This window comes from Tachypleus tridentatus, chromosome 9 (genome assembly GCF_004210375.1).
Source record: "Tachypleus tridentatus isolate NWPU-2018 chromosome 9, ASM421037v1, whole genome shotgun sequence".
NCBI lineage: Eukaryota > Metazoa > Arthropoda > Merostomata > Xiphosura > Limulidae > Tachypleus > Tachypleus tridentatus.
In genome coordinates, this window is record NC_134833.1 from 3,735,258 (window position 1) to 3,848,617 (window position 113,360).

Consider the following 113,360-nt stretch of genomic DNA (forward strand, 5'->3'; position numbering starts at 1 on the left):
TTCTATTCTAGATGTTGGCCTTATTAAAAACACCTTTCCTCAGGTTTTACTGTTTTGTTTTAGATGTTAGCCTTATTAACAAAACACCTTTCCTCAGGTTTTACTGTTTTGTTCTAAAAGTTGATCTTTTTAACAAAACACCTTTCCTCAGGTTTTATTGTTTTGTTCTAAAAGTTGATCTTTTAACAAAACACCTTTCCTCAGGTTTTATTGTTTTGTTCTAAAAGTTGATCTTTTTAAAAAAACACCTTTCCTCAGGTTTTACTGTTCTGTTCTAGATATTGGCCTTATTAACAAAACACCTTTCCTCAAGTTTTACTGTACTGTTTTAGATCTTAGCCTTATTAACAAAACACCTTTCCTTAGGTTTCACTGTTCTATTCTAGTTGTTGGCCTTATTAATAAAACACCTATCCTTAGATTTTACTGTTCTGTTCTAGATGTTGGCTTAAATAACAAAACATCTTTCCTTAGGTTTTACTGTTCTGTTCTAGATGTTGGCCTTATTAAAAACACCTTTCCTTAGGTTTTACAGTTCTATTCTAGATGTTGACCTTATTAAAAGACATCTTTCCTTAGGTTTTACAGTTCTATTCCAGATGTTGGCCTTATTAAAAAAACACCTTTCCTTAGGTTTTACAGTTCTATTTTTGATGTTGGCCTTATTTAAAAAACACCTTTCCTTAGGTTTAAATGTTCTGTTCTAGATGTTGGCCTTGTTAACAAAACACCTTTCCTAAGATTTTACTGTTCTGTTCTAGATGTTAGCCTTATTAACAAAACACCTTTCCTTAGGTTTTACAGTTCTATTCTAGATGTTGGCCTTATTAAAAACACCTTTCCTTAGGTTTTACAGTTCTATTCTAGATGTTGGCCTTATTAAAAGACACCTTTCCTTAGGTTTGACACTTCCATTCTAGATGTTGGCCTTATTTAAAAACACTTTTCCTCAGTTTTACTGTTCTGTTCTAGATGTTGGCCTTAGATAAAAAACACCTTTCCTTAGGTTTTACTGTTCTGTTCTAGATGTTGGCCTTATTAAAAAACACCTTTCCTTAGGTTTTACTGTTCTGTTCTAGATGTTGGCCTTGTTAACAAAACACCTTTCCTAAGATTTTACTGTTCTGTTCTAGATGTTAGCCTTATTAACAAAACACCTTTCCTTAGGTTTTACAGTTCTATTCTAGATGTTGGCCTTATTAAAAACACCTTTCCTTAGTTTTTACAGTTCTATTCTAGATGTTGGCCTTATTAAAAGACACCTTTCCTTTGGTTTGACCTTCCAGTTTTTACTGTTCTGTTCTAGATGTTGGCCTTATTAAAAAAACACCTTTCCTTAGGTTTTACTGTTCTGTTCTAGATGTTGGCCTTATTAACAAAACACCTTTCCTAAGGTTTTACTGTTCTGTTCTAGATGTTGGCCCTGTTAAAAAAACACCTTTCCTTAGGTTTTACTGTTCTGTTCTAGATATTGGCCTTATTAACAAAACACCTTTCCTTAGGTTTTACTGTTCTGTTCTAGATGTTGGCCTTATTAAAAAACACCTTTCCTTAGGTTTTACAGTTCTGTTCTAGATGTTGGCCCTGTTAAAAAAACACCTTTCCTTAGGTTTTACTGTTCTGTTCTAGATGTTAGCCTTATTAACAAAACACCTTTCCTTAGGTTTTACAGTTCTATTCTAGATGTCGGCCTTATTAAAAGACACCTTTCCTTAGGTTTTACAGTTCTATTCTAGATGTTGGCCTTATTAAAAAAACACCTTTCGTTAGGTTTTACAGTTCTATTCTAGATGTTGGCCTTATTAAAAACACCTTTCCTTAGGTTTTACAGTTCTATTCTAGATGTTGGCCTTATTAAAAAAACACTTTTCATCAGGTTTTACTGTTCTGTTCTAGATGTTAGCCTTATTAACAAAACACCTTTCCTCAGGTTTTACTGTTTTGTTCTAAAAGTTGATCTTTTTAACAAAACACCTTTCCTCAAGTTTTACTGTTCTGTTCTAGATATTGGCCTTATTAACAAAACACCTTTCCTCAGGTTTTACTGTTCTGATCTAGATGTTAGCCTTATTAACAAAACTCCTTTCCTTAGGTTTTACTGTTTTGTTCTAAAAGTTGATCTTTTTAACAAAACACCTTTCCTCAGGTTTTACTGTTCTGTTCTAGATGTCGGCCTTATTAAAAGACACCTTTCCTTAAGTTTTACAGTTCTATTCTAGATGTTGGCCTTATTAAAAAAACACCTTTCCTTAGGTTTTACAGTTCTATTCTAGATGTTGGCCTTATTAAAAGACACCTTTCCTTAGGTTTTACAGTTCTATTCTAGATGTTGGCCTTATTAAAAAAACACTTTTCCTCAGGTTTTACTGTTCTGTTCTAGATGTTAGCCTTACTAATAAAACACCTTTCCTTAGGTTTTACTGTTCTGTTCTAGATGTTGGCCTTATTAACAAAACACCTTTCCTAAGGTTTTAATGTTCTGTTCTAGATGTTAGCCTTATTAACAAAACACCTTTCCTTAGGTTTTACTGTTCTGTTCTAGATATTAGCCTTATTAACAAAACACCTTTCCTAAGGTTTTAGTTTTCTGTTCTAAATGTTGGCCCTGTTAAAAAACACACCTTTCTTTAGGTTTTACTGTTCTGTTCTAGATGTTGGCCTTATTAAAAAACACCTTTCCTTAGGTTTTACTGTTGTGTTCTAGATATTGGCCTTGTTAACAAAACACCTTTCCGCAGGTTTTACTGTTCTGTTCTAAAAGTTAATCCTATTAACAAAACACCTTTCCTTAGGTTTTACTGTTCTGTTCTAGATATTAGCCTTATTAACAAAACACCTTTCCTATGGTTTTACTGTTCTGTTCTAGATGTTAGCCTTATTAACAAAACACCTTTCCTTAGGTTTTACTGTTCTGTTCTAGATGTTGGCCTTATTAAAAAAAACACCTTTCCTCAGGTTTTACAGTTCTGTTCTAGATGTTGGCCTTATTAACAAAACACCTTTCCTAAGGTTTTACTGTTCTGTTCTAGATGTTAGCCTTATTAAAAAACACCTTTCCTGAGGTTTTACAGTTCTATTCTAGATGTTGGCCTTATTAAAAACACCTTTCCTCAGGTTTTACTGTTCTGTTCTAGATGTTAGCCTTATTAACAAAACACCTTTCCTCAGGTTTTACTGTTTTGTTCTAAAAGTTGATCTTTTTAACAAAACACCTTTCCTCAGGTTTTACTGTTTTGTTCTAAAAGTTGATCTTTTTAACAAAACACCTTTCCTCAGGTTTTACTGTTCTGTTCTAGATATTGGCCTCATTAACAAAACACCTTTCTTCAGGTTTTACTGTTCTGTTCTAGATGTTAGCCTTATTAACAAAACACCTTTCCTTAGGTTTCACTGTTCTATTCTAGTTGTTGGCCTTATTAACAAAACACCTATCCTTAGATTTTACTGTTCTGTTCTAGATGTTGGCTTAAATAACAAAACATCTTTCCTTAGGTTTTACTGTTCTGTTCTAGATGTTGGCCTTATTAAAAACACCTTGACCTTATTAAAAGACATCTTTCCTTAGGTTTTACAGTTCTATTCCAGATGTTGGCCTTATTAAAAAACACCTTTCCTTAGGTTTTACAGTTCTATTCTTGATGTTGGCCTTATTAAAAAAACACCTTTCCTTAGGTTTAAATGTTCTGTTCTAGATGTTGGCCTTGTTAACAAAACACCTTTCCTCAAGTTTCACTGTTCTGTTCTCCATGTTGGCGTTATTAACGAAACACCAATCCTTAAGACTGTTCTGTCCTAGATCGTAGCCTGATTAATAAGTCACCTTTCATTAGGTTTTTCACTGTTATGTGTTACAGTTGTGAAAACGTGTTGGCCAGGTTAAAAGCCACTTGTCTTTAAGTTGTACACTTCATACATCTGTTTTGTATTGTATGTTATAAAATAACACAAAGCTTTTTCCTTCATTTTTTAGTTTACATAACAGATGAATTTCTATCATTCAAACATTTTTTGTAGTCTTTATCTATTGTCAATAAAATTCAATTTCGTTTAATAAAAACTGAATTTCTTCAGGTTAAATTTGGGATGAAGTAATGTTCTAGAAATTACAGAATAGGAAATATTTTCTTGTTTCTCTTTATGAACCTTACAAGTATCATTACAGTTACTTTAGATTTCATCAGCCTTGTAAAATTCATTTCAAATTACCTTTTACATCATCAACTTTAAGAGTTTCCTAATAGTTTCTTCACATGTCACCAGCCTTACAAGTTCATTACAGTTAGTTCAGATTACTAGAGTATGTAATAGTAAAATAGTTTTTTTTAAAACCTAATAAAACTGTATCATTAGTAACATTCAAAATTGTATTTATAGACACAGTAAATGGTATACTCTTGTAACATGGCATAACTTTAAGTTACAAAACCAGAAATTTGGGCATCCAATGACATTAAATAACTTGCAGTGTTCTTTAAAGTCATAATATCACAGATTTTAACATCTGCAATATTTACAGTCACATTAACCAAACTGCTGATACTGGACATCTATAGTCATTTTAACCACAGTGCTGAAACTGCACATCTACTGCCACTTTGACCACAGTACTGATACTGGACATCTACAGTCACATTAACCAGAGTGCTGATACCATACATACACAGTCACTTTAAATACGAGGCTGATACTGGACATCTACAATCACCTTAACCACACTGCTGATATTGGACATCTATAGTCACTTTAACCACAGTGCTGATACTGCACATCTACAGTCACCTTAACCACAGAGATGATACTGGTTGGTTTGGTGTTTTATGACGCAAAGCAACTAGGCTATCTGCGCCAAACATCCGGTAAAAAGTTAAAATTAGTAAAATTCCTAAAAGTAAATTAAGGTAAAACAAAACAATGTTTAAGAAAAACATAAATAGCATTAAAACCAATTTTTCCATCTAATCTACAGTAGTAAGGGAAAACTACAGAAATACAAGTTGTAAAAAGCTTTCTGTAGCATAATTGTTATTATCATAACTCGCCAGTCCTGGTTCCGAGTTATTTGATGTTATGGCCATTTTCTAGTTTCAAATCGAACTAGATGTACTTTCATTCTTGAAAAGGAATCGCATTAAAAGAGGTCTAACATAAGACTTAAATAACCTCAAAAGGATTAATATCCTTTAGAAAACTAAAAACATTTACAAGGTGGACAGTGTCACCTTCACCAATAACACTGTCTAACGTTATAGATAAACCTTGGGACAGAACATGTTTAAAATGTTGCCATCGTTGAGTCATAAATGACGGCAAGACAGTAAAATGTGGTTTATTGTGATCTGAGCGTTACACAACACATCGGTGTATCAGTCCCAAATAAAAGAAAACAATGAGTTAAAAACTGTGACAACTGCGTAGTCTAGTTAGAACTTTCTCTTTCCAATCCTTATAGAAGCAAGAAGCCAAAGTCCAATATAGGGTTTTATTTGGAAAAGCATGTTTTTACGTTGCTCACTCCAAGCCGACTGGTAACTGGTACAGAGCCGAGCCTTGAATACAGGACCATAGTTCATGTATGGAACAGCCACAGCAGTTATAAGGCCAGAACAGATAGATTTAGCTGCGTTGTCGGCAAGCTCGTTCCTGTGATTACCAACGTGACCTGGTATCCAATACAACTGGATAGAAATAGATGTTAAAGAGAAATGGGTCAGTCGGTTTAAAATATCGGCGAGAACAGGGTGTGAACTAACGTGAAGCGATTCCAAGGCCAGTAGAGAACCAAGTGAATCAGTATAAATAGTGCAATCTCAGTACTGCTTAGCTTCTACATGATCCAGGGCAAGTGAAATGGTATACAGTTCAGTAGTGAACACAGAAACTGTAGAGCGGATTCTGTGTGCAACCACAATAAACCACGGCAGAGCCCACACAGTCATCTGATTTTGAACCATCTGTATAAATAGAAATGCAAAAATGGTTCGAAATATGTTCAGAAAATAGCACAGTATTTCCAATCAGAAGCGTCTGCTTTTCTCAGGTGACTTAAAGATAAGAAGCCATGGTGGGATGAGCTCACCAGTGGATACAGCAATGTTTTCCAAGGATAGACCCAATTCATCCAACTGTGCCTGGATATGAAGACCAAAAGGAGCTATGGTAGATCGTCTGTTCTAAACAAGTATGGCCCACCAAGCTGGGAAAACTCAACCCCAGGTGGGATGCTTTAGTAAGTTTCAAAGCATATAGTTAAGACAGGTGTAAACAGCGGCGGTACAAAGAAGGTTCATGAGACTGTGTATAAGTTCTGAAATGGGGAAGTGAAGAAAATCCCAGTGCAAAGCTGAAGTCGTTGATGATAAATCAGGTCCAGAATCTTTAAGGCTGAGGTCCTAGCAGAGTCATAGATCAAGTTTCAATTCAATAAGAGCACGATATATCTTTAGGATAGAAAATCAATCTGCTCCACAAGTGGTGAAAGAGAGGACACGGAAGATGTTTAGTGCTCTTGTACATTTGGCCCGTAGCTCCTTGATGTGTGGTATAAAGATCAGCTTACGAACAAAGATAAGCCCTAAGAAATTTGTCTCGGGGACCACAGGCAGCATAACTTCACCAATACAGAGTTTAGGATCAGGGTTAATACCCTGTTTGCGGCAAAAGTGTATACAAACGGTTTTAGAGAGAGAGAAGTTAAAGTCATTTACTGTGGTCCATTTCAATAAACGATTGAAGGAAGTCTGTAACTGGTGCTCAATATACCTCAAGTTTTACGACCGACATGAGAAGTGAAAGTCGTCGACATAAAGCCTAGTAAGAGGGAGTTGTTCAGTGATGGCATTAATCTTTATACTGAAAAGTGTGACACTCAACACAGCCCTGAGGGACTCCAAGTTCTTGTAAAAAAGAAAGGGAAAGTGTCGAACCCACATGAACATGGAATTGCCTGTCTATTTAAAAATTGGCCCAGCATGATCAGGTGGTTAAAGCACTCGACTTGTTATCTGATGGTCGCGGGTCCAAATCCCCGTCACACCAAACGTGCTCACCCTTTCAGCTCTGTGGGCATTATAATGTGACAGTCAATCCAACTATTCATTGGTAAAAGAGTAGCCCAAGAGTTGGCGGTGGGTGGTGATGACTAGCTGCCTTCCATCTAGTCTTACACTGCTAAATTAGGGACGACCAGTGCAGATAACCCTCGTGTAACTTTGAGCGAAATAAAAAACAAACCAAGACATAAAATTTTTAATGTGCAAATAGCCACGTAACCCATATATATGGAGGTCTCGCAAAATGCCATACCTCCATGTTGTATCACAAGCCTTCTCAAGATCAAAGAATGTTGATACAAGATGTTGTCATTTGAGAAAAGCTTCTTTGATTGACGTTTTAAGTCGAATCTAATGGTCCATGGTGAAGCGCTGTCGTCAGAATCCACACAGGGTGGCTGAGAGGAGGTTGTTTGATTCGAATAACCAAATGAGACTGAGCATTAACCATCCTCTCTAAGGTCTGAAAAAGACAGCTCGTCAAAGCAATTGGATGTTAGTTCGAAGAAAATTTGGGAACCTTCCCAGGCTTAGAGAAGGGTAGGACAATAGCCTGTTGCCAGGCCTGCCAGATCCAGTTAAAAACAATCAGAAGAATAGCAAGAGAAGCAGGAGAGAGATGGCGCAGCATCTCGTAGTGTATATCATCAGGTCCAACCGATGTACTGCCAGACCGATGAAGGGCCAATTTGAGTTCCACCAGTGTAAAGGAACAATTATAGTCATAGAGACACTCAGCTCAAAAGAGGTGATCGCTTTGTCCGAGTCTTAATGGGTAAGAAGGTGGAAAAAGAAGTCCTAGATACCAAGAAAAGCTTTCACCTAGAGTATCGGCAATGCTTCAGGTATCAGCTACTTCCTGGCCATCAGAGAGCATGATAGAAAGGGGGACAGAATTATATTGCCCACTGACCTGTCGAATCCTGTCCCATATTACTTTGGAACTGGTGATAGAAAATATGCTGATTGTACTCTTAATCCAAGATTCCTTCTGGTTTTGACATCTCACCCATCAAGCATGTGCTGAAAAGTGATGCAGTTCGAGAGTATGGGAAATCTACGAAAGGTATCCCAGGCTAGTTTTTGAGCCTTCCATGCCATGTGGCAGACAGGATTCCACCATGGATGAGGAAATAGTGGAAAACGTGTCGAGGTTTGAGGAATACATTGAGCAGCTGCCTGTATAATACAATCAGTTACTGCTGCCACACAGTCGTCTATTGATGGCTGACAGACGATGACAGGATCAAGTTCTATGAGAGCAGTGAAAGAGTGCCAGTTTGCTTGATCCAGCTTCCACTGGGGCATGTGGGTTACGTGGCCTCAACTGCAGCCAGCCTCTTTCAAAATTATAGGAAAATGATCACTGCCTCGCGGATTATTGTACTCTCCATGAAAAGTGTGAGAATAGTGAAGGAGAGCAAATTGAGAGATCAATAGCAGTAAAGAACAGACTAGGTGTATGAAAATAAGTAGAACTAGTATTGAAAAGAGAAGATTAGAGTGATTAGAGAGCATATGCTCTATGGAGCGACTCCTCCCATCAACTTCAGCACTTCCCCAAAGGGGATGATGTACATTAAAGTCTCCCAGGATTTAAAAGGGAGACAGCAAATGTTCAATGACAGCATCAAAGGCTGATTGATCATAGGTCTCTCCAGGCAACGGATAGAGAGAACAAACAGTGATGATATGACTCAAGAAAACATGGATGGCGATGGCCTCCAAGGGTGTATCGAGTGGCAAAGACAGGGTGGGCATATGCTGATCAACAAACAGTGCCACCCCTCCATGCACTCGTCCATCACCCAGCTTGTCTTTTCTGTATAAAGAAAACCGCCGAAAGGTGACTGTATCGGCAGGTTTCATAAATGTCTCCTCTTAGGAAAGACATACAAGATGGTAGGAAGCATTCAGTGCTTTGATGTTATCCAGATTAGAACGTAAACATTAACAGTTTCATTGTATCAAGGTGGCCATTTTTATTTAAGTGTAGATGAATTGGATGGATAGTTCTTTCTTTTACGATCATGTGGTTTTTCTTTACTGTCTTTATATGAGGGAGGTCTGTTGGCCTCCATGGATCCTGCCCTGGGTCAATTGGGCAAGTCTTTGCTGTTGGAAGAGGATTCCAATGACTGTAGACGTGAACGAATGATCGTTTTGCATCTTGGGGTTGGAGAGGAAAATGTACCCGAGAAAATTCCCGAACTCAGAACCAAAGGAAGTGGATCTTGGGATTTGCTGGGATGTATGCTAGGCAAGATGGGTGTTGAAGATGCTTCATCAACTTTTTAACTCTGGAGGTCAAAAGACTTTTCATTTGTTTGGAGAATGATTCTTTTGGAGACACAGAGAGAGATCCATCTGCACTCCTCCTGTAGTAGTGAAATGAAGTGCAACAGCATGCATCCGAGATGAAGTGGTGGACAGCAACTTTCGAGTCACAGGGTAGGTATTGTTTTGAATTGTTTTCAAATGCTGCACGTCTTTTTCTTCCAACCATTTAAGGCAAGAACGAAAGTAAGACGGGTGAGAGCCATTGCAATTGATGTAATTAGGGTCTGTTTCACACTCATAAGCATTAAAAGTACAACGAGCACACGTCAAGGAACCACCACATGACGTCTTCGAGTGACCATACCACTAACACTGGAAACATCTGAGAGGGTTTAGAATGTATGGCCATACCCTGCAATTAAGATAACCTGTATTGATGTGGCAGGTGGACATGGTGATGTAAATGTCAGAATAAGGACGTTGGTGAGCATCATAATTTCTTAAGATTTTTCTTATAAAAGGCCCTCTATATAGCGGAACCTACGTAACGCGGACGAAAAACTATCTGTCATCTACCTCATCTGTCAACAAGTATTACTAGAACCTGATTAAGGCGGAAAAAAGGTTTTTAATTAAATATTAATTTCTTATTTGATTAAGAATTGTTTAAATATTAACTTCTTATTTGATTAATAATTTGTTCAAATATTAATAAATTCTTGTTTAATTAAAAATTTGTTTAAATGTTAATAAATTCTTGTTTAATTAATAATTTGTTTAAATGTTAATAAATTCTTTAATTAATAATTTGTTTAAATATTAATAAAATATCTGAAATTTTGTTACAATAAGTGTTGATTAAATATATTCTGTTATTTTGGCTGCCATCATCGTGCCCGGCATGGCCAGGTGGGTTAAGGCTTGCGACTTATAATCTGAAGGTTGTGGGTTCGCATCCCTGTCACATCATACATACTCGCCTTTTTAGCTATGGGGCGTTAGAATGTGATGGTCAATCCTCACCATTCGTTGGTAAAAGAGTAGCCCAAGAGTTGGCGGTGGGTGGTGATGACTAGCTGCCTTCCCTCTAGTCTTACACTGCTAAATTAGGGGCGGCTAGCGCAGATAGCCCTCGAGTAGCTTTGTGTGACATTCAAAGAAACAAACTACCGTAATTATTTCTGCAATTAAATGAGACTCATGATTTGTAGAAATATGTTTGTTTTTAAATGCAAAATTCTACTCTTTAAATAATTCTCACGAAAAAGTAAATTTCTATCTTCTCTAATATTGAAATTTAGGGAAAATTTACTTACTACTCTCATTAAAAAATAACTGTTAAATGCCCTCAATGTTTTAAAAGTTGTTTGTTATAACGATTCTAGTTAGATCCAAACAGTGATTGAGAAGATTGATGCCGATGATTCTCCGAGTTTTGTGAACGTTGACAAGAATGTTTTAACACAAAGTGGTGAAACTGATTTAAAATCTATAATAGCATCGCATGATAGCTACAGTGTGAGAAATTTAGAAGATGAACAAAATGGAAAAGATAGTGAGGAAATAGAAATTCCTACTTCATCGCAAGTGTTAAGTTATATTAACGCTATCAAATTGTATGCAAAAATGAAGGGGGAAAATGAACTTCATGAAAAGGCCGAAGAATTGGCGTTCTCTTTTAACCGCATTAAAGAAGCGAAACAGTTGAAATTGGACATTTGATTAAGATTTTGTGTACTTGTATATATTTTGTTTGTTTGTTTTGTTTTTTTAGAATTTCGCACAAAGCTACTCGAGGGCTATCTGTGCTAGCCGTCCCTAATTTAGCAGTGTAAGACTAGAGGAAGGCAGCTAGTCATCACCACCCACCGCCAACTCTTGGGGTACTCTTTTACCAACGAATAGTGGGATTGACCGTCAAATTATAACGCCCCCACGGCTAGGAGGGCAAGCATGTTTGGCGCGAACCCGCGCCCCTCGGATTACGAGTAGCACGACTTACGCGCTTGGCCATGCCAGGCCCATATATATTTTGAATAATTTTTGCACTTATTCTAATAAATATAGCATAAACAGTATAATAACTTTATTCACAAACGTTTTACTTCCCTTGAGTCAAGTAAGTATAATGTTCCGCGAACAAATTATATATAATTAAGGGAATCCATGTTCACTGTCTAAGCCGGAAAACCTGCTTAAGCTGGAAATTTTACTGCCTCTTGCAATTCCGCCTTAGACAGGTTTTATTGTATTAATAAAAACTGATACATTATTGTGAAGAAAACAATTTAAATTATTATCAAAACCACAGAAATAAGTAACACTCCCATACATAATATTGAAATGTTGTAGTCATGTACAAAACATTTATCAATTTTAAATTCTGTCTGGTCTATGTCCCCTCATGTGCCATATCTGTAGTTACTGTTACTACTAATTCTGGAATCTCATCCTTAACACACGAAACTAGCTCCTGCAAATGACTTGGTCCGTGATTCCAAGTAGAAACAAGGACAACGATGATTGGACAAGATGAAGTGCTCTTTTGTATGCATAATTGAAAACTGGAACCATGAACCTCAGCAATACCTTAAGATTTAGTGGTGGAGTCTTTAGTAAGTATTGTGTAATTGTTTAAAATCTGATGGAATGGGTTCCTTCTATGTTCCGTTGTTTACTAGAAAGAAAACACTAATAGCATTCCTTCTATGTACCTGAAAATATATACATTTAGTTGCTGGGACTTCAGTGAGTACTGTTTATCTTTGATTTTCTTGGTCTGATGGTATGCAGTAGCTTTAAACAAAAACAAACACTTCATTCCTTTCATTTTTAATATTTAAATAATTAATTCATAATGTAAATTTCAAATTCTGCCTTCATTAAAAGGTGTATAATCAGAGAAAATACTTTTATCTAGAAACACTGTCTTATCAAAATACAAATATATATAAATAATTCACAATTTTTAAGTCTATTCTTTAATTTTAATTTTTTTTTTCACTTATGAGGTAACTATACTTACTTCTTACTACTTGTCGAGGTTAATGAATGAAACAGAACCACATACACAGATCTTACCTTATGCTAATTGTTAAGGTATCTGTCTTTTAAATGGTAAGTTACATGATTGTCAACATTTTGTTTACTGGGTAAATGGTGCCAATATATAATCACCACAACCATTAGTATCAGTTCAAATTATAAATGAATGACTCAATGCACAAAGGTAAAATGAAAAGTGTATGCATATATAATATATATATCCACAAGGTGTGGTGCTACACTGTGTTAAAAATTAACAGATATTTGTGCCAGTAATCACAAATTACAGTAATTGTAAAAAAATGTAAAGAGTTCTCTGTAGTTTTGATTACATACATGCTATATCCAGTATAGTAAGAAAATTAATGCAATAGAGATACTAAACTACACACTAGGAAGGTTTCTGTAGTATAGATGCAGTTATCAGCTCTTTAAACTTAACAGTCTATTTGACTAGATAAACATGGGGTTAAGGCACTCTTTGTCTTCAACATGGATTCAGTTTTGTAAATTAGTCTACAAGAACACAAACATGGGGATGTTCCTACATATTACAGTTACTCCAAACAAATAATGTGGTTGGCCTTATAGTGCTGTTTTGTTTCACTTAATTATCTCAAGCTAGTCCCCAAAAGTTAACTTCAAAGTAAAGCATTTAACCTAAATTTACAACCATGTTGTGTTAAATGATATTGTTCATAAGAAGTTTGTTGTATTTAATTTTCTATTATAAATCCATTAGCTTATATAATGAAACCCAAGTAAGGATAAATGGTAATATCCATTAAAATGTGAAGTTAATAATAAACACACATAAAAATGTTTAAGAAAATATAAAGTCATGTAATGACTCAAACAAAGTAAGTAAATAATATGCTTACATTTGTCTGCATGGAATGTTTCTCTCACATTTCTTGATTAAATGCTAATATCTGGTATCATTATAAAGATCTTTGTCTGAGGACTCAAAATTGCATATTTGCTTTTCAATTCACTATCATATTACCTGTTTTATGGCTTAGACAAACTGTTCAATGCAATGATTATGGTACACAATATTGTTGTAATTACATTGTGATTGGTTTAGATTTGAACTTGAATTTGTTTTATTTGCACAATATTTCACACAAATACTTAAACAACTAGAAATTTAAAAAAACAAAAAATCCCTCTTGCATTCAGATGTTTCTGCATATCAGGTACATTTACTTAGCAATAATTTAGGTTTCTCTAATAGACTGCTATAAATTATTATTAGGTTTCTTTAATAAACTGCTATAAACTATTTTTCGTTTCTTTAACAGAGACTGCTATAAACTGTTTTTAGGTTCCTTTAATAGACTGTTATAAACTATTTTTTTGTTTCTTTAATAGACTGCTATAAACTATTTTTAGGTTTCTTTAATAGACTTATAAACTATTTTTAGGTTTCTTTCATAAACTGCTATAAACAATTTTTAGGTTTCTTTAATAGCCTACTATAAACTATTTTTAGGTTTCTTTAATAGACTGTTATAAACTATTTTTAGGTTTCTTTAATAGACTGCTATAAACAATTTTTAGGTTTCTTTAATAGACTGTTATAAACTATTTTTAGGTTTCTTCAATAGACTGCTATAAACTGTTTTTAGGTTCCTTTAATAGACTGTTATAAATTATTTTTTGGTTTCTTTAATAGACTGTTATAAACTATTTTTAGGTTTCTTTAATAGACTGCTATAAACTATTTTTTGGTTTCTTTAATAGACTGTTATAAACTATTTTTTTGTTTCTTTAATAGACTGCTATAAATTATTTTTAGGTTTCTTTAATAGACTGCTATAAATTATTTTTAGGTTTCTTTAATAGACTGCTATAAACTATTTTTAGGTTTCTTTAATAGACTTATAAACAATTTTTGGTTGCTAATAGACTGCTATAAACAATTTTTTGGTTTCTTTAATAGACTGCTATAAACAATTTTTAGGTTTCTTTAATAGACTGTTATAAACTGTTTTTATGTTTCTTTAACAGACTGTTATAAACTATTTTTAGGTTTCTTTAATAGACTGTTATAAACTATTTTTAGGTTTCTTTAATAGACTGCTATAAACTGTTTTTAGGTTTCTTTAATAGACTGCTATAAACTGTTTTTAGGTTTCTTTAATAGACTGCTATAAACTGTTTTAGGTTTCTTTAATAGACTGCTATAAACTATTTTTAGGTTTCATTAATAGACTGCTATAAACTGTTTTTAGGTTTCTTTAATAGACTGCTATAAACTGTTTTTAGGTTTCTTTAATAGACTGCTATAAACTATTTTTAGGTTTTTAGGTTTCTTTAATAGACTGCTATAAACAATTTTTAGGTTTCTTTAATAGACTGCTATAAACAATTTTTAGGTTTCTTTAATAGACTGCTATAAACAATTTTTAGGTTTCTTTAATAGACTGTTATAAACTGTTTTTATGTTTCTTTAATAGACTGTTATAAACTATTTTTAGGTTTCTTTAATAGACTGTTATAAACTATTTTTAGGTTTCTTTAATAGACTGCTATAAACTGTTTTTAGGTTTCTTTAATAGACTGCTATAAACTATTTTTAGGTTTTTAGGTTTCTTTAATAGACTGCTATAAACTATTTTTAGGTTTCTTTCATAAACTGCTATAAACAATTTTTAGGTTTCTTTAATAGCCTACTATAAACTATTTTTTGGTTTCTTTAATTGCCTGTTATAAACTATTTTTAGGTTTCTTTAATAGATTGCTATAAACTATTTTTAGGTTTCTTTAATAGACTGCTGTAAACTGTTTTCGGTTTCTTTAATAGACTGCTATAAACTATTTTTAGGTTTCTTTAATAGACTGTTATACTATTTTTAGGTTTCTTTAATAGACTGTTATAAACTATTTTTAGGTTTCTTTAATAGTCTGCTATAAACTATTTTTAGGTTCCTTTAATAGACTGCTATAAACTAGTTTAAGCTTCTATTTTTCCTTATTACAGGTTTTATTTTTCTGAGTTTCTTTGTTTCAATTCATAACATAAAACAATGCCTTACACCGAATGCACACACATCTTTCAAATGCTACACGCTATTATAAATACTGTTACAACTTACTCTTTACCTTTTATGTAGTTTTATTAAATATTGTTATATTTAGTGAGTTTGTTTGCCTGACCACATAAAATGTTTTCAAATAGACAAGGATTTATTGATTCAACATGTGAAGCATGCAAGATAGTGTAGCATACATTTTGTGTACGACAATGAAGGAATAAGGAGATTTCAAGCAAAATGCATGAAAACTACAGCAAATGTTTTGCAGGTCATGGCTAGTATTCAGTAAAATATAAGGTGAAATAAGAACACATGACAAGGTCCCATAAAATGTAAACTCATATGATGATGATGGTATCAAAGTGACATGGATGGAGAAAAGATAATATTCAGATAATTTTAAGTTAAAAGTAAGAACACATAACAATAACCAATCAAATTAATGTAAAATTAGTCATACTATAGTTTTGAAGATTAATTAAATATGGTAAGACAGAGTGGAATGATAACATTCAAATTACTAAATCCTATGATATTCAAGTGTGATGTTACATATGTATTAATACATGAATAAATCACAATATCTAAATGTATAGATAGACAAAGAAAGGTGTATAAATAAAATTAATTTCATTACACATTCATGAACATCATTGATGAAAACTCAATCAAACGATAACTTTCTGATATGGATTACCACAAGTACTCAGAGCCATCTGGAGTTACACTTTACATACAGAAACTATATGAAGGCAAGCTCTAACTATTATAACTGATAATTGATTTTGTCATACAAAACGGACAATTATAATATGGAGATTACAAAGCAGAAAGTTAATGGGAACTAAAATGGTAGAACTGCTTATAAGCACACTAACTCTGAATGAACTTTGTTCAGTATTAGGCATAAAGTACATATACACACTGTATATTCAGAGTACAATAATGGCTTATGCAATGGACACAAATAATATAATTTTCCTACATTAAAAATATATTTTCAATAGGTACTTACTTATTGATCCTACTCATAATAATATTCTCATTTAATGTTGTCCTGTATATGTAATAAACAAATTATGCATGCCACAAGACTTTTATCTCCACTGCATTCAAATTGACTTATTCTAGTGCATCTCTCACGCAAGACATCTTATCTCAATTATCCAACAATAGGAGTGCAACATATTCTAATGACATACATGATTCCCTCTATTCCATTCTACCGAACTATCACACTTGAGTTTTTACAGAAGATGGAAGCACCAGAATACCATGGGTGGGAAGCATGAGGGAAGTAAGTACCTATTGGAAATACATTTTTAGAGTAGGAAAGTCATAGCTTTTGATACAGTACACTACCTCTTCTCACAGATATACCTGGAATCCTATACTGAAAAGGTGGAGGGACCAGTTCAAGGGTAAGAAAGAAGTTACCTTTTGAAAGCATCTGAAGGTCATTCCCTAAGATGGGATAGTCAGATTTGAAGATCTGATGATGGAAACCATAACACTTCTGAACCAAGTATACTCTTTGCCAATCACAATATGTATCATATTTGGGCAGAAAACAGAGCAGCACTTCCATGTGAGAGAGAACTATGGTGAGAAATTGATCCAAACTATGCAATATTTATGAAATTCAATCCCAGAAATATAAAAATTGGCAAAAATGAAACGATGTGTCTAAGGTACAGAGCGTTTAGTACACAAAACTCTGGACACAGCAAATCAACTACATCCACAACCCATGCTGATGGTATGATCCTTATCTTATCCCTATGTGGATGTTGGTATATGGTCGTGAAGATTTGGATTGCAGTTGACTTACACAGGCCACTGAAAACCAACATCCACAAAAGGATAAGATAAGGATCATACCATCAGCATGGGTTGTGGGAAGAAAGAAAATCATACCACCAGCAAGATAACTACAGTTAAAAATCCAGGCTGCCAAGAATCAACATCCACATGGGGTTAGGAAGGAGAATCATACAGGAGATAAGTCAACTATAATCAAAATTCTAGCCATCTGGTGGGGATTAGGAAAGAGAATTGTACTGTTTTCACCTTAAGTTCCTAAGACAGAAGGAAATTAGTATCCCAAAATTCACGAATGGACACGTGTGAATATGAGAAATCAATAAATCAACCTGGGAACCTAACATTTTGTATCAAAAGATGTCTACAGAATGTAAACCATCTCCTTCAAAAGTGAATAGACCCAAACCACACCAAGCACATAAATACCCACAGAAAAAGAAACACTGAAGGATAGCAGAATGGAAAGAACTGTAAAAATCCACAATTATTTCCATCATGACCCTCAACACAGATGACATATAAATGAGGGAGGAATATAGGCATCTCTTATACATGTGTGAGAACATATGTTGACTGATTCTACTTTAAATCCTAAACCCACCATTATGCACCAACACCCATGTAAAAGTAGAATGAAGTATCCCAATCAAAAAGTAAACTGCAATTTACTGTCTCATTTGTTTTTATCTTTCACCACTGCCCTACTCTCAACTGAATAGTTTTATAATAATTTCTATTCTTTATCTGTATTTCATTAACCCATTCAAGAAAATCCCTTCACGGTCTACTACTGGAGCAGCTATGAATTGAAAAGTGGTTAGCACTCCCAAACTCCAATAGAAGGAAAGGAGGTAAAACATTGTGGAGAGTTTGGAGGAATCACAACATATAATTCTATTAACTATTTTTTAAAAACATATTATACAATACAAGGCATGGCAGGGATGGCCAGCTACCCCCTTCTCTTTACCCATGTAGTCCATGGATGGGTACAGTTGGGGATGAGCAAATTTATGAAGTGATCCTATTGCAATGATAAACCTACAAGTGATTTTATGGAATATCCAATCTTTGCAGTGAGCATTAGGAACAATTCATTACAGAACAGGATCCAAACAATGGGCATCAATAAAAGGGAAAAGAAAGAAAAAATACTCAATCAAAGTCTTACAGAATTTTGATATTTTAGAATGGCTACCAGAAAATGATGATAAACCAAATAGGAAAAACCTGCATTCTGATGCAAGCTCTGAAAGACAAAGGTTGATGGGTTAGTCTAAATTTTTAGAGGAAAGTTACCTCCAAAGGATGATGAAAATGAAATTCCAATGAAAGATAAGGTGTGGAAGTGGGTAAGAAGACACTTGGAACAAAGTAAGAGAGAAAGTTTATAAAGAGGAAGAAGCCAATCAAATGTAGAACTGAAGCCAACTGGCAAAGGAGGAAGAAGAAATAACAAATAAATGATGGTTGCCAAGGGAAAAGAAGTGGAAAATGACACCACAAAAGGAAACCATGCAGACATCATAACAGAAAAGAGTTTGCACAGGACATAGGAGTCTATTCAAATCAGGAAGAGTACAAAAATATGAAATGGAAGAAAGGTAAAATTGCTTAGTGGAAGAGTTATCCTCATAAACTGCCAAAGTGTTAGGAAGGAAAAATGACCTGAAGAAAAGAAAACATATGCAAAAGTATAAAGAGTACAATGGCAAAGAAACACACCATTCACATCCATTATCATACTGCAGAAGAAAAGAAACCAAAGAACACTGAGAGTTTGGTTCAAATGTAAGTAAGGTGAGACAGTGCAGGACTACATAAATATCCCCATCTGGAAGGGTAGCCAGTTGTGGCAGATAACAATCTAGAAGGAACAAATCAACAGGTAAAGTGGAAGTAAGGTAAATATATACAGGATTAGGAAATATAAAAGGTGTGGGACAGGATTCCCTCAGAATATGAGACCAAGGAGACAAAAGTCCCTCTACCCAAATGCCAGGATATGAAATCTGCAACACGAAGAACAGTGGGTTAATGAGGGGGAAATCTTAACCCAGAAATCAATTAAAGAAAAAATCCATTGGTAAACTTTCATGTAGAAAGGACAAAAGAAACAAGCTAGGGAAAAGAATAACTGTTGGGAACAGCTTGATCATCTCCCCAATGGCCAGAGGAAAACTAGGCATGAAGATGGAGGACAGAAAGGTCTGGATGAAACACTAGTGACAAGAAGAAACAGAAACAGAGGAAAATGTAACAGAGGAGGAGGTTGGAGCAAAAGCTATGTAAAGTACAATTTAGAAGGCTAGAAAAAAGTTTTAAAAAAGACGAAACACAAAGATGAATGAAATCACCTGGATAAGAAGGAGAATTGGAGGACAGACCAAGGTGCAAGTCAAATCCTGGCCACGTCAACTGCCAGAGCAAGAAGATAAGGAACTACAGGCCAAAACCAAGGCAAACAGGAAAAGCCTCAATGTGAGGAGTGCCCCACTTAACTCAAACACAAAATAATCAACAGACCATCAGATAATTGTCTGGAAAGGAATTTGATCCATGACATGAAAACACCTGGAACATGACATGCAATGAAAAGAATATCGAAAATGTAGACCCAAAAAGAATATTCAATGTATAAATACAAAGGGATGGAGAATGAGTGCTGCCCTGGTAACTGAGATAAGCAACTACTGAAGAGAAGTAGGAATGGATCACACCAGATTATTTCTAGCCAAATGAAGAAAATAAACCAAAACACGACCTAAAGCAGGAAGCTACAGGATGTAAATAGGATAAGATATCTCAGCCAAAGATAAAAAACCCTGAGTTTTCTATGAGATCAACCCATGCCCCATTCCCCAAGGGAAATGTGGAAAACAAAAAGAGGAGGAAGCAGGAAATCTACTGTGTGAGTCATGTGTAACCACCAACACCTAATGATGACAGTCGTAGGAAGGGTAATAAAGAGCCAACAAAGGATCCCTGCAAAATTCCACTGGGCACAAAAACTATTTGAAAGATCTTACATATGAGTTTCACCTAAGGGGTGTGGCTCTACTATGGATACAACTTCACAAGACATAATCGAACCCATCAAACAAAGTTGTGGAGGAGAAAAATGGACCCAACAGAGATGTGTGTGACAAAACACCCAAATGGACAAGATATTGAATAGGTTGTAGTAAGGACTTTTCCAACTTGAGTAACGCATATTATAACCACTTTCAGCAGAAGCTGATAAGGGAAACAAGGAAGGAGAGAGCAGTGGCCAGTCGATCAAAGAATGAAAAGTGCAACCCAAGAAGAAGTGAGGAACAAATGCTCTGAACATCCAGAAAACATACATGTCCAAAGGGCAGTGTGCAAAACAGAAAAATCATCCATTAGAGAATAAACTGAAGAGAGGTTTGCAAGCGATTCAACATTGAGATATGAAAATAATAATTCACTAGTTTTCTCTTTGTCAACAAAAACCTGGAGAAAAATCCCACCTAGGGGTGAGAAATGACAAGGTAAAATAGGGCACATTGAAAATTAACACAAGATGAGAGAATCCTGGTATTGGCTTGTCAAGAAGACAGAAAACAGCCTGAAGAAAGATGCTAAACAGGTGCAATGAAATGTAGAAAGAGAAAATCTTGTTCCTCCTATGGCAGACACTGGCCAGTGGCAAGATCCCAAGTCATGTGAAAGGAAAAGGGTACCAGGGACAAAGAAGGTTTGGAAAGAGATAACATGGCAAATCCATGGCAAAATATAAAGAACCCATAGAACTGTATGAAAAATCACCAAAGGGTAATAATATAGTTAAAACTCTCAAGGTATCAGAACTATGTGGTTTGTCTTTGGTACTGTTGGCAACTTGCCCATAAATGTTGAGTAAAACAATGAGTATCAAAAGAAAAATCATCTGGACATGAGTACTGTCAAATGAGAAGTGAGAGTTTGATAGAAAGGAATAGAGAAAGTCTCATGCATCATTACAGTATGCTGTAATCCTATTGGTGGAGGGTTGACACATGACTTGCATTAGAAATATATTGGAATCAGCCACTTCCAGTGGAGGGGTGATAGAAGGCTTGTGGCATGCATAATTGTTTTTACATATAGATAGCAGGACTGAATGAAAATAGCTATTAATGTGAGAAAAGGTAACGTACTGTATTGGAACTTGACATATTAGCAACGTGCACATTCAAGAGCACAATAAGTCCTATGTTAGACACAATCTTCACACAGTATGATAATGTGTATTCAGAGCCCAATAAGAAGTCCTACATCAGTCATAAAACCTTATACACTTGCATTATGTACATTCTTAAGGTAGTTGATGATTAAACTAGAAGGTAAGCCCAGTAGAATAAGGAATTTTAAAATCAAATACTTGTCTTTTAGAAATAAGAGACCAACACCACAGTAAGACTTGAAAATGGAAGTTCACTTAATATCTTCTCATCAAACTGTTAGAAATATAAAACAGATGCATACAAAATAAGCTTATTATTCAATCAAACTTTATCAAAATGACTAGGACCTTCAGAAAATGATTTTCACATTTTATAAATTTTGAAAACATATTTCATAAAAAACAATAAGTATTTATATTTTATCAGTTATTATGGATGGAAGTATGTTTCTTTCATGGATAATCGAAATCCACAATAATGCTACTTCAGACATCACAGTATGCTACAAATCTTACTGGACTTGCAAGATTGGGAAAGGCTGTTGGATACTGGACTACTTTCCTTCTTAGGTAAGTTCTGCTGGAATTCTAGGATCTTCAACTGGTCCTTTACAAATACAACAATATCATTTCAAACCACTAAGAGTTCTTGAGAAACAGATAAGCCCCTAACTACTATAGTCTTTATCTTTAAGTATGTTACATAGAAAATATTTATATATGGAACCAGTTGACATACTATCATCAGATGAACCACAAAATACTGGTATTTTTCATTACATATCTAGTACTAGTTACTACCCTCAGATGATCAAGAACATAATATGGTATTTATCCTTAAATCTACATCATATGTAATGAAGGGTAAATATAAGAATATTAATACCATTTTAGAACAATCTAGTGGCTCATACATTATTAAACCAGCACAACCCTTTATTTTGTTTGTTTCTCCAGAGGAAGAAATTGATTAACTAACAAACCTATCAAATGATCAATTATAAAACACCACTAACTACCCAACTCAAGGAAACAACACCAATAGCTACAAGAAATACTTGTGAAATAAATGGATATGAGAAAAAGAAAAACTTCAAAAACAAACAGAAATAAGTGGAAAAAATACTTGTAACATAAACAGAAGAAATACTTGTAATACAAACAGAAACAATGAGAAAAAATACATGTAATACAAACAGAAATAAATAGGAAAAATACTTCTAAAAGAAACAAATAAATAGGAGAAATATTTCCAAAATAAATAGAACAAATACTTGTGAAAAACAGATAAATGTAGAAGAAATACTTGTAAAACAAACAAAAATTAGCAGAAGAAATATTTATAAAAGAAAAAGAAATAAAGTAAACACTTGAAAACAAACAGAAATAAGTGGAAGAAATACTTCTAATATAAACAGAAATAAATAGAAGAAATACTTGGAAAACAAACAGAAATAAGAGGAAGAAATGCTTGTAAAACAAACAAAAACAAGTGGAAGAAATGCTTGTAAAACAAACAGAAACAAGTGGAAGAAATGCTTGTAAAACAAACAGAAACAAGTGGAAGAAATATTTGTAAAATAAACAGAAATAAATAGAACAAATATTTGTAAAACAACAAAAATAAGTAGAAGTAATACTTGTCAACAAACAGAAAAAAGCAGAAGAAATATTTGTATAACAAAAAAAAATAAGCAGAAGAAATATTTATAAAACAAACAAAAATAAAGTAAACACTTCTAAAACAAACAGAAATAAGTGGAAGAAATACTTGTAATATAAACAGAAATAAATAGAATAAAGACTTGTAAAACAAACAGAAACAAGTGGAAGAAATGCTTGTAAAAAAACAGAAATAAGTGGAAGAAATGCTTGTAAAACAAACAGAAACAAGTGGCAGAAATACTTGTAACACAAACAAAAACAAGTGGACAAAATGCTTGCAAAACAAACAGAAACAAGTGGACAAAATGCTTGCAAAACAAGCAGAAACAAGTGGACAAAATGCTTGCAAAACAAGCAGAAACAAGTGGAAGAAATACTTCTAAAACAAACAGAAATAAGTGGAAGAAATACTTGTAATATAAACAGAAATAAATGGAATAAATGCTTATTAAACAAACAAAAATAAATAGGAGAAATACTTGAAAAAAACAAATAAATAGAAGAAATATTTGGAAAATAAACAGAAATAAATAGAACAAATACTTATAAAAAACAGAAAGAAAATGGAAAAAATTGATTGTAAAACAAACAGAAAAGAGTGGCAGAAATATTTCTGAAATAAACAGAAATAAATAGAACAAATACTTCTAAAACAAACAGAAAAGAGTAGAAGAAATATTTGTGAAATAAACAAAAAAATGGAACAAATATTGTAATAAAAACAGAAATAAGTAGAAGAACTACTTGTAAAACAAACAGAAATAAGTGGAAAAAATATTTGTAATATAAACAGAAATAAATAGAAGAAATACTTGTAAAACAAACAGAAACAAGTGGAAGAAATGCTTGTAAAAAAAACAGAAATAAGTGGAAGAAATGCTTGTAAAACAAACAGAAACAAGTGGCAGAAATACTTGTAACACAAACAAAAACAAGTGGACAAAATGCTTGCAAAACAAGCAGAAACAAGTGGAAGAAATACTTCTAAAACAAACAGAAATAAGTGGAAGAAATACTTGTAATATAAACAGAAATAAATGGAATAAATGCTTATTAAACAAACAAAAATAAATAGGAGAAATACTTGAAAAAAACAAATAAATAGAAGAAATATTTGGAAAATAAACAGAAATAAATAGAACAAATACTTATAAAAAACAGAAAGAAAATGGAAAAAAATGATTGTAAAACAAACAGAAAAGAGTGGCAGAAATATTTCTGAAATAAACAGAAATAAATAGAACAAATACTTCTAAAACAAACAGAAAAGAGTAGAAGAAATATTTGTGAAATAAACAAAAAAATGAAACAAATATTGTAATACAAACAGAAATAAGTAGAAGAACTACTTGTAAAACAAACAGAAATAAGTGGAAAAAATATTTGTAATATAAACAGAAATAAATAGAAGAAATACTTTTAAAACAAACAGAAACAAATGGAAGAAATGCTTGTAAAATAAACAGAAATAAGTGGAAGAAATGCTTGTAAAACAAACAGAAACAAGTGGGAAAAATGCTTGTAAAACAAACAGAAATAAGTGGAAGAAATGCTTGTAAAACAAACTGAAACAAGTAAAAGATACTTGTAAAACAAAGAGAAAAAAATGGAATAAATGCTTATTAAACAAACAAAAATAAATAGGAGAAATACTTGAAAAAAACAAATAAAAAGAAGAAATATTTCGAAAATAAACAGAAATAAATAGAACAAATACTTATAAAAAACAGAAAGAAAGTGGAAAAAAATGATTGTAAAACAAACAGAAAAGAGTGGCAGAAATATTTCTGAAATAAACAGAAATAAATAGAACAAATACTTCTAAAACAAACAGAAAAGAGTAGAAAAAATATTTGTGAAATAAACAAAAAAATGGAACAAATACTTGTAATAAAAACAGAAATAAGTAGAAGAACTACTTGTGAAACAAACAGAAATAAGTGGAAAAATATTTGTAATATAAACAGAAATAAATAGAAGAAATACTTGTAAAATAAACAGAAACAATGGAAGAAATGCTTGTAAAATAAACAGAAATAAGTGGAGGAAATGCTTGTAAAACAAACAGAAACAAGTGGACAAAATGATTGCAAAACAAGCAGAAAAATGCGGAAGAATGCTTGTAAAACAAACAGAAAAAAAAGAAGAAATACTTCTAAAACAATCAGAAATAAGTGGAAGAAATACTTGTAATATAAACAGAAATAAATAGAAGAAATACTTGTAAAACAAGCATTAAAAAGCGGAAGAAATACTTCTAAAACAAACAGATATAAATGGAAGAAATGCTTATAAAACAAACATAAATAAATAGGAGAAATACTTGTAAAACAAACAAATAAATAGAAGAAATATTTGTAAAATAAAAAGAAATAAATAGAACAAATACTTGTGAAAAACGGAAATAGGTAGAAGAAATACCTGTAAAACAAACAGAATTAAACAGAACAAATACATGTAAAACAAACAGAAATAAGTAGAAGAAATATTTGCACAACAAACAGAAATTAGCAGAAGAAATATTTATAAAAGAAACAGAAATAAAGTAAACACTTGTAAACAAACAAAAATAAGTGGAAAAAATACTTTTAACACAAACAGAATTAAGTGAAAGAAATACTTTTAACACAAACAGAATTCAGTGGAAGAAATACTTGTAATATAAACAGAAATAAACAGAAGGAATACTTGAAAAACAAACAGAAATAAGAGGAAGAAATGCTTGTAAAACAAAAAGAAACAAGTGGGAGAAATGCTTGTAACACAAATAGAAACAAGTGGACAAAATGCTTGCAAAACAAACAGAAAAAAAGCGGAAGAAATGCTTGTAAAACAAACAGAAAAAAAATACTTCTAAAACAAACAGAAATAAGTGGAAGAACTACTTGTGAAAAACAGAAATACGTAGAAGAAATACCTGTAAAACAAACAGAAATAAAAATAACAAATACTTGTAAAACAAAAAGAAATTAGCAAAAGAAATATTTATAAGAGAAACAGAAATAAAGTAAACACTTGTAAACAAACAGACATAAGTGGAAGAAATACTTTTAACACAAACAGAATTAAGTGGAAGAAATACTTTTCACACAAACAGACATAAGTGAAAGAAATACTTTTAACACAAACAGAATTAAGTGGAAGAAATACTTGTAATATAAACAGAAATAAATGGAAGAAATACTTGAAAAACAAACAGAAATAAGTGAAAGAAATGCTTGTAAAACAAACAGAAATAAGTGGAAGAAATATTTCTGAAATAAACAGAAATAACTAGAACAAATACTTGTAAAAAAACAGAAACAAGTGGAAGGAATATTTGTGAAATAAACAAAAATAAATAGAACAAATACTTGTAAAACAAACAGAATTAAACAGAACAAATACTTGTAAAATAAACAGAAAAGAGTAGAAGAAATATTTGTGAAATAAATAGAAATAAATGGAACAAATACTTGTAAAAAAAACAGAAATAAGTAGAAGAACTACGTGTGAAAGAAACAGAAATAAAAATAACAAATAGTTGTAAAACAAACAGAAATAAGTAGAAGAAATATTTGTGAAATAAACAGAAATAAATAGAACAAATACTTGTGAAACAAACAGAAAAAAGTAGAAGAAATATTTGCATTACAAACAAAAATAAGCAGAAGAAATATTTATAAAACAAACAGAAATAAAGTAAACACTTGTAAAACAAACAGAAATAAGTGGATAAAAAGGTTGTAAAACAAACAGAAACAAGTAGACAAAATGCTATAAGAAAAGCAGAAATAAGTAGACAAAATGCTATAAGAAAAGCAGAAATAAGTGGAAGAAATGCTTGTACAACAAGCAGAAATAAGTGGAAGAAATGCTTGTAAAACAAAAAGAAACAAGTGGGAGATATGCTTGTACAACAAACAGAAGTAAGTGGAAGAAATGCTTGTAAAACAAACTGAAACAAGTAAAAGATTCTTGTAAAACAAACAGAAATAAATGGAATAAATGCTTATTAAACAAACAAAAATAAATAGGAGAAATACTTGAGAAAGAAACAAATAAATAGAAGAAATATTTGGAATATAAACAAAAATAAATAGAACAAATACTTGTGAAAAACAGAAATAAGTAGAAGAAATACTTGTAAAACAAACAAAATTAAACAGAACAAATACTTGTAAAACAAACAGAAATAAGTAGAAGAAATACTTGTGAAACAAACAGAAATAAAAATAACAAATACTTGTAAAACAAACAGAAATGAGTAGAAGAAATATTTGCATGTCAAACAGAAATTAGCAGAAGAAATATTTATAAAAGAAACAGAAATAAAGTAAATACTTGTAAAACAAACAGAAATGAGAAGAAAAAGTACTTGTAAAACAAACAGAAATAAATGGAAGAAATGCTTGTAAAACAAACAGAAATAAGTGGAAGAAATGCTTGTAAAACAAACAGAAATAAGAGGAAGAAATGCTTGTAAAACAAATAGAAAAAAGTAGAAGAAATACTTCTAAAACAAACAGAAACAACTGGAAGAAATGCTTGTAAAACAAACAGAAACAAGTGGGAGAAATGCTTGTAACACAAACAGAAACAAGTGGACAAAATGCTTGCAAAACAAGCAGAAAGAAGCAGAAGAAATGCTTGTAAAACAAACTGAAACACGTAAAAGATACTTTTAAAACAAACAGAAATAAATGGAATAAATGCTTATTAAACAAACAAAAATAAATAGGAGAAATACTTGAAAAAGCAACAAATAAATAGAAAAAATATTTGGAAAATAAACAGAAATATATAGAACAAATATTGTTAAAAAGAGAAACAAGTGGCAAAAATGCTTGTAAAGCAAACAGAAAAGAGTGGAAGAAATACTTGTAGAACAAACAGAAATAAGTGAAAGAAATGCTTGTAAAATAAACAAAAATAAATAGAACAAATACTTGTAAAAAAGCAGAAACAAGTGGAAGATATGCTTGTACAACAAGCAGAAATAAGTGGAAGAAATGCTTGTAAAACAAACAGAAACAAGTGGAAAATAAGTTTGTAAAACAAACAGAAATAAGTGGAAGAAATGCTTTAAAACAAACAGAAACAAGTGGAAAATATGTTTGTAAAACAAAGAGAAATAAATGGAAGAAATGCTTATAAAACAAACAAATATAAATAGGAGAAATACTTGTAAAAAAAACAAATAAATAGAAGAAATATTTGTAAAAGAAACAGAAATAAATAGAAGAAATATTTGTAAAAGAAACAGAAATAAATAGAACAAATACTTGTAAAAGAAACAGAAATAAGTGGAAGAAATGCTTGTACAACAAGCAGAAATAAGTGGAAGAAATGTTTGTAAAACAAACAGAGATAAGTGGAAGATATATTTGTGAAATAAACAGAAATAAATAGAACAAATACTTGTAAAAAAACAGAAATAAGCAGAAGAAATACTTATAAAACAAACAGAAATAAAGTAATCACTTGTAAAACAAACAGAAATAAGTAGAAGAAATACTTTTAAATCAAACATAAGTAAAAGAAATAGTTGTAAAAGAAACAGAAATAAAAAAGACTTCTCAACAGCTATGACACTTGAAATTCATTTAGGCAGTAAATTATGTATAAATTATGTTAATTCATTTAATTAACTATATTTTAGTGTGCCAGCAATAACAAGGGTAAAGCATGTTTATACATCACTGCATTCTATCACTCATCAGGAGCTTTATCAGTCCACACAGGATTTCAGCAGGATTGAAGTAAATTAATCTATGAGATCTTGGGGATGGTCAAATAGATCAAGGAAATGAATCTTGAGACCACAACTGTAATTAGATCTCAGATTGATCAAGAGATGATAACCTGAAAGTTTATACTATTCTATGAATCACTGTGTTATGGCTAATAAATAAATGAATCACATGCAAAGTACAAACTAATTTTAAGGTAAATAACTGTTACTCAGTATTATTGTTGTTTTGAATTAAGCGCAAAGCTACACAACTGGCTATCTGTGGTCTGCCCACCATGTGTATCAAAACCAGTTTTTGGCATTGTAAATCCTCAGACATACCATTGTGCCACTGGAGGGCATTATTTAGCATTTTATATTTACAGAAAGTAATAATTTCTTCAAAGCTGTTTATGAGATACCTAAAGTGATTGTGCATGACAAGAGAGTGAATTCATAACCATGAAGGAAAACAACCTGAGAAACGCATTATAAATATTGCTTCTAATATTTAAGTGATAGAATGTTTACTTGGAGAAAGAATACACAGTTATCTAAACTAACCTGAAACTTATTTATTTGGTCTTGGTTCTCTCGAAGAAGTAACTTCTGCTTTCTCAACTCATCTTTGAGTTCACTGACTTCTATTTTCACTGAATCTTCTCCCTTTTTAATTTGGAAAAAGAAAACTTAAAATATGCAAGATAGGCTAGTTAAACATTCCAACAAAACTTGTAATATGTAAGCAAGAAACCTGTAAACATTCTTATCCAAATTACAAAACTTGTAATATGTAAGCAAGAAACCTGTAAACATTCTTATCCAAATTACAAAACTTGTAGTATGTAAGCAAGAAACCTGTAAACATTGCAACCCAGAATAACAAAACTTGTAATATGTGAGCAAGAAACTTGTAAACATTCTTATCCAAATTACAAAACTTGTAATATGTAAGCAAGAAACCTGTAAACATTCCAACCCAGAATAACAAAACTTGTAATATGTGAGCAAGAAACCTGTAAACATTTTTATCCAAATTACAAAACTTGTAGTATGTAAGCAAGAAACCTGTAAACATTCCAACCCAAAATAACAAAACTTGTAATATGTGAGCAAGAAACTTGTAAACATTATTTTCCAAATTACAAAACTTGTAATATGTAAGCAAGAAATCTGTAAATATTTCAACCCTGAATAACAAAACTTGTAATATGTAAGCCAGGAACCTGTAAACATTCCTATCTAGAATAACACTACTTAAGAACTACAGCAAACCTCTATAAAAATGTTACACTTCATGTTCCTATCAAATCCATTTTTATAAATAAAACCTGGAAACAAAGAAAATATAAAAGTTTGCTTGTTTTGTTTATACAGCTCAATATATTAAATTACAGCATCAAGCTTCTAGTTAAATATAAACATGACAGAAATCATGTCAAAATTAACAAAGTTGTTTAAATAGTTTCTTCATAACACAAGTCACAAAACCTAAACTGACAACAAGGCAATCTTGCTTCATAGTATACATTCTATATACCTTCATCAAAACTCACCTCTGCCCATTTTTCAAGTTGACTCAACTGTTGAGAAAATTCTTTTCCTAACTCTTGTATTTTCTCCTCTGTTTGTTTTGTACTTAGAGCTAGTTGTGTTTTTTCTTTCTTTAGGATGATTTCACTTGGATGTCTGCCTAACTGTGTTTTGGTAGGAAATACCCTACAAGTGTGAAAATTATTCGACTAAATTGTAGACTCACAAAATAAAAACACTAAGCTATTTATTTAGGTTGATCATTATGAAATGATACAAAATATCTAGGTTGACAAAGCACTGAGGTTTTTTTTTATTTAAAAACTGATATTATTTAAATGTGAACATTTTCAATTCATACTCATCTTAATTACTTATTAATAATTTTTAAAACACATTTGTAAAAATTGTATTTCAAGCTTATCAGTGTTGTAATGGACTCTGTTTAATACAAAGCTCAGAAACTATATAAATACTAGACTTAATGCAATTACAGCCACAAATATATGTAAAGTGTTATTTGTAAGCAGTAACACATATCTAATGCAATAGTATAAAACATCTAGTTTTGTGAAACATAACATGTTTAGACCCTACAAAAGTTCTCAAATCACACTGTTACTACAATTTATCATCTTTCTTTTCATTTAGTCCTTACTGAGTGCATTCAAACAGTGGTATGAAATAATATATATTTCAGATAATTCTAATTACATAAAAATTCTTTTACTTATGGCATTGTACAGTAAAATTTTTCATACCCTAACACGAAATTCTTAAAGAACAATAAGAGATTTACACAACAAAGCAGACAGTTTATTTTCTTGCCAATTAACATTTATGAGTATACAGAACATAGATACAACTTACACAAAAGAGTACCTGGTCTACTGTATACCCAACAGTGTTTTCTGTGATTGGTAGAGAAAACATGGATATAACTTACACAACAGAGTACCTGGTCTACTGTATACCTAACAGTGTTCTCTGTGATGGGTGGATAGAACATGGATATAACTTACACAACAGAGTACCTGGTCTACTGTATACCTAACAGTGTTCTCTGTGATGGGTGGATAGAACTTGGATATAACTTACACAATAGAGTACCTGGTCTACTACTTATCCAACAGTGTTCTCTGTGATGTGTAGATAGAACATGGATATAGCTTACAAAACACAGTACCTGGTCTACTACTTACAGAACACAGTGCCTGGTCTACTACTTACACAACACAGTACCTGGTCTACTACTTACACAACACAGTACCTGGTCTACTACTTACACAACACAGTACCTGGTCTACTACTTACACAACACAGTACCTGTAAGTCTATCCGATTTGAAAGAATTATGCAAATTATGGATTAAAATTACATATGTAGAAAACACACTTTGTTAGGAGGTTTTAGGCACTAACAATGTGCCCTTTTTTTAATGTGCAATGTCAGATAATTTTCATACAAGTAACCAATGAAAGCATACTAACACTTTTTTTCAACAAAAATTTTCTTATCTCTAAAATAACAGATAGGATTCCAACTTTCAACATGTATTTCTGAACTATGTTCAAAGTTGTCTGCAGACCCACTACTTTTTAGTTACAGAGTTTCACTGAACAAGAAATTCATATGTAAAAATCTAAATAAAAATATCAACTAGTCCTACCAATTGCTGAATGGTGCCCTATGTATTTTACACAGAAAATAAGAAGTTATTCTAACTAGTTTTCACAATGACTACTGTAATGAAAAACAAGTCAATAACTTGGGGTTAAGTAAGAGTACTGACCTTTTGCACTGAGGACAACTAACTGGTAGTTCCTGTACCAAACATCTCCAACAGTAAAGAACAGGAATGTGTCCAATCCTCCCTGGTACAATAGCTGTTCTTGTACAGTTGTATGCACTGGTTTCATTATTACTTCTTACAACTGTACATAAAGTGTTTGGCAGAATATAATGACCCAGAATGTTATTGTCAGATGGATTAGTTGAGCACCTTTTTGAATATGCCAAGTTACAACCTCTCAGAGGTTGTGGTGATCTACAGAACCTATGTCCCGAGTTGAAGTAAGTGACATTTATAGGGATTCTAGAACTTCTTAATGTAGTCATTCCACTGGCAGGATTAGTTTGAGAAGTTAATTTTGTCCATTTATTATTAATACAAGGAGCTGAGTCAGTGTCTTCACCTAAAAACCCTCCTATCAGACTGGTTGATGGATAAAGTGATGCTGAACTGAAGTTGTGAAGAAAAAAGTCATAAACACTAAATTTATTATTTTCTTATACTGAAAAAATATTTCTTATAAGTACTTACTTCCTCTCACATAAATATTTCTTATAAGTACTTACTTCCTCTCACATAAATATTTCTTATAAGTACTTACCTCCCCTCACATAAATATTTCTTATAAGTACTTACCTCCCCTCACATAAATATTTCTTATAAGTACTTACCTCCCCTCACATAAATATTTCTTACAAATACTTACTTCCTCTCACATAAATATTTCTTATAAGTACTTACTTCCTCTCACATAAATATTTCTTATAAGTACTTACTTCCTCTCACATAAATAGCTATTCTCGTTCAGTGTTGTTCTCTATTTGAAAAATTCCTGCTCCTCTGGAATTGACTAATTTCAGTGCACCTTGCATGCAAATTATCATGCGATAACCCTCTACCAACATATGTAATTACCTCTATTCCATTCTACTAAACTATCACTTACAATTTTAGCAGAAAATAAAAGCAACAGTTTCAGTAGGGAGGAAGAGTGGAAAGAAGTAGGTACCCATCGGAAATATATTTTCAGAATAGAAAGATTATAACTTCTTATAACCAGGAACGATCATTGACACAGAGGTAGAAAGGAAGATCATATCACATCAGTAAGATAATTACTATTCAAATCTCATCCATCTTGCAGGGGTGCAAAAAAGGATCATACCATCTTCACCTCAAGTTCATCAGACTGCAGGGAAACTCGTATCTCCCTGCAACCTATGAAAGGGACATATGATACAAATGTATTGATTGATCAATTTAGAAACTTTACAACTGGCATTGAAAAAATGTTTGTGTGAAGTAAACCATCTCACTTAAAATAAAAATGATAGGGACCAGCCCATGTGCAGTAAGGCCCTTGGATAACAAGAATAGCAGAAGGGGAAGGAACTTTTTTATCTGCAAGTACCTCCACCATGACACAGATGGAGACACAAGAGTAACTAGGTGAGGGAATATCTATAATATATGTGTATGGACTTACGTTCACTGGTACAGCTCTACATCCAAAATCCAACCACTGGGAACCAACATTCAGGTGGGGAGGTAGGATGAAGGATCCCACTGAAGAGGTGAATTGCAGTTTTCATGGGTCACTCCACTGTTACATAATGGAGGACATCTCATCATATACACCAGCAAAACTCATAACTCTTCTCTGGAATGGTTTCATTCATATACATTGTTTCTCCTTGTCTCATTCAGTAGGATGATTCCATGATCCATCAATCCACCAGCTTGGAACTGGAAAGTGGTAAGAACTCTCAAATTCCATCAGAAGAAAATGGAGAAGAAAGCATGGTGAAGAGTACAGAGAAATGACAACACTTGCAACAGTACAATGGGTGACCATGAAATCCTATTTTGAAAAGCAGACTGTGCCAATTTATTCAATACAAGGCATGGCTGGGATGGGCAACTATCCTCTTCTGCTTTAGCTATGCAGTCCATCTGTGAGTTTGGTCTTAAACAGGCAAATTAACGAAGTAAATACATCAGAAGAATAAATCTACAAGTGATCTTGTAGAATGGCCCATCTCTACAGTGTGGCTTTGACTAGTTTTAGTATATCTGGACAGGCGTCACTCTCCGCAGAGTATGACCCATAAGGAAAATGAAGAACATGTAGATACTAAAAGGTAACTTAACCAGTCACAGTCTCATGAAATAATGAACTATGGCAACAGGTCGATGACTATACCACGACAAAGAAGAAACAGCTACCTAAAACAAACAATGTGAGATGAACATATAAAGTGTAGTCCAAGTGCTCAATAGATGAACTATCTCTAACAGGCAACACAGCTAATATGAAGGTAAATGGGAATGTGCATGTTCAGAGTGAAGACACCAGGAACTGATGATTGGAAGAAGATGACAAAGAATAAAAAGCCAATCTAAATCCAATGGGTCAGGGAAGAAGGAAAAAAATTTCACAGATAAATATCAGAGTAAGGGAAGGAAATCATGAGAAATGGATTAAAAAACGATCTGACATTAAATTCCTATTAGCAATGGGCAGTAAACAAACAGTAGTGTTCCACACAAGAAGGTCCTATAAGGAAAGAAGTCATGAGTGAAGGGAAAATACTGGCAATGGCAAAGACCCCAATCCAACAATGAGGTAAGGAGAAGGTATCCCACGAAAATCCCTAAATACAGATGGAACACCTAAGAAAGGAAGTGAAAGGCAAAGATTACCTGTAGAAATGTAGATGTGGTAATATAAAGCTGAAAACCTAAGAAGGGAAGAAAATGAATAGGATTAACAGAGATCTTAATGACATAAAATTTGCCTGGTGTTAAACTATGACAACAAAAAGTAAAGCCTATATAGGGCAAGGTTTGCAAGAACCCACTCTGAAAAGAGATACAAGAGATCACCATGAAACAATATCAGGAGAAGGGAAATTAACTGTGAAACACATCTTAAAAATTAATTCTGCAACAGAGGCCTGGAATGCAATCCTTAATAAAGTGGAGAAAATCTGACAAAGTCTGGGGTGTCCGAAATGGGTTCAGCTGTTATAGGATGAAGGGTAAGCAATACTGGGAGCAGGCAAGTGTAGGGTTCACTACAGACCTCAAGGATCTTTACAAAATAAAGAGTAAGAGGTATAAATTTTAAATTAAACAAAATTAATGGTTAGAAATAAACATATATAATACAAGTTATGTGCTGAATTATAAATAGTTAACCTGGAGGTATAACCACAGGCAAACTAAAATTAAAAGACATTTGTTAAAAGATATTTAACGTGATATGTGATTAACCTTTAAGTAGAATTTTCGGTAAACTGAAAATAATAGGCATGTTTTGAGTTTCAATGAGTAATCAAACACAACTATATCAAAAATAAATAAAACGTTTTTCTAATGAAGTACATATCACTACTGTATAATAAAGAGCAAACCTGTTGAGAGGAATCAATACAAAGATACAGAAAAAATTAAAATAGTTGAAGTACTGCCAAAATAGTAGAAGAGATCACAAGCTAAACATTCCAACACAAGTACTGTCAAAATAGTAAAAGAGATCACAAGCTAAACATTCCAACACAAGTACTGCCAAAATAGTAGAAGAGATCACAAGCTAAACATTCCAACACAAGTACTGCCAAAATAGTAGAAGAGATCACAAGCTAAACATTCCAACACAAGTACTGTCAAAATAGTAGAAGAGATCACAAGCTAAACATTCCAACACAAGTACTGTCAAAATAGTAGAAGAGATCACAAGCTAAACATTCCAACACAAGTACTGTCAAAATAGTAGAAGAGATCACAAGCTAAACATTCCAACACAAGTACTGTCAAAATAGTAGAAGAGATCACAAGCTAAACATTCCAACACAAGTACTGTCAAAATAGTAGAAGAGATCACAAGCTAAACATTCCAACACAAGTACTGTCAAAATAGTAGAAGAGATCAAAATAGTAGAAGAGATCACAAGCTAAACATTCCAACACAAGTGCTGTCAAAATATTAGAAGAGATCACAAGCTAAACATTCCAACAAAAGTATTGTCAAAATAGTAGAAGAGATCGCAAGCTAAACATTCCAACACAAGTACTGTCAAAATAGTAGAAGGGATCACAAGCTAAACATTCCAACACAAGTACTGTCAAAATAGTAGAAAAGATCACAAACTAAACATTTCAACACAAGTACTGCCAAATGAGGTGAAAGTTCAATGGAATTGAATAAAGGGAGTCACATGTGCCAAAAAATATGTTGTACACTTATTGGTAGAGGGTTGTAGCATGAAAATATGCATATGAGTTGCACTAGAATCAGTCAGTTCCAGATGAGCAGGAGCTTCGAGACTTGTGGCATGCGAAAAAACGTTTTGCATATAGGGGCAGCACTAAATGAAAATAGCTATTTATGTGAGTAGACGTAATGTACCATATTGGAAATTATTTTGAAAAATTCAATAATGAAAAGTCACTTTTGTTTGTAGCTTTCACACATGAAAGTTAGTACAACCTTTTCATGTGAAGTAACAACGTATTTCTTAATTAAAATAAAATATACCATTATGAGAGCTTTTGAATTGTGAAATTAGTAAAGTAAGAACAATTAGTAAGAACAATAAAGCAGGAATAAGAATTTCCAACTTTTACTGGTGACGTATAATTTATCATGACTTATTTTATAAGTAAAATCAGTAAACAAACATTGGTAATAAAAAAGTTGTCATAAGTGTGGGATTAAATTTAATTAACATACAAGACATCTAAAGATTTGTGTTTCTGTTCTATGTTTAGGTTAAAAAAATCAAAGATGTGAGTGAACACATACCATCACAACTGATAAATCATTAAATTATACATATGTGGAGTAAAAGTTTAAAATTTGAAAGAATTAATCACAAAGTTAGGATTATGTTACAATAGTTTCAAATTTAGCTCTCAAGAATATAAATAATTTTCAAATAGAAAAAATGATAAGTACAAAAAATATCCACATACTAGACTTTGTCAATGACTCTTTCAGCTGAAACAAGTTTTGTTTTTAGAACCAATGTTTTCTAGAGACTTCCACAGGATGATACATTTCAGTATATCATCTAAATATATCTTTAAAAATAAACTGTATTTGTAATTAAACTGTCCAGTTTGTTTACAAATAAACAATGTCATATTCCACCTGGCTACTGTAACAATAGGTAGGAGAAAGGTGTGTGTATGTGTTATGCTGAGTCCAAAAGAAACTGTTTACAAATACCTTAAAAAGCAATACAAAATTAGATTTCTACCTGTTCCTCTCAGATGCACTCAGGTTGTTTCTCCAAGCTTTTTCACCATGATCTTCTATCAAGTTCACTGGTTTGTTTCTCTCTAGTGATGATGTGAAATATAATTAAACATGTTCTGCTGGAAGTACATTCAACAACTGTGGGTAATTCTATAATGAATATATACCAATTAAGAACATACTGGGAAATTCTATAATGAATATATATTAATTAGGAAGATATTGGGTAATAGTATAAGGAATATCTGCCAATAAGGAGCATACTGGGTAATTCTATAATAAATATGTACCAGTTAGGAACATACTGGGTAATTCTATAATGAATATATACCAGTTAGGAATATATTGGGTAATTCTATAATAAATATGTACCAATTAGGAACATATTGGATAATTCTATAATGAATATATACCAATTAGGAACATACTGGGTAATTCTATAATGAATATATACCAATTAGGAACATACTGGGTAATTCTATAATGAATATATATTAATTAGGAAGATATTGGGTAATAGTATAAGGAATATCTGCCAATAAGGAGCATACTGGGTAATTCTATAATGAATATATACCAATTAGGAACATACTGGGTAATTCTATAATGAATATATACCAGTTAGGAACATACTGGGTAATTCTATAATGAATATATACCAGTTAGGAACATATTGGGTAATTCTATAATGAATATATACCAGTTAGGAACATATTGGGTAATTCTATAATGAATATATACCAGTTAGGAACATATTGGGTAATTCTATAATAAATATGTACCAATTAGGAACATACTGGGTAATTCTATAATGAATATGTACCAATTAGGAATATATTAGGTAATTCTATAATGAATATATACCAGTTATGAACATATTGGGTAATTCTATAATGAATATATACAAGTTAGGAACATACTGGGTAATTCTATAATGAATATATACAAATTAGGAACATATTGGGTAATTGTAAATGAATATATACAAGTTAGGAACATACTGGGTAAATCTAAAATGAATATATACCAATTAAGAACATACTGGGTAATTCTATAATGAATATGTACCAATTAGGAACATACTGGGTAATTCTATAATGAATATGTACCAATTAGGAACATACTGGGTAATTCTATAATGAATATATACCAGTTATGAACATATTGGGTAATTCTATAATAAATATATACCAGTTATGAACATATTGGGTAATTCTATAATGAGTATATACCAATTAGGAACATACTGGGTAATTCTATAATGAATATATATTAATTAGGAACATACTGGGTAATTCTATAATGAATATATATTAATTAGGAAGATATTGGGTAAAAGTATAAGGAATATCTGCCAATAAGGAGCATACTGGGTAATTCTATAATAAATATGTACCAATTAGGAACATATTGGGTAATACTATAATGAATACATACCAATTAGCAACATACTGGGTAATTTTAAAATAAATATATATCAATTTGGAAGACACTGGGTAATTCTATAACGAATATATACCAATTAGGAACATATTGGGTAAAAATAAATCAATTAGAAAAATATTGGGTAATACTAAAATGAATATTTTCCAATAAGGAACATACTGGGTAATTCTATAATAAATATGTATCAATTAGGAACATAAACTTTTGGTCTTCACTTCTGAGTTTCATATGTTTGCTAAAAGATGAACGTGTCTAACTGCATTTCTTCACCTACAAACCAGGTTACAATTAGATTTTCACCACTGGTTTTCCTGAAAGCAATACTTTGGCCATGGACCAACTTCCAACCAGATTTCATAAGGAGTGCTTTTTTTACAAGAGCAATATTTTGACTACAAACAAGGTTACATTTAGTTTCTTCAGTAGTGATTCTATAATGAGAGAAATAGTTTGGCCAAAAATACAAATTACAATCACGTTTATGAGAGAATATGTGAGCTAAAAATAAGGCTAATGAAGCAAATGATAATCAGGTTTCTTTAGTATTGTTTTTCATGGAGCAATACTTTGGTTAACAGTCAGAATACAGTTTGATCAGTCACAAGAAGAACATTCACAGTTAATAAATTAAACATGTGAAAAAATAATTACCTATCTTTTCCTGGCTATTATGTGCCACATCTGGTATGACTGGACCTTCTAGCTCTTTCTTCAACCATTTAGGAGTCTAAACACATACAGAATATGAATGAAGATATTAACTCATTTAGGATATAATAGGAGTAAAATACATGATATTAAGTTTAATATATTTCACTTATGAACTAAATCACATAGGAAAATCTAAAAGACAAGGAATTTTTACTAGATTAAATTTCTTTAATTCACTGACAAAATCAAATTAGAAAATATCAAGAACAAGCTATTTCTACCATAACCAGTTTCTTTAGAACTATACTTACAAACTGTAAATAACTGATATTATAGATACTCCCAGTTCTTGAAGATTATGAATGTTAACACAAGCTATACTTACAAGCTGTAAAGTATCTGATGAAATTTCTAGCACTGCATGATGGTTCTTATCAGAAATCTTAGCACTGATATTTCTGAAACTATAAGTATTGTTAGTTCTCTCTCTTTGTTCTTGTTTTGCATTTCTTTTCTTCTTGGTACTTTCAGGGAGAGGTAGAGTGGTATCCAGTACCACATAAAGTTCATTTCCTGAACAATACATTCCAGACAAACTAACGATTTCTCCTCTAGCTACTTGAGCTTGTGAAACATACAACCTGGAATAACATTTCAAGTTTCATGAGTTTACTATTATAAAACATCAATAAAAGACTATATCCTTTAATAAATGTGGTCAGTCACTAAGAGACATTGATATATTAATTAAATAAACTTTCAATAAAGTAGACAGCAAATACAAGAACAGTAGACAATATGAGAATACACACAAAGTCACAGGTTTGAATCACAGCCACAGATTAGCAAATATGCTGTTCTTCATTTCTCAGAGAATATATAAAAGTTGAGTTAGGTCATACCAAATGTAAAACAATGATAAAGTGTTTATCACAAAACAACATTACACAAAATCACTTAGCAGTTATATATTGCAAAATATAAGGAGAGAAATGTTTTTTCATAACAATACATTCTGTTAAATAAAAAACAAGGTAACAATGCAGGAGTATGATGTGCATCATTAATAAGGAACTGAACATAACATTACACTCTAAACAGAATCAAGTTAATTTAATAGGGATGTAATGCAAGTCATTTATAGAGAAGTACTGAACATAATACTACATGTTGTAAAGAGAAACAACTTAGCAGAGATGCTGTAGTATAACCCTGAACTCTGTAAATATAAACACGTAAGCAAGAATACAATGTAAATTATTCTTAGAGAAGTAGTGAACACAAAACTACACTTTGTAAACACAAACAAGTTAATAGAGATATAATGTAAATAATTAATACAGAAGTACTGAACATAACACTACTCTCTGTAAACACAAACAAGTTAATAGAGATATAATGTAAATAATTAATAGAGAAGTACTGGACATAACACTACTCTCTGCAAACACAAACAAGTTAATAGAGATATAATGTAAATAATTAATAGAGAAGTACTGAACATAACACTACTCTCTGTAAACACAAACAAGTTAATAGAGATATAATGTAAATAATTAATAGAGAAGTACATAACATAACACTACTCTCTGAAAACACAAACAAGTTAATAGAGATATAATGTAAATAATTAATAGAGAAGTACTGGACATAACACTACTCTCTGTAAACACAAACAAGTTAATTGAGATATAATGTAAATAATTAATAGAGAAGTACTGAACATAACACTACTCTCTGTAAACACAAACAAGTTAATAGAGATATAATGTAAATAATTAATAGAGAAGTACTGAACATAACACTACTCTCTGTAAACACAAACAAGTTAATAGAGATATAATGTAAATAATTAATAGAGAAGTACTGAACATAACACTACTCCCTGTAAACACAAACAAGTTAATAGAGATATAATGTAAATAATTAAGAGAGAAGTACTGGACATAACACTACTCTCTGTAAAGACAAACAAGTTAATAGAGATATAATGTAAATTTTAACAGACAACTCTTGAAAACAAGAGTAACACTCTGAGAATTGAGAACAAAATAAATGCAAATTATTAACAGTGAATTAATTACATTAATATAGGATTATTTTGTAAAATGAATTTTTTGATAATTATAATATCTTAAAACATTTGGAAACAACTGTTGAATGAATTTACATGAAACTACAGTATATATTAAAATAATATAGCATTTTTGGTTTAACTTCCTTGTAACTTCTGTATGTTAGCCACTGTAATGTTTCTTTTACAGAAGGATGTTATGACACCTGTTAAGTTTTTAAAAGTTAGCTATGTAACACTGCAACCAAATGTTCAGTATTTTTACATGAAAGAAAAAGACTACCTCTGTAATATCATATATTTAATTATTTGTTATTGACAACATAGTCCATAAATAAGTGAAACAAAAGCAAAATAACATTAATATATTCTGTGATATACAAGTTTTAATTATTACATCTTTACCTTACAAAATTTGAACATTGCAGGAAATAAAGTAATAACAAAACTCTGATTATCTTCAGATCATGATATTTTATATTCTCAACTAAGAGGCATGACCTAATAAAAGTAATTTGCACCTTGTTACCAAACTCCCGTAGCTTTTGAATACACGTATCTGGTTAATTTGTACCTTGTTACCAAACTCCTGTAGCTTTTGAATACACGTATCTGGTTAATTCGCACCTTGTTACCAAACTCCTATAGCTTTTAAATACATGTATCTGGGTTTGTTTTTTCACAAGGCTGCTTAAAACATGGTATATTTTTTTAGTATGTTGCATAATTTCATCTGGAAAACGTTGTTATACCTGAGTTCTAGAAATACAGCAATACTAATTTTCATGTATTTTATTAAAACTTCCAGTCCACTTAATTCAGAATACTGTACAAACATGATCCCTGTTCATGACACTTTAAATCAAGATTCAGGCATCTAAAGAACACAGTATAAAAATGAGTTTCATGTTCCTACAGACCCAGGATATGAACTCCTAGTCACTTCCATCTCTCCTTGTTCTGTGAGTGAGTAAAATATAAGCAACAAAAGATGTTTTGATATAATCTGCATCTTATACGATACATTAGAGACAGCTATCTCTAATTTAAGACTAGTGATCAGAAGCAAGACAACCAGTAAACATTACCACTTATCACCTGCATAGTATCTCTTAACCAGTTAGCAGGGTTGACTGTTACTTTTATAACATGTGTCTAGCTGAAAGTGTCAAGTTTATTCAGTGGAACCTCACACACTTGAACCTTAGACTTTCTGCTTCACAATCCAACACGCTTAGCAAATCTGATACCAAAACAAAAACTGTTTTTGTAACAAATGTTTACAAGTTATGTAACTATAACATGAAAACTTTATTCATCTTTTTAATTAACTGTTCATATTTCTGTAATTTAACTTACGCTAAAATTTCACATGGATGAAGAATTACGTTCTCTTTGTCCAGTAAAATTTTCTGAGCATTCTGGTTTTGTTCTACTGGGAAAAAAAAAAAGAAGTTAAATTTCTGGTTTTTTGTCACTAAGACTACCTATGTTTATAACAATGATTGAAAACATAGTGAAAAATTGAGGTATTACTATTTATTAAACCCTCTCAAAATATCTACACAAAATACACAAAAAAAACCTTAGTAATGTTTACCACCCTACATAATCTCATTCATCACCATACCAAACTGTTTCAAAAAGCATCATATCTTTTTTGTAGCATGAAAAAACAAAACATGTGCTTACAAGTATTGCTGTCTGTAAAATGAAACAAAACATGTATTTAGAAATATTACTGTCTATAAGATGAAGCCCCCATTCTGCTCTCCATAAACTATAAAAAGAAAGAATTCTTTAATTCAACTCAACATTTGAGTGCTTTAAAAAATAAACTTACATCCATGTCAAACATAATAAGCAATTAAATATCCATCCCTTTGTTTTAATACTAGTTTCTCTAAGTACCATATATGTCTAATATTATCAAGTAGTGAATGGAACAATATATACACATACATATATTTGATAGATTGTTTAGACAAAGTATTTACAATGAAACTTAAGTGAATGAACGGTAACTCAGTGTTGTAGACACACAAGTGTAAATGACAACATTTCAAGTCTTTCAAGAAAAAAACTAGAATCATCAACACAGGCAGATTTTGGAAGACAAGAAAAAATTACAGATTCCTTTCACATTAACACAATAAAACTTACAGTAATAGAGATTCCACATTAGAAGTGAGAAACCTATGGCTAACATTGGTTGAATCTAAGGGAAGTCTCATCACCAATCAAAAACAAAAACAAACCAACCAATCATAACAAACCATCCACAATCCACCAGAATAATGCAAATACCAACAACTAAATAAACATTCTGACCTGAAGACAGGAAAACTTTCATACTCTAAACACTTGTGTTCCTACAACATGTGGTTGCCTCCATTCAACTAAGTTTCATCAAGTTATATATATTTTAATTCATGCCAGAAGGTAAGAGTAAATACTATAAAACAGTAATGTTTAGCTGCAATTATGATTTTATTGCTAAACATAAAAACTAATCAATATAAGACCAACAGTAAAATATTTCAATCAATATTTCTGAGAATACCAAAAATGTTCCTCTTGAGATGGATTCCTACATGGTTGTGAGGGAACTTGCCATGGGTTCCTATATGTTGTCCCCCCCCCCAGTTAAGGTTCTGTATTTTCAGTATACCTCCCCTGAGATCTAATCATCCACCCATGTTTGTTGGTATGGCAACCCATGAAGGGGAGGAGTGGATCCTGGTGGTTCAGTGGTGTCTGGAACACTGCAACACACCACTATAACCTTGAATTCCTATAAACAGGTGGCCTTGGGGTGGTATCCCTCAGAATCATTTGGCTTGTATTTTTGGTCTAGGGTCAACTGAGTACCAGTGTTGGGGATTATCAACAGGTGTTCTGGACACTGTGTCTGATGCTGGTGTCTAGGTATAGTGCTCACAAAGCCCTCTTATTGCTGCAGTGTCTTTGTTTGGCATTGTACTGTATCACCTTGTAGGACTCCATGGTGGATGGAGTCAGTGAGTAATGAGCCAATCTCCTGTTTTCATGGATTTCTAAAATCTTCTAAAAATCAAATAATAGAAAATTAGCTTAGAGGTAAATAATCATGCATAGACAACTCTGTTACACAGTCATAACCAAAGTTATCTCCTATACCTTGATTTTTAATTATTCATTCTTTGTCTGACAAAACCTTAAGACAAATGCCTTCCTTTTTTGTTCAGAAGGAATTAGAGGGATTTGTTGGACCTTCAAGTCAGTCAGGAAGTTGTCTTCTGAATGCATCTTAGTGGAAACATCTACAACAACACATAGCAAATTCCTCCTGAGACCAAAGGTCATTGGGGATATACCCATTTAAATTACTCCCCATATTGCTTCAAATTCCTTCCAAGGAGTGATCACTGAGTGGGATTTGAAGAACATCCCCAAGTTGGAGATCCTTGCTGGTTTCACCAGCCAAGAAGAATTCTGCTGTGTGCCATATCTACACTTACAAAAATAGAATTATGCTGCCAACAAACATATTAATTTTGATGTTTAAATTGCTACATCCACCTGCCTCTGTCAAGGCAGGTTATTTGAACTTTAAGGTGTGCCAATACATTCCTGATCATCTCAGTTGATACCAGTGTCAGTGGACATTTGAAGATATCTTGTCGTGATTCTTTGACACATGCCATAATGCCTATGATAATCAAATGAACCTCACACCATCAACTTTGATGGTTCCCATTCCTTTTACTACCAATCTTCCCCTAAGTAGGTGGAGAAGGAAGAGGTACAACATTTATGTAACATGACTTACTCTGGGGTTCAGAAATTATTGTCCCCCAATCCATCTCTAGCACATGCTACTGCATTACATTCCACTGCTACAATGGGAGTGCAGACAGATCTTTCTGCATCTCCAAAGGAGTTGTTCTCAAACCATATAAAGAGTCTCTATATAAACAAGTTGATAAGTTCACATCTACAAGTATTTCTGGCCCTGCCATTCCTCTCAGCGACTGCTCAGATACACATTTTTGGCACTTGCTTCTGGTGTTTGCTTGGGTCCATCTTCTTCATCCTTGAGTTGCAGCATGATTATTCATTTACACTCTTAGTTGCTAGAATCCATGTCTACTAACAGAGACCTGCCCATTCAACCCAGGGCATGGATACATTTAGGTCAACAAACTTTCATCTAGTAAGGAAAATAGTGTGGTCATAAACAGATGGATTCTCCACCCAGTTCTCCTCCATTTAAGTAAAAATGCCAACTTTGATACAGTAGAACTATTGAGGTTTCTATTCTAGTCTATATGGCATTAAGATCTTGACTGATTACTATCATCCAATGTGTCTTACCTTATAGGAAATATTCCTAAAACCTGCTAATACAGTCACCTTTCAGCAGTTTTCTTAATACCAGTAATGACAGGTTATGTGGAGGTATGGCATTTTGCAGGACCTCTGGTCATATGGTTTGTATTTAGAACTTTTCACTTGGTAGGTAATTCCAAGTCCACTTTTCTGTTCTTTCCCACAGGAGCTTGAAGTCCTTCAGGACTGTGTCTTGAGTGTCACACTTTTCAGTACCAATATCAGTACTATCACTACATGATTTCCTCCTACTGCTGGAAGTGTTGATGAATTCCATATTTCATGACATCAAACATGAGGTTTATTGAGCAATAGCTTCAGACAACCCTCAATTCCTTATTAAAATGAACCACAGAAAACAGTTTTACCTAGTCTTTTTCCAAAACTGTTTGCATGCATATTTGCCACCATTGGTGTCTACACTCCAATCTCAAGCTCAATCTCAGAGATGTTGTTCTTCCTGTAGTCCCTGAGGCAAAGTTTTTAGGGCTCATCTTTGACCATAAGCTTACTTTCATTCTTCACATCAAGCAGTTGCATGATGGCACTCAACATTCTCCATGTCCTTTCCTCCACCTCTTGGGGAATGGATTAATGTTCTATGCTCAAGATTTATTGTGCCCTCATTTAATCAAAACTGGACTATGGATCTCTGGTTTATGGTTCTGCCAGGACTTCAGCCTTGAAGATGCTGGACTCCATTCAGCAGTTTGGGCTTCAGCTCTGCATGGGGGCTTTCCTCACTTCTCCAGTTCCAAGTTTATAATATTTAGTTCCACGAACCCAGTCTTCACCCCCACTCTTTGCAACTTTCTATACAGAGTATGCTATCAAGCTTTAATCATTATCATAGCATGCTATCTTGTGTTGCATCTTTCTTCCTTGGTGGGCATGCTCTTTCAGAACAGATGGTCCATAATTCCTACCTTTAGCCTTCATACTGATGTGCAACTGGATGAATTGGGTCTGACACTGGATGATAATGATGTCCCCAGTAATCAGCCCATTTTGCCATGGCTGATTAATATACCAAGATGTGACCTTTCTTTCAGTCATATGAGGAAGGAAGATACTCCTAATTGGAAGTAGTCTTGTTTTTGCTGAACAACCTTATATTCCCGTTTATTTAAATGGTTTAAAATGAGGTACATCTGTGGGCTGTACCAAAGTTTGTTGTGTTTTGGTGAATGCTAACAGGATCTCCCTCTACAGTTTCTGTGTTCACTGCTGAGTTGTATACCATGGATCATATATAAACTATGTAGTACAGTGATGGTGCTATTTACTTTGACTCTCTTAGCTCTGTGTTAGCCCTAGAATCACTTACCACTAGTTTTCACCCTATTCTTGTTGATATTCAAAATTGATTGACCTATTTTTATTTATCTTCCATTAGTATCCATATTTTCTGGATACCTGGCTATGTCAATATTTATAGGAACGAGCTTGCTGACACAGCTGCTACGTCCATCTGCTTTGATGCTGTCACAGCCGCTCTGATCTCATATATGGACTATTGTCCTGTGTTCAAGTCTCAGCTTCACACTAGTTGGCAGTGAATTTGGAGTGAGCAGCTTGATAACAAGCTTTTCCATATTCAACCTGTTGCTCTTTAGCCATCTTGTTTCCATAAGGATCAAGAGGAGGTGGTTGTCCTGGCTACAGTTGTTTCGCTCATCATTCTATTTTACCTGGAACTGATCCACCAAAGTGTGGTTTTTATAACACTCAAGTCACATTTTACTGCTGTTATTGACTCTGAACTATTGTATCACTTTAGAATTTAGCCTTGACATTGGATGTTGTCAGTGGCAACAATAACGCTGTCCAACTTGATTTTATTTTTAAATGTTTATGAGCCATTTCTAATTCTATACAAGTCTTTTATCAGATTTTTTAAACATTTTAACTCATTTCATTTTTAAAGTTTATTAAATGTTACAGTTTAGGATTTTTACCAGTTGTTTGGTGCAGATAGCCATGTTACTTTCTAATAAAACATAACAAACCAAAAATGTTTATAACAAGCATACATATTATATAAATCTTCCTATGATTTTGCAATATCCTTCTTTACTTCATGATTTATGTAAAACTGCTGTGAGTACGTAAATCTACATCTAGAATACTGCCATGTACTTCTCTAAAACACTGTCATGTCTTCTTCTAATATACTGGTCATGTTTATCTCTAGACCACTGTCATGTTTTCCTCTGGACCACAATTGTGTTTCCTTCTAGACCACTGTTGTGTGTTCCTCTACAGCACTGTCATATCTTCTATATGTCAATGCTATGTCTTCCTCTATATCACTTTTATGAAAGTCTGGAATTTTGTACCAGTATGAGTAAAGTGCATTTATTTTCACACTTGAGAGTGTTTGCTAGTTACAAGTTTCAGATAAGTAATAAAATATTAAAACATGTGTTTTTTTTCTTTGCTACAACCTAAAAGTAAACCCATCACTGTGAGAGTTATTTATCTATAAACATTGTCTGCAAAGTTCAAAATAATTATCCTATTATTTATATTTGCAACACTGAATCATATAGTGGTTATATCAACTGCCAAATCTATAGATTATATTATTTATTCATTTTACATCTCATTTCATTATCGTATTACACTATGTAACAAAATTTTTACTTTTTTATTGTTCCTGGACAGAAAGTGTTATTTCCCAATTGCTTATGTCTAAAGTAAATGGAAAAGACCTATTTTTATCTTCAAACTTTGCTTTTGTGACCTGGGTAATGAAATTTTCAAATTTACCCATTTTCTAGAATATTCCAGATAGATTCAGTGGTGAGTAGCTAATAGAGAATTTTCTTAAACATACAAGAATATTCAAGAACTTTCTAGAATGTTGTAGAACTTTTGAGAATTTTAAAGAACCTTTTAGAATTTTCTAGAACTTTTCATAGTAATATATATATATACAGGGGCTTACCACTTCAGTTTAGTTCTATCTGCCTAAGTGAACACACAGACTTATCTGATTATATCAGAGATGACATCAAGAAGCTGCAAGTATTCTTCAGACGCATTATGCTATGTATGTGAACAATTTATCAAGACAAGAGTGAAAAAGTACTCTGTGACAGCATCTGCTAAAATATGTGAAGCCTACAAGTCTGGAAAGCTCATTTTACCTGTGAGCACTGCAAAGAAAAACTCTAGAAGGTAAGATGGACATTTTTTGCTTGCTTGAATTGTAAGATTTATATTATACAAATTTTAGACCTTTTAAAATTTAAATATCTTTTGGTGCACTTCAAAGAGAAATACAACAGTGTCAAGACCTTGCTAGAAGCCTTGAAGTAGTGATGAGTATGGCTGAGAGGTTATTAGAAACTTCAAAATGATGGCATTCCTGATGGGTCTCCAAGGAAGCTTTACCAAGTTTCCCTGTTATCTTTGCCTTTTGGACAACAGGGACACTGCAGCACACTACAACAGGAAGCACTGGCCACAACGGACTTAGTTCTCTGTGGGGAGGCACAATGTCAAGTGTGAGCCACTAGTAGACCTCCAAAAGGTGTTGTTCCAACCATTGTACATAAAATTGGGTCTTATGAAACAATTTGTCACAGCTCTTGATAAGGCTGCCCCAAATACACACAGATAAGAAACAAAATTCTATTTAAAACCATGAACATCAACACACAGCCACTAAATACTCACTCAACAACTCATATCACAAAACAACTACTACTAGAAACTCCAACAGTCTCACAGACATAAAACAGAGCCACCAAACCTCAAACAACTTGCACAAAGGCAACCCACACCTTCAACCACACCAAATTCCTTACTAGTCATGTTAATTCAACTGAGTGTTCTCCATTTTCGAATCAAGACATAAATCCCTCAAGGTTCTCTGTAGCCTGGCCAAACACTATTTCCACCTTCCCAACCTCAAACCACACCATTTATCATTTAAACTTTATGCAAGAGAAGTAACACAACGCAATCGTTAAACACATTAAAATTCTATATATCAATTGCCAAGGAAACCTCAAATACAAAAGAATAGAAATATACAACATAAACAAACATATAAACGCAAACATCATCATAGTTTCAGAAACACTTTGCACAGAAAAATAAAACACTACAAGCCCGGATTCATTACACACAGTACACCTCACTCTGAAATCGGCAGAGGTATAATCATTTATTTTAGCATAGAAATATCACATCTCATCTCTATAGAAGACACTTTTAAATCAAACGTAAATGAAACTTTTTGTAACATACACCTTAACAACCATCTAACAATCCCTATCCTAGCTATGTATTGTTCCGCAACATACACCTTAACAACCGTCTAACAATCCCTATCCTAGCTATGTATTGTTCCGCAACATACACCTTAACAACCGTCTAACAATCCCTATCCTAGCTATATATTGTTCCGCAACATACACCTTAACAACTGTCTAACAATCCCTATCCTAGCTATATATTGTTCCGCAACATACACCTTAACAACTGTCTAACAATCCCTATCCTAGCTATATATTGTTCTGCAACATAGCCGTAATAACTATCTAACAGTCCCTATCCCAACTATGTATTGTTCCGCAACATACACCTTAATAATCATCTAACAATCCATATTCTAGCTATATATTGTTCCGCAACATACACCTTAATAACTGCCCAACAATCCCTATCCTAGCTATATATTGTTCCGCAACATACACCTTAATAACTGTCTAACAATCCCTATCCTAGCTATATATTGTTCCACAACATACACCTTAATAACTGTCTAACAGTCCCTATCCTAGCTATATATTGTTCTGCAACATAGCCTTAATAACTATCTAACAATCCCTATTCCAAATATATATTGTTCTGCAACATACACCTTAATAACCATCTAACAATCCCTATCCTAGCTTCCTATTGTTCCGCAATATACACCTTAATAACTGTCTAACAATCCCTATCCTAGCTATATATTGTTCCGCAACATACACCTTAACAACCGCCTAACAATCCCTATCCTAGCTATATATTGTTCCGCAACATACACCTTAACAACCGTCCAACAATCCCTATCCTAGCTATATATTGTTCCGCAACATACACCTCAATAACTGTCTCACAATCCCTATCCTAGCTATATATTGTTCCGCAACATACACCTCAATAACTGTCTCACAATCCCTATCCTAGCTATATATTGTTCCGCAACATACACCTCAATAACTGTCTAACAATCCCTATCCTAGCTATATATTGTTCCGCAACATACACCTCAATAACTGTCTAACAATCCCTATCCTAGCTATATATTGTTCCCCTTCTAAAGATATCGACATTAACTTTTTACAAAAATGTTCGGATCGTAATCCGAAACCAATTATTGTAGAGGACTTTAATTCCCCACACACAGAACTAAAAGGATACAGAAACACGCATAGTGGGGCAATTATAAAAAATTTTCTTTCCATAAACAACATGTATATAATAAACGACCACACACCTGTACACTTTACTAACTGTGCTAACGGTTCCTATGATGTACTCAATTTCATTATAGCTCCCAAGGACACAATAAACAGAATCTCTAACATGCAAAAATCACCGGCGACCACTTCCCTATTTCCTGTATGACTCCCCCCGGGCCCCGCAGCGAAACACGTGACTCCCTTAGCGCACATGTATGTACACTAAAACTGACTGGCTCATGTCTAACGTTATATTCGACTCCCATGTACCACATGTAGTCGAACATGCTAATAATAAAACAATTACGTAAAGCAAGTTACTGAAACCATACACAAAACCATTAAAAACAAAATTACAGAAACAAGGAAAAAACACTCCCACAATCAATGGACGTAAAGCACCGGAATTTCACGCTCTGATAAATCAAACGCAGACAACTTAGACGAACTCACTTTGCAATACACAGATCAACATAAGAAAAATCAAACAAAATGTTAATGTAGCAAAAGAAACAAGTTGGCTTTTGTAAAAACTTAGAAAAACTAAGAATAATCCAAAAGAATTTTGGAAAAATTTAAGAGCATTTTCGTGGACAAAAACACATATCACTTACTCCAATACATTACACATAACAACACAATCGTGAGGACAGACTCAGAGAAAGGCGACTATTACGAATCCTCCTATAGGGACCTAAACTCTGTTGACTTTGACACACAACCGGGTTATTACCCAGACACTTGTCACTAACAACGGATTATTACCCCGACATTTGTCACTGACAACAGGTTATTACCCCGACACTTGGAAAAAAGCTATTATCACCACTCTCCCCAAGAAACAAACAAACAGAACTTTAAGTTGTCTTGGCAAACTGATGAGGAAAATAATATCAAATCGCCTTCTTCATATATGTACGAAATAAATAACATCCTCTCCGAAAAAACGCTTCTAGGAAAAAAACAACACGATAGATCACCTCACACGACTCACTGAATCAGTTTACAAAGCAATCAATAACAATCAGGTAACCATAGGCCTATTTTTGGATGTTAAAAAAGCATTTGACAGTGTCTGACATAACACCATCAAGTATAAATTAACTAATTTGAAAATAAATCAAATTATCATAAGATGGATATCAAACTTAAGGATTATATTATTTATTTATTTTACATCTTTAAGAAAATTTTAAAGAATAACAGAGTTTTATAATACTACTAACCAGTCATTCATTCATGAAGTGGATTTTCATACAAAGACTGTTTAAGGAAAACATACTAAAAATGTAGAAACTAATTTCTAATATTACGCAAGTAAAATTATTTTTCAAATAATATTTGTTTTTATTAGTTTTTCTTTCAGGAAATGTTCTAAGTAAATTCAGTGGTTCACACTAAAATGACAAATTTTAAAAATCTAATTCACTTTATAAAAATTACCTACGATTTTTCCAAAAAAAAAAGTAAATGTCTGTAAGAATAAAAATTTACAAAATAAAAGATAAGGTTTGGAAGCCCATGTTAAGATTCACAAGTTAGTAACGATTTAATCTTACGTTTATTAACTGATAAGCAGAGTAGACTGAACTGCCATAATGTGAGTACAATTCCAGGAAAAGTATCGTATGTAACCGGAAAAGTTGTCAAAACGGATACTAAAACTTCACTTAGACAACAAACAGAATACATGGTAGATATTTTGACCAATCAATCTCATGGTTACTAATAATTTTTCATAGCAGATCTCATACTAAATATAAAGTATATTAAAAATATTGTGATAATTTTTTTTAAAGTTTCCATTTAACAATTCGTTTAAACAAATTCATAACACCTGGTTAAGACTAAGTTCAAACATTAACACACCTGTTGAGTCACTTGCAACAAAATATCTAGATTCTGGGGTTTTAACATGTAGAATTGAAGCATCTGGTCCAATCCTCTCCACTTCTTGAAGCAAAGGAGTATTGCTTTGACCTGAAATTAACATGTAACATTAGTTTGAAATGGTCAACATACATGTGCAGTGAGAAATTCTTCTAACTGCTAAAGTATGCCATACACTGAAAATAACTTTGTTTCTCTAATTTGAAAGTTTTCAGGCTTAATATAGAAAAGGTTTAGTATATCTTTACCTACAGAACTACATGTCAAGTGGTTTTGTTCATGTTGATGAACCTTTAGATTACTTGGAAATTATTTTTAAGAAATGAGGTTTAGTCAGGAATAAATTTAATAATTGAAAAAAGTTGTATACCTTCAAGGGAAATTAACTCATAATGCTACATTCTCTCAACTTTTACATTAATCATGCTAATTTGGACCAAAGGAAACAAATAAACCAACATTAATGTAAGAATATATTTATTATTATATCAGTAACACTAGTCCTGTGCTTCAGGATGTCAGCTTAAGTACTGGGCCACATTGCTTTGTGTACTTTTCCCAGGTGTAAAGCCATGTCTCAAAAGATATATCATTGATATTATAATCAAAATATACAATGATTTTCTATGTATCCTTGTCGTCTTTTCAAGATAAGATCCACATTATTTCCACAGTTATATGCATGGGAATTTTGTTGATTACTTTGGAATAAATAATTATTAAGATTGGTCACATAATACCATTACTAGATAGCACTGTATAGTGCCAAATTATCACTCATATTTGGATACAGCATCATATGAGGGAATTTTCACAAGATAGAAATCGAGCTAAATTATAGAAAACATAGACATAATTCACAAACTAAATAAAAAAACAAAAATAAATTTGTTTTTGTGTGGTTGTTGTTACAAATCAGGAAATTATTGTCGTTAATCATTTTATTTATAAATCATTCAATACTCTACCAGTTAATTCTGTGAAAAATATACACTCTATGGCACCCAATAAATGATCTAGTTATTTCTGGTATATGAAAGCATGGATTGTTTATTTATAAGCTTTCATGATGTAGGGCTAAATAGAATTTTCATAAGCACACTATTTAAGTTCATAATATTGATTTGAGGATAAATATGAACTTATTAAATAACTTGTGCAGACCTTTAATGGACTTATTAGTAACAGAAGCATGTCATATGACTTTCATTAGTCACAACTAAATGAATGTGGATTTATCATGCATTTCCAATCAGGAAACTCAACTAAAGAGATGAAATTCATCAAGTAAAGTTAAATTCCTCAGAAAAGTGGGAACATAATATTTTGATGTTGCTTCATTACAAAGATTTTTATTATCGTACCAATTATGATCCAGTCAACAGGAAGTCTACATTTACTGTAACATTCTTACATATACTCTTGTGATCTACATGAACAAACCCATGGTCTAGTCAGTACAGATGTTTAAATTACAGTGTATTGTTTCCTTACTTATACTGTTTTGATCTACATAAACAAACCCATGGTCTAGTCAGTACAGATGTTTAAATTACAGTGTATTGTTTCCTTACTTATACTGTCTTGATCTACATAAACAGCTCAGGATCTGCATGAGACAGTTGTGTATAGTTCTTCAAATATTTGGCCAGTTAAAATGGTGGGCAGCAGATCAGCATAGTTTCATACATACACTTGATTTGCTAATTATAGCATGGTAAACATAAAAATGTTTTAAAGTTTTGTATATAAAAATGTATTTACAATTTTTGTAAAGGTTAATTCATACCTCTATCAACTCATACAAATACACTGTGTGTTATGTTTCTTTTCAAATTAACTACTTCAGTTACGTACTACACGCTTTTTTAAAAAATGAAATAAATTTACCAATTTTAATTACTTCAGAGACAGATGTTTCACTAGTTTCATTGTCATCAACACTAAGGACTTCATCATAATGACTTGCAGGATTAAAAGTCTGTAAACTGTCTATAATTGGATCTTCTTTACAATGTCTCTCAAGGTTTTTGTACATGGCAGTGTTACTAATAATTTGACGACCTCCCCAGAAATAGACAGTGTTAGTGGTAGTGGCTACAGTAAAAGTGCTCCCACACTGTATCCTCTGAAAAAACACATAATTTGTTTAGAATATTTCTTGTACAGAAAGGTAAAAATAAATATCCTCTACTTATTTTTCTTAAAATATTTCTTACTGGCAAATTCATGTCAGCTATTGTAAGTAATGGTATTTATCCATTTGTCATGGTACGTAATGACACATACGTAGGAACTATGGTAAATAATCACTTTTATATGTTAGCCAAAGCCATACAAACATATTAACTGAAGAAGATACCTATCTATATAGATATAACATACACTCATATAAATAACAAAACACATTATCACATAGATGTGAGTTTACAAACAACAGAGTCTATTGCAAATTTCATGTGAAATATTGAAATGATAAACTAAAACTAATAACATCAGGAAAATACCTGAAAAATCATTAAATTCTAATCAATATTTGGTTTTACTGTGATTTCTTTCAGGATATATTCCTAGCCAGTCTTTGAGATAAAAGTAGTTAAATTATTTATATCTGTAACACACATCTTGGTTCCACAGAGTATACATTGTATTCAAATATTATGTTATGATGAACAATTTTATAGTACAATGTTGATATAAACTCAGGTAAAGCTAACGAAAGACACAAACACATCCTATTATAACAATTTTATACCACAACACTGGTGTAAATTCAAGTAATGCTAATGAAAGACATAAAGACATCCTATTACAAACAATTTTACAGCAGAACATTGGTGTAAACTCAGGTAAAGTTAATGAAAGACACAAAGACATCTTATTATAAACAATTTTACAGCAGAACATTGGTGTAAAATCAGGTAATGTTAATGAAAGACACAAAGACATCTTATTATAACAATTTTATACCACAACACTGGTGTAAATTCAAGTAATGCTAATGAAAGACATAAAGACATCCTATTACAAACAATTTTACAGCAGAACATTGGTGTAAACTCAGGTAAAGTTAATGAAAGACACAAAGACATCTTATTATAAACAATTTTACAGCAGAACATTGGTGTAAAATCAGGTAATGTTAATGAAAGACACAAAGACATCTTATTATAAACAATTTTATATACAACATTGGTGTAAACTCAAGTAATGCTAATAAAAGACACAAAGACAACCTATTATAACAATTTTATACCACAACATTGGTGTAAACTCAAGTAATGGTAACAAAAGATACAAAGACATCCTATTATAAACAATTTTATAATAAAGCATTGGTGCAAACTCAAGTAATGCTAATGAAAGACACAAAGACATCCTAATATAATAATTTTATACCATAAAATTTTTGTAAAGTCAAGTCTGTAACAGAAACTCTTAGACAACGAACATGTCTTATCAAGTGACTCCAGAATAAAAGACATTATGAAAAGAGCTTATAATAGAAACAAAGATAACTCAGTGTTATTAACATTATGATACAAAGCAAGCGATAAGATTATTAAGATACACTTCTTGGTTATGCTGACCCTCAAACTGAAATAAAATGTAAAGAGCTGTAACTATCAAACACTACATTAACCAAATTACAATTACAGGCTTAATGAGGAGAAACCGTGATCAATCATCAGGTACCTGACTAACAAACACAATTATCAAGAAACATGTTCTTTAGTAATAGCTATAATATTTCACAGTTTGATTATCATTTAACATTTTAAGCAGTGCAGCATCTATATATGTATTTTAAGTTATCTCTGTCATACCTGAATATTTGAAAAATAAATGAGATAATAAGTAGTGATCACTGACTAATCAATGATATAAAAACAAGAATATTACCACAATATACTTGTCTGCCATCAACTTGACAATCTTAGGAGTTAGGCTGTTCTGAATATGTCCATGTCCGAGCTGGCCATACTGATTATTACCAAAGGTTATTATCTTTCCTTGCTCAAGCAGAACAACTGTGTGAGTAGGGCCCATTGAAACAGAGACTACTTTATTCCGAATGAAGTTCACTCGGGTTGGGATGAGCCACTTATAAATCTCATTCTAAATGAAATATTAACCTATTTTCAAAATTCAAATGCAAACTCATCAATTACATAAATACAATAAAGCATTTTTAAAACTGTACACTTGAGAAATATTAAAAATTGTTCACAAAAAGTACATTTAAAACTTAAAAGTAACATCACTTAAAACCACAAAAATGTATCTTTAAACACAAAAGAAACACGACCAAAAATCTGTATGTTATCATATGTTGGCAAACATAAGAACACATCACCAAAAACTGTTCAGTACCACATCTCAATAAACACAAAGGACACATCACTAGAAACTATTCAGTACCACATCTCAATAAACACAAAGGAAACATCACTAAAAACTATTCAGTACCACATCTCAATAAACACAAAAGAAACGTCACTAAAAACTGTTAAGTGCCAAATACACTGCTGGCCAAAATCTTAAGGCCAATGAATATAAAGAAAAAATATGCTTTTTGCACTGTTAGACTCAACCACTTATTTGAGTAGAACTTCGAAAGATAACAATAAGAAAAGAGAAAATAAAAATAAAAACTGTTTTAGCATTTAATAGGGAAAATGTGAACAATATGAAATTAGCCTAAACACTAGCTGGTCAAAAGTTTAAGACCATACTGAAATGAAGCGTTAATCGATAAACACGTAATGAAATTTAGTCATTTGTGTTCAAGTATTAGCGTTGTCAACATCTCCCACTGACATGCCCTGTGTTACATTGGGTAAAAACATGGCAAAGGCTAAAAATTGACAAAGTTTGAATGTGGCAGAATTGTCAAGCTACAAAAGCAAGGTCTCTCTCAACGTGCCATTACTGCTGAGACTGGGCATAGTAAAATTGCTATTGAAAATTTCTTAAAATACCCTGAGGGATACGGAATGAGAGTTTCAAGTGGTCGGCCCAAGAAATTTCGCTGGCGTTGAGTAGAAAGATTTGACAGGTTGTTCAGCAAGACACCAGCTGATCGTTGAACCAGATTAAGACCCTTACAGATGCAGAATGCAGCTCAAGAACAATAAGATGGCATCTATGAGAGAAAGGCTTTAAAAACCGTAAATGTCTTCAAAGGCCAAACCTCCTTCCACACCATGAAACAGCTCGGTTAAACTTTGCTGAGAAGCACCAAACAGGGGACATAGAAAAGTGGATGAAGGTTTTGTTCTCTGATGAGAAAAAAAAATTAACCTGGATGGTTCAGATGGCTTTCAACGTTACTGGCATGATAAGGATATCTCACCAGAAACATTTTCTACACGACACAGTGGAGGAGGTTCCATCATGATCTGGGGTGCTTTTTCCTTCTATGGTATATTGGCATGTTGGAGAGAGCATCCTTATTGACTGAAGACCCTTGCTTGTGTGGAAATGACTGGATCTTTCAGCAGCACAACGCTGCAATTCACAGTGCCTGCAGGACAAACGACGTTTTCATGGCAAATAACGTGATTCTTTTGGACCATCCAGAGTGTTCACCTGAACTGGACCCCATTGAAAATGTTTGGGGGTGGATGGCAAGGGAAGTTTATAGAAGTAGACGTCAATTCCAAACAGTGCATGATCTTCGTGAAGCCATCTTCGCCACTTGGAATAACATTCCAGCCAGCTTTCTGCAAATGCTTATATTGACCATGCCAAAGTGAATGTTTGAAGTTATTCGCAATGACGGCTATTCAACTCACTACTGAGACCTCTTGTTGGGCATTGAAACCCTGTTACATGTTTATCGATTAACGCTTCGTTTCAATATGGTCTTAAACTTTTGAACAGCTAGTATTTAGGCTAATTTCATAGTGTTCACATTTTCCCTATTAAATGCTAAAAAGTTTTTTATTTTTATTTTCCCTTTTCTTATTTTCATCTTTCAAGCTCTACTCAAATAAGTGGTTGAGTCTAACAACGCAAAATGCATATTTTTTATTTATGTTCATTGGCCTTAAGATTTTGGCCAGCAATGTATGTATACATTTCACACTCCATACACTTATGTTTTACTAACCCTGGCCGATTTAGCTAAAAATAATTTAGAGTTATATAAATATTAGAAAATAAAACAAGGTATTAAATATAAATTGTATACTTGTGAAACTTGAGACACTTCACTTATTGCTACTAATTGTTATTACTAGTGTAATGATAAAAATGTTCTTCCTAATGTTATGAGGCAACCATTTTTTATCAGTACAAACTTGATTGTTTAGTGAATGTGAATCAGATTTGACTGCTTGTATACTGTTCTAGGTAAAATGTCATCAGATCAGAAAACTATTTCTGACACCTTGTTATTATAGTCATTTTAGAAACCTGTGAAGATGGAGATTAGCTTCCTGTTCTCTGCACACTAGTTTTTCAGTCATAACAAAATAGCCTGATCTAAGTTAAAAGATTGAAAACCCATGATTTTCAACAGCTTGCAAGTCCTAATGTGGTTTTATTAACTTCTTTGACATTTTTAAAATTTAAGCAACAGAAGATTAGAAAAATTTTTATCACTTTATTGTTTGAAAAATTGTGACAGTTACATTTAAATACAACAGCACTGAATACATTTTACTCATAACAGCTATTTCTTACCTTTTTTCATATTGTTGAAAAAGTTCCTGAAAGCTAAAGAATCTATTTAATTTAATTATTACAGTTTCCTTCTAGTATTTTCATTATCAAATGAATCCATAAATGGGCTTCACTTGTAATTCTTCATTCAAGTTTATTCATCAATAGAAAATAAACCTTCACTATTATGATTAATAAATATGCACTGAAGAAAAACCTTAAGAGGTTTCCATTTGTACATAAATTACTTCAAACAATATTTAAACAAAACACAAATTATAGAAAATCTATCTTTTAAAATACAACTAGCTGATTTTATATAATTCATGGTGGGTTACTGTTTTAACAATATTAAATGAGTATGTCTTATGTAAAAGTTTCTTAGTTTAATTCTCTCACTATGGACTCAATCAATTTGACCTAAAAATTGACCCTCAGAGTTTATATACTATAAATTCTATGTTTTGTGTATCTTCATAAAATTTCACAATCTTTCAGTAAGAGTCATTTGCAGATAAAGAAAATTAGAATTTTTAATAAAGTATTGCCATTAAAAATTTCTCTTTGAATCAAATTATTGACTTCACTGAGTGTTAAGTGAATTTCATGTCATGATTATAAATACTTTCCTACATTTAAAAGTTCTCAAAGTTTATTTGCATAAAGTCCATAATCATCTAAATAAATTCCAAATCCTTGTTGTTTTTTCAGTGAAACATTATATTTTATTCATTATTCCTTACACCCTAATCCTATATATGAAGTTGACCAAATTCAATACCACCAATAAATATAAATTACTTTCTTTTTTTCTTTCTATTATGACTTCAATTTGCAAAATGAAACTACATAAGTTTATCTTCCACAGCATTAAACATGTAACAATATATATTTGTTCATACTTAAATTTTATTGTTTTGTTCTCCTTTGAATCATGTTTAACTAATATTCACACAACACAAGCTGTAGAGCACTTGGCAAATGTGTAGCTCATGTCATTTGATAACTTAGAACCTTGGCTTCTACTCATTCTAAATACTGTAGTATTAAACATAGAAATATTGGATCCATGTGTGGAAGAGAAGATGCAATACTTGAGTGTGGCAAGACAAATCTGATTTTTCTAGATTTTGGCTTTTGCCTGAGAGACGAAAACATTATGATAAGTAATTTGTGTATTTCTCAGAAGTGTGGTAAATAAATTAAAGAAGAGGGGATATCCAGAAACAAAATGTCATAATTCTCAAACAAGGGGAAATTAGTTTTTTTTTTTAAATATTACCTTATAAAATTAAGAACTTAAACTTATATTAAAATTTGATTTATTAACTACATTTTGATACATGCATATATTTGTATAACATTATAACAATGTACTTTAATTAAATTTGGAATGTAACTCAGTAAAACCTAAAGACATGTGCAAAGAAGGATGCCCATAACGAAAGCGTTAATTTATATTTCAATTAGTAAAACGCACAGCATGTATTTTTAAATATATTAAAATGAAAAATACTTCATTGAGAAAAAAGTTAGTAAACAAATATCTTTTTGTCTGCCAGTTTCTACCTTTACCATCAGCTGCTTAACTTGTACAAGAAACATTCGTCGTTCAGCCAATCCCAACTTATTGTACAAATTTGAGCCACAGGCCAGCAATGCTCCCACGTCAGTCACAAACATTGTTCCATCTGAACCACAGAATGCGTTTACAGCAGTTGTATTTTCAGGAAGATGCACCTTCATTGGGACAGAACTAAGCATGGAAATGAGTGAAATTTAAGTAAGTGATTCTACTATGATAACTTATCTTGAACAAATACAAAAACCTGATAACACAGAACCTTTTCTGAAAATAACATTGCTTTACTTCCAGAAATGAGACGAAGAATAACTGACAATCTTGTAAAGGGATTCTGACTGTTTGGAATTCTTATTTGATATTTATTCACTTGTTTTTTGTGTGATCTTCTAACATTAAAAACACTGGACTTATTTGATTTATAGGATACATATTTAACAGATACTAAAAACAGGGAAGAGAAATCATCCATAATAAATCTCAATTTTAATAAAACACTGGTTTTATGAGATCTGTACTTCTTCACGTTCTAAATGTTCAAACATAAAATAAGTAAAATGTATACCTAACGACAACTACCACTTCATTTACATGCACGTGTATATTTCACTACATTTATTAACATTTTTAACAATGGGATGATACAGGAAGCTAGTATCTGATGGTTATGGGATTACTTGGATATTAAATTCCATTTTTACTTCAGTTTTACTAATGAACATTCAAGCAATATTCCTCCTCCTTAACAGATGCTTGATAGAGCAAGATTACGTTAATTCTGAATTTCTTTAGAAAAATTAAGAAAGTTAAAGAATAGTAGAGTTCCTGGGCTTAGTATATTAATTCATGGATTTTAAAGGCTCAGATATATGAGAAACTTGCAGTTATTTTTTAATTCTTAAGTCTTTAAATAGTGGACAGGTGACAGAAGATTAGAACTTTGTTAATGTTACTTCTATTATCAATTGAAATGATAACGAATAGTTCCAGTAATTAGAGATCTGATGACAAAAGGTGGAAGAATCTTAAAACTTCATTCCCTACAATTTTATTTCTACAACAGACAGTTGCCATCCATTCATGGATATACTGCCTAAACAATCTATAAAGAATTATAAACCTATTAGTCTTAGATCAGTTGTGACAAAGTTTCTGAAAGTCTGATTAAAGATGTTATACTGCCTAAACAATCTGTTAAAGAATTACAAATCTATTAGTCTTAGATCAGTTGTGACAAAGTTTCTGAAAGTCTGATTAAAGATGATGTTATCTTACACCTGCCTAAACAATCTATAAAGAATTATAAGCCTATTAGTCTTAGATCAGTTGTGACAAAGTTTCTGAAAGTCTGATTAAAGATGTTATACACCCTAAACAATCTATAAAGAATTATAAACCTATTAGTCTTAGATCAGTTGTGACAAAGTTTCTGAAAGTCTGATTAAAGATGTTATACTGCCTAAACAATCTATGAATAATTATAAACCTATTAGTCTTAGATCAGTTGTGACAAAGTTTCTGAAAGTCTGATTAAAGATGTTATACTGCCTAAACAATCTGTTAAAGAATTACAAATCTCTTAGTCTTAGATCAGTTGTGACAAAGTTTCTGAAAGTCTGATTAAAGATGTTATACTGCCTAAACAATCTGTTAAGCAATTACAAATCTATTAGTCTTAGATCAGTTGTGACAAAGTTTCTAAAAGTCTGATTAAAGATGTTATACTGCCTAAACAATCTGTTAAACAATTACAAATCTATTAGTCTTAGATCAGTTGTGACAAAGTTTCTAAAAGTCTGATTAAAGATGTGATACTGCCTAAACAATCTGTTAAAGAATTACAAATCTATTAGTCTTAGATCAGTTGTGATAAAGTTTCTGAAAGTCTGATTAAAGATGTTATATTGCCGAAACAATCTATAAAGAATTACAAACCTATTGGTCATTGATCAGTTGTGTTTCTGAAAGTCTGATTAAAGATGTTTTACAAAGTCATTTAATAAATTTTAAAAGATTATTAAGCATGATTTTTCCCCTCGTGAAACTATGGTAACAATGTGACAAATCCTTCAATGGATAGAAAACTGGTTAGATGAAAGAATAAAGAGGGTTATTGTAAACATAAAATTTAGTCAAACTAGATTAATGTGACAAACGGTGTATCTCAGGGCTCAAGGTTAGGACCTTTTCTCTTTTTGACTTACATCTATGACATAGATGAAAGAATGGTCAATAAATTCAAGTCTGCTTATAACATAAAAGTTTCACTTGCTTCTAGCTATGAGGTAGATGCTACTGCTTTACAAAAGGATTGAAATTAATGGTAAGTTCAGGATATTAATGGTATAAAAGTTTTAATTATAATAAGTACAAGATACTGCATGTGAGATTTCACAATTTGAATTGTGAGTAAAATTTTGATGGTAACAACCTTAATAGTGTCATGAAAGAAAAAGATTTTGGTGTAATGGTTGATTAGTCTCTAAGTCATTTAAGCGGTGTACTATTCCTAATAGCAGGGCGCAAAGCATTTTAGGTTGTATATACATAAATATTGCAAACAGTCTAAAGATGCCTTAAAGTTACTCAAGTTTAGATATTTTTTATAATATATCATATTTTAGAATATTTTAAAGTATTCATTGGTTTTAATATCTTTAATATATTATTCTTAAATTGTGAATCTTTAAAGTGTAAGTATTATAAAAGGAAAGTCATTACAAACCACATACCAATTATCCTCACTGCCAGTCCCTAAACGTCCTAAACTTCCACAGCCCCAAGCATAAGCTACCCCTCTCCCACTTACCACCACTACATGATGTGGACCACATGTTACACTCAACACATCAACACTAAAAAAGACATAACAAGTGTTATAATGTAAGAAATTAACCATTCAACAACAGTGTTCTAAGAATCTCATTAAAATTAACTATTAAAGTGTTACAATAACTAAAAGTTAAATTTCAAGTTTGATTATTAAAATATAATACAAATACATACGGCTTTACAAGAATACTATGCTAAAAATCATTTGCAGTTTAGATTTCATCATACTACATGGTATAAAAGACTTTCAATGTTTATACTCTTTGTTAAGAAAATAAAGATTTTAAAGTGTTCATCAACTAACAAGTAATATAAATATGTATGCACCCAAACATCCATCTATCTACCTTTCTGTATGTTTACCAATCATTCATTCAAAAAATGGATTACATTTTAATCTTGTATCTAAAATATTCTTCTACAAGTTAGAACGTGTTCATGACTGTAAAATACAAAATATCTGAACTAATTCTTCATTAACAAACTGCAAATAAAATTAGAAAAAAAATCATTTCTCCCTCATTTTTAAGACAAAGACAATCAAAAGTATTCAAAATTTCACCTCAAAAGTTTCTCAACCAACTTTGGTTTGCTAGAACTATTCCAGCCTCCGTATCCAAGACATCCTTGACTACCATCACCACAAGTCATGACTATACCATTGCTGCTGGAAAAAACACTAAATCCTTCACCAGCGCAGACCCTAAGAACAATATTCTGATAGAAATAATCGCTATAAAATTCAACTCTGGAAAACAGTAACTTTAACAGAAATGATGGCTATAAAAACAAATCCAGGAAAAAAATATTCTGAGAGAAACAATAGCTATAAAAACCAACCTTGAAAGACAATATTCTGAGAAAAAAAACTATAACTATAAAAACTGACCAAGAAAATGAATATTCTGACAGAAATTATAACAATAAAAACAAATATCATATATTAATATAAAATGATTACTTAAACTTTTAAAATATATTTTTCAGCATATAAATAGTAAAACAAATTTGTTTATAAGGAAAAAAGTCAGTTCTGAAAATAATCCAAAACTATTTACTTGTGCATCATAAACAAATACTTAGGCAAAAAATTCTTACTTAGTAATATTTTTGTCTTTGAGTGCTTCTACACATTTTGGTTTACATAACCATGGTTCTAGAAAGCCATGTCCAAGTTGTCCTTTCTTTCCTTCACCCCAGGTATAGACCATAAGATCATAAGTTAGACCTATCATGTGAGTTGAACTGACTGCAACCTTTTTGGGAAAAAGAGTTTAATCATTTACTGTACAAAATTATACTTAAAGTATATATACAACCAAAACAGAGATTACAACAACCACCACATTCTATAGAAAGTGTTCCACATCCATAAAGCTCCACATCAAAGTTCTACAGAAATGATTCTGCACCCATCAAGTCCCACATTAAATCCTATAGAAAAGATTCCACATCCTATGGCTCCACATGTCCTTTTACAGTAAATATTTCACATCCTGAGACCTTACATTAAAGTTTTAAATGTTTCATTTTATTTTCACAAAAATTAATTACTTTCAAGTTTGCTTGGTAGCAAAACCAAGACTGATTCCTGATATAAAGTGACAAAGAAGATAAGCAAGTCCAATTGTTTGGTAACAAAACCAAGACTGATCCCTAACATAAAGTGATAAAGAAGATAAGCAAGTCCAATTGTTTGGTAACAAAACCAAGACTGATCCCTAATATAAAGTGACAAAGAAGAAAAGCAAGTCTAATTGTTTGGTAACAAAACCAAGACTGATCCCTAATATAAAGTGACAAAGAAGATAAACTGATATCCCTAATATAAAGTGACAAAGAAGATATCAAGTCAAGTCCAATTGTTTGGTAACAAAACCAAGACTGATTCCTGATATAAAAGTGACAAAACCAAGACTGATCCCTAACATAAAGATAAGAAGATAAGCAAGTCCAATTGTTTGGTAACAAAACCAAGACTGATCCCTAATATAAAAGAAGATAAGCAAGTCCAATTGTGACAAAGAAGAAAAGCAAGTCTAATTGTTTGGTAACAAAACCAAGACTGATCCCTAATATAAAGTGACAAAGAAGATAAACAAGTCTAATTGTTTGGTAACAAAACGAAGACTGATCCCTAATATAAAGTGACAAAGAAGATATCAAGTCTAACTGTTTGGTAACAAAACCAAAACTGATCACTAATATAAAGTGACAAAGAAGATAAGCAAGCCTAATTTTTTGGTTTTTTTTTTAACAAAACCAAGACTGATCCGTAATATAAAGTGAGAAAAAAGTTCTCAACCCTGTGTTCTTTAATCCAATGTTATTCAAGATCAATATTGAAACATTGTGGAACCATATGGATACTGACATTCATCATTTATATAAATATTTCAGATGCAAAATATTTATTTCATAAACTTAGGAAACATGCATACAAAATTTTTCCCAGTTATTCAGACATCCAGTCGTTCTAACAATAACATCAATTTGAATCATATCTGAACCTTTTTACATTTCTCCTGGAAAATTTATTTATACTCTTGTGGGCTATGCTTTTAATACTTTCATTTTATATGTTTACTAGAGGGAATTTTAACACCATGTGATGAACATATAACTGAATAATTAGAATTTTTTTGAGATGATTTAAATAACAATAAAGATAACAATTAGATCACACAAGTAAAATCAAAGTGTTCATTGGCTACTGAGCATTAAGTTAGTACAGTAGTGTAAGTTTCTGTACAGTACTGGATGATACCTGGGATGGAAAGTTTGTCATATGAAGACAGGTTAAAATCTCAAACTATTTTCTCAAAAAAAAAATGTTACAGGGAATCTGACTGAAGTGTTTAAGATTGTTAAGGAAATTAAACTTACTTAATGATTAAAAGATATAAGTATAAATTTTGGTAGGTTACAAGTCTTGTTTGTTTGTTTTGGAATTTCGCACAAAGCTACTCGAGGGCTATCTGTGCTAGCCATCCCTAATTTAGCAGTGTAAGACTAAAGGGAAGGCAGCCAGTCATCACCACCCACCGCCAACTCTTGGGCCACTCTTTTACCAACGAAAAGTGGGATTGACTGTCACATAATAACGCCCCCGCGGCTGGGAGGGCGAGCATGTTTGGCGCGATTCGGGCACGAACCCGCGACCCTCAGATTACGAAGCGCACACCTTAATGCGCTAGGCCATGCCAGGCCCGGTTACAAGTCATCTTCAGTTAAGGCAGTTATATTTTTCTAATAAGATGTTATTCTTCATTCTGACAAAGAATGCGAAATCAGAATAAATTCTGTTTAAGAAATAAAACATTTACATTGATTTAATAGAATTTGCACTATTCATGGAATAAACAAAAAAGAAACACGAAATTATAAAAAATCCTACAAAGTGAGATAAAAATCTGCTGGAAATTATGAAACAGCATAAATATGGTCAAGAAGAAATACAGAAGATTATAAGAGAGATAAAACAACAAGAAAGATACAGAAAACAAAGAATGAAAAAGAGGCCAATATTTATGAACAATTAAGTTAAAATAAAAAATTACAAAAAAAGACAAACATTTACAGACAAATCTATAAAATAAAGTGTGGAAAAATTATAACAAATTTTAAGACAGTGTACAGAAAAACATTAATGGTAATATAAAATATTAAGAAAATGAAATCAACTAAATTACAACAAACTTTTAACAGAATAGAAGCAACTCCTTAGGTGTTTCAAAAGTAAAAATGAAGCCAAAGTCAATCTCATAGAAGATGTGAAAGGCTTGTCAAATTATGAAGTGATATATTTTCTGTCAAGTGACCAACTCATCAACGCTATAGTGAATGAGATTATGCTAATTAAGTGAAAGTATAGTAGATGAACACCTATGAAGGAAGCTATCCAGTTTGTACTGGGGCTTTAATCAATTAAAGTTGTAGATGAGTGACTAAAAGCACCATCTAGGAATTATAGGACTGTCAAATCAAATTGTAAACATTTACTACTTCTGATGGAATTATAGAAAAACTAAAAGATTAATTAGATGTAATGTTTCAGTTACAACTTCAAAGGACATACTGTCAAGTGAGAAAAAGGGAACAGCAAAACGTGTGGAAAACATACTCACATCCAAAAGTGTAATAAATCAACATATTATAATAAACCAATCAAAGAATGATCTGTTTAGTTTCCCTAACCCTTTCATAACAGATGTGGACAAAAGTGGTTTTGTATTGTGAATAGACTTGTAACAACTACATGCAATTGCCTACTAAAGCAAAACAATGAAAGGTGATGTTTTATAAATAGAAAAATATTATTAAAGTGTTGTTCAAACACTATCTATATAGAGAGAAATTTTTAATATGTAGCATTAAGGTGGCTGGTGGATTATCCTGAAGACCTCTTCTTACAAATGGACATATAAACTTGACAAAATGGAACCATAAGTTAATAAAGACACCTAACCTAAAGTTCAACAGAGCAGAATCTCAAAACGGACATCCACAAGTAACAACAGAAAGTTAATGTGGTCCAATATTTAAAAAAAAAAAAAAGATACGAGTTTCAAGCCAATTCTTTAGTGAACTTAGATTACTGTTAAATAACCATAATGATAAACAGCAGTTTAATATAGCCAGCAGACAAGGTAATAGGAACAGTTGGGCTTATTAAGCCTATAAGAAGTCTCCCAATACTGAGAATGGGGAGAAACAGGTGGTCAGAAATAACAACTACAGTTTGTGATTCCACAGGTATTATGATCGGAAACACAAAATAACCTCCTAGATGTTCCAATAGCTGAACATTTTAATATTAAGAGTACACTAGAAAGGCTGAGAATATTCTTCTACTGGGTTTTAATGTCAGGTATCTTTAGCAATTGATGCAAGTGATGTGAATTTTGCTTCAAGGTTGATTGGTTGTTTGGCATTTATTGCACAAAGCAACTAGGCTACCTGTGCCTAACAAGTGGTAAAAAAATTCAAAATAAAAGTAACATTATAAAAATACGTAAAAATGAACCATGTTAAAACAAAACAAAGTCCAATTTTCCAACTGAAAATTTAAATAGAGTTAAAAAGGCCACTAGCCCTTAAACATTTAAAAACTCAACTGATAGACAGTATCACCATTGCCAATGACACTGTCCAACATCAGGAGTGAACCAATAGTAAAAACATGTCGAAAATGGTGCTCTCATGGTTGTAATGAAAGTATGACAGCAAAATGTCGCTTATTAAGACTTGAGTGTCACACAGACAACACATTGGTGCATAAGTTCCTGATAAAAGAAAACGATGAGTTAAAAACTGCAACAAATACGTAACCTAGCCAGGACAACTTCCTCCTTCCAATCCTTATGGAAGCAAGATGGACAAATAGCAATGAAAGGTTTGATCTTTTTACCACGTTGCTCACTCCAAGTCAACTGCCAATTGGCATGAAGACAGGACCATAGTCTATGTATGGAACAGGCACAGCAATGATAGTGCTAGAGCAGATAGATTTAGCTGCAGTATCAGCGAGCCCTTTCCCACGAATACCAGCATAGCCTGGTATTCAGAAGAACTAAATAGAAGTAGATGATGGAGAGAAATGAGCCAGTCAGTTTTGAATATAGGCAAGAACAGGGTGAGAACTAACATGAAGTGATTCCAGGGTCAGTGGAGAACACAGTCAGTCAGTATAAATAGTGCAATTTGAGTACTGCTTAGCTTCTATGTGATCCAGGGCAAAATAAATGGCACACAGCTCAGCAATGAACACAGAAGCTGTAGAGGGGATTCTGCACACAAACACCAAACCACAACAAACCATGGCACAGCCCACAGAGTCATCTGATTTCAAACCATCCATATAAATGGGAATGAAAGGATGGTTAAAAAGATGTTCAGCAAATAACAGACAGTATTTCCAATTGGGAGTGTCTGCTTTTCTCAGATGATTTAAAGATAGGTCACATTTGGGAACTGTAAGAAACCATGGTGGAATAGGCTGACCAGTGGAGACAGCAATGTTATCCAAGAACAGACCCAGTTCAGCCAACTGTACCTTGATACAAAGACCAAAAGTGGCAATGGGAGACCATCTATTCTAAAAAGCATGGGCCACTGATGAAGAAAACACAACCCCAAGTGGGATGCTGAAGTAAGGACTGAAGTTTTTCTGCATATAGTAAAGACATTTGCAAGTGGCAAAGGTGTAGAAAAAGTTCATGAGAATCAGTATACAAACTGAAGACTGGAGAAGTGAGGAAAGCCCCTGATGGTGAACAAGGTCCAACATTTTCAAGGCTGAGGTCCTGGCAGAGCCACAGACCATAGATCCATAGTCCAGTTTTGACTAAATGAGGGCATGATAGACTATTAGCATAGAACATTGATCCGTTTCCAAAACGGTGGAAAAGAGAACACAGAGGATGTTCAGTGCCCTTGTACACTTGACATGTAGTTGTTTGATGTGTGGAATAAAGGTCATCTTACGATCAAAGATAAGCCCCAAGACCTTTGCCCTGGGGACCATGGGAAGCACAGTTTCTCTGAGATGGAGTTTGAGATCAGAGTGAATATCCTGTTGGTGACAAATGTGCATGCAAATGGTTTTAGAGAGAGAGAAGTTAAAACTGTCTGCTGTGGTCCACTTCAGTAAACAATTAAGGGCAGTCTGTAGCTGCCATTCAATAAACCTCATGCTCAACAACTGATATAAGATGTGTAAATCGTTGACATAGAGACCATTTGAAATTCTAAGGGGGAGTTGTACACTGATGGCATTAATCTTTACAATGAAAAGTGTGATGATCAAGACACAGCCCTGAGGGACTCCAAGTTCCTGTGAGAAAGATTGGAAAAGTGTCGAACCCATAGAGACTTGAAATCACCAATCTATTAAAATGTTTAATAAAAATGAGCAAATGGTTACACAACCCATATTGGTGGATGTCTCACAGGATGCCATATTTTGAGAAAAGCTTCTCTGATTGATGTTTTCAATTAAAACAGGGGGTCTGCAGTTAAGTGTTGTAATCAGAACCCACACTGGGTGGGCGAGAGAAGGTTAATTCCATGAACCAAACAAATGACCATTAACAATCTTCTCTAAGAACTTACAGAGAAGCTCATCAAAGAAACTGGATGGTAATTTGAAGGAATCTTGAGATCCTTCCCAGATTTGGGAAAAGGGAGGACAATAGCATGGCACTAAGCATCAAGAATAACATTCTTCTGCTAGATCTGATTAAAAACAACCACGAGAACAGCAAAAAAGGCAGGAGAAAGATAGCACAGCATCTCGTAGTGAATATCATCAGGTCCAACTGGTGTACTACTAGACGAATGAAAAGCAAGCTTGAGTTCCACCAGCATAAAGGGGTAATTATAGTCATAGAGACAACTAGCCCAAAAGGAAAGAGGCTATTGCTCTGTCTGTGTCTTTATGGCTAAGAAGGTGGGAGATGATGCAGAAGTGGTAGATGCAAGAGAAAAGCTTTCACCAAGAAAACTGGCAATGCTTTTGGCATCAGTAACTTCCTGGCCATCAGAAAGTAAGATCAAAAGGGGGACAGAAGTATACTGTCCACTGACAATTCAAACCATGTCCTATATGATTTTGAACTGGTGGTAGAAGATATGTTAGATGTGTATTTAATCCAAGATTCCGTCTGGCTTTGATGTCTTACCTGCCGAACACGTGCACAGGCTTGTTAAAAATAATGCAGTTTAAAAGTGTGGGATACCTATGAAAAGTATCCAGGCCCGTTTTTGTGCCTTCCATACCATATGTCAGACAGGATTACACCACGAACGAGAATACTGTAGAAAACATGTTGAGGTTTCAGGAATACAATGAGCAGCTTCCTGAACAATAAAATCAGTCACCACAGCTATGCAATTGTCTATAGATGTTTTATAGATGACAGAAGGATAAAGTTCTGAGAGAGCAGTGAAAGAGAGCCAGTTGGCCTTGTCCAACTTCCAATGAGGCACATGAATTGGGTGGCATCGACCACTGCCAGTCTCTTTTAAAATGATAGGAAAATAACCACTGTTCTTATGGTTTACTGTCAATCCTCAAAGAAAATTAAGAAAAATGTGAAGGGTAGCAGACAGAAAGATCAATAGCAGTAAAGGTCAGTGATATCGTTTTTGCATATAATAGCAGTAAAGGACTGACTACGTGCATGAAAATAAGTATAAGAACAAGTATTAAAAAGAGAAAGGTTGTGATCAGAGAACATACACTCTATGGAATGATCCCTCTCATCAATATCAGCACCACCCCAGAGAAGATTAAGTCCATTAAACTCCACCAATATTGAAAATGGAGATAGTAACTGCTCAATGGGCACATCAATATCTGACTCATCATAGGTCTCTTTATGAGCCAAGTACAGAGAACAAAGAGTGATGGCAAGACCCTTGGAAACATGGATGCCTACAGCCTCCAAGGGTGTACTGAGTGGCAAAAACACGGTAAGCAGACGATGATTGACCAGCAATGCCACCCCTTCATGCACTTTTCCATCACACAATCCGTCATTTCTGTACCAAAAACTACTGAAAGGTGACTGCATGTTTTAGAAATGTTTCTTGTAAAGCGAGACACACAGAATGGTAAGAAGCAAACAAATCCTATATTTAAACAAAAACCACAACAGTTTCACTGCATCAAAGTGGCCATTTTTATTTATGTGGAGAAGAATGAGCCCTTCTGCTTTTGATCCCATCCTTTTTTCTAATTCGATGGAGGTCTATCAACATCCACGGATCCTCCCCTGGGTTGAAAAGTTGAGTATGCAGGTTTCTGTCTGTGGACAAAGACTCCAGCAACCAAGAGCATGAACAAATAATCGTTTTCCTGGTAATGAGAAACCCATTTGAAATAAAAATGTATCTCAGAACGCCTGGTATGGGAATTAGCACTTTTATTGATAAGCAGAGAACAACGTTTTGATCTCCCTAAGTCATCTTCAGGTTAACAAAGAGAGTTTGCAAGCGACCGTTGCCAGGCACATGTCTTAGAGCGAGAGTAAATGGATACGACATTGAAGGGAGCTTGCAACTGGATGTTAGGTTATTAATTAGTATAGGTATAAAGGTGTTCCTTTATATTGGTTAATTTTGGTTTTAGTTACTGTATAACTAGGGCATCTTTAATTTTGCATTTGTTTATATTTGTTTCCCAACTTAATATCTGAGAGTTTTGTATGGTTGTGTTGTGTTTATTTGATTTGCAGTTTTCAAAATCGAACAAAGGTGTTTTTTTGTGTTCTTTGAAACTAGTTTCCATTTTTCTGCTTCTTTCTCCAATATAGAAGTTATGGCAGTTCTTGAGCTGTATTTTATAAATTATGTTGGTGTTATGTTTGTCAATGTAGTTTTTACATAGTGTGAACTTCAGTTTTGTACCTGAATTTTGAATAGATTTGGTGTTTACCAGATTGTTGTGTTTTGTTATAAGTCTTTCCAAATGTTGGTTATTTTTAGCTGATGTTCAGAACATGTGGTATGCAGCAGTATAAGGTTTTGTAGTTGTTGTATCTTGGGATTTACTGTTGTTTCTTTGTTATTGGTCTAGGTGTGTGCGTATAATTTTTTCCACAGCCTTTTGGGGGAATTGTTGATGAAGTGTTGTTTTATTTTGTTGATTTCATTGTTAATTATATCGGGTGAGGATAGTTTTGTGGCTGTGTTTACTTGGTTTCTTTATATGTTGAGTTTTTGTTTTGTTTAAAGTGCTGAGTTCCAGGGATTGTATAATCCAGTGCGGGTGATTTTTCTGTGGATTTCTGTATTGAATTGTGTATCAGTTCTAGTGATCTTGAGGTTAAGAAATGCCATTTGGTTAGTTTTTTCCTGTTCACAGATGAACTTAATGTTGGAATGTTTTGAGTTAACTTGACTGAAAAAAACTAAGTTTGAGTTCTGTAGATGAATCCAGCAATTGTATCATGAACATACCTGTACTAGCATAGTGGTGGGTGTAAGGCTAAATTGATCGCTTGTGATTCAAAATGTGTCATAAAATGTTGGCTAGAACTGGTGACGTTGGATTCCCCATACTTAGGCCATTTATTGTGACAGGAGGATATGGTGATGTAAACATCAATATCAGAACATTAGTAGGCACCATAATTTTGTCTTTGTGATTGGAGGTTTGGTGCACTAAAGAAACACCTTGGTTGGAGGAACCAGTGAGGATTTCTAACTCAAGAGTGTTCTTTAAATCCCTCCGAACTATAACTCCTTCAGAATAATTCAAAGTTGTATTTAATTTCAAGAGGAGTTGGGTATGTTGTGGTGTAGATATTTCCACCAAAATGTCTCTAGAGTGTAGGTTTTTTACTGCTTTGGAGGAGTTAACATAAAGTTTCATTGGAAGTAAGTTTTGATTTCTTAAGTTTTTGATCTGTCAAATTCCAGATCTACTCAATTATGTTGAAATCAGGGCTCTGTGGGAACCACTGCATCATTTGAATGACTCAAGCACCTTTTCTCTTCAAAAAGGAGAATCTGCTCTGAGGATTTCTCAGATAAGTAATTATTAATAATTAATTGATTAGAAATTGAAGTACATAATCTAACTGTGATGGTGACTGTACAACAAAGTCATCCATGTGTGGTCGTTTTCCAGTAATCTGTTGATTTTTATTTTTTTAAATTTTTACTTATTTCTAAAGGAATGGGATTATCCATAATGAAGGAAACGCATTTCACTCCCACTGACCTAATCCACCATGAATCCCTATGAGGGGATGTGCTACAATGCCAAACAAGGTTACTGCAGTAATGCCAGGGTATCATGAGTACTATACCCATACACCAGCATCAGACACAATGTCCACAACACCTGTTGAGAACGTCCAACAATGGTACTTAGTTGAACTTAGTCCAAGTGGACCAGCTGAATGACCCTGGTGGATTCACTTCAAAACTGCTGTATACAGGAATTCAAAGCCAAAGTGGTGTTTTGGGGATGGACCCTCAACCACCAGGGCCATCTCCTCCCCTTCACAGTTCACCACATACAGCAAACACATAGGTGGATGTTTAGATCCTTGACGAAGAAAATTGAAAGTACAGAACCACTCACCACATACAGGAACACACACAGAGGATATTTGCTTAAAATCAAAGAAACTACAACAGTGTTTTATTGGATCATGACTTACTGTTGATAAGCTAAGTCCTCTACAGAGTCACAGTGGGAAAAAGTACATCTTGTTAGTAGTGGATTATTTCACCAGATGACCAGAAGCATATGCTGTTTCTAATGAGGAAGCAGAAGTTCTAGCAAGAAAGTTTGTTAATGAAACTGTTTAAGAACTGTGCTGCCAGAGTAATTCATTCAGGTCAAGGATGGAACTCTGGATCAATATTGTTTGCAAAAAAGTTTCAAATCGCATGAATAAAAAAATACCAAGACAATAACTCTTTATTCATGTTGTGATGAAAATGTGGATAGAGGTATTCACATTTAAACCAGTTAGCTATCTCTATGGACAGACATCAACTCAAAGTGCCATTGGATCCTTCTTCACTCCCATCCTGAGGATAATAAATCAAGAGATTCGTCCACAGATTATGCAGAAACATTAAGGAACATCATTACTGTCCTAGGTTAACTTATTAAAGACCTAAATAGGTTAGTGATAAAATGGAAAATTACTATTACAAAAATGGTGATAACACTGAATTTCAGTGGTGATAGGATACAGCTGATAACTTTGAGAGAACTCTCCACTGCAGTTAAAAGAAACATAAATGTGGTAGAAAAACAAAATACTGCCTTTCATCGAAATGATTTACCAGAGTATAGAAATATAATCTTTTCATATATATCACATTTAAATAGCAATATGTTTAATGCTTCCATACTGTTTGGATTGCTTCAAAGTTTCATACAACAACTAAGTCTTAATAGCCCAGCAAAAGCTTCAAGAAAGAAAAACTCTGGCCTACTTTTCATCTACACATTACTGGTATTACACTCGCATGGCACATTCATATGGTGACAAAGATGTTAAGAACAATTTTAACCCAATTTCCATTACTGTGTAAATAAAACAGTTTCCTTACTTCTTTAATTCTGCTTCTTGCTGGTAATGGAACAGGGGAAAGAGAAATGTCCAACTCATCTAGTTTTACTCTATACAGTACAGATCTAATAAAAAAACACATATACTCAGTTTTCATCAACAAATTCTATCATTACAAAGAGAAATGTCCAACTCATCTACTTTTACTCTATACAGTATAGATCTAATAAAAAACACATAACTCAGTTTTCATCAACAAATTCTATCATTACAAAGAGAAATGTCCAACTCATCTAGTTTTACTCTATACAGTACAGATCTAATACAAAAACACATACACATAGTTTTCATCAACAAACTATATCACTACATACATTTAAAATACTCATGATTTATAAGTAACTGTAACTACTAAACTGTAGCATTAAAAAATAACCCAGAAAAGTAAATACAAATAAATTTCTCTTTCACTTCATCTTGGTTGTCAGCATGATACAGTACAAATTTTAAAATTGATTTGTTTAATACATATATTTGGACTTAAGATAAGTCTTTCTATTAGTTTCTTGTTAAAAAGTTAATAATAATTTGAGAACTGTACTTCAGCTTCAAAAGACTCCACAAATTCAGATTTTAAAAGTTTATGCACTGATCTACACTTGAAATCTTAACTATAATGGTTCAAGTTTATGTATAGGTCATTAACTACATTACAAAGTTATTATATTTTTAAATGGATAGGAAAAAAATGAGTTAGTTAACAGCACCCAAATGAATGACAAAATCAGGCAGTCAGTATTATAATGCAATCACAAAGTGCAGATAATTTTTCTGATGCAATAACATGCAGACCAGACGTGCACATTAACCACATCAGACCACAAGTTAGTTTTAGTTAAAGATTTAAATTTTATGTTATCAGTACATATAGTACAAAGTTGCAGTTATAAAATTGACACTATTAAAAGCTATTAATTTTACTAAAGTTGGTGTTTTAACTAAAATGTATAATCTAAATATTCTTATTGTGAATTGTTTTAGCATTAGTCCTACATTAAATAGTAAACAAGATTTGATGCTTTGGATATCAATCTGACAAAAAATGAGCTTTTCAGTATACGATCACCAGCAGAAAATAAATATCTTTATACATAGTAAGTCTAAAGGATGTTATCACCAGGGGTTTAGGGTTGAGGCCATTAACAAAAAATCATGGGACCAGATGTTTTATCATTAAGAGAAAGTTGTTTGTTTCCTAACTTTTTGTTATCCTTTTAATTTTAATCTGAATATTTTTATTACAAAATCAACCTTACACAAACACATATGCATTTCATGCATGAAGCCAAACACTGAAACTAAATGGTGTTCTTAAAGCAAATACAATTGCACATTATTTAGCAAGAAAAGTATAGAGTACTGAGTACAACAAATTAAAAAGATAACTGCAGCATAGAATGGCATGTATCTGGCCTACATTTTGACATTTTATATAGTGTGATGTTAAAAGTAATCAACAGCCCTATTGTATACACATACTCATACACTTAGACTATAATGAGAACCTCGAATTTCTATATCTTTTAGATACTAATACCGAGAAAGAAACAAATATGGGTCAACTAGGGCCACTAAAACCATCTAGAAGAAGATGTGTACTGTCATATCCAACATGTGTTAAGTAGAATGCAGCATCTTATAAAAGGTGATATATGACCAAGGCAACAGTAGGTAACATGTTTCAATGACATACTCGTTCAAAAATAACATGTTTCAAGTACCTTAAAAATCAAATGCGTGTCAGTACTAGAAGCAGAACTTATGGATTTCTATGTATGATATGACTGTTGAAACAGGAGCTGGGAATGTGTTAGCCTTACACATGCTTTTAGACTATGGAAAAAAAAATGGAGAGGAGTGTTATGCTTTTGTCAACACAGATATATAATGTTGAAGAAATTATACTGTAAGAATATTGTCCTATAAAGAAAGACCAGGTGTGGAGACATGAGCTGATATAACAAGTTGTTTATGGTGCCTCTTGTTGTAGAAACTATAGTGTAAGAATATTGTCCTACAGAAGAAAACCAGGTATGAAGACATGACATGAAATAACAATTTGTTTATGGTGCCTGTTGTTGTGGAAACTATACTGTAAGAATATTGTCCTATAGAGGAAGACCAGGTGTGGAGACATGAGCTGAAATAACAAGTTGTTTATGGTGCCTGTTGTTGAAGAAACGATACTGTAAGAATATTGTCCTATAAAGAAAGACCAGGTGTAAAGACATGAGCTGAAATAACAAGTTGTTTATGGTGCTTGTTGTTGTAGAAACTATACTGCAAGAATATTGTCCTATGGAGGAAGACCAGGTGTGAAGACATGAGCTTAAATAAAATGTTGTTTATGGTGCCTGTTGTTGTAGAAACTATACTGTAAGAATATTGTCCGATAAAGGAAGACCTGGTGTTGAGACATGACACGAAATAACAAGTTGTTTATGGTACCTGTTGCTGTATAAATTATACTGTCAGAATATTGTTCTATAGAGGAAGAACAGGTGTGGAGACATGAGCTGAAATAACATGTTGTTTATGATGCCTGTTCTTGTAGAAACTATACTGTAAGAATATTGTCCTATAGAGGAAGACCAGGTGTGGAGACATGAGCTGAAATAACAAGTTGTTTATGGTGCCTGTTGTTGAAGAAACGATACTGTAAGAATATTGTCCTATAAAGGAAGACCAGGTGTGGAGACATGAGCTGAAATAACAAGTTGTTTATGGTGCCTGTTGTTGTAGAAACTATACTGTAAGAATATTGTCCTATAGAGGAAGACCAGGTGTGGAGACATGAGATGGAATAACAAGTTGTTTATGGTGCTTGTTGTTGTAGAAACTATACTGTAAGAATATTGTCCTATAAAGAAAGACCAGGTGTGGAGACATGAGCTGTAATAACAAGTTGTTTATGGTGCTTGTTATTGTAGAAACTATACTGTAAGAATATTGTCCTATAGAGGAAGACCAGGTGTGGAGACATGAGCTTAAATAAAATGTTGTTTATGGTGCCTGTTGTTGTAGAAACTATACTGTAAGAATATTGTCTGATAAAGGAAGACCAGGTGTTGAGACATGACACGAAATAATAAGTTGTTTATGGTGCTTGTTGTTGTAGAAACTATACTGTAAGAATATTGTCCTATAGAAGAAGACCAGGTGTGGAGACATGAGCTGGAATAACAAGTTGTTTATGGTGCTTGTTGTTGTAGAAACTATACCGTAAGAATATTCTCCTATAAAAAAATACCAGGTGTGGATATATGAGATAAAAAAATAAGTTCTTCATGGTGCCTCTTGTTCTAGAAACTATACTGAAAGAATATTTTCCTACAGAGGAAGACCAGGTGTGGAGACATGACATGAAATAAGAATTTGTTTATGGTGCCTGTTGTTGTATAAACTATACTGTAAGAATATTGTCCTATGGAGGAAGACCAGATGTGGAGATATGACATGAAATAAGAATTTGTTTATGGTGCCTGTTGTAGTATAAACTATACTGTAAGAATATTGTCCTATGGAGGAAGACCAGGTGTGGAGACATGAGCTTAAATAAAATGTTGTTTATGGTGCCTGTTGTTGTAGAAACTATACTGTAAGAATATTGTCTGATAAAGGAAGACCAGGTGTTGAGACATGACACGAAATAATAAGTTGTTTATGGTGCCTGTTGTTGTAGAAACTATACTGTAAGAATATTGTACTATAGAGGAACACCAGGTGTGGAGACATGACATCAAATAAGAATTTGTTTATGGTGCCTGTTGTTGTATAAACTATACTGTAAGAATATTGTCCTATAGAGGAAGACCAGGTGTGGAGACATGACATGAAATAAGAATTTGTTTATGGTGCCTGTTGTTGTAGAAACTATACTGTAAGAATATTGTCCTATAGAGGAAGACCAGGTGTGGAGACATGAGCTTAAATAAAATGTTGTTTATGGTGCCTGTTGTTGTAGAAACTATACTGTAAGAATATTGTCTATAAAGGAAGACCAGGTGTTGAGACATGACACGAAATAATAAGTTGTTTATGGTGCCTGTTGTTGTAGAAACTATACTGTAAGAATATTGTACTATAGAGGAACACCAGGTGTGGAGACATGACATCAAATAAGAATTTGTTCATGGTGCCTGTTGCTGTATAAATTATACTGTAAGAATATTGTCCTATAAAGGAAGACCAGGTGTGGAGACATGAGCTGAAATAACAAGTTGTTTATGGTGCTTGTTGTTGTAGAAACTATACTGCAAGAATATTGTCCTATAAAGGAAGACCAGGTGTGGAGACATGAGCTGAAATAAAATGTTGTTTATGGTGCCTGTTGTTGTCTATACTGTAAGAATATTGTACTATAGAGGAACACCAGATGTGGAGACATGAGCTTAAATAAAATGTTGTTTATGGTGCCTGTTGTTGTAGAAACTATACTGTAAGAATATTGTCTGATAAAGGAAGACCAGGTGTTGAGACATGACACGAAATAACAAGTTGTTTATGGTGCCTGTTGTTGTAGAAACGATATTGTAAAAATATTGTCCTATAAAGGAAGACCAGGTGTGGAGACATGAGCTGAAATAACAAGTTGTTTATGGTGCCTGTTGTTGTAGAAACTATACTGTAAGAATATTGTCCTATAAAGAAAGACCAGGTCTGGAGACATGAGCTGGAATAACAAGTTGTTTATGGTGCTTGTTGTTGTAGAAACTATACTGTAAGAATATTGTCCTATAGAGGAAGACCAGGTGTGGAGACATGAGCTGGAATAAAATGTTGTTTATGGTGCCTGTTGTTGTCTATACTGTAAGAATATTGTCCTATAGAGGAACACCAGGTGTGGAGACATGAGCTTAAATAAAATGTTGTTTATGGTGCCTGTTGTTGTAGAAACTATACTGTAAGAATATTGTACTATAGAGGAACACCAGGTGTGGAGACATGACATCAAATAAGAATTTGTTCATGGTGCCTGCTGCTGTATAAATTATACTGTAAGAATATTGTCCTATAAAGGAAGACCAGGTGTGGAGACATGAGCTGAAATAACAAGTTGTTTATGGTGCTTGTTGTTGTAGAAACTATACTGCAAGAATATTGTCCTATAAAGGAAGACCAGGTGTGGAGACATGAGCTGAAATAAAATGTTGTTTATGGTGCCTGTTGTTGTCTATACTGTAAGAATATTGTACTATAGAGGAACACCAGGTGTGGAGACATGAGCTTAAATAAAATGTTGTTTATGGTGCCTGTTGTTGTAGAAACTATACTGTAAGAATATTGTCTGATAAAGGAAGACCAGGTGTTGAGACATGACACGAAATAACAAGTTCTTTATGGTGCCTGTTGTTGTAGAAACGATATTGTAAAAATATTGTCCTATAAAGGAAGACCAGGTGTGGAGACATGAGCTGAAATAACAAGTTCTTTATGGTGCCTGTTGTTGTAGAAACTATACTGTAAGAATATTGTCCTATAAAGAAAGACCAGGTCTGGAGACATGAGCTGGAATAACAAGTTGTTTATGGTGCTTGTTGTTGTAGAAACTATACTGGAAGAATATTGTCCTATAGAGGAAGACCAGGTGTGGAGACATGAGCTGGAATATCAAGTTGTTTATTGTGCTTGTTGTTGTAGAAACTATACTGTAAGAATATTGTCCTATAGAGGAAGACCAGGTCTGGAGACATGAGCTGGAATAACAAGTTGTTTATGGTGCTTGTTGTTGTAGAAACTATACTGTAAGAATATTGTCCTATAGAGGAAGACCAGGTGTGGAGACATGAGCTGGAATAACAAGTTGTTTATGGTGCTTGTTGCTGTATAAATTATACTGTAAGAATACTGTCATATAGAGGAAGACTTGGTATGGAGACATAAACTAATATTCAAGTTGTTTATGGTGCCTGTTGTTGTAGAAACTATACTGTAAGAATATTGTCCTATAAAGAAAGACCAGGTGTGGATATATGAGTTTAAATAAAATGTTGTTTATGGTGCCTATTGTTGTAGAAACTATACTGTAAGAATATTGTCCGATAAAGGAAGACCAGGTGTGGAGACATGAGCTTAAATAAAATGTTGTTTATGGTGCCTGTTGTTGTAGAAACTATACTGAAAGAATATTGTCCTATAGAGGAAGACAAGGGGTGGAGACAGGAGCTGAAATAAAATGTTGTTTATGGTGCTAGTTGTTGTAGAAACTATACTGTAAGAATATTGTCCTATAGAGGAAGACCAGGTGTGGAGACATGAGCTTAAATAAAATGTTGTTTATGGTGCCTGTTGTTGTAGAAACTATACTGTAAGAATATTGCCTGATAAAGGAAGACCAGGTGTTGAGACATGACACGAAATAACAAGTTGTTTATGGTGCCTGTTGTTGTAGAAACGACACTGTAAGAATATTGTCCTATAAAGAAAGACCAGGTGTGGATATATGAGATAAAATAACAAGTTGTTTATGGTGCCTCTTGTAGTAGAAACTATATTGAAAGAATATTTTCCTACAGAGGAAGACCAGGTGTGGAGACATGACATCAAATAAGAATTTGTTCATGGTGCCTGTTGCTGTATAAATTATACTGTAAGAATATTGTCCGATAAAGGAAGACCTGGTGTTGAGACATGACACGAAATAACAAGTTGTTTATGGTACCTGTTGCTGTATAAATTATACTGTCAGAATATTGTTCTATAGAGGAAGAACAGGTGTGGAGACATGAGCTGAAATAACATGTTGTTTATGATGCCTGTTCTTGTAGAAACTATACTGTAAGAATATTGTCCTATAGAGGAAGACCAGGTGTGGAGACATGAGCTGAAATAACAAGTTGTTTATGGTGCCTGTTGTTGAAGAAACGATACTGTAAGAATATTGTCCTATAAAGGAAGACCAGGTGTGGAGACATGAGCTGAAATAACAAGTTGTTTATGGTGCCTGTTGCTGTATAAATTATACTGTAAGAATACTGTCCTATAGAGGAAGACTTGGTATGGAGACATGAGCTGATATAACAAGTTGTTTATGGTGCCTGTTGTTGTAGAAACTATACTGTAAGAATATTGTCCTATAGAGAAAGACCAGGTGTGGAGACATGAGCTGAAATAACAAGTTGTTTATGGTGCTTGTTGTTGTAGAAACTATACTGTAAGAATATTGTCCTATAGAGGAAGACCAGGTGTGGAGACATGAGCTGGAATAACAAGTTGTTTATGGTGCCTGTTGTTGTAGAAACTATACTGTAAGAATATTGTCCTATAGAGGAAGACCAGGTGTGGAGACATGAGCTGGAATAACAAGTTGTTTATGGTGCTTGTTGTTGTAGAAACTATACTGTAAGAATATTGTCCTATAGAGGAAGACCAGGTGTGGAGACATGAGCTGGAATAACAAGTTGTTTATGGTGCCTGTTGTTGTAGAAACTATACTGTAAGAATATTGTCCTATAGAGGAAGACCAGGTGTGGAGACATGAGCTGAAATAACAAGTTGTTTATGGTGCCTGTTGTTGTAGAAACTATACTGTAAGAATATTGTCCTATAAAGAAAGACCAGGTGTGGAGACATGAGCTTAAATAAAATGTTGTTTATGGTGCCTGTTGTTGTAGAAACTATACTGTAAGAATATTGTCCTATAAAGGAAGACCAGGTGTGGAGACATGAGCTGAAATAACAAGTTGTTTATGGTGCCTGTTGTTGTAGAAACTATACTGTAAGAATATTGTCCTATAGAGGAAGACCAGGTGTGGAGACATGAGCTGAAATAACAAGTTGTTTATGGTGCCTGTTGTTGTAGAAACTATACTGTAAGAATATTGTCCTATAGAGGAAGACCAGGTGTGGAGACATGAGCTGAAATAACAAGTTGTTTATGGTGCCTGTTGTTGTAGAAACTATACTGTAAGAATATTGTCCTATAAAGGAAGACCAGGTGTGGAGACATGAGCTGAAATAACAAGTTGTTTATGGTGCCTGTTGTTGTAGAAACTATACTGTAAGAATATTGTCCTATAGAGGAAGACCAGGTGTGGAGACATGAGCTGAAATAACAAGTTGTTTATGGTGCTTGTTGTTGTAGAAACTATACTGTAAGAATATTGTCCTATAGAGGAAGACCAGGTGTGGAGACATGAGCTGAAATAACAAGTTGTTTATGGTGCCTGTTGTTGTAGAAACTATACTGTAAGAATATTGTCCTATAGAGGAAGACCAGGTGTGGAGACATGAGCTGAAATAACAAGTTGTTTATGGTGCCTGTTGTTGTAGAAACTATACTGTAAGAATATTGTCCTATAAAGGAAGACCAGGTGTGGAGACATGAGCTGAAATAACAAGTTGTTTATGGTGCCTGTTGTTGTAGAAACTATACTGTAAGAATATTGTCCTATAGAGGAAGACCAGGTGTGGAGACATGAGCTGGAATAACAAGTTGTTTATGGTGCTTGTTGTTGTAGAAACTATACTGTAAGAATATTGTCCTATAGAGGAAGACCAGGTGTGGAGACATGAGATGGAATAACAAGTTGTTTATGGTGCTTGTTGTTGTAGAAACTATACTGTAAGAATATTGTCCTATAAAGAAAGACCAGGTGTGGAGACATGAGCTGAAATAACAAGTTGTTTATGGTGCTTGTTGTTGTAGAAACTATACTGTAAGAATATTGTCCTATAGAGAAAGACCAGGTGTGGAGACATGAGCTTAAATAAAATGTTGTTTATGGTGCCTGTTGTTGTAGAAACTATACTGTAAGAATATTGTCTGATAAAGGAAGACCAGGTGTTAAAACATGAGCTGGAATAACAAGTTGTTTATGGTGCTTGTTGTTGTAGAAACTATACCGTAAGAATATTCTCCTATAAAAAAATACCAGGTGTGGATATATGAGATAAAAAAATAAGTTGTTTATGGTGCCTCTTGTTGTAGAAACTATACTGTAAGAATATTGTCCTATAGAGGAAGACCAGGTGTGGAGACATGACATGAAATAAGAATTTGTTTATGGTGCCTGTTGTTGTAGAAACTATACTGTAAGAATATTGTCCCATAGAGGAAGACCAGGTGTGGAGACATGACATGAAATAAGAATTTGTTTATGGTGCCTGTTGTTGTATAAACTATACTGTAAGAATATTGTCCTATGGAGGAAGACCAGGTGTGGAGACATGAGCTTAAATAAAATGTTGTTTATGGTGCCTGTTGTTGTAGAAACTATACTGTAAGAATATTGTCTGATAAAGGAAGACCAGGTGTTGAGACATGACACGAAATAATAAGTTGTTTATGGTGCCTGTTGTTGTAGAAACTATACTGTAAGAATATTGTCCTATAGAGGAAGACCAGGTGTGGAGACATGACATCAAATAAGAATTGTTTATGGTGCCTGTTGTTGTAGAAACTATACTGTAAGAATATTGTCCTATAAAGGAAGACCAGGTGTGGAGACATGAGCTGAAATAACAAGTTGTTTATGGTGCTTGTTGTTGTAGAAACTATACTGTAAGAATATTGTCCTATAAAGGAAGACCAGGTGTGGAGACATGAGCTGAAATAAAATGTTGTTTATGGTGCCTGTTGTTGTCTATACTGTAAGAATATTGTACTATAGAGGAACACCAGATGTGGAGACATGAGCTTAAATAAAATGTTGTTTATGGTGCCTGTTGTTGTAGAAACTATACTGTAAGAATATTGTCCTATAAAGGAAGACCAGGTGTTGAGACATGACACGAAATAACAAGTTGTTTATGGTGCCTGTTGTTGTAGAAACTATACTGTAAGAATATTGTCCTATAAAGGAAGACCAGGTGTGGAGACATGAGCTGAAATAACAAGTTGTTTATGGTGCCTGTTGTTGTAGAAACTATACTGTAAGAATATTGTCCTATAAAGGAAGACCAGGTGTGGAGACATGAGCTGGAATAACAAGTTGTTTATGGTGCCTGTTGTTGTAGAAACTATACTGTAAGAATATTGTCCTATAGAGGAAGACCAGGTGTGGAGACATGAGCTGAAATAAAATGTTGTTTATGGTGCCTGTTGTTGTAGAAACTATACTGTAAGAATATTGTCCTATAGAGGAAGACCAGGTGTGGAGACATGAGCTGAAATAAAATGTTGTTTATGGTGCCTGTTGTTGTAGAAACTATACTGTAAGAATATTGTCCTATAAAGGAAGACCAGGTGTGGAGACATGAGCTGAAATAACAAGTTGTTTATGGTGCCTGTTGCTGTATAAATTATACTGTAAGAATATTGTCCTATAGAGGAAGACCAGGTGTGGAGACATGAGCTGAAATAACAAGTTGTTTATGGTGCCTGTTGTTGTAGAAACTATACTGTAAGAATATTGTCCTATAGAGGAAGACCAGGTGTGGAGACATGAGCTGAAATAACAAGTTGTTTATGGTGCCTGTTGTTGTAGAAACTATACTGTAAGAATATTGTCCTATAGAGGAAGACCAGGTGTGGAGACATGAGCTGAAATAACAAGTTGTTTATGGTGCCTGTTGTTGTAGAAACTATACTGTAAGAATATTGTCCTATAGAGGAAGACCAGGTGTGGAGACATGAGCTGAAATAACAAGTTGTTTATGGTGCCTGTTGTTGTAGAAACTATACTGTAAGAATATTGTCCTATAAAGGAAGACCAGGTGTGGAGACATGAGCTGGAATAACAAGTTGTTTATGGTGCCTGTTGTTGTAGAAACTATACTGTAAGAATATTGTCCTATAGAGGAAGACCAGGTGTGGAGACATGAGCTGAAATAACAAGTTGTTTATGGTGCCTGTTGTTGTAGAAACTATACTGTAAGAATATTGTCCTATAGAGGAAGACCAGGTGTGGAGACATGAGCTGAAATAACAAGTTGTTTATGGTGCCTGTTGTTGTAGAAACTATACTGTAAGAATATTGTCCTATAAAGGAAGACCAGGTGTGGAGACATGAGCTGAAATAAAATGTTGTTTATGGTGCCTGTTGTTGTAGAAACTATACTGTAAGAATATTGTCCTATAGAGGAAGACCAGGTGTGGAGACATGAGCTTAAATAAAATGTTGTTTATGGTGCCTGTTGTTGTAGAAACTATACTGTAAGAATATTGTCCGATAAAGGAAGACCAGGTGTTGAGACATGACACGAAATAACAAGTTGTTTATGGTGCCTGTTGTTGTAGAAACGATACTGTAAGAATATTGTCCTATAAAGAAAGACCAGGTGTGGAGACATGAGCTGAAATAACAAGTTCTTTATGGTGCCTGTTGTTGTAGAAACTATACTGTAAGAATATTGTCCTATAAAGAGAAGACCAGGTGTGGAGACATGAGCTGAAATAACAAGTTGTTTATGGTGCTTGTTGTTGTAGAAACTATACTGTAAGAATATTGTCCTATAGAGCAAGACCAGGTGTGGAGACATGAGCTGGAATAAAATGTTGTTTATGGTGCCTGTTGTTGTCTATACTGTAAGAATATTGTACTATAGAGGAACACCAGGTGTGGAGACATGAGCTTAAATAAAATGTTGTTTATGGTGCCTGTTGTTGTAGAAACTATACTGTAAGAATATTGTCCTATAGAGGAAGACCAGGTGTGGAGACATGACATCAAATAAGAATTTGTTTATGGTGCCTGTTGCTGTATAAATTATACTGTAAGAATATTGTCCTATAAAGGAAGACCAGGTGTGGAGACATGAGCTGAAATAACAAGTTGTTTATGGTGCTTGTTGTTGTAGAAACTATACTGCAAGAATATTGTCCTATAAAGGAAGACCAGGTGTGGAGACATGAGCTGAAATAAAATGTTGTTTATGGTGCCTGTTGTTGTCTATACTGTAAGAATATTGTCCTATAGAGGAAGACCAGGTGTGGAGACATGAGCTTAAATAAAATGTTGTTTATGGTGCCTGTTGTTGTAGAAACTATACTGTAAGAATATTGTCTGATAAAGGAAGACCAGGTGTGGAGACATGACACGAAATAACAAGTTGTTTATGGTGCCTGTTGTTGTAGAAACTATACTGTAAGAATATTGTCCTATAAAGGAAGACCAGGTGTGGAGACATGAGCTGAAATAACAAGTTGTTTATGGTGCCTGTTGTTGTAGAAACTATACTGTAAGAATATTGTCCTATAAAGAAAGACCAGGTGTGGAGACATGAGCTGGAATAACAAGTTGTTTATGGTGCTTGTTGTTGTAGAAACTATACTGTAAGAATATTGTCCTATAGAGGAAGACCAGGTGTGGAGACATGAGCTGGAATAACAAGTTGTTTATGGTGCTTGTTGTTGTAGAAACTATACTGTAAGAATATTGTCCTATAGAGGAAGACCAGGTGTGGAGACATGAGCTGGAATAACAAGTTGTTTATGGTGCTTGTTGTTGTAGAAACTATACTGTAAGAATATTGTCCTATAGAGGAAGACCAGGTGTGGAGACATGAGCTGGAATAACAAGTTGTTTATGGTGCTTGTTGTTGTATAAATTATACTGTAAGAATATTGTCATATAGAGGAAGACTTGGTATGGAGACATAAACTGATATTCAAGTTGTTTATGGTGCCTGTTGTTGTAGAAACTATACTGTAAGAATATTGTCCTATAAAGAAAGACCAGGTGTGGATATATGAGTTTAAATAAAATGTTGTTTATGGTGCCTGTTGTTGTAGAAACTATACTGTAAGAATATTGTCCTATAAAGGAAGACCAGGTGTGGAGACATGAGCTTAAATAAAATGTTGTTTATGGTGCCTGTTGTTGTAGAAACTATACTGTAAGAATATTGTCCTATAGAGGAAGACCAGGGGTGGAGACATGAGCTGAAATAAAATGTTGTTTATGGTGCTAGTTGTTGTAGAAACTATACTGTAAGAATATTGTCCTATAGAGGAAGACCAGGTGTGGAGACATGAGCTTAAATAAAATGTTGTTTATGGTGCCTGTTGTTGTAGAAACTATACTGTAAGAATATTGCCTGATAAAGGAAGACCAGGTGTTGAGACATGACACGAAATAACAAGTTGTTTATGGTGCCTGTTGTTGTAGAAACTATACTGTAAGAATATTGTCCTATAAAGAAAGACCAGGTGTGGATATATGAGATAAAATAACAAGTTGTTTATGGTGCCTCTTGTTGTAGAAACTATACTGAAAGAATATTTTCCTACAGAGGAAGACCAGGTGTGGAGACATGACATCAAATAAGAATTTGTTTATGGTGCCTGTTGTTGTATAAACTATACTGTAAGAATATTGTCCGATAAAGGAAGACCAGGTGTTGAGACATGACACGAAATAACAAGTTGTTTATGGTGCCTGTTGCTGTATAAATTATACTGTAAGAATATTGTTCTATAGAGGAAGAACAGGTGTGGAGACATGAGCTGAAATAACATGTTGTTTATGGTGCCTGTTGTTGTAGAAACTATACTGTAAGAATATTGTCCTATAGAGGAAGACCAGGTGTGGAGACATGAGCTGAAATAACAAGTTGTTTATGGTGCCTGTTGTTGTAGAAACTATACTGTAAGAATATTGTCCTATAAAGGAAGACCAGGTGTGGAGACATGAGCTGAAATAACAAGTTGTTTATGGTGCCTGTTGCTGTATAAATTATACTGTAAGAATATTGTCCTATAGAGGAAGACCAGGTATGGAGACATGAGCTGATATAACAAGTTGTTTATGGTGCCTGTTGTTGTAGAAACTATACTGTAAGAATATTGTCCTATAGAGAAAGACCAGGTGTGGAGACATGAGCTGAAATAACAAGTTGTTTATGGTGCCTGTTGTTGTAGAAACTATACTGTAAGAATATTGTCCTATAGAGGAAGACCAGGTGTGGAGACATGAGCTGAAATAACAAGTTGTTTATGGTGCTTGTTGTTGTAGAAACTATACTGTAAGAATATTGTCCTATAGAGGAAGACCAGGTGTGGAGACATGAGCTGGAATAACAAGTTGTTTATGGTGCTTGTTGTTGTAGAAACTATACTGTAAGAATATTGTCCTATAGAGGAAGACCAGGTGTGGAGACATGAGCTGGAATAACAAGTTGTTTATGGTGCTTGTTGTTGTAGAAACTATACTGTAAGAATATTGTCCTATAGAGGAAGACCAGGTGTGGAGACATGAGCTGAAATAACAAGTTGTTTATGGTGCCTGTTGTTGTAGAAACTATACTGTAAGAATATTGTCCTATAAAGGAAGACCAGGTGTGGAGACATGAGCTGAAATAACAAGTTGTTTATGGTGCCTGTTGTTGTAGAAACTATACTGTAAGAATATTGTCCTATAAAGGAAGACCAGGTGTGGAGACATGAGCTGAAATAACAAGTTGTTTATGGTGCCTGTTGTTGTAGAAACTATACTGTAAGAATATTGTCCTATAGAGGAAGACCAGGTGTGGAGACATGAGCTGAAATAACAAGTTGTTTATGGTGCCTGTTGTTGTAGAAACTATACTGTAAGAATATTGTCCTATAGAGGAAGACCAGGTGTGGAGACATGAGCTGAAATAACAAGTTGTTTATGGTGCCTGTTGTTGTAGAAACTATACTGTAAGAATATTGTCCTATAGAGGAAGACCAGGTGTGGAGACATGAGCTGAAATAAAATGTTGTTTATGGTGCTTGTTGTTGTAGAAACTATACTGTAAGAATATTGTCCTATAGAGGAAGACCAGGTGTGGAGACATGAGCTTAAATAAAATGTTGTTTATGGTGCCTGTTGTTGTAGAAACTATACTGTAAGAATATTGTCCTATAAAGGAAGACCAGGTGTGGAGACATGAGCTGAAATAACAAGTTGTTTATGGTGCCTGTTGTTGTAGAAACTATACTGTAAGAATATTGTCCTATAAAGAAAGACCAGGTGTGGAGACATGAGCTAAAATAACAAGTTGTTTATGGTGCCTGTTGTTGTAGAAACTATACTGTAAGAATATTGTCCTATAGAGGAAGACCAGGTGTGGAGACATGACATGAAATAAGAATTTGTTTATGGTGCCTGTTGTTGTAGAAACTATACTGTAAGAATATTGTCCTATAAAGGAAGACCAGGTGTGGAGACATGAGCTGAAATAACAAGTTGTTTATGGTTCTTGTTGTTGTAGAAACTATACTGTAAGAATATTGTCCTATGTGGAGACATGAGAAGACCAGGTGTGGAGACATGAGCTGAAATAACAAGTTGTTTATGGTGCCTGTTGTTGTAGAAACTATACTGTAAGAATATTGTCCTATAGAGGAAGACCAGGTGTGGAGACATGAGCTGAAATAACAAGTTGTTTATGGTGCCTGTTGTTGTAGAAACTATACTGTAAGAATATTGTCCTATAAAGGAAGACCAGGTGTGGAGACATGAGCTGAAATAACAAGTTGTTTATGGTGCCTGTTGTTGTAGAAACTATACTGTAAGAATATTGTCCTATAGAGGAAGACCAGGTGTGGAGACATGAGCTGAAATAAGTTGTTTATGGTGCCTGTTGTTGTAGAAACTATACTGTAAGAATACTGTCCTATAGAAAAAGACCAGGTGTGGATATATGAGATAAAATAACAAGTTTTTTTTGGTGCCTGTTGTTGTAGAAACTATACTGTAAGAATATTGTCCTATAGAGGAAGACCAGGTGTGGAGACATGAGCTGAAATAACAAGTTGTTTATGGTGCCTGTTGTTGTAGAAACTATACTGTAAGAATATTGTCCTATAGAGGAAGACCAGGTGTGGAGACATGAGCTGGAATAACAAGTTGTTTATGGTGCCTGTTGTTGTAGAAACTATACTGTAAGAATATTGTCCTATAGAGGAAGACCAGGTGTGGAGACATGAGCTGAAATAACAAGTTGTTTATGGTGCCTGTTGTTGTAGAAACTATACTGTAAGAATATTGTCCTATAGAGGAAGACCAGGTGTGGAGACATGAGCTGAAATAAAAAGTTGTTTATGGTGCCTGTTGTTGTAGAAACTATACTGTAAGAATATTGTCCTATAAAGGAAGACCAGGTGTGGAGACATGAGCATGAAAATAACAAGTTGTTTATGGTGCCTGTTGTTGTAGAAACTATACTGTAAGAATATTGTCCTATAAAGGAAGACCAGGTGTGGAGACATGAGCTGAAATAACAAGTTGTTTATGGTGCCTGTTGTTGTAGAAACTATACTGTAAGAATATTGTCCTATAGAGGAAGACCAGGTGTGGAGACATGAGCTGAAATAACAAGTTGTTTATGGTGCCTGTTGTTGTAGAAACTATACTGTAAGAATATTGTCCTATAGAGGAAGACCAGGTGTGGAGACATGAGCTGAAATAACAAGTTGTTTATGGTGCCTGTTGTTGTAGAAACTATACTGTAAGAATATTGTCCTATAGAGGAAGACCAGGTGTGGAGACATGAGCTGAAATAACAAGTTGTTTATGGTGCCTGTTGTTGTAGAAACTATACTGTAAGAATATTGTCCTATAAAGGAAGACCAGGTGTGGAGACATGAGCTGAAATAACAAGTTGTTTATGGTGCCTGTTGTTGTAGAAACTATACTGTAAGAATATTGTCCTATAGAGGAAGACCAGGTGTGGAGACATGAGCTGGAATAACAAGTTGTTTATGGTGCCTGTTGTTGTAGAAACTATACTGTAAGAATATTGTCCTATAGAGGAAGACCAGGTGTGGAGACATGAGCTGAAATAACAAGTTGTTTATGGTGCCTGTTGTTGTAGAAACTATACTGTAAGAATATTGTCCTATAGAGGAAGACCAGGTGTGGAGACATGAGCTGAAATAACAAGTTGTTTATGGTGCCTGTTGTTGTAGAAACTATACTGTAAGAATATTGTCCTATAGAGGAAGACCAGGTGTGGAGACATGAGCTGAAATAACAAGTTGTTTATGGTGCCTGTTGTTGTAGAAACTATACTGTAAGAATATTGTCCTATAGAGGAAGACCAGGTGTGGAGACATGAGCTTAAATAAAATGTTGTTTATGGTGCCTGTTGTTGTAGAAACTATACTGTAAGAATATTGTCCTATAAAGGAAGACCAGGTGTGGAGACATGAGCTGAAATAAAATGTTGTTTATGGTGCCTGTTGTTGTAGAAACTATACTGTAAGAATATTGTCCTATAAAGGAAGACCAGGTGTGGAGACATGAGCTGAAATAAAATGTTGTTTATGGTGCCTGTTGTTGTAGAAACTATACTGTAAGAATATTGTCCTATGGAGGAAGACCAGGTGTGGAGACATGAGCTTAAATAAAATGTTTGTTTATGGTGCCTGTTGTTGTAGAAACTATACTGTAAGAATATTGTCCTGATAAAGGAAGACCAGGTGTGGAGACATGACACGAAATAACAAGTTGTTTATGGTGCCTGTTGTTGTAGAAACTATACTGTAAGAATATTGTCCTATAAAGAAAGACCAGGTGTGGAGACATGAGCTGAAATAACAAGTTGTTTATGGTGCCTGTTGTTGTAGAAACTATACTGTAAGAATATTGTCCTATAGAGGAAGACCAGGTGTGGAGACATGAGCTGAAATAACAAGTTGTTTATGGTGCCTGTTGTTGTAGAAACTATACTGTAAGAATATTGTCCTATAGAGGAAGACCAGGTGTGGAGACATGAGCTGAAATAACAAGTTGTTTATGGTGCCTGTTGTTGTAGAAACTATACTGTAAGAATATTGTCCTATAGAGGAAGACCAGGTGTGGAGACATGAGCTGAAATAACAAGTTGTTTATGGTGCCTGTTGTTGTAGAAACTATACTGTAAGAATATTGTCCTATAAAGAGGAAGACCAGGTGTGGAGACATGAGCTGAAATAACAAGTTGTTTATGGTGCCTGTTGTTGTAGAAACTATACTGTAAGAATATTGTCCTATAAAGGAAGACCAGGTGTGGAGACATGAGCTGAAATAACAAGTTGTTTATGGTGCCTGTTGTTGTAGAAACTATACTGTAAGAATATTGTCCTATAGAGGAAGACCAGGTGTGGAGACATGAGCTGAAATAACAAGTTGTTTATGGTGCCTGTTGTTGTAGAAACTATACTGTAAGAATATTGTCCTATAGAGGAAGACCAGGTGTGGAGACATGAGCTGAAATAACAAGTTGTTTATGGTGCCTGTTGTTGTAGAAACTATACTGTAAGAATATTGTCCTATAGAGGAAGACCAGGTGTGGAGACATGAGCTGGAATAACAAGTTGTTTATGGTGCTTGTTGTTGTAGAAACTATACTGTAAGAATATTGTCCTATAGAGGAAGACCAGGTGTGGAGACATGAGCTGGAATAACAAGTTGTTTATGGTGCTTGTTGTTGTAGAAACTATACTGTAAGAATATTGTCCTATAGAGGAAGACCAGGTGTGGAGACATGAGCTGGAATAACAAGTTGTTTATGGTGCTTGTTGTTGTAGAAACTATACTGTAAGAATATTGTCCTATAGAGGAAGACCAGGTGTGGAGACATGAGCTGAAATAACAAGTTGTTTATGGTGCCTGTTGTTGTAGAAACTATACTGTAAGAATATTGTCCTATAAAGGAAGACCAGGTGTGGAGACATGAGCTTAAATAAAATGTTGTTTATGGTGCCTGTTGTTGTAGAAACTATACTGTAAGAATATTGTCCTATGGAGGAAGACCAGGTGTGGAGACATGAGCTTAAATAAAATGTTGTTTATGGTGCCTGTTGTTGTAGAAACTATACTGTAAGAATATTGTCCTATAGAGGAAGACCAGGTGTGGAGACATGAGCTGAAATAACAATGTTGTTTATGGTGCCTGTTGTTGTAGAAACTATAGTGTAAGAATATTGTCCTATAGAGGAAGACCAGGTGTGGAGACATGAGCTGAAATAAAAAGTTGTTTATGGTGCCTGTTGTTGTAGAAACTATACTGTAAGAATATTGTCCTATAGAGGAAGACCAGGTGTGGAGACATGAGCTGAAATAACAAGTTGTTTATGGTGCCTGTTGTTGTAGAAACTATACTGTAAGAATATTGTCCTATAGAGGAAGACCAGGTGTGGAGACATGACATGAAATAACAAGTTGTTTATGGTGCCTGTTGTTGTAGAAACTATACTGTAAGAATATTGTCCTATAAAGGAAGACCAGGTGTGGAGACATGAGCTGAAATAACAAGTTGTTTATGGTGCCTGTTGTTGTAGAAACTATACTGTAAGAATATTGTCCTATAGAGGAAGACCAGGTGTGGAGACATGAGCTGAAATAACAAGTTGTTTATGGTGCCTGTTGTTGTAGAAACTATACTGTAAGAATATTGTCCTATAGAGGAAGACCAGGTGTGGAGACATGAGCTGAAATAACAAGTTGTTTATGGTGCCTGTTGTTGTAGAAACTATACTGTAAGAATATTGTCCTATAGAGGAAGACCAGGTGTGGAGACATGAGCTGAAATAACAAGTTGTTTATGGTGCCTGTTGTTGTAGAAACTATACTGTAAGAATATTGTCCTATAGAGGAAGACCAGGTGTGGAGACATGAGCTGGAATAACAAGTTGTTTATGGTGCCTGTTGTTGTAGAAACTATACTGTAAGAATATTGTCCTATAGAGGAAGACCAGGTGTGGAGACATGAGCTGAAATAAGTTGTTTATGGTGCCTGTTGTTGTAGAAACTATACTGTAAGAATATTGTCCTATAGAGAAAGACCAGGTGTGGAGACATGAGCTGAAATAACAAGTTGTTTATGGTGCCTGTTGTTGTAGAAACTATACTGTAAGAATATTGTCCTATAGAGGAAGACCAGGTGTGGAGACATGAGCTGAAATAACAAGTTGTTTATGGTGCCTGTTGTTGTAGAAACTATACTGTAAGAATATTGTCCTATAAAGGAAGACCAGGTGTGGAGACATGAGCTGGTGCCTGTTGTTGTAATAACAAGTTGTTTATGGTGCCTGTTGTTGTAGAAACTATACTGTAAGAATATTGTCCTATAAAGGAAGACCAGGTGTGGAGACATGAGCTGAAATAACAAGTTGTTTATGGTGCCTGTTGTTGTAGAAACTATACTGTAAGAATATTGTCCTATAGAGGAAGACCAGGTGTGGAGACATGAGCTGGAATAACAAGTTGTTTATGGTGCTTGTTGTTGTAGAAACTATACTGTAAGAATATTGTCCTATAAAGAAAGACCAGGTGTGGAGATATGAGATGAAATAACAAGTTGTTTATGGTGCCTGTTGTTGTAGAAACTATACTGTAAGAATATTGTCCTATAGAGGAAGACCAGGTGTGGAGACATGAGCTTAAATAAAATGTTGTTTATGGTGCCTGTTGTTGTAGAAACTATACTGTAAGAATATTGTCCGATAAAGGAAGACCAGGTGTGGAGACATGAGCTGAAATAACAAGTTGTTTATGGTGCCTGTTGTTGTAGAAACTATACTGTAAGAATATTGTCCTATAGAGGAAGACCAGGTGTGGAGACATGAGCTTGTCCTATAGAAATAAATAAGTTGTTTATGGTGCCTGTTGTTGTAGAAACTATACTGTAAGAATATTGTCCTATAGAGGAAGACCAGGTGTGGAGACATGAGCTGAAATAACAAGTTGTTTATGGTGCCTGTTGTTGTAGAAACTATACTGTAAGAATATTGTCCTATAAAGGAAGACCAGGTGTGGAGACATGAGCTGAAATAAAATGTTGTTTATGGTGCCTGTTGTTGTAGAAACTATACTGTAAGAATATTGTCCTATAGAGGAAGACCAGGTGTGGAGACATGAGCTGAAATAAAAAGTTGTTTATGGTGCCTGTTGTTGTAGAAACTATACTGTAAGAATATTGTCCTATAAAGGAAGACCAGGTGTGGAGACATGAGCTGAAATAACAAGTTGTTTATGGTGCCTGTTGTTGTAGAAACTATACTGTAAGAATATTGTCCTATAAAGGAAGACCAGGTGTGGAGACATGAGCTGAAATAACAAGTTGTTTATGGTGCCTGTTGTTGTAGAAACTATACTGTAAGAATATTGTCCTATAGAGGAAGACCAGGTGTGGAGACATGAGCTGGAATAACAAGTTGTTTATGGTGCTTGTTGTTGTAGAAACTATACTGTAAGAATATTGTCCTATAGAGGAAGACCAGGTGTGGAGACATGAGCTGGAATAACAAGTTGTTTATGGTGCCTGTTGTTGTAGAAACTATACTGTAAGAATATTGTCCTATAGAGGAAGACCAGGTGTGGAGACATGAGCTGAAATAAAATGTTGTTTATGGTGCTAGTTGTTGTAGAAACTATACTGTAAGAATATTGTCCTGTAGAGGAAGACCAGGTGTGGAGACATGACACGAAATAACAAGTTGTTTATGGTGCCTGTTGTTGTAGAAACTATACTGTAAGAATATTGTCCTATAGAGAAAGACCAGGTGTGGAGACATGAGCTGAAATAACAAGTTGTTTATGGTGCCTGTTGTTGTAGAAACTATACTGTAAGAATATTGTCCTATAGAGGAAGACCAGGTGTGGAGACATGAGCTGAAATAACAAGTTGTTTATGGTGCCTGTTGTTGTAGAAACTATACTGTAAGAATATTGTCCTATAGAGGAAGACCAGGTGTGGAGACATGAGCTGAAATAACAAGTTGTTTATGGTGCCTGTTGTTGTAGAAACTATACTGTAAGAATATTGTCCTATAGAGGAAGACCAGGTGTGGAGACATGAGCTAACAAGTTGTTTATGGTGCTTGTTGTTGTAGAAACTATACTGTAAATAACAAGTTGTTTATGGTGCCTGTTGTTGTAGAAACTATACTGTAAGAATATTGTCCTATAAAGGAAGACCAGGTGTGGAGACATGAGCTGAAATAACAAGTTGTTTATGGTGCCTGTTGTTGTAGAAACTATACTGTAAGAATATTGTCCTATAAAGGAAGACCAGGTGTGGAGACATGAGCTGAAATAACAAGTTGTTTATGGTGCCTGTTGTTGTAGAAACTATACTGTAAGAATATTGTCCTATAGAGGAAGACCAGGTGTGGAGACATGAGCTGAAATAAAAAGTTGTTTATGGTGCCTGTTGTTGTAGAAACTATACTGTAAGAATATTGTCCTGATAAAGGAAGACCAGGTGTGGAGACATGAGCTGAAATAACAAGTTGTTTATGGTGCCTGTTGTTGTAGAAACTATACTGTAAGAATATTGTCCTATAAAGAAAGACCAGGTGTGGAGACATGAGACATGAAATAACAAGTTGTTTATGGTGCCTGTTGTTGTAGAAACTATACTGTAAGAATATTGTCCTATAGAGGAAGACCAGGTGTGGAGACATGAGCTGAAATAACAATTGTTTATGGTGCCTTTGTTTATGGTGCCTATAGAGGAAGACCAGGTGTGGAGACATGAGCTGAAATAACAAGTTGTTTATGGTGCCTGTTGTTGTAGAAACTATACTGTAAGAATATTGTCCTATAAAGGAAGACCAGGTGTGGAGACATGAGCTGAAATAACAAGTTGTTTATGGTGCCTGTTGTTGTAGAAACTATACTGTAAGAATATTGTCCTATAGAGGAAGACCAGGTGTGGAGACATGAGCTGAAATAACAAGTTGTTTATGGTGCCTGTTGTTGTAGAAACTATACTGTAAGAATATTGTCCTATAGAGGAAGACCAGGTGTGGAGACATGAGCTGAAATAACAAGTTGTTTATGGTGCCTGTTGTTGTAGAAACTATACTGTAAGAATATTGTCCTATAGAGGAAGACCAGGTGTGGAGACATGAGCTGAAATAACAAGTTGTTTATGGTGCCTGTTGTTGTAGAAACTATACTGTAAGAATATTGTCCTATAGAGGAAGACCAGGTGTGGAGACATGAGCTGAAATAACAAGTTGTTTATGGTGCCTGTTGTTGTAGAAACTATACTGTAAGAATATTGTCCTATAGAGAGAAGACCAGGTGTGGAGACATGAGCTGAAATAACAAGTTGTTTATGGTGCCTGTTGTTGTAGAAACTATACTGTAAGAATATTGTCCTATAGAGGAAGACCAGGTGTGGAGACATGAGCTGAAATAACAAGTTGTTTATGGTGCCTGTTGTTGTAGAAACTATACTGTAAGAATATTGTCCTATAGAGGAAGACCAGGTGTGGAGACATGAGCTGGAATAACAAGTTGTTTATGGTGCTTGTTGTTGTAGAAACTATACTGTAAGAATATTGTCCTATAGAGGAAGACCAGGTGTGGAGACATGAGCTGGAATAACAAGTTGTTTATGGTGCTTGTTGTTGTAGAAACTATACTGTAAGAATATTGTCCTATAGAGGAAGACCAGGTGTGGAGACATGAGCTAATATTCAAGTTGTTTATGGTGCTTGTTGTTGTAGAAACTATACTGTAAGAATATTGTCCTATAAAGAAAGACCAGGTGTGGAGACATGAGCTTAAATAAAATGTTGTTTATGGTGCCTGTTGTTGTAGAAACTATACTGTAAGAATATTGTCCTATAAAGGAAGACCAGGTGTGGAGACATGAGCTTAAATAAAATGTTGTTTATGGTGCCTGTTGTTGTAGAAACTATACTGTAAGAATATTGTCCTATAGAGGAAGACCAGGTGTGGAGACATGAGCTGAAATAAAATGTTGTTTATGGTGCTAGTTGTTGTAGAAACTATACTGTAAGAATATTGTCCTATAGAGGAAGACCAGGTGTGGAGACATGAGCTTAAATAAAATGTTGTTTATGGTGCCTGTTGTTGTAGAAACTATACTGTAAGAATATTGTCCTATAGAGGAAGACCAGGTGTGGAGACATGAGACATGAGCTGAAATAACAAGTTGTTTATGGTGCCTGTTGTTGTAGAAACTATACTGTAAGAATATTGTCCTATAGAGGAAGACCAGGTGTGGAGACATGAGCTGAAATAACAAGTTGTTTATGGTGCCTGTTGTTGTAGAAACTATACTGTAAGAATATTGTCCTATAAAGGAAGACCAGGTGTGGAGATATGAGATAAAATAACAAGTTGTTTATGGTGCCTGTTGTTGTAGAAACTATACTGTAAGAATATTGTCCTATAGAGGAAGACCAGGTGTGGAGACATGACATGAAATAACAAGTTGTTTATGGTGCCTGTTGTTGTAGAAACTATACTGTAAGAATATTGTCCGATAAAGGAAGACCTGGTGTGGAGACATGACACGAAATAACAAGTTGTTTATGGTGCCTGTTGTTGTAGAAACTATACTGTAAGAATATTGTCCTATAGAGGAAGACCAGGTGTGGAGACATGAGCTGAAATAACAAGTTGTTTATGGTGCCTGTTGTTGTAGAAACTATACTGTAAGAATATTGTCCTATAGAGGAAGACCAGGTGTGGAGACATGAGCTGAAATAACAAGTTGTTTATGGTGCCTGTTGTTGTAGAAACTATACTGTAAGAATATTGTCCTATAAAGGAAGACCAGGTGTGGAGACATGAGCTGAAATAACAAGTTGTTTATGGTGCCTGTTGTTGTAGAAACTATACTGTAAGAATATTGTCCTATAGAGGAAGACCAGGTGTGGAGACATGAGCTGAAATAACAAGTTGTTTATGGTGCCTGTTGTTGTAGAAACTATACTGTAAGAATATTGTCCTATAGAGGAAGACCAGGTGTGGAGACATGAGCTGAAATAACAAGTTGTTTATGGTGCCTGTTGTTGTAGAAACTATACTGTAAGAATATTGTCCTATAGAGGAAGACCAGGTGTGGAGACATGAGCTGGAATAACAAGTTGTTTATGGTGCTTGTTGTTGTAGAAACTATACTGTAAGAATATTGTCCTATAGAGGAAGACCAGGTGTGGAGACATGAGCTGGAATAACAAGTTGTTTATGGTGCCTGTTGTTGTAGAAACTATACTGTAAGAATATTGTCCTATAAAGGAAGACCAGGTGTGGAGACATGAGCTGAAATAACAAGTTGTTTATGGTGCCTGTTGTTGTAGAAACTATATTGAAAGAATATTTTCCTATAGAGGAAGACCAGGTGTGGAGACATGAGCTGAAATAAAAAGTTGTTTATGGTGCCTGTTGTTGTAGAAACTATACTGTAAGAATATTGTCCTATAAAGGAAGACCAGGTGTGGAGACATGAGCTGAAATAACAAGTTGTTTATGGTGCTTGTTGTTGTAGAAACTATACTGTAAGAATATTGTCCTATAAAAAAAGACCAGGTGTGGAGACATGAGCTAAAATAAAATGTTTTTTTTGGTGCCTGTTGTTGTAGAAACTATATTGTAAGAATATTGTCCTATAGAGGAAGACCAGGTGTGGAGACATGAGCTGAAATAACAAGTTGTTTATGGTGCCTGTTGTTGTAGAAACTATACTGTAAGAATATTGTCCTATAGAGGAAGACCAGGTGTGGAGACATGACCTGAAATAAAAATTTGTTTATGGTGCCTGTTGTTGTAGAAACTATACTGTAAGAATATTGTCCTATGGAGGAAGACCAGGTGTGGAGACATGAGCTTAAATAAAATGTTGTTTATGGTGCCTGTTGTTGTAGAAACTATACTGTAAGAATATTGTCCTATAAAGGAAGACCAGGTGTGGAGACATGAGCACGAAATAACAAGTTGTTTATGGTGCCTGTTGTTGTAGAAACTATACTGTAAGAATATTTTCCTATAGAGGAAGACCAGGTGTGGAGACATGAGCTGAAATAAGTTGTTTATGGTGCCTGTTGTTGTAGAAACTATACTGTAAGAATATTGTCCTATAAAGGAAGACCAGGTGTGGAGACATGAGCTGAAATAACAAGTTGTTTATGGTGCCTGTTGTTGTAGAAACTATACTGTAAGAATATTGTCCTATAAAGGAAGACCAGGTGTGGAGACATGAGCTGAAATAAAATGTTGTTTATGGTGCCTGTTGTTGTAGAAACTATACTGTAAGAATATTGTCCTATAGAGGAAGACCAGGTGTGGAGACATGAGCTGAAATAACAAGTTGTTTATGGTGCCTGTTGTTGTAGAAACTATACTGTAAGAATATTGTCCTATAAAGGAAGACCAGGTGTGGAGACATGAGCTGAAATAACAAGTTGTTTATGGTGCCTGTTGTTGTAGAAACTATACTGTAAGAATATTGTCCTATAAAGGAAGACCAGGTGTGGAGACATGAGCTGAAATAACAAGTTGTTTATGGTGCCTGTTGTTGTAGAAACTATACTGTAAGAATATTGTCCTATAAAGGAAGACCAGGTGTGGAGACATGAGCTGAAATAACAAGTTGTTTATGGTGCCTGTTGTTGTAGAAACTATACTGTAAGAATATTGTCCTATAGAGCAAAACCAGGTGTGGAGACATGAGCTGGAATAAAATGTTGTTTATGGTGCCTGTTGTTGTCTATACTGTAAGAATATTGTACTATAGAGGAACACCAGGTGTGGAGACATGAGCTGGAATAACAAGTTGTTTATGGTGCCTGTTGTTGTAGAAACTATACTGTAAGAATATTGTCCTATAAAGGAAGACCAGGTGTGGAGACATGAGACTGAAATAACAAGTTGTTTATGGTGCCTGTTGTTGTAGAAACTATACTGTAAGAATATTGTCCTATAGAGGAAGACCAGGTGTGGAGACATGAGCTGAAATAACAAGTTGTTTATGGTGCCTGTTGTTGTAGAAACTATACTGTAAGAATACTGTCCTATAGAGGAAGACTTGGTGTGGAGACATGAGCTGAAATAACAAGTTGTTTATGGTGCCTGTTGTTGTAGAAACTATACTGTAAGAATATTGTCCTATAGAGGAAGACCAGGTGTGGAGACATGAGCTGAAATAACAAGTTGTTTATGGTGCCTGTTGTTGTAGAAACTATACTGTAAGAATATTGTCCTATAGAGGAAGACCAGGTGTGGAGACATGAGCTGAAATAACAAGTTGTTTATGGTGCCTGTTGTTGTAGAAACTATACTGTAAGAATATTGTCCTATAAAGGAAGACCAGGTGTGGAGACATGAGCTGAAATAACAAGTTGTTTATGGTGCCTGTTGTTGTAGAAACTATACTGTAAGAATATTGTCCTATAAAGGAAGACCAGGTGTGGAGACATGAGCTGAAATAACAAGTTGTTGTATGGTGCCTGTTGTTGTAGAAACTATACTGTAAGAATATTGTCCTATAGAGGAAGACCAGGTGTGGAGACATGAGCTGAAATAACAAGTTGTTTATGGTGCTTGTTGTTGTAGAAACTATACTGTAAGAATATTGTCCTATAGAGGAAGACCAGGTGTGGAGACATGAGCTGAAATAACAAGTTGTTTATGGTGCTTGTTGTTGTAGAAACTATACTGTAAGAATATTGTCCTATAGAGGAAGACCAGGTGTGGAGACATGAGCTGGAATAACAAGTTGTTTATGGTGCTTGTTGTTGTAGAAACTATACTGTAAGAATATTGTCCTATAGAGGAAGACCAGGTGTGGAGACATGAGCTAAAATAACAAGTTGTTTATGGTGCCTGTTGTTGTAGAAACTATACTGTAAGAATATTGTCCTATAAAGGAAGACCAGGTGTGGAGACATGAGCTTAAATAAAAAGTTGTTTATGGTGCCTGTTGTTGTAGAAACTATACTGTAAGAATATTGTCCTGTTGTTGTATAAAGGAAGACCAGGTGTGGAGACATGAGCTGAAATAAAATGTTGTTTATGGTGCCTGTTGTTGTAGAAACTATACTGTAAGAATATTGTCCTATAGAGGAAGACCAGGTGTGGAGACATGAGCTGAAATAAAAGTTGTTTATGGTGCCTGTTGTTGTAGAAACTATACTGTAAGAATATTGTCCTATAGAGGAAGACCAGGTGTGGAGACATGAGCTGAAATAAAATGTTGTTTATGGTGCCTGTTGTTGTAGAAACTATACTGTAAGAATATTGTCCTATAGAGGAAGACCAGGTGTGGAGACATGAGCTGAAATAACAAGTTGTTTATGGTGCCTGTTGTTGTAGAAACTATACTGTAAGAATATTGTCCTATAGAGGAAGACCAGGTGTGGAGACATGAGCTGAAATAAAAGTTGTTTATGGTTTATGAATATTGTGCAGGTTGTTAACAAGTTGTTTATGGTGCCTGTTGTTGTAGAAACTATACTGTAAGAATATTGTCCTATAGAGGAAGACCAGGTGTGGAGACATGAGCTGAAATAACAATTTGTTTATGGTGCCTGTTGTTGTAGAAACTATACTGTAAGAATATTGTCCTATAAAGGAAGACCAGGTGTGGAGACATGAGCTGAAATAACAAGTTGTTTATGGTGCCTGTTGTTGTAGAAACTATACTGTAAGAATATTGTCCTATAGAGGAAGACCAGGTGTGGAGACATGAGCTGAAATAACAAGTTGTTTATGGTGCCTGTTGTTGTAGAAACTATACTGTAAGAATATTGTCCTATAGAGGAAGACCAGGTGTGGAGACATGAGCTGAAATAACAAGTTGTTTATGGTGCCTGTTGTTGTAGAAACTATACTGTAAGAATATTGTCCTATAAAGGAAGACCAGGTGTGGAGACATGAGCTGAAATAACAAGTTGTTTATGGTGCCTGTTGTTGTAGAAACTATACTGTAAGAATATTTTCCTATAGAGGAAGACCAGGTGTGGAGACATGAGCTGAAATAAGTTGTTTATGGTGCCTGTTGTTGTAGAAACTATACTGTAAGAATATTGTCCTATAGAGAAAGACCAGGTGTGGAGACATGAGCTGAAATAACAAGTTGTTTATGGTGCCTGTTGTTGTAGAAACTATACTGTAAGAATATTGTCCTATAAAGGAAGACCAGGTGTGGAGACATGAGCTGAAATAACAAGTTGTTTATGGTGCCTGTTGTTGTAGAAACTATACTGTAAGAATATTGTCCTATAGAGGAAGACCAGGTGTGGAGACATGAGCTGAAATAACAAGTTGTTTATGGTGCCTGTTGTTGTAGAAACTATACTGTAAGAATATTGTCCTATAGAGGAAGACCAGGTGTGGAGACATGAGCTGAAATAACAAGTTGTTTATGGTGCCTGTTGTTGTAGAAACTATACTGTAAGAATATTGTCCTATAGAGGAAGACCAGGTGTGGAGACATGAGCTGAAATAAAAAGTTGTTTATGGTGCCTGTTGTTGTAGAAACTATACTGTAAGGAATATTGTCTGAAATAAAAGGAAGTGCCAGTTGTTGTAGACATGAATATTGTCTATAGAGAAATAACATGAGTTGTTTATGGTGCCTGTTGTTGTAGAAACTATACTGTAAGAATATTGTCCTATAAAGGAAGACCAGGTGTGGAGACATGAGCTGAAATAACAAGTTGTTTATGGTGCCTGTTGTTGTAGAAACTATACTGTAAGAATATTGTCCTATAGAGGAAGACCAGGTGTGGAGACATGAGCTGAAATAACAAGTTGTTTATGGTGCCTGTTGTTGTAGAAACTATACTGTAAGAATATTGTCCCATAAAAGGAGAGACCAGTTGTTTATGGTGCCTGTTGTTGTAGAAACTATACTGTAAGAATATTGTCATGAAAGACCAGGTGTGGAACATAACAAAATAACAAGTTGTTTATGGTGCCTGTTGTTGTAGAAACTATACTGTAAGAATATTGTCCTATAGAGGAAGACCAGGTGTGGAGACATGAGCTGAAATAACAAGTTGTTTATGGTGCCTGTTGTTGTAGAAACTATACTGTAAGAATATTGTCCTATAGAGGAAGACCAGGTGTGGAGACATGAGCTGAAATAACAAGTTGTTTATGGTGCCTGTTGTTGTAGAAACTATACTGTAAGAATATTGTCCTATAGAGGAAGACCAGGTGTGGAGACATGAGCTGAAATAACAAGTTGTTTATGGTGCCTGTTGTTGTAGAAACTATACTGTAAGAATATTGTCCTATAGAGGAAGACCAGGTGTGGAGACATGAGCTGAAATAAACAAGTTGTTTATGGTGCCTGTTGTTGTAGAAACTATACTGTAAGAATATTGTCCTATAGAGGAAGACCAGGTGTGGAGACATGAGCTGAAATAACAAGTTGTTTATGGTGCCTGTTGTTGTAGAAACTATACTGTAAGAATATTGTCCTATAGAGGAAGACCAGGTGTGGAGACATGAGCTGAAATAACAAGTTGTTTATGGTGCCTGTTGTTGTAGAAACTATACTGTAAGAATATTGTCCTATAGAGGAAGACCAGGTGTGGAGACATGAGCTGAAATAACAAGTTGTTTATGGTGCCTGTTGTTGTAGAAACTATACTGTAAGAATATTGTCCTATAGAGGAAGACCAGGTGTGGAGACATGAGCTGAAATAACAAGTTGTTTATGGTGCCTGTTGTTGTAGAAACTATACTGCAAGAATATTGTCCTATAGAGGAAGACCAGGTGTGGAGACATGAGCTGAAATAAAAGTTGTTTATGGTGCCTGTTGTTGTAGAAACTATACTGTAAGAATATTGTCCTATAAAGGAAGACCAGGTGTGGAGACATGAGCTGAAATAACAAGTTGTTTATGGTGCCTGTTGTTGTAGAAACTATACTGTAAGAATATTGTCCTATAGAGGAAGACCAGGTGTGGAGACATGAGCTGAAATAACAAGTTGTTTATGGTGCCTGTTGTTGTAGAAACTATACTGTAAGAATATTGTCCTATAGAGGAAGACCAGGTGTGGAGACATGAGCTGAAATAAAATGTTGTTTATGGTGCCTGTTGTTGTAGAAACTATACTGTAAGAATATTGTCCCATAGAGGAAGACCAGGTGTGGAGACATGAGCTGAAATAACAAGTTGTTTATGGTGCCTGTTGTTGTAGAAACTATACTGTAAGAATATTGTCCTATAAAGGAAGACCAGGTGTGGAGACATGAGCTGAAATAACAAGTTGTTTATGGTGCCTGTTGTTGTAGAAACTATACTGTAAGAATATTGTCCTATAAAGGAAGACCAGGTGTGGAGACATGAGCTGAAATAACAAGTTGTTTATGGTGCCTGTTGTTGTAGAAACTATACTGTAAGAATATTGTCCCATAGAGGAAGACCAGGTGTGGAGACATGAGCTGAAATAACAAGTTGTTTATGGTGCCTGTTGTTGTAGAAACTATACTGTAAGAATATTGTCCTATAAAGGAAGACCAGGTGTGGAGACATGAGCTGAAATAACAAGTTGTTTATGGTGCCTGTTGTTGTAGAAACTATACTGTAAGAATAACAAGTTGTCCTATAAGAGGAAGACCAGAGGTGTGGAGACATGAGCTGAAATAAAATGTTGTTTATGGTGCCTGTTGTTGTAGAAACTATACTGTAAGAATATTGTCTTATAGAGGAAGACCAGGTGTGGAGACATGAGCTGAAATAACAAGTTGTTTATGGTGCCTGTTGTTGTAGAAACTATACTGTAAGAATATTGTCCTATAGAGGAAGACCAGGTGTGGAGACATGAGCTGAAATAACAAGTTGTTTATGGTGCCTGTTGTTGTAGAAACTATACTGTAAGAATATTGTCCTATAGAGGAAGACCAGGTGTGGAGACATGAGCTGAAATAAAAAGTTGTTTATGGTGCCTGTTGTTGTAGAAACTATACTGTAAGAATATTGTCCTATAGAGGAAGACCAGGTGTGGAGACATGAGCTGAAATAACAAGTTGTTTATGGTGCCTGTTGTTGTAGAAACTATACTGTAAGAATATTGTCCCATAGAGGAAGACCAGGTGTGGAGACATGAGCTGAAATAACAAGTTGTTTATGGTGCCTGTTGTTGTAGAAACTATACTGTAAGAATATTGTCCCATAAAGGAAGACCAGGTGTGGAGACATGAGCTGAAATAACAAGTTGTTTATGGTGCCTGTTGTTGTAGAAACTATACTGTAAGAATATTGTCCTATAGAGGAAGACCAGGTGTGGAGACATGAGCTGAAATAACAAGTTGTTTATGGTGCCTGTTGTTGTAGAAACTATACTGTAAGAATATTGTCCTATAGAGGAAGACCAGGTGTGGAGACATGAGCTGAAATAACAAGTTGTTTATGGTGCCTGTTGTTGTAGAAACTATACTGTAAGAATATTGTCCTATAGAGGAAGACCAGGTGTGGAGACATGAGCTGAAATAACAAGTTGTTTATGGTGCCTGTTGTTGTAGAAACTATACTGTAAGAATATTGTCCTATAGAGGAAGACCAGGTGTGGAGACATGAGCTGGAAATAACAAGTTGTTTATGGTGCCTAAGTTGTTGTAGAAACTATACTGTAAGAATATTGTCCATATAGAGGAAGACCAGGTGTGGAGACATGAGCTGGAATAACAAGTTGTTTATGGTGCCTGTTGTTGTAGAAACTATACTGTAAGAATATTGTCCTATAAAGAGGAAGACCAGGTGTGGAGACATGAGCTGAAATAACAAGTTGTTTATGGTGCCTGTTGTTGTAGAAACTATACTGTAAGAATATTGTCCTATAGAGGAAGACCAGGTGTGGAGACATGAGCTGAAATAAAATGTTGTTTATGGTGCCTGTTGTTGTAGAAACTATACTGTAAGAATATTGTCCTATAGAGGAAGACCAGGTGTGGAGACATGAGCTTAAATAAAATGTTGTTTATGGTGCCTGTTGTTGTAGAAACTATACTGTAAGAATATTGTCCTATAGAGGAAGACCAGGTGTGGAGACATGAGCTAAAATAAGAATGTTGTTTATGGTGCCTGTTGTTGTAGAAACTATACTGTAAGAATATTGTCCTATAAAGGAAGACCAGGTGTGGAGATGAGCAAAAAAACAAGTTGTTTATGGTGCCTGTTGTTGTAGAAACTATACTGTAAGAATATTGTCCTATAGAGGACCAGGTGTGGAGACATGACATGAAATAAAAAGTTGTTTATGGTGCCTGTTGTTGTAGAAACTATACTGTAAGAATATTGTCCTATAGAGGAAGACCAGGTGTGGAGACATGAGCTGAAATAAAAGTTGTTTATGGTGCCTGTTGTTGTAGAAACTATACTGTAAGAATATTGTCCTATAGAGGAAGACCAGGTGTGGAGACATGAGCTGAAATAAAAAAGTTGTTTATGGTGCCTGTTGTTGTAGAAACTATACTGTAAGAATATTGTCCTATAAAGGAAGACCAGGTGTGGAGACATGAGCTGAAATAACAAGTTGTTTATGGTGCCTGTTGTTGTAGAAACTATACTGTAAGAATATTGTCCTATAGAGGAAGACCAGGTGTGGAGACATGAGCTGAAATAACAAGTTGTTTATGGTGCCTGTTGTTGTAGAAACTATACTGTAAGAATATTGTCCTATAAAGGAAGACCAGGTGTGGAGACATGAGCTGAAATAACAAGTTGTTTATGGTGCCTGTTGTTGTAGAAACTATACTGTAAGAATATTGTCCTATAAAGGAAGACCAGGTGTGGAGACATGAGCTGAAATAACATGTTGTTTATGGTGCCTGTTGTTGTAGAAACTATACTGTAAGAATATTGTCCTATAGAGGAGAGACCAGGTGTGGAGACATGAGCTAGAAATAACAAGTTGTTTATGGTGCCTTTTGTTGTATAAACTATACTGTAAGAATATTGTCCTATAGAGGAAGACCAGGTGTGGAGACATGAGCTGAAATAACAAGTTGTTTATGGTGCCTGTTGTTGTAGAAACTATACTGTAAGAATATTGTCCTATAAAGGAAGACCAGGTGTGGAGACATGAGCTGGAATAACAAGTTGTTTATGGTGCCTGTTGTTGTAGAAACTATACTGTAAGAATATTGTCCTATAGAGGAAGACCAGGTGTGGAGACATGAGCTGAAATAAAAAGTTGTTTATGGTGCCTGTTGTTGTAGAAACTATACTGTAAGAATATTTTCCTATAGAGGAAGACCAGGTGTGGAGACATGAGCTGAAATAAGTTGTTTATGGTGCCTGTTGTTGTAGAAACTATACTGTAAGAATATTGTCCTATAGAGGAAGACCAGGTGTGGAGACATGAGCTGGAATAACAAGTTGTTTATGGTGCTTGTTGTTGTAGAAACTATACTGTAAGAATATTGTCCTATAAGGAAGACCAGGTGTGGAGACATGAGCTGGAATAACAAGTTGTTTATGGTGCTTGTTGTTGTAGAAACTATACTGTAAGAATATTGTCCTATAGAGGAAGACCAGGTGTGGAGACATGAGCTTAAAATAACAAGTTGTTTATGGTGCCTGTTGTTGTAGAAACTATACTGTAAGAATATTGTCCCATAAAGGAAGACCAGGTGTGGAGACATGAGCTGGAATAACAAGTTGTTTATGGTGCCTGTTGTTGTAGAAACTATACTGTAAGAATATTGTCCTATAAAGGAAGACCAGGTGTGGAGACATGAGCTAAATAAACAAGTTGTTTATGGTGCCTGTTGTTGTAGAAACTATACTGTAAGAATATTGTCCTATAGAGAAGACCAGTGGAGACATGAGCTGAAATAACAATTGTTTATGGTGGAGAAACTATACTGTGAGAATATCCTCTGAAAGACCAGGTGTGGAGACATGACATGAAATAACAAGTTGTTTATGGTGCTTGTTGTTGTAGAAACTATACTGTAAGAATATTGTCCTATAGAGGAAGACCAGGTGTGGAGACATGAGCTGAAATAAAATGTTGTTTATGGTGCCTGTTGTTGTAGAAACTATACTGTAAGAATATTGTCCCATAGAGGAAGACCAGGTGTGGAGACATGAGCTGAAATAAAAAGTTGTTTATGGTGCCTGTTGTTGTAGAAACTATACTGTAAGAATATTGTCCTATAAAGGAAGACCAGGTGTGGAGACATGAGCTAAAATAACAAGTTGTTTATGGTGCCTGTTGTTGTAGAAACTATACTGTAAGAATATTGTCCTATAAAGGAAGACCCAGTGTGGAGACATGAGCTGAAATAACAAGTTGTTTATGGTGCCTTGTTGTTGTAGAAACTATACTGTAAGAATATTGTCCTATAAAGGAAGACCAGGTGTGGAGACATGAGCTGAAATAACAAGTTGTTTATGGTGCCTGTTGTTGTAGAAACTATACTGTAAGAATATTGTCCCATAAAGGAAGACCAGGTGTGGAGACATGAGCTCGAAATAAAAGTTGTTTATGGTGCCTGTTGTTGTAGAAACTATACTGTAAGAATATTGTCCTATAGAGGAAGACCAGGTGTGGAGACATGAGCTGAAATAAAATGTTGTTTATGGTGCCTGTTGTTGTAGAAACTATACTGTAAGAATATTGTCCTATAAAGGAAGACCAGGTGTGGAGACATGAGCTGAAATAACAAGTTGTTTATGGTGCCTGTTGTTGTAGAAACTATACTGTAAGAATATTGTCCTATAGAGGAAGACCAGGTGTGGAGACATGAGCTGAAAAAAACAAGTTGTTTATGGTGCCTGTTGTTGTAGAAACTATACTGTAAGAATATTGTCCTATAGAGGAAGACCAGGTGTGGAGACATGAGCTGAAATAACAAGTTGTTTATGGTGCCTGTTGTTGTAGAAACTATACTGTAAGAATATTGTCCCATAAAGGAAGACCAGGTGTGGAGACATGAGCTGAAATAACAAGTTGTTTATGGTGCCTGTTGTTGTATGAAACTATACTGTAAGAATATTGTCCTATAGAGGAAGACCAGGTGTGGAGACATGAGCTGAAATAACAAGTTGTTTATGGTGCCTGTTGTTGTAGAAACTATACTGTAAGAATATTGTCCTATAAAGGAAGACCAGGTGTGGAGACATGAGCTGAAATAACAAGTTGTTTATGGTGCCTGTTGTTGTAGAAACTATACTGTAAGAATATTGTCCTATAAAGGAAGACCAGGTGTGGAGACATGAGAATATTGGCTGGAAATAAGAATGCTTGTTTATGGTGCCTGTTGTTGTAGAAACTATACTGTAAGAATATTGTCCTATAAAGGAAGACCAGGTGTGGAGACATGAGCTGAAATAACAAGTTGTTTATGGTGCTTGTTGTTGTTAGAAACTATACTGTAAGAATATTGTCCTAGAGGAGAAGAGACCAGGTGGAGAGACATGAGCTGGAATAACAATGTTGTTTATGGTGCCTGTTGTTGTCTAAACTATACTGTAAGAATATTGTCCCATAGAGAGAGATATGGTGTGGAGACATGAGCTTGCTGGAATAACAAGTTGTTTATGGTGCTTTGTTGTAGACTATACTGGAATATTGTCTATAGAGGAAACAGGTGTGGAGACATGACATGAAATCAAGATTTGTTTATGGTGCCTGTTGTTGTAGAAACTATACTAGAGTGTATCCATAGGAAGAGACCAGGTGTGCATGGATAAAATGTTGTTTATGGTGCCTATTGTTTGTAGAAACTATACTGTAAGAATATTGTCCGATAAAGAGAATAGGTTATGGGACATGAGCTGAGAATGCCAAGTTGTTTATTTGGTGCCTGTTGTTGTAGAAACTATACTGTAAGAATATTGTCCTATAGAGGAAGACCAGGTGTGGAGACATGAGCTGAAATAACAAGTTGTTTATGGTGCCTGTTGTTGTGAAACTATACTGTAAGAATATTGTCCTATAGGAGAAGACCAGGTGTGGAGACATGAGCTGGAAATAACAAGTTGTTTATGGTGCCTGTTGTTGTAGAAACTATACTGTAAGAATATTGTCCTATAGAGAGAGACCAGGTGTGGAGACATGAGCTGAAATAACAAGTTGTTTATGGTGCTTGTTGTTGTAGAAACTATACTGTAAGAATATTGTCCATAGAGGAAAATAAGGTGTAGGAATGACTGAAATAAAAAAACTGTTTTAGGTGTGGAGACATGAAGAATATTGTCCCATAAAGAAGACCAGGTGTATGAGCCAATGTTTATGGTGTCTGTTGTTGTAGAAACCCTCTATAAGAATATTT

At 34.1% G+C, this 113,360-nt stretch overlaps 1 protein-coding gene across 1 annotated transcript; it reads right to left on the minus strand.

The window, feature by feature from the left end:
• Nucleotides 1-11,477: 11,477 nt before the first annotated feature.
• LOC143224678 (uncharacterized) lies at nucleotides 11,478-76,534 on the minus strand. The gene is made up of 16 exons (XM_076452837.1): nucleotides 76,453-76,534; nucleotides 65,470-65,627; nucleotides 64,934-65,074; nucleotides 64,272-64,394; nucleotides 61,527-61,713; nucleotides 57,192-57,407; nucleotides 55,179-55,416; nucleotides 53,268-53,378; nucleotides 42,925-42,997; nucleotides 39,877-40,132; nucleotides 39,492-39,567; nucleotides 37,396-37,477; nucleotides 32,132-32,581; nucleotides 30,363-30,525; nucleotides 29,371-29,472; nucleotides 11,478-22,035 (listed from the first exon to the last, which is right to left on the minus strand). The coding sequence occupies exons 2-16, from the start codon at nucleotides 65,604-65,606 to the stop codon at nucleotides 21,922-21,924; spliced, it is 2,469 nt and encodes an 822-aa protein (XP_076308952.1). The 5' UTR covers nucleotides 65,607-65,627; nucleotides 76,453-76,534; the 3' UTR covers nucleotides 11,478-21,921.
• Nucleotides 76,535-113,360: the final 36,826 nt, after the last annotated feature.

Excerpts from the sequence above, each read along its gene's own strand:
- LOC143224678 (XM_076452837.1), bottom strand. The coding sequence starts at position 65,606 with ATGATAGGTCTAACTTATGATCTTATGGTCTATACCTGGGGTGAAGGA. Across the intron at positions 37,478-39,491 it reads TAATAGCCAGGAAAAGATAG|AGAGAAACAAACCAGTGAAC; the intron begins GTAATTATTTTT and ends CATCATCACTAG. Across the intron at positions 30,526-32,131 it reads AGTTGTCCTCAGTGCAAAAG|GGTATTTCCTACCAAAACAC; the intron begins GTCAGTACTCTT and ends TCACACTTGTAG.